The 112775-nt window shown below is 46.9% G+C and overlaps 16 protein-coding genes across 26 annotated transcripts; 7 read left to right on the top strand and 9 right to left on the bottom strand.

Moving 5' to 3' along the window:
• Positions 1 to 3973: 3973 nt before the first annotated feature.
• On the bottom strand, positions 3974 to 5816 carry LOC6588403. The gene is made up of 5 exons (XM_002013890.2): positions 5170 to 5816; positions 4995 to 5104; positions 4800 to 4940; positions 4534 to 4740; positions 3974 to 4472 (listed from the first exon to the last, which is right to left on the bottom strand). Exons 1-5 carry the CDS (start codon positions 5814 to 5816, stop codon positions 3997 to 3999), a joined length of 1581 nt encoding a protein of 526 aa, XP_002013926.1. The 3' UTR covers positions 3974 to 3996.
• Positions 5817 to 6069: 253 nt separating this feature from the next.
• Positions 6070 to 8267, bottom strand: LOC6587816 (nicotinamide/nicotinic acid mononucleotide adenylyltransferase 3). Of its 2 annotated transcripts, XM_026984179.1 has the most exons (6): positions 8129 to 8267; positions 7639 to 8045; positions 7477 to 7578; positions 7269 to 7420; positions 6272 to 6530; positions 6070 to 6213 (listed from the first exon to the last, which is right to left on the bottom strand). In XM_026984179.1, exons 1-6 carry the CDS (start codon positions 8229 to 8231, stop codon positions 6172 to 6174), a joined length of 1065 nt encoding a protein of 354 aa, XP_026839980.1. In that variant the 5' UTR covers positions 8232 to 8267; the 3' UTR covers positions 6070 to 6171. The 2 variants fall into 2 exon arrangements, with proteins under 2 accessions (XP_026839980.1, XP_002013924.1); XM_002013888.2 differs by lacking the exons at positions 6070 to 6213; positions 6272 to 6530 and adding an exon at positions 6578 to 7057.
• A 324-nt stretch (positions 8268 to 8591) lies between these two features.
• Positions 8592 to 15050, top strand: LOC6588583 (protein phosphatase Slingshot). Of its 4 annotated transcripts, none has more exons than XM_002013887.2 (8): positions 8592 to 9088; positions 10075 to 10317; positions 10383 to 10792; positions 10869 to 10934; positions 11006 to 11200; positions 11267 to 11536; positions 11626 to 13699; positions 14857 to 15050. In XM_002013887.2, exons 1-8 carry the CDS (start codon positions 9032 to 9034, stop codon positions 14905 to 14907), a joined length of 3366 nt encoding a protein of 1121 aa, XP_002013923.2. In that variant the 5' UTR covers positions 8592 to 9031; the 3' UTR covers positions 14908 to 15050. The 4 variants fall into 4 exon arrangements, with proteins under 4 accessions (XP_002013923.2, XP_026839979.1, XP_026839977.1 ...); XM_026984178.1 differs by lacking the exon at positions 14857 to 15050 and adding an exon at positions 13765 to 13829; XM_026984176.1 differs by having other exon boundaries at positions 8593 to 9088; positions 11626 to 14202.
• A 1395-nt stretch (positions 15051 to 16445) lies between these two features.
• On the top strand, positions 16446 to 19917 carry LOC6588494 (oxysterol-binding protein 1). The gene is made up of 2 exons (XM_002013885.2): positions 16446 to 18505; positions 18580 to 19917. The coding sequence occupies exons 1-2, from the start codon at positions 16904 to 16906 to the stop codon at positions 19327 to 19329; spliced, it is 2352 nt and encodes a 783-aa protein (XP_002013921.1). The 5' UTR covers positions 16446 to 16903; the 3' UTR covers positions 19330 to 19917.
• Positions 19918 to 20046: 129 nt separating this feature from the next.
• LOC6587649 (oligopeptidase A) lies at positions 20047 to 22507 on the bottom strand. Its single transcript, XM_026984443.1, has 2 exons — positions 22321 to 22507; positions 20047 to 22252 (listed from the first exon to the last, which is right to left on the bottom strand). The coding sequence occupies exons 1-2, from the start codon at positions 22422 to 22424 to the stop codon at positions 20164 to 20166; spliced, it is 2193 nt and encodes a 730-aa protein (XP_026840244.1). The 5' UTR covers positions 22425 to 22507; the 3' UTR covers positions 20047 to 20163.
• A 546-nt stretch (positions 22508 to 23053) lies between these two features.
• Positions 23054 to 24508, bottom strand: LOC6587288 (inactive non-canonical poly(A) RNA polymerase protein Trf4-2). Its single transcript, XM_002013883.2, has one exon. The coding sequence runs from the start codon at positions 24392 to 24394 to the stop codon at positions 23192 to 23194; it is 1203 nt and encodes a 400-aa protein (XP_002013919.1). The 5' UTR covers positions 24395 to 24508; the 3' UTR covers positions 23054 to 23191.
• Positions 24509 to 25222: 714 nt separating this feature from the next.
• Positions 25223 to 27689, bottom strand: LOC6587512. The gene is made up of 4 exons (XM_002013882.2): positions 27612 to 27689; positions 26216 to 27547; positions 26086 to 26160; positions 25223 to 26018 (listed from the first exon to the last, which is right to left on the bottom strand). The coding sequence occupies exons 1-4, from the start codon at positions 27625 to 27627 to the stop codon at positions 25363 to 25365; spliced, it is 2079 nt and encodes a 692-aa protein (XP_002013918.1). The 5' UTR covers positions 27628 to 27689; the 3' UTR covers positions 25223 to 25362.
• A 485-nt stretch (positions 27690 to 28174) lies between these two features.
• LOC6587329 (ankyrin repeat and sterile alpha motif domain-containing protein 1B) lies at positions 28175 to 32193 on the bottom strand. 2 transcript variants are annotated; one of them, XM_002013881.2, is made up of 9 exons: positions 32094 to 32193; positions 31625 to 31752; positions 30756 to 31549; positions 30543 to 30696; positions 29910 to 30226; positions 28978 to 29807; positions 28683 to 28919; positions 28498 to 28629; positions 28175 to 28442 (listed from the first exon to the last, which is right to left on the bottom strand). In XM_002013881.2, the coding sequence occupies exons 2-9, from the start codon at positions 31726 to 31728 to the stop codon at positions 28341 to 28343; spliced, it is 2670 nt and encodes an 889-aa protein (XP_002013917.1). In that variant the 5' UTR covers positions 31729 to 31752; positions 32094 to 32193; the 3' UTR covers positions 28175 to 28340. The 2 variants fall into 2 exon arrangements, with proteins under 2 accessions (XP_002013917.1, XP_026851112.1); XM_026995311.1 differs by having other exon boundaries at positions 29910 to 30187.
• A 568-nt stretch (positions 32194 to 32761) lies between these two features.
• On the top strand, positions 32762 to 35312 carry LOC6587521 (TBC1 domain family member 5). The gene is made up of 6 exons (XM_002013880.2): positions 32762 to 33611; positions 33670 to 33766; positions 33826 to 33968; positions 34044 to 34186; positions 34239 to 34588; positions 34657 to 35312. Exons 1-6 carry the CDS (start codon positions 32869 to 32871, stop codon positions 35173 to 35175), a joined length of 1995 nt encoding a protein of 664 aa, XP_002013916.1. The 5' UTR covers positions 32762 to 32868; the 3' UTR covers positions 35176 to 35312.
• Positions 35313 to 36611: 1299 nt separating this feature from the next.
• LOC6587435 (protein suppressor of variegation 3-7) lies at positions 36612 to 40989 on the bottom strand. The gene is made up of 5 exons (XM_026995310.1): positions 40263 to 40989; positions 39616 to 40191; positions 39209 to 39553; positions 38245 to 39147; positions 36612 to 38183 (listed from the first exon to the last, which is right to left on the bottom strand). Exons 1-5 carry the CDS (start codon positions 40904 to 40906, stop codon positions 37076 to 37078), a joined length of 3576 nt encoding a protein of 1191 aa, XP_026851111.1. The 5' UTR covers positions 40907 to 40989; the 3' UTR covers positions 36612 to 37075.
• A 1205-nt stretch (positions 40990 to 42194) lies between these two features.
• On the top strand, positions 42195 to 43596 carry LOC6588498 (clumping factor A). The gene is made up of 2 exons (XM_002013878.2): positions 42195 to 42238; positions 42301 to 43596. The coding sequence occupies exons 1-2, from the start codon at positions 42207 to 42209 to the stop codon at positions 43424 to 43426; spliced, it is 1158 nt and encodes a 385-aa protein (XP_002013914.1). The 5' UTR covers positions 42195 to 42206; the 3' UTR covers positions 43427 to 43596.
• An 8-nt stretch (positions 43597 to 43604) lies between these two features.
• On the bottom strand, positions 43605 to 45111 carry LOC6588529. Of its 2 annotated transcripts, none has more exons than XM_002013877.2 (3): positions 45047 to 45111; positions 44086 to 44251; positions 43605 to 43826 (listed from the first exon to the last, which is right to left on the bottom strand). In XM_002013877.2, the coding sequence occupies exons 2-3, from the start codon at positions 44212 to 44214 to the stop codon at positions 43743 to 43745; spliced, it is 213 nt and encodes a 70-aa protein (XP_002013913.1). In that variant the 5' UTR covers positions 44215 to 44251; positions 45047 to 45111; the 3' UTR covers positions 43605 to 43742. The 2 variants fall into 2 exon arrangements, with proteins under 2 accessions (XP_002013913.1, XP_026844399.1); XM_026988598.1 differs by having other exon boundaries at positions 45043 to 45060.
• Positions 45112 to 47585: 2474 nt separating this feature from the next.
• On the top strand, positions 47586 to 87435 carry LOC6588527 (acetylcholinesterase). 5 transcript variants are annotated; one of them, XM_026994844.1, is made up of 11 exons: positions 47586 to 47744; positions 49264 to 49395; positions 61521 to 62569; positions 64678 to 64816; positions 64879 to 65424; positions 65487 to 65694; positions 70477 to 70619; positions 71057 to 71206; positions 76579 to 76742; positions 76863 to 77026; positions 80064 to 81165. In XM_026994844.1, the coding sequence occupies exons 3-11, from the start codon at positions 62277 to 62279 to the stop codon at positions 80177 to 80179; spliced, it is 1923 nt and encodes a 640-aa protein (XP_026850645.1). In that variant the 5' UTR covers positions 47586 to 47744; positions 49264 to 49395; positions 61521 to 62276; the 3' UTR covers positions 80180 to 81165. The 5 variants fall into 5 exon arrangements, with proteins under 5 accessions (XP_026850645.1, XP_026850640.1, XP_026850651.1 ...); XM_026994839.1 differs by having other exon boundaries at positions 49198 to 49395; XM_026994850.1 differs by lacking the exon at positions 49264 to 49395.
• On the bottom strand, positions 73755 to 74196 carry LOC113567343. The gene is made up of 2 exons (XM_026994864.1): positions 73868 to 74196; positions 73755 to 73791 (listed from the first exon to the last, which is right to left on the bottom strand). The coding sequence occupies exons 1-2, from the start codon at positions 74163 to 74165 to the stop codon at positions 73778 to 73780; spliced, it is 312 nt and encodes a 103-aa protein (XP_026850665.1). The 5' UTR covers positions 74166 to 74196; the 3' UTR covers positions 73755 to 73777.
• Positions 87436 to 89498: 2063 nt separating the features above from the next.
• LOC6587651 (chaperone protein DnaJ) lies at positions 89499 to 90268 on the top strand. The gene has a single exon (XM_002013875.2). It carries the CDS (start codon positions 89540 to 89542, stop codon positions 90155 to 90157), a length of 618 nt encoding a protein of 205 aa, XP_002013911.1. The 5' UTR covers positions 89499 to 89539; the 3' UTR covers positions 90158 to 90268.
• Positions 90269 to 95866: 5598 nt separating this feature from the next.
• LOC6587260 (peptidase inhibitor 15) lies at positions 95867 to 101442 on the top strand. The gene is made up of 4 exons (XM_002013874.2): positions 95867 to 96187; positions 99797 to 99997; positions 100403 to 100661; positions 100728 to 101442. Exons 1-4 carry the CDS (start codon positions 96103 to 96105, stop codon positions 101440 to 101442), a joined length of 1260 nt encoding a protein of 419 aa, XP_002013910.2. The 5' UTR covers positions 95867 to 96102.
• The last annotated feature ends 11333 nt before the right edge of the window (positions 101443 to 112775 follow it).

Here is a 112775-nt window from a genome sequence, read left to right as displayed (position 1 = left end):
CTCTAGGATATGTATGTGTCGGCGGTGTACCTTTAGGTAATCATAATGCCCTCTGAGAGGGTACAACGAGAGGAGACCAGTCGCCTGCCGTTTATTTTTAGACAATAAACCGCAGATGCAGCCAACAGAAAACGGCCAACAGGCAACACCGAACGACTAATGGTAATGAGCTGCAAGCTATTTACAGTTGGGCCACGGCCTTGCAGCATGCCACCCACCCCTCCTCTGGGGGCAGCCATATATTTATGGGCCAACATCAATCTGACTTAATGCCTGTTGCGGCTTGATTAGCATGTCGATGAGCTTGAGGAAGCCATCGCATTGCAGAGATGGAGTTGCCGTAGTAGGAGGTGCAGCAGGTGGATGGATGGATGACTAGTTGGTTAGATGGATGACTAGAGAGGGTTGACTGAGTGATGGGTGAGCATAGAAACAGAGAGACAGAGAGGTGGGTACGAGTACGTACAACCCCCAAAAGAGTCGTTGAATGGCCTTCAACGTCCTTGGCTGTACATTTATTGAACTTGTGTATAATTATAATATATTTGCCTATTATCGAGTCTCGATTTTAGTTGTTGTTTCTGCCTTTATGGCTCACGTTTTGTGCTCGCCAAATATTATAATTTATGTGAATATTGCGATTCGAATCTCTAGCCCCTAGATAGACTCGTCTCCGTCTGCTTCTCCATACTCGTACGAGTGTCGTATCTCCCCCTGTCTATCGCCCTCCGAGCCATGTCTATTAGAAAACAATTTGTATTGTCTAAGAGTTAATCATTCATAGCGTCATCGATTTATTTTTAAACAACGTTATTAACGCCTTAGCATATTATTTCATTTATTATGTAAAAATGCGTTTTATCGGAATATCAATTGTTTTTGTTATGCTTCACCACCTTCCCCTCAAAGGGAAATAAAATAAATCAAACGGCTTCCTACGATTTTTACAACGTATCGCAGTTGCTGTGATCAAACTGTGCTGGAAATCGCAACAGAAATCACGCCATAAGTCGAATACAAGTTTGAGTGGCGATTAAAAACGCGCCCGTAGTGGTATGGCAAGTGCCGCTATGGCGTTTAAAAACGCGCTGTAAGCCCTCCATGACGCATTGGATAAATCGCTGTGGCGATAAAAAGCGCACTCTTCCGTGGAATTCCCAAAACAAAAAGGCCGGCTGAATGCGTTTTAAAACGCACTGCAAGTCGCACTGTCGTTGGAAAACGCGACTTTAGTCGTGTAGGACTCGTCGCTGTGGCGTTTTAAAACGCCAATGCCCTACTGCCGCACTTGGAAATGTTGGTCAAACCTCAAACGCCAAGATCGCCCCAAGACACATGAGATAGACAAATCAACATGCAAAACAATGCAATATTGGGAAGAAATACCCAAAAGACTTTTTTTGGAGGAGTGCTGGAAGAAGGCTTGAGAAACACTCTTTGGCGATTCTGTGCGATTCCGGCGAAGACAAACGAAATCAAAAAGTCATCATTCGCCACGAGAAACCGAATCTCAGAATCTGAATCTCTGGCGAATCGGAATCCGCAAGTGTGAGTGTGCCTAATGAGTATTCAATTGATGCAGAAAGCCCAGCAACGAGCAGAGCAGTCAGAAGCGGCCATAAATGGCTATTTGAAAGACGTTACAGTTCGATCGATCGAGCGAGCGCCAGATTCGAGATTCGATTAGGAGGAGAAGTAGGGTGAAAAGGCGCTGGAGAATCGATGAACGAAGAACTGCGGGCACTTCAGACGAGCCGGGCCGGCCCAGTACGCGAGGTGCGAGATAGGTACGAGATGTAGAAGTGGGCTGACTCCAAAGATAGGAAAGAAGCTGCAGAGCCAGAGCCAGAGCCGGAGCCAGAGAAAAACAAAAAAATTAGAAAGAAGTGCGCCTTGGGAATCGGGGTCAATAGGAAATGAAAAGTGAAATTTGTACGCTTAAAGCTCTCTGCCACGGTTTCCAGCTTTTGTTGTGTACTCTACAATATATTGTATGTACTCGTATGTTTTTTTTGTATTTTTTGTGATCTTTTTGCCAAAGGAACTTGCAATTTAAATATCATTAAATTCTGGGTTAAGCCTTTGTGCCGGCCACTTGAAAATTGCCACCGTATAATCAGTTTTTGACAACCGACAGGGGCACCGCATCAGCCGCAGGCCCAATTGGCAACGACTCTTGGCCATTTCACTGTCTTCGAGTGGTCGGTCATGGGCGAGATGGCGACACTCTGTTTAATCAGCGAATCATTCAGAGATCAACCAGAGAGAGAGGTACACGTGAAAGAAGGAATTGAATGGATGAATGGACGGGTGCCCAGCCGGCTGGGCTATAAAAATTATTACCTATTAATTATGCATGTTACTTGTAATTGCAAAAACAGAAAAGAGCATAAATAAATCTATAAACTTGCCAAATGGTTGTCAATTGCCAGGCGATATAATCAATTAGCACGACTTATGCTGCACTTGGCAACTGCCACAAGGCAGCCCCAGCGTCTGCCCTGCCTCCGCCTCTTCGACTCTACATGATCTCCGCAGATCCATGTCCGAGTGGTATGGCAAGTACTTGTATTAGCCTCTAGTGTGACTCATGCGCAGCAGAGTTCGTGCCAAACGAGACCTTCTGCATATTGAAATCTGGTGAATAAACAAAATACTACACAGGTATTTTAAATGAATAAAAAAAACCCTAACTCAAACGGCAATAAAATTTAATTTCGTCGCAATTAAAAGGGCGCGTAGCTCTGGCTCGATGGGCCTCTTCTCTGGGGAGTACTTCTGGCCGTAAAGCAACCTGAAAATAACGAGCTAATAAAAGCAGTGTACGAGTATGTACACATAGCGGCCAGGCCACCACAGGTGTCTGCCTTGAGGGCTGTGGGGGAACGGAACCTCATCGCTGACTGATGACGCGACGACAACAGCTAGAGTGTTCCTATCAAACAATTGAGTATTAATTTTAATAAATAATCACCGAGAACGGAAAAAAATAAATAAAATAAAATTATCACTGATTTGTTGTTGCGGTTTTTGCATTGGCCGACCGACGGATGACTGCGGGAGGTTATCAACACAATGCCTTGAGTCATCTCCCGCCCCGAATAGAACATGGAACACGCTTAAAAACGTATTATGGAAGACGGAAATGAATGCCAGGAGAGAAAAAAAAATACAAATGGTATATTGTATATTGTATAGATGGTATTCATATACGAAATACGCAAATAGTGAAAAAAAATGCCATGCATGGAGGTGAGCAGATGCCAAAGAATAAATTAAATTTGCGTATGGGCCCAGAAGAATCCCAAATCTCATATCTCGAGTCTAGGCAGAATAATCTCTTCGTGTTAGTGTTTAAATTTAAACCCTGAGCTCAGACCCACTGGCATGCGGCTTACTACCTCGTATCCGGAGATGGTGGAGAGCTGCGAAAGGTGTTATCAGCAGAGGCCGTGTTTACTTTCCAGTGGCAGAAGCTTCTGGACTGGGCTGGACTGGACTGGACCGATCTCCGACGAACCAAAGCTGGTCTGAAATTACCCCGTCGAGGCTGTAAAAACCTAAGCTAACGCGAACAGAATTGTTAAATACAATTTTTGGCAAACAGAAACATTTGCTGGGCAGCCGAAAAAGATGATAAATGATGCGCGTGTGCAATTCCCCCGAACAAATAGTTTCGCTTTTGTTGTTTCTCGTGTTTTAATAAAGCTTAACTAATTAAACATCTAACCAGACACACACACACACACAAATACTTATATATTTAGTCATACACATACCCATACATATGTGTACCCTTAGTACGTGCGTGTCTTGGTGTAATATAATTAATTTATTAAATTTGTAGTTTGTGTTATACAAAACACCTCTAAAATGCTGCATTAAATTCAAAGCTGAAGATGGCTGAGGTTTTTGAACCCATCGAAGGACAGGACAATCGAACTTGACTGAGTAAATTGGCCAAGAGATTGGCAACAGAGGGAATCCCAGTCGAGTCTATGGCTTGGTCAGATTACTCAGGCAAGGCGAGTTGTTGGTGAAGAGACTGGGCAGGCTGAACAGATTGAGGTAGGTGGACAGAAAGGTGGCCAGTATTCCGAAGAGCAGCACACCCATGGTGCAGGAGACATCGCAATCGAGGCGGTGCAGGAGCCGCACCAGACGTAGCCAGCAGCCGCGCGGGGAGTTGGGCTTGGCGGCCACCAGTAGCGGCTCCATCTCGAGCTCAACCGGATCGTAGTTGAGATCCAGCGGCAGGCTGCCGTAGCTGGCTTCGGCGGCGATCCGCTGGTGGACGCGCTCCATCCGGCGAATGCGGCGGTACAGCAGCGGCGGGAGAATGAACACCAGGGGCCCTGTTATGGTGCCACCCACCACATCCATGAGGGCATCAAAGCTCGGCACAAACTCCGCCACAAGCACCTCCAGAGCCAGCACAGTAGAGCGTATGGCCATGCGCTTGAGCGAGAGGCCTGAAAGGTGGACGCAAGCAGGTCAATGTAGAGCAGTTCTTGAGGCAATGGGGAATCTTACTCTCAGGCAGCTTGAAGTAGTTTTCGATCTGCAGGAACATGGCAGAGCTGGCCACCGTCACGGAGAAGCACAGCTGCAGGGACATGAGGATCAGCATCACGTAGAAGGGCACGCTCGTGGGCAGCGACTGCAGCAGGTTGCTCGCTATCATGAACCCAAACTTGTAGGCGGCAATTATGGACCCAAAGATGGCCACGCTGCAGGTAACTAAGAGTGGGTATCCAACCTCCATTAGTGACCATTCGACTGTAGTGGGATTTACTTACTGGCAATTCCAATCGTCGCCGCCCAGGAGACCTGTGACTTGCGCTTCATGTCGATCTGGAGCGTCAGCAGGACCGGATGGATGTCAAACTGGAAGGCCAGAATGCTGTAGCTGCTGAGCACGGTCAAGAATCCGGGTAGCTCTATGGAGAGAATAAGCCACTAGGCCGGAATAAAGCTGTTTTCATTGTACCCACCCATGGATATGCCCTCGAAGGGTGTGCCAATGGCAGGAGCAGCAAAGAGACAGAACCAGAGCAGCGCCACAATAAGGATCATCACACAGACGGCTATGATGGCCAGGCCCCTGCATAGAACGTGGAATGGAATGAAGAATACTGCATCGGAGCACCAGAATATCCTCTCTCTCACCTCATATGCTTTGGACTTCCCAGCCACATGAGCGGGCAGATGACCAGACCCACAATGATGGCCCAGTAGCAGTAAGAGAAGTTATAGTGGCCGGCGCTCATGCGCAGGACGACAGCCTCCAGGTTCTCGGCGGCCATCACCACACTGGGCACGGCCATGGCAAAGATGCTGAGATCCAGGAGCACGGAGACCAGCAGACTCACATACGGGCCGTAGGCCAGCTCCGCTAGGGCGGCATACGGATAGTTGCGTTTCTGCAGGATCGAGGGATCCAGGTGCTCGGCCATGGTCCAGCATTGGGACAGCAGAAACGATGTGTAGATCTGCAGAAAGATGATGGACAGGACCAGGAGAATGCCAAAGTATCCCAGTTCCACCAGCATTGCGGGGAGCGTGACGAACGGAAAGATGCCGAACAGATCCACCACATAGAGGATGGCAATAAAGAGCGACAGGTTCTCCGGCTCATCCTCGTATGCGCGGAAATGTGGCAGGGCACTGAAGCGGGAGCGCGACAGAAACGGCAGCTGGTCATGCTGGTGCGAGGGCATCAGCTGCACGGACGCGCGTCTCTTGGGCAGGGCAAAGGATGGGGCGCGCGAAGGACGTGGCGCTGGCTTGACATTTTTCCGACGGAAGAAGAACATTCGCTTGGACTCGAACTCGGAACTAGACGCTGCAACACGAAAAACTCAACTGTGGCCCCGTCTAAGACGCACTCTGCAGTGCTGGCAACAAGTTCTGTCGTTTGTCATCCGACACCGAATGCACAGGGAAGCCCTTGCACTGCAATGTTAAAGCACGTCGACTCTGACTCTGTCTCTGGTCAATAGCAAAGTTCAATGCCTTCGCTCCAGCTCGTTGGATGGCGGTTGACCCACAAAATGGAGAAGAAATCAATTTATCCATGTGATTAAAGTGTTTATTTTTACATGCACATATCAACAATAGCTTCCCCTTCCTCCATTCCTGTATCTATCCGCGAAATTGTCTTCTTCCAGCTTAAAGCTGCACTTGGGCAATTTTCTGCTTCTTGGCCTCGCTCTGTGGAAATAAGAGTGCATTAGTAAGGCTTAAATATTTATCTATACATGCTACATGCCTCTGAAATCTCATCTTTCTGCATGGTGATGACCTGCACCGCCTGGCCAGGGCCCACACGCAAGAGCTTCGGGCCACGCGGCGAAGTGTCGCCACAGCAGAAGACCCGCGATGTCGTCTGCTGCATCTGCGGACTCGGGCTGTCCGACTCGTCCATATCCTGCTCGCTTATGAGGGAGCTCGTAGCGTTCTTGTTGTTGTCCGTGTAGGCGTGATTAAAGATCAAATGATTTGGACGAACTGCATCCGTTATATACTTACTACACAGTCCACGAGGTTAGGCAGGCGTGTCAGTACAACAGCAACAAAGGTTTGGTTATAGTTTAATGGGAAATACATTTGATATGCCCAGCGGCAGAATTGCAAAATTGGTGTAAGTAAATGATACGTACACTGACCACCAAGGATCTCAACTCAAGGATTATACAATATATATTGCGGGTATTAACAGGTGTAAGAGTTAGGTTCGTGGCACGAACAGGGGCGGATGGGTTGCCACAATAAATAAGATATATATAGTGTACATTATATACATGCAAAAGCCATACTGCAAATTGCGCTAAAAGGAACTTGAATATTTCTGTTTTTCTCTGCTTGGGCTCACTCACACTCCATGAAGAGACGCCACTGCATTGGAAGGGCTTGAGATATTTGCGTGTGGTGCTGGTGGGTGGGTGGTAGGTGCTGATTGTGACGATGGTAGAGCGGCTTGTGCTTCTGCTTCTGCGCTTGCTGCTGCTGCAGTACGCGTCAAGAGTCGCCCCCGGGCGGTGCCGGTGCATCCTGCCTGCAGTTTGAGACATAGAAAGAGACGTAGAGAGAATTGCTGGGCTGTGCGCTATGATGATCTCTAATGTGCGGCTGGTGCAGTGTACAGTGTACAAATGTGGCAAGTAGGTAATCGAATGGCGACTCATTCAGTGTACGTATCAGAGTGGAATGTAAGTCTACATGAGGGATGCACATTTACAAGGGAAATCAGGGGGTTTTCCACCTACGATTTAACGTTGAACAATCGCTGACGCTTGATGTACTCCAGCACCAGGTCGTCTATGAGATATTTCACCGACTGGCCGCGACTCAGAAGACGTCGCACCAGCGTGGAGCTCACTTCATTGGCCACCCAATTAGTAATCAGAGTAATATTTCGCTGAAAATTTCCATTTATATAGTTAAAAATTTATTGAAATAATTAATTTTACATACCTGATATTTGGTTAAAATGTCCGAATTAAATATAAACTTATCGGGATTGGATCCGCAGCGAGTAATGACCACCAGGCCATGGTTGGCCACAATATCCTCAATCTGTGGAGCAAAAGTCTGTCAAAAGACCACAAATAACACTCAAACTAAACGTGGACTTACGTCGGCATCTTCCCAGAGACCAGGCACGGCAAAGGACTCCAGTAAGTCTGCCCCGCACAGCAGCTTTAGTTGCACTGGATCGCTGCGCTCTCGCAGGGTTGTGGGAAGCCATCCGGGAAGGGCACCGTTTGGCTCTGCATCTCCGGCACCAGAGGGAGAGTTGATGTAGTTGTTCATGAAGTTCTGGTGGTACTGCAGAACAGATTGTGTGCGCATCCACTGGCTCTGGTGCACCTCCCAGTCGGATAGCCGTATCCAGTTGGAGCTCTGAACGGCCAATTTCACCATAGCGCAGCGGTCCAGCGATGAAACCAGCCCCTTCTTTCCATATGAGTCATGGGTGGGTGAGATTATGCCGCCCACCACCTTGTGCGTCCCCTGCATCTCAAAGTGATCCCTGGCTATCTCTGTGCACGCGTCGAGTGGGTGACGGTATCGATTATATTTAGCAATTACACAATTTTTGAAACTAAAGCCGCATGCTGCTTACCAAACAATCTGAGGTGCATAGGCGTGGGCGGACTGAAGCAGCCGCATGCTATGAAGGCGATCCGGGGCAGCAAGCACTTTGTTTCTTCCATGAACGCCGACATTTTAAACCAAATTCATGTAAATATCAAATTCCAACTCGAATCGCAATGTTGTTGTTTAGACAGCTGTTTTTCGCGGCTTTTTACAACACTGCAGACATGTGCGTGCTGCCAACTTCTTTCGATGTCTTTCGATGTTTTCAGTGGGAAACATCGATAAAATTAATAAAATTCATCAAATGCCTGTTTTGTTTAGATTACCTTTAACTGTAGAACACAATCTAGAGCACAGTCTAAAACACAGTAGCATTAAACACATTTCTCTAAAAATTGTATCCCTTGATATTTTGTAAATTATTTAAAATTCATAATATGCAATAGAAAGCATCGATAGTGACCCAAAAAACATCGAAGTTTCGCAACCTCTAGACCATACTCGATCTGCTTCAGAACGATTAGTGGGCCGTGTTATCGACTAGAAATGGCGTCTGTCTTTCTTTTATGAAAAATTCGTGTGGTCGTATTTACAATTTATCAACGTTGTGTGTGTTTGTCAATTATAAGGACGAGTGCGGGCTATTCTCGTCTCACACTCTTGACCGATTAGCGCAACAGCCATAATCGAAGTGTTTTTAGTGCGGTGTAAAACGTCCACGACGGGCAGGCAAGGCGCCGAGTGCAAAAACAACGGCCAGCAGCAGGCAGCGAAACGAAAATGCATTTGTGACTGACAGAAACACACAGTCAGGCAGACAGACAAACAGAAGACCCCCTGAAACAGCAAGGATAGCGAAGGCGAAGGCAGAGTCGAAGTCAGGAGGCGACGACCGCTGCTCCATCATCAGCAGCAGCAGCAACAACAAATGGCGCTTGTGACGGTGCAGCGCTCCCCAAGTGTCGCTGGCTCGGGCTCAAATTCGGTGAGTGTAAGTGCGCGGAGCCAGGAAGAGGCTCCAGATGCAGCTCCACGTTGGGTGCATTTCCCCCCCACCCCACCATCTTATCTATTGGCGTGTGTGTTTTGTTGTGAATCCCAGCGGCAAGGCAAGGGCTGTGTGTGTGAGTGTGTGTGCGTGTGTATGGGGTTGTCAAGCTCCATCTCTTTCTCGCTCGCTCTCGGAACTGCGCTTTGTTTTGGTTTTAATAATTTTATTCGGAGTGAGTGGCTGGCTCTCCGACACGGCCTACAATCGCTCTTCCTGTGCGTGTTCCGCCTTGGGTGCATGATCCTTTGTGTGTTGAGTATTTTTTGGCCTGTGCCCCAAAACGCAAAACGATTATTTCGAGTGGCTGTCTGTGTGTCTCTCTTGGCCGTGTCGTGCCGTGGCGTGTCGTGTGTGTGGGCGCTTGCGGCGCGGCGCGGCTCGTCAGCGTCATCATCATCGTTTTTGTTTTTGTTGTTGTTGTTGCTCTTGTTGTAACTCAACCAAATCCGTAGCAGACGTCGCGACGTCAGCCGCGCGCCTTTATATTTTTGCATTGCCTTATTTGTCGTTTTGTCATCCGTCGCGTCGCTGTGTGAGATTTTCTCTTTGGTTCCGTTAGCCTACCGTCCGCCCGCCCCAAAAATAGTTCTGAAGACCTTGAGACTGTCTATATAGTACCCGACGTAGGTATACATTCGTGTGCCACACAACCACACGCTGGGTGGCTGCCCTTGGAATCTTAATTCGGGCAATCAGACAATAATAATCGAGAGGTCTTTATCGTAAGCTTTACCCCTTTTGAACTCATTGCCGATGAAAGTTGGCTAAAATGGTAGACCGCAATGAGTGCTGGGTGAGTGGGTGGGTGAGAGAGTCGGTGAGTGAGTCACCGTGCGGGTGACTGTGACTCCCGTGGCAGGGACAGAGACACAGCAGCTGCCCAGTGTAAACAAAAATTTAATCGTTTATGGTTCCAACAGGATGGCGAGGCCGATGACGACGAAGGCAATAGCAAGAACGAAAAGAGCGAATGCTTCTTTGCTGGCAAAGGAACCGCCCTGGTATTAGCGCTTAAGGATATACCGCCCCAGCAACAGCCGGAGCGAAGGCTGAGCACGGACTCGACGCGGTCCAGCAACAGCACACAGAGCAACAACTCCGACATACAGCTCCACCTGCAGTCGATGTTCTTTCTCCTGCACCGTGAGGACACGCTCAAGATGGTCAGTAGATGATGCTCGTTTGCTGCTTGCAAAATACTTACGAATGCACGTTCTTTTCTCGACAGGCTGTCAAACTGGAGTCGCAGCGTAGCAATCGCACACGTTACCTGGTGATTGCCTCGCGCAGCTGCTGCCGCCGGGCTGCCACCAGCGAACGTCGCCGCAACAAGATAATGCGTCACAATTCGGCAAAGGTCAGCTCCTCCACGTCCTCCTCCAGCAGCATCGCGTCGGCGGTAACAACGCAGCGGCAGCATTCAGAGGACGTTGCACCATCAGTTGCAGCAGCAGCAGCAGCAGCCAGTAAATGTGATAAAACAGCGGACAAGGAGAATGTGGCTGGTGCCGGCGACAACAAGAACATCTCGGGCATGGAGGAGTCCTGCCTGCTCGGCATCGATTGCAATGAGCGGACGACAATCGGTCTGGTGGTGCCCATACTGGCAGACACCACCATCCATCTGGATGGCGATGGGTGAGCCTCTGTCTTGTGTGTGTGTTGTCCGACAGCCCCAACACTGATTTTGCCTACCTTCCTTCCCTCCTTGCAGCGGCTTCAGCGTGGCCGTCTTTGAGAAGACACACATCTTCAAGCCCGTGTCGGTGCAGGCCATGTGGTAGGTTGTAGAACGACCTTCTTCCCATCCAGCTTTAATCAAAACTTTCTTCCCATCCTGCGGGGCCACAGGTCGGCGCTTCAGACGATTCACAAAGTATCGAAGAAGGCTCGTGAAAACAACTTTTATGCGAGCGGCCCCTCGCACGATTGGCTCTCCAGCTACGAGCGACGCATCGAGTCGGATCAGTCGTGCCTGAACGAGTGGAATGCCATGGATGCGCTAGAGAGTCGCCGCCCACCCTCACCAGATGCCATACGGAATAAGTATGAGTCCCAGCTCCGCCCTCCACTTTATTTGTTCCTCATTAAATGCGACCTCTTTCACTGTAGGCCAACCGAAAAGGAGGAAACTGAAAGTGTCATTAAAATGAAGTTAAAAGCAATCATGATGTCCGTGGACCTGGACGAGGTTACCTCCAAGTATATACGCGGTCGCCTCGAGGAGATACTGGACATGGATCTGGGCGAGTACAAGTCGTTCATTGATGCCGAAATGCTTGTCATACTCGGCCAAATGGATGCACCCACAAAGATATTTGAGCATGTGTATTTGGGCTCCGAGTGGAATGCCAGCAATCTGGAGGAGCTCCAGAAGAATGGGTATGTCAAGACACTCACACACACCCTGTGGACTGTATCCTCCTCTGTCGTCTGCGAAACACTGATATTATAATTTGTCTCGATTGCAGCGTTCGCCATATTCTGAATGTGACGCGGGAGATAGATAACTTCTTCCCTGGGACGTTTGAGTACTTTAACGTGCGTGTATATGATGATGAGAAGACGAATCTTCTCAAATACTGGGACGACACATATCGTTATATTACTCGCGCCAAGGCCGAGGGCTCCAAGGTGCTGGTCCATTGCAAGATGGGCGTGAGTCGGTCCGCTTCTGTGGTGATAGCCTATGCCATGAAGGCCTACAAGTGGGAGTTCCAGCGAGCGCTGGATCATGTGAAGGAGCGTCGGAGCTGCATCAAGCCGAACAAGAACTTTCTGAGCCAGTTGGAGACATACAGCGGCATGCTGGACGCCATGAAGAACAAGGAGAAGCTGCAGCGCAGCAAGAGTGAGACGAATTTGAAGAGCACAAAGGATGCGAGGCTGTTGCCGGGCAGCGAGCCCACGCCCCTTATACAGGCCCTCAATCAGGCCAAGTCCAAGTCGAGCGGCGAAGCTGGAGTTGTGACACCCGAGGAGGAGGACGAGGAGGCGGCGGGGCAGGACACAAGACTCTCGCGACTCCATCGCCGATCGAGCGCACAAAAGCAGCGACGCATGGTGCGACGTTCCAGCAGCACTTCCCCGAAGACCCAGACGGCCGTTGTCACCAAACAGCAGAGCCAGTCGATGGAGAACCTCACGCCGGAGCGCAGCGTGGCGGAGGAGCCAAAGAATATGCGTTTCCCCGGCAGCAACGGAGAGAACTACAGCGTCACCCAGAACCAGGTGCTGCACATCCAGAAGCACACGCCTCTGTCGGTGCGCACACGCGTTCATGATCTCGAGGCGCATCGCTCGGATCAGTTGCCACAGCAGTCGCCGTTACAGTCGCAGCCAGGCCCTGTGTGGACCTCACTGACCAAGCTAATCACTCAAACGTCCCACTTGGGAGGCAATGCTGAAGGAGGAGGAGGAGGAGTCATTGAAAGCGCTACCGAAAGAGGATTGCCCCGCAGAGATTCCAGCTCCTCGGATGTGTTCTCCTCGCAAGTGGATAATGTATTCGCCAAAGAGGAGCGGGAGAAGCGTCAGCGTCGAAAGACACATTCGTGGACAGAGGCATTCGGACCCAGCGGTGGAATAATTCTAGATGCCACGCCGCAGCAGACGCAGCACCAGCAACAATCCATCATGCTCCGCAACCGCGGCCTGCGACAGCGGGAGCCGCCGTCGCGACACTCCAGCTGGGGATCGGGGGACAACCGGAGCAGTTTGCCGCTGCGCACAAGTTCCGGCAGCTACTACGACAGCAATCGCAACAACACGGCCATCTTCGAGGGCGAGATCCAAGATCTGAAGCGGAGCAGCTGCAGCAGGATCAGCAGTGACCCGAAGACTGCCAGCAACTGCAATGTCATCGAGGGAGGATGCGTAAGCGTAAGCGTAAGCGGGAGCGGAGGCCAGCTGGGGACAGTCAAGCGCACCAAGCAGAAGCTGGAGGAGAGCACGGTGCTGAAGAAGCGCTGCCCAGAGGATGCCCAGGAGCAGGACCAAGAGCTGGATACCAGCGGAGGAGATTCTGCTGGGGCTGGTGCTGGTCAGAAGAGGTCTACGACCCTCTACCGGAGCGCCTCCTCGGCCAACAGTCCCAGGCAGAGGCAGCCCCTGCGCTGCAACAGCGAGGAGCTGATGCACACCAGCGATATTGAGAACAAGAACACGACCAGCGACCTGGAGGCGGCGACTGCGGCAGTGGTTTTGCGGGGCCCCAATCAGACGCTAGCTGAGGATCAGCGAATTTCCGGCAATGTGCAAATACTCAAGCAGAACTTTGAGGCCAAGGCGGCAGTGGTTGGTGTGGGATCGGTGGCGGTAGTCTCGACTGTGGCACCTTGTACACCCACTGTTTGCCCGACGAGCAGTACTGCAGCCACTAGTGGTTCTGCTACTGCCGTCTCCAGCTCAGCAGCAGCTGTCCCACAGATGGGGGCGAAGAAGACGACGACACACCAATCACTGCCCTCGTCACCAGTTGCTCAGCACGTGAATCACGTGTCCTCCTCCAGCTCCTCCTCAACGTCGAACTCGTCCGATTCCAGCGTAAGCGAAAATTGTGATCGTAATGTAAAAGGTCTAGTGCATAAATATCAAACCACTTCCTGCAGTAGCCAAGCTGCGAGCCAGACTGCAGTCATCGTCCCGCCTACAACCACCGCACTGCCGCCGCCGCAGCCATTAACCGCCAGTCACAGCCACGGCCACAGCCACAGCCACAGCCACAGCACTAACTGCAACGCCGCCACTAACGCCAATAGCTACAAGCAACGCCCGCGCTCCTACTACGATCGCTCCTCGCTGTCGAACAAAACGCACGATTATAGCGAGAGTCGACCACCGCCCGCACCTGCCAGACTCACTGCCAGCGTCAACTACGGCAGCAGCAGCCACACCAGCCACGTGCAGCTGCCACAACAGAAGTCTGAGCAGCAGCAGCAGCATCAGCAAGTGCAGATCAGGCGTCTGGCACAGCACGGGAAGACCCATCCACTCACTAGGCTAAGTACACCAAAGCCAGGCTTCAACACGGCTGCATACAATACCATGTAACGAAATGCTATTTCTACTTACTCATTAAACAAGCTCCAACTTCCACCTCCATCTCACACCCACATCATAATAGCCACTAAGGATCGCCCGAGCATTGTCTGCTTTTCGTATTTATATTTCCCCCCGCTTTTGTCTATGTTACCGTCACATCCCCTCATAATGACCCTCAATAAAGTGTAAGCTTGTGTAGTAGTACGTCCTTCTCATATGTTCTGTGAAGCGTGTGTTCATTGAAGACCGAACCTAACCGGCCCGACCCGACCCGACCGACCGACCGACGATCCGCGATCTTGAAACTTTGTGAAAAGTGCCGTCAGGGACTATAAAACAAAACAAAAAGAAAACGGAAAACAAAGCAACCTATGAAACTGTATTTGTACTTTTAAATTACTTGTAACTGTATACATATTTATTTTATATTATGCAACAACTGCCTACGAATAAACGATTTTCTGTATATACATCAATACACATTGTACACATCATGTGGTGTCCCCCTTGTCCCCTTCTGCTTGTCGTTGTTCCGAGTTCTGTGCCGTCCCTCTGCCTGACTCATTTCCCATCATATCGTATCGTAGCACCTGCAGTACTTTATGCCTCTGCCTCTGCCTATGCCTGCCAGCCTTTATGACCAAACTTTGTATTTGCAGCCTTATCCACATGATACGTTCCTTCCGCTACTCATGGGCCGAGAAGTGTAGTAAGTGAACGAAACGAAAACCAAAACCCCAGCTGGCTCTCGAGGCTGACGCCCGCCCCACCCCCACCTTGTTATACACAAATTTGTATTTTTTTGCTATTTATCAAGCCCCGTATTTATAAATATACAACTGTAACCCAATTACACGTGCAATCTTTTTAATTGCGAAATGAGTCATTGGGCAGGTAAACACACCATGCGGCGCAAAAGGTTCTGTTCGGGTATTTAAAATTAACAGCCAACCGACACTGAGTTGCAACCTCACATAGAAAGAGTCACTACTGCATTCAGGGCATGCTTGAAGTACAACAAAGCCCCCATTAAGTTAAAAGGAAACCAAATATATAAACAAACGTTGCTTAAAATGATATTTATAATAAATATTTACCTGCTTTCGTCTCTAGGCTGAAACGGCCGATAAAATAACCGGCTGTCCTATCGAAATAACGATATACCGGTGGGTGAAAACCAGTATATTTTTGAGGGTCGTCGGAAAGTGTAGTGGAAACATGCTGTAAACAATAACAATTTTAAAGAACAAAGGGTATAGAAATTTCCCTACGCAAGTTTTTTTTTTAATTTTCGCTCTCTCAAATCGCACTTCCGTGCATAATTCCAATGGATTGCATTAAAGTCCTTGTCGGTCAATCACTTTCAAACCATTACTATTTGGCGCTCAAGTCCTTTTTCACTGAGCAGCATTGTCCCACAACATTGGAACGCATAGATCATCATTCTGCATACCCTGGGATAATGGGTATTATAGAATTGAGAAAATGTTTCTCATCTAAGGCGCCAATATATGCAAAAACTTATTCAACGATATTTTGCATTAAATCTAAGACAAGGACATTAACAATTATGTTTTAAAACACTTTGGAAAACAGTATATAACAGTGAGAAACAGTATATTAAATCACGAAATGGGGTATATAAATGGCCATACTCCGGTTGAAAAGCAACAAGTCTTCAAAGACCAACAACATCTAAGAAATGACTCACTTACGTTGCCACTGTTTTGTTGTTGATCTTTTTTGTTTAAACCTTGGTTTATACACAATACAATAAAAGGGAGTATTTAAAAGTAGTCAATCTAGTAGAAAATGTGTTCATCATTGGCATAAAATTATGTGGGCACAGCTGAAAGTCCTATCTAGCTAGTAATATTCGACGGAATATCAAAATTAAGCAATAGGATCGATTACTCACTTACGTTTTCTTTGCTTGACCTTTTCCGCTAAAACCTTTTTTTAGACAAAATGCAATAAAAAGGAGTATTTTAAATGAGCCAGCCAAGTAGAGAACTGACTCATTAATTGGATAAAAATATGTGGGCAGGGCTGAGGGTTCTATCTAGCTAGTAATATTCGACGGAATATCAAAAACGAGGAATATGTATAATATAACTTGTATAATTCGTCAGTATATTTACGGTATATCTTGAAAACGAGACGGTACATTGCGGTATATTTCTGAGGGTCACACTCGCAGCCCAACACACTCACACACAATACACTCACGCACACAGATGCGCCCACTCTGCCTACTTCCACAGTTTCTTTATTTTCTGCAGAAAAATTAGAAAAACGGCACGAAACGAAATCAATTGTGAGCGCGCTACAGAGGCGAGAACGAGAGAACACGGTAGCCAAAGTGCAATCAATCTATAATGCAAGCTGCTGCTGCTACAGCAGACGCGGTCGCATAATCGAACAATTGCTGCTGCCCGATTTTCGAGACAAGAGGAGACGGAGTTTCGGGTTGTTGTTGCTGGTGCTACTACTGCTGCTGGTCGTCATTCGCCAGTAGTTGCCGCCGTCGCCGCTGCCACCGCCACCACCCGCCGTCACTGTCGTCGTACGTGGCGTTTATTTGCACAATTGCCGCCGCGACAACGACACGGCTTAATCAGAAGTCGTCGGTCGGAGCAGTCCGAGGTCGTCGCGAGTGCTGCTTCTGCTGCTGGAAGTTCCACCATCAGATCCACCAGGGCCTCCATGACGGACGCCGCAGGCAACGCACTGGCCGAGAAGGGGCTGCCGGAGATGAAGGGATGGCTGCTAAAGTGGACCAACTACATCAAGGGCTACCAGCGGCGATGGTTCGTCCTGTCCAAGGGCGTGCTCAGCTACTACCGCAACCAGTCGGAGATAAACCACACATGTCGCGGCACCATCTCGCTGCACGGTGCCCTCATCCACACAGTCGACTCGTGCACCTTTGTCATCTCGAACGGCGGCACGCAGACATTTCACATCAAAGCGGGCACCGAGGTGGAACGACAGTCCTGGGTGACGGCCCTAGAGCTGGCCAAGGTCAAGGCCATTCGGGCGATAGAGAGCGAGGAAGAGGAGGAGGAGGAAACGGCCCAGGTGGTGCCCAGCCAGGAGATCAGCTCGGTGGTGCGGGATCTCACCGAGCGGCTGGAGAACATGCGCACCTGCTACGATCTGATCACTAAGCACGGAGCCGCCCTGCAGCGGGCCCTCAACGATCTGGAGTCCAACGAAGAGGAGTCGCTGGCCAGCCGCACAAAAATAGTCAACGAGCGGGCCACGCTCTTTCGGATAACATCGAATGCGATGATCAATGCTGGCAATGACTATCTCCATTCGGCCGAGGCGCAGGGCCACAAGTGGTCCAAGATGCTCCACCACGAGCGCGAGCAGCGCCTAAAGCTCGAGGAGATCATCGAGCAGATGGCCAAGCAGCAGTCCCAGATGGAGCAGGCCGCCGTCCTGGTGCGCCAAAACAAACCCGTTCCGCCCATGGTCTCGTCCAGCACCACAATGTCCCTGAACGCTGGCGGCAGCAGCTCCAACACGGCTCTAACCTCCGACGACGAGGTGGAGTTTTTTGACGCTCTGGAGCACGCCTTACCCGGGGATGGCACCTTCATCCTAAAACTGAACAAACGACGCAGCAGCTCCGAGGACCAGTTCGATGGCCAGACGGGCAGCTCCTCGGAGAGCGACGAACAGAAGCGCACCATCAAAACCATCCAACAGGTCTGTCTGGTTAGTGCGCCCCGCGTTGCCTCCGGCGGAGGGCACTACGTGGACGACGAAGACGATGTGGATCGGGCCGCCCAGTTGGAGAACAGTGAGTCGCGGGTTAGCAGTATCAGGAGCAGCAGGCCGGTGAAGGTTCGCCGCCAGAGGGTCCCCGACAAGCCCAACTATCCCCTGAGCCTGTGGTCCATCATGAAGAACTGCATTGGCAAGGATCTGTCGAAGATCCCCATGCCCGTGAACTTCAACGAGCCGCTCTCCATGCTCCAGCGCCTGGTGGAGGACTACGAGTATTCGGATATACTCGATCAGGCCGCCAACTGCAAGGATGCGTGCGAACAGCTAGCCCATGTGGCCGCCTTCACAGTCTCCGCGTACGCAACGACAACGAACCGCACGGGCAAACCGTTCAATCCACTGCTCGGCGAGACCTATGAGTGCGATCGCATGGACGATTTCGGCTGGCGCTGCCTGGCCGAGCAGGTCTCCCATCATCCCCCAGTCGCGGCGCTCCACTGCGAGAGCACCAAATGGGTCTGCTGGCAGGAGTTCTCGATGACCAGCAAGTTTCGCGGCAAATATGTTCAGGTTTGTTTCCAAAGGCTACTTTGTTCTACATTCGATTCAAACGTCATTGTTTTCGTTTTTCTTGTTTGTTTCAGATAAATCCCTTGGGCGGGGCCTATGTGCACTTCCCGAAGAGCGGCAACCGCTACTCCTGGCACAAGGTAACCACCACCGTAAACAACATTATCGTGGGTCGCTTGTGGGTGGACCAGCACGGGGAGATGGAGATAATCGGCTCCCATGCGTCGCAGGGCAACAAGTGCATCCTGAACTTCATCCCTTACTCGTACTTCAGCCGCGAGGTGCAGCGGAGCGTCAAGGGCGTGGTTATGAATCAGCACAACGAGGTCAAGTGGGTAATTCGCGGCACCTGGGATGCCCAGATCGAGATTGCGCCCGTCCTCAAGACATCGGGCACTCCGGACAGCCCCACATACACCACGGGCGAGTACAAGGTGGCATGGGAGCGCCGTCCCGCACCGGCCGATTCGGATAAGTACTACAATTTCACGACACTGGCCTGCCAGCTCAACGAGGAGGAGGAGGGTGTGGCGCCAACGGACTGCAGACGACGTCCCGACCAGCGGCTGATGGAGCAAGGCAACTGGGATGAGAGCAACAACGAGAAGCTGCGTCTCGAGGAGAAGCAGCGCACGGTGCGCAGGCAGCGGGAGAGCGAGGCAGAGCATGCGGCATCCGAGGGCAGACCCTATCCGGCCTACGAGCCCATGTGGTTCAAGCGCGAGAAGGAGGAGGACAGCGAGAACTTTGTCCATGTTTACAAGAACACCTACTGGGAGGCCAAGGAGGCGCAGGACTGGAGCGGCTGCCCCGACATCTATTAATCTACAGCAATTACACGCAACACAGAGGACAGCCTTAGCAAAAAATATTCTAAAAAGATTTCTTCAGCCTCGAAACACGCGCAGAAACATCCATTGCATCATATACACACACCTAGTACACTATGGAACTAATCTGTGTAACAACATTCTTCGATCTAGTGGATATATAGTACTATAAATTGAACGGCCTGTAACGTAGCTAAAGCCCCTACCCGCCTTCCACCACCTTCGGGAATCTTCAACGAAATCTATTCTCTTCTGTTGTTCTCTTTTGGTTATTCTCTTCCCCTTCGCCTTCGCCTTCCACGAGCATTTGCTTTTCCAAATACTACCTTGCAGACTTATGGCACAACCTATTTGTATCCGTAGAGATCCTTCCTATCCTTGTGTGCAAGTGGAACACCCCCCTCCACTCTAAGCCCCCACACCCGCGTTCCTCCGGGTTCGCTTCGTTCCTCCTTTATCTGCAGAAATCATGTTTTACATTTTGTTGTGTATATATATATATATCTATATCAAATGGAATTGGAGAGGACAAGAAAGAATGAGAGAATCGAATCGAGGGAATATGTTAAATGTTATAAATTTATGCAATTTATTATTAAAGTATTATTTAAATAAAGCAACAATTGTGTGTGTGTGGTTCAACTCGCAGAAAAGACACCTGAACACCTGTCCGATAAGATCCACAGGCGCACCTGCACCTGCCGACTGACTCATTATCACTTTATCCATCGATTAGGCGGTGTCAAGTGTTATCAACTAAAACTAAACTACACAGAAGATAACAGGGCTGCCGCGGGTCAGGCAGCCGCACTCGCCGCGCATTGTTCATCAATTATTTTCGGTGGTCTGCGATGGAGCGAATATGTCCAGAGACTTGAGTAGGGCCTCCACCGAGGGATCGCGTCCCAGGAAGCGGCGGAACACCTCTGCTGTTGGCACCGAGCCGCCGGAACTGAGGAATGTCTGCTTGTATCGCTTGCCCACGGCCGCATAGTTCTCGTCGCTGCGTTGCGCCGCAAAGCTGCTCGAGATGTCGGCGGCAATCATCTTGGAATACAAATGACTGAATTGGGCGGCTGCCCAGTCGCCGGAGAATATGTCAGTCATGGAGCAGGGGTGGGCATCCTTCTTGTCCAGCGGCATGCAGTGGTAGACGGGCCAGAGTTTGCGCACGATGTCCAGCCAAAAGGCATTGGAGCGATGCAGCTCCAAATCGAGGTCGGCTAGATATAGCTCCTGGCAGAGCTGATACCCGCCCAACTGGGTCTTCAGCAGCGGCATCTTCTGGGACAGGGCAGCGTCGATGGGCTCGTCGCTGGCATAGTGGCCGGAGAGACTGCGCAGGACGGTGGGATCGTCGAGGAAATTGCTCATCACATAGCCGGACACTTGCGACGCGTCCCACTCGATGTTGGAGAGACCGGCCAGGTCGCTGTAGCCAGCCTGGGTGAGCAGATGCTGCAGTCCGCTGCCAAAGGTCTTGAACATCATCTGCAGGTCGTCGTAGCTGAGGAGCGGCACCTTGCCCTGCACAGGATCAGCAAAATTGAAGATCAGAGCGCAGAGGGGCGTGAGACCGGCTGACTTATTGCTGTTCCGTATGCCCACCATCCAGCCATTGTTCCGACCGAAACGGTGCTCCTTGGAGAAGCAGTCGACATAGAAGCCACCCACGGGAGTCGAACCGTTGCTTACGTCCCCGTCGAAAACGTCGTAGAACTTGACGGCCGGATGCCAGACCTCAGCCTTAGGGTGCTCCACAATGCGGATGTTGAACAGCTTCTCGCTGAGCGAAAAGAGCCCCGAAATGACGCGCGGCAGGGGGAAGAACTCGCTCAGCTTCTCCTCCTGCAGATTGTGCTCGGCCACCAGCTGCTTGCGTCTCCAGTAGCTCACATCGTAGGCATCCAGCTTGTAATCGCAGCCGCTGTCCTTGGCAAATTGTTGCAGCTTCTCGAGTTCCACGCTTTGTGCGGGACCCGCGAATTTCAGAAGCTTGGCGAAGATCTGCTTCAGATTGTCGATACTGCCGACCATTTTTGTCTGCATGGACATGTCCGCGTATGTGGGGTAGTCGAGAAGGTTGGCCTGCCGGTGGCGCAGGCCGCGGATCTTCTCCAAGTGCGTGCTATTCTCCAGGGCCTTGTCCTGCTGCGCCGATGCCTTCACGACATTGGCCCGCCACACGTTCCAGCGCTGCAGACGCTCCGGACAGTACTTGAGGAAGCCCTCGACTATCTGCGGCTGCAGCGTCACCTTCCAGGGGCCCTCCAGCGGCTGGCTGGGATCGCGCGCCGTAGCCTCCAGCAATGCGGGTGGAAAATCACGCACCAGCTGGAAATCGTTCACGGCATGGCCGAACGAGTGCACGGCCATGGTGACCTTGTTCTTGTAGCTGGCTCGCTCGCGACCCAGCTGCGTCAGCAGCTCCTTGAGCCCGTCCTGCGAGTCCTTGCTCAGCATCAGGCCATTCAGCTTGCCCTCCAGCAAGTACTTCTGACGCATTCGCTGCTCACTCACTCCAGCGGCGGCCACTCCATCCTGCTGAAGCAGCGCATTGTAGACAGTCTTGTTGCAGTACTTGGCGGCGCGTGCGTTGCGCGCCCGTTCGTGTATGTTCATGTACGACTTCGTGGGGATCAGCGTACTGTTGCCCAAGTAGAGGGCCTTGGCCACGCCCCAGGTCGTCTCCAGAGGTCCGGTGACTGCATCAAGCTCCCCGAAAATGGCCGCACTGTCGATCCGCTTGCCACTCTTAATTTCCTGCTCCAGAGCCTTGACAGACTTCTCGACGGCCGACGCCTGCTGTCCGATGGCTCCCAAGCACATCTCTATGGTTATGTCACTGAATGCAGGCAGTCCATCCGGCTTCAGCACGCCTTCGCCCAAGTGCCCTTCCTCGCCGATTTCGGGTACACTAAAGCGCGGGGTAAGAAGAGGTCGTTTCAGTATTTGGGGACTACTATTATAGAACTAAATACTTACAGCACGATGTAGCCCGGCCGGCAATGTGAGGTGTGCAACAGACTGCGCTGAGCGGCCTGCGCTGGGCAGAGGAACAAGCGACGCTGTCGCAAAATGTTCATCATGTTCACTTATGCAATTATTCAGCTAGATATTTACAAATCCTAAATGCGTATTCCCGAATTTATAACAAAAAAAAAAACGCTGGGGCCCAGGCGTAGAGTGTCAAACAGTGTGACCGCGGATTAGTCGTTAAAATATACCGTCTCATTTTAAAAATATACCGTAAATATACTCTTAGCCATGCCCACATAATTTTATCCAATTAATGAACCTATTTCTAATTGATTGGCTTAATTTAAACACTTGTTTTTGTTGTATTTCTATATACCTTTGAAAATTAAGTTTAATAGACTAATGAAGTTGGCAAAAATATACCATTATATACCGTAAATATACCGTCGGTTCAATTTTGACCTCAACAAAGACAGAAAAGTATTCAGTTGACAGCTGCCAAGGCTGCCATTGCCGCCGATAAGCAATAGAGATGGTAAAGTGGATTTTTATAAATGTCCTTATGACACTAGACTAGTATGCCTAGATTAAAAGTGGCTATCTACTGGCGAATATCCGGTGAAGAAATTTGTGGATATCTACGTTTAGTTTTTAATTTAGATTAAGCTAAATTTATTTAATTGCCAATCAGTTTTGAGTTTTTAATTTTTTATTTTTTACTTTTTTTTTATATGCCGAGCATAAGATATACACAAAGAAAATTGAAATACGAATTATATAAACTAGAATTAAAATCAAACTGTAAATTAGCTTACAAAGTAATCCAACTTAGAGTTCATAACGGATGCAATTAAAAGAACATACATAAATTAAATTTTTAACATTCTAACATATTTGGAGCATTCGCGTTGCCGTCAGTCGATTCGCCCTCCGATGTGGACGTAGTACAAGGCTTCGAATCATTATACTGTGAGCTGCGTCGCCGCTTCAATATTTTTCCGGGAGACGGCGGCGATGGTGGGGGGCCAGAAGAGCTGCCGGAACTAACCAGATGACGGAAATTGTAGTGTACCCAATCGCGGTAATTGATCACCTGCTGGGGGACTTCTACTATGCTATCCAGGATGGGCCCAGTTATCCTTGTCGGGTCAAGGTCCACCAGGCGGGATAGCTTCTGGAAAGCAGCTTCGAACATTTTCATTACACCCAAGGCTGCGTACGAGCTGCGTCCAATGTCGTTTGATGGTGTGATCGGGTCCTGAATACTTAAAAATGACTGCCAGTTATAGTTCCCCATGGTAGATCTCAGTTGTTCCTTCGTCTCACAGCCTCCCTTGCCGGTTACCGAAATCGCGTACTTGTTGAAGTCAAATTTGCGGCCATAGTACTCCAGGAACTTGAGCAGCAATATCCCCAGCCTGTTGTTATTGTTGTACTTTAGGTTGTTTTGCGATTGGTGCTGGAGAAAGCCGATGCACATGAGGGTAATGCCGTAGGAGGAAATGCCTCCCGAGCGATAGACATCGTTCAATCCATGCATAGCCAGGAACTGCTTCAGGACCATAACTAGCTTTGGCAAATCGGGAAACTCGTGAATTAAGTCCTTGATCAGCTCGGCTGCCTTCACGCCGGATCCCACATTGAAGCTAATATCGAATTTGATTTGCGACACGCGCTCCGTGAACTTGACCACGGGGACTGCAGCTGTGTCCACCACGTTGACTGTTTGCGGATCCGCGACTCCGCGTGCCACAAGCTCACTCTCCAGCTCGTACAGTGGAGGATTGTACCAGTAGCTCCTACGGTTCTCGACGACCAGATCAATGTCCGAAAGCGGCAAATTCAGCCCGGTGCGAAAGGAGCCAAACACTTCGACACTGGCTCCTGGCCATATGGAGACCAGCATATCTTCGATGCAACGCACTGCTTCGGCGCGCAGATAGAATTCCGTCGCTGTGGATTGGATAAAGTTGTAGAAACGTTCTATTTCCAAATGCAGCAGACTGAGCGCCGGAGTCCCATTGCCGTATAAGTTGTTGGCTAAGCGCCAAGGCTTCGCTGGATTCTCCGCGTCACACATGACAGATAGAGGTCCTTATTCTGCCACCAAAATCCAAGCCGTCTTCCAGAAATGTTATACTACTTATCCACCTGCTTGTTGTTTTCACCAATTTTTTTTATACGAATCGAAGCCGAAGCAGCGAAACGGCAACAGAATGAGAAAGAGATGCAGATAGGAAAAGGGGAAAAAAATGCCGGCACCGTTATATAGGGATGCCAACTGCCTCGATTTTGATGCTGGACTGTGAACAAAAATTGCGCGAAATGAATGGAAACCCTATGATATTATGTAGTAGAAAAATATATCCTGAATATCTGTAAAGATTTTAGAAACAATCAGAAAGGGCTGCTGCGACAACGCGTAGAAAAAAATGTGTTTGCACTGTGTTCTTAATTGTCATTCTAGTTTTTTCTAGAAAAATATACATATATCCATTGATTTATAAATAATAACGAGGGGAAACTATCGCTGTTCGTAAAAGGGACGAATTGCTTTGTAAGATAATACAGAGAGGTGCGATTTCCCAGCAATCTCTCTAAATTTTGCTCGTACTTAACATGAGGAGGAATTTTTTAAATACACTTATAACAGTGTGATATTACAGGAGTTTGGATACAAAATTAAGTTGAACACTCTTTTGGGTGTTCCACACAACCAAATTCACCATAAATCAAGTACATCCCTACTCTCTTTGAGTACCGGGCATAGCTAAAAATTTACTAGCTAAAGCACGATTGTGCAGTGAATAGTGCAAATGCCAGATCACGAATTAGAAGCCACGCATAAACGTGGAAGCGATGACTGCAAGGAGAATTGCAAGACAAGGAATTCAAAAAACAAAGACAATTAAAAGAGAAAATTAAAAACTTTAATGAATTTGTTAGCAGCATGTTAAAGCCCCGCATTTCAAGGAACCGGAAAGATAAATCATATATGTATGTGTGCGTATTGTATGTGTAAAAGTAATTGAACAGTTAAATGTAAGATTATTCCTCCTCCAAGTGCCGACGATGCTGCATCTGTAGCTCAAAGCGACGATTTAAGCGCACTCCCCGTATGAAATCTCCGGTCTTCTCCTTTGGGGCACTGGAGCTCTTGTACATTTCCATGTGTCGTTGGCGTCTCTCTGCCACTTTATCCTTAAACGCGGTTGGCTTCTGCACTGTAGTCGGAGCAAATGTACTGGTTGCCGTAAATTTCTTGACCGCGGATGTTGATAAATTGAATGGTGGCTTCACCACTATGTTGCTGCCACTCTTCAAAGGCAACCGGCTTTGTGGCGGCTGCTTTACCTCAGCGGCTGGACGGAGCTCAGGTAACTGCATTTTGAATGTGCATTCAGGCTGCTTGGTTACTGTCGGGTTGATGGCCCAATCAATTTTCTTGAGAGCCCGTGGTCGGGAACGATCGCCAGACGCCAATTCACTGGAACTTGGCATCTTCTTCACGGATGATCCAGCTGCCTGTTTTGGCTTCAATCCTGAGCTAATCAACTCCTTGGCGCGCAATTCCTTGCGATTGAGGTGGTCCACCAAATTCTCCATCGTGGAAAATTGCTTCTGATGAATGGCTGCAAAGTTTGGAAGCTTTGTTCGCTTCGTCACCTTGCACGGTGTGAGCACTTTGTTATTCTTAAAGAATTCTGAAAAAGAGAGCATATATTGTTGTATTTATTGGATAGGCGAAAGGAAGTGATCGGTTGCCCTTACTTGGCGGGGGAATCCTGCTCCCCTTCGAGCGGCTCTCGTCCACAGACTTTGAGCGCTTGCGACGGCTTGTGACATCTGGAATTAGTTTTATAAGCATATGACATAAATGATTGCAAATATTCCAACTTACTGCTGGTGTTCAGACCCTCCCAGCGCTTATCAATGTCATGGACATGAGTGACTTCAATGGGACTACGGAACGAGACCGTTCTCGATTTGATATCTTCCCAAGTGGTGGCTGAATTTGAGCGTCGTTTCTTAATTTCTTTGCTTCCTAATTGGGTGCCATGATCCGATGCCGCCACCGTCTTGGCGGATTTACGCGTCTGGGACCTATAAGGTGTAGGGAATCGATACCCCTTGGAACTTTTGGGACCTGATGGTGTTGTGTTCGTCGCGAATTTAGTTAAATTCAAAAGTGTCTGGTCAAGATTGTCCTCCGTTGTTAAAACAACTTTAATCGAGGGCTTCACCGACGTACGGGATTGCTCCGATTTGGGTACTACTGCATCTGTGATAACATTTTGTTCGTCACTCTTTCTTTCATCAGCGTCGAAGGTCGTGTTGAGCACAGATTTATTTGGATCGGCAAGATCGTCATCGTCGAGCATAATCAGAGATGGCATTTCGCATTCAAAGTCATCTACCGCTGATTCATGTTCGAATTGGTCCATAGGCTCAAGTGGACACAATCCCAGGTCATCCAATGTTGCATTATGGACGCCCTGTGCAGGTTGTTCAGTTGACACCACCTTTATTTCCTCTTTTTCATCGTTATCGGTCAGTGGGATCAAGCCCAGGTCCTTCACGTCCATCAGAATTGGCTGTTTGGTTGATACCATGGCCTCCTCATCGGTTTCATCGGCTGTGATGTGTTCCACTCCGAATGAAACTAAGCATTGTTCATCGTCATCACCCAGGTCTGAATCTTTTTTCTCGGTGTTAGTATCCTCTTGTATGGTTTCAGTGGAGGTCTTATCACCATCTATATCTGAGGATGGCTCGACAACAACACCTAGTTTGACGACTTCGTCGTCTTTCTCTAACGCAGCGGTATTGACCTTACTAGAAGCGCGTTTGGACTTACGACTGCGCTTACAAGAATTGCGGCCCACTTCTGCGGCAGTCCACTTCTGAGTATGTTGCTCCTCAGCATTCTCGTCCAATTCGACTACTTTGCTTCTTATTTCCTTGCTGGCAGAACGTAGCATAATATCGTCATAGTCGATCGCCGGTCGCACACTCTTACGCGCACTGCGTCTCGGCGTTTCATTTGCCAGATGCTGTCTACTTGTTGGTGTTTTGGGAGGATCTCGACTGGTTGGCGACTCCAATTCAGCGATAGCTTTATTTTTCTTACGACCGTGGCGAGTTTTCATTGCCAATGGTGTATCTTGGTGTACAGCACTTTGTTTGGTATGTGGCGTCGGCGGCAGGACGCTCAAATCATCCTGATGCAGGTCTAGGAATTGTAAATGCACGATATACACTTCATGGAAAATACGTTTGTTCAACTTTCAGCTTACCAATGATCGATTCCATTCCGAATTTTGTATAATATTTATAATGAAACAGCACAATAACAAGAAAATGCCAAACAATCTTCCCGGGCTGTACGTTTATTTCAAAGCGTTAGAGATGTGTAACGAGTGTGACTTTTCGATAACATAGACGGTCCGACCCTCACAAAATATACCGTCTAATTTTAAAATTATACCGTAAATATACTGACGAATTGAAGTTATATTATATATATTCCTCAATTTTGATATTCCGCCGAATATTACTAGCTAGATAGATCTCTCAGCCCTGCCCACATAATTTTATCCAATTATTTTAAATAATTTTGACTTTTCCTGTTACGGCTATCGATACTACCGACTGGTGACGAGAGGTGCTCGAACTGAAAGGAGTTGGCATTTTATGACCGATACATAGCGAAAGCAACAATGGCAACGATTTCTCGATTGTTTCAGTTGAATTCAAATAAACTAAAATACATAAATGAAATAAACTTTGATAAATTTAACCACTGAACCCACTTGTATTGAAGAGTGTTTTTATTATTAATCAAAATGAAGAACAGGGATAATTTTATAATAAATTTATTTAAAAACATTAACCGAATACTTTAACATGTGAGCTGCCTCATGTGAAATAAAGCTAGCATCGAGATGGCATCAACGACTAGCAAATGAAATGCAATTCAATAAATATAATATGCTCCTATGATCCATTTGTGGCACTTTTGTAGATTAGCACTCTTCGATTATGGGAGTGGTCTGCCTGCTCAGGGCTAGCTGGTAGGCTACCTCAAAAGCTTGTCCCAAAGTCAAAATAATTTCCTTAGCCAGCTCCTGTAGGTTAAAATAAGTTAAGAAGCCGGAAATAGGGAATTGGTATTCTACGAACCAAATTATCGACCATAAAGACATGGCAATAATGCAGATCCTGCTCTTTGGTTATATATGCAAAGTACCGCAAATCTTCAGTGTCTTGGCAGACGCAATTGATATTCTCAATGTCATGGGAGCAGAGGGCAGTCTATCGAAGAATGGATAGTTGAATAATTTAGGGATAAGATATTCTGTTCTTACCTTTTTCTCATGATCCATAAATTTAACACCGATGCATGAAACTGCAATATCCACGTTGTGACGCGTCTGCAGATTGGCAGCCTTCAGATATTTTGTGGAAGTTGTGCAATTCTCGAGAAGACTAAAGTCACTGACGCTCGCGGCTGATTTCATGTTCTCATCGATCTTCAGCTTCTGAATGGACTTGCGCGTAGACAGTGTGCCCTGCAATTGCCTTATAACCGTCGATCCGAGATACTAGAAGCAAAATCTGATTTAAAAAAACTGCACCCAATAGATTTTCAGACAAACATACAAACAGGGAGTACCGTATTTCGCCGTAGATAAGGGTGTACGGCGAGTGACACCAGTGGGAGGCGGAACTCTGGCTCTTGCCCAGTAGGAGTTCTGCCGGATTGCGTATGTGTAGAGAGTATCGTGGGTCATCAGCGGGCAAGCTCTGGGGTTCGTCGACCTCCTCCTGCTCCTGCTCCTCGGTATCTTGATCGTATTCTGTAGATACTTCATTTCCGATGTTCTCAAAGATGGTATCAATCTCAGCCCAGACACGAGAGGCGCTGAAATCCTCCCCCAATGCAGAGTATCGCTGCTTGGACAGACTGCGGCGATGGTTCAGGGCATGTACAGACCTCACCATGCTAGGCGAACGTAGAAATTCGCGCTCCCGTGGCACTGAGCCTCGCCCATCAGTGGTGTCTGCAGCTAAATTCAACGTAGATCCCTTGAAAAGACCCGCGAACGGAATATCGCCTACAAATTCCTCCACATGATCCGAACTGAAGGAGTTCGTGGTGCGTGCCGATTCACTTGATTCCAAGGCGCTGTCCCTTCGCAGTGTCACGGGCATTATATAGTTCAATATCGTGTGCTCCGCCTCCGTAACCGTGGGCGGCGGATAATCTGGAGTGGGCGAATGACGAACCGTTCGCAATTTGCTGCCGCTGCTGTTGTTGTTGCTGTCCACAACTGCGGTTTTCGCCGGCGCTCCGTTGCTCCCTTCTTCTATCACCACGAGGTTCGCATAGTCATTGGATTTGCCATTTATGTGTGCACGTGGCATCGGAGTCGGGGGAGATGGTAGCGACATTTCCACATAAGAAGCCACAGCCTGTTGTCGTGCTCCAGCTGTAAAGGAAAAGTCATTAAAAATAGATCTTTGAACAACCAACTAGTCACTCTCCGAATCAATTGCTTTTCCTGCTGTTAATTGGTTTCTTTTGTACTTACAATTACTGCTTGTGCTGGCTGAGTTATTGTCATCACTGGCGGAACCATTTTTCAACAGATTGATGTACTCGTAGGATCGCGACGGCACAGAGGCACTGGAGATGTCGCCGAACGTCTGGAAGCTAGGCAGATGGGGCTGCTTGTAGACAGGCTTGTATGACTCCCAATGATTCCTGCTGTCGTCCTGGATTGTGTGGACATCGTTGAACGATTTCTGCAGTGTGATTGGCTTCATGGCCAGATAATTTTCCGGCAGCTTGGTATACACGTCCAGCGAGCTTAAAGAGTGCGAAAGTCCGTTGGCTTGATCTTGGTTTCTATAGGGGAGCGGTGGGGCGAATGGGGTTATGGAAGAAAGACCATTAAGACCAGACCGGTTAATTGAAGAGTGTGTGGAGCAATCGATTCTGACGATGATGGTAGTGGGCGTGGGCGTGAGTGTGTGGGTGCAAGAGTTGGGATGAGTGCAGTGCGTTTTCCGAATGACATGAGCTGCAGAGCAAGGGGTTAATTAAGGTCACGACATTAAAAGACACATTACGAGTGAGAACGACAAACAGCAGTGAGAATGTGTTGGTTGGTATGGGCGTGCGTGCCACAAGACATGGTTAGGGCACTGGTGCTGGGGCTTACTTCCTCTGCCTCGCCGAATCGCGCAGCTTGGACAGCTTCTGGCGCTGCGAGTTCTTTTCAAACAAGCGCTTCGGCAGCGACTGGGTGCTATTCTCCACGATCAAATCATCAGCAACCATCCGAGTCTGCTGTGCCATCGCCTGGTTGGTGAAATCTGAAAGAAATGGTATCCGTTAGAAGCTTTGAAATGTCCAAGGCGTGGCCTCCTCCCACCATTGATGACACCCACAATGTCGTATGTGACGTGAGGGGGATAGTCCGAGAGTATATCCAGGGCAGTGCGCCCGTTGCCATCTGTGGCGTATACAAAAATGCCGGCCTTTAGCAGGGTGACCACCACAGACTTTTTGCCGCACAGCGCCGCCTCGTGAAGGGCGCTGCCCGCATGCGTGAGTATGTTGACATCAACGCCCGCCGCCAGCAGCGTCTCCACCACCTTTTTGTGTCCATTCCGACTGGCCAGATGCAGACATGTGTGCGTAAAAATATGCTTCGTGGGCGACGTTGCATACGGACTGGAGTCGGAGTATCCCATCAGCTCAGACAGATCCCTCTCATCCTCTCTCTTATATGGCAGTATAAGATCTGGATAGACCCGCAATAGCGTTTGTACCACCTGCAATCGTCCAAATTGGGCGGCCAGATCCAGAGCCGTCTGGAAGCTATTGTTGCGTATTGCCGGATCAGCACCGTAGGAGAGTAGGATGGCCACGACGGCGTTGTGACCATGCTGGGCCCCCGAATGCAGTGGGGTCTCGTTCTCGATCGTTTGGGCATTGGGATTGGCACCATTGGGGCTGTGCATTAGCAGCATTTTCACGATTTCCTGGTGGCCAGCCCAAGCGGCAAGAAATAGCGGTGTGGAGCCACGAATATCTGGCACATCCAGCTTGGCATTGTGGGACAGAAGCAGGCGGACAATAGTCCCATGCCCGTTGAGGCAGGCATGGTGCAGTGATGTGTATCCATTCACATCTTGGCAATTGATGCTGGGACTGCGGCGAAAGCTGAAATATGAGATCCACTCCACACTACATTTAGTACATAAACTCAATTGAAAATACTTTGTTTGGCTGACTCACCTCGACAAAGGCCCGTGACGTTTGGATGAAAGATCCAGCAACTTGTCGACTGTTCGGATGTCGCCACTTCTTGCTGCCGTCAGCAAATGCTCATCCTTGCCCATGGGAGCTGCGCTGTGTTTAGATTACTAGAGAAAAATAAAAGAGCGAAGAGCGCACATGTTAGTGTCTTGTTCTACATTGAAAGGAATGAGATCATCGCAAGAAAAATATTGAGCAGCCCAGCCCCAAATTAGGTGGCAGGCAGAATCAGCTGTTTGTTCGCCCTTACTGTAAACAGAGAACCTGTCGATTACTTGGCATACATATACACACATACATATACCCATGGTTTGGAATGTGTGTATGTGTGTTTGTTGATTTTAGGGTCTGCGCTCCACTCCGCCTCTTCCAAGGTCATCAAACGGCATTGGGACAATCAATTAGAGTGCGTTTCCACTAAATATAGATTTTCTCAATTATTATTTACCGACTGACTATGTCCGAGTCCAGTTTTAATGTGCGCTGCCATCAACGACTCACTTATTGTCCCCAACGATAATAAATCATTCGCGGATTGGGGATCAATTGTATTTACGTGGAACCGATCTACCCTAAACCCCAGTGTTGTATAACTTTTAAATGGAGCAGTGCTGTCATTTCAGCTTATTTTAAGCTAGATAGCTTAAGCTAGACGCTTTAAGCTTATTTTATATATTATATTGCACATGGTGTGCAGTGGCTACGCAATGTGCCATTTGACCCCACAAAATCGTACTGCTGCTTTTCACTAAAAACCTATTGTGTCCAATGCAAGCATGGCACAAACTAACAAAATGCTTTTTGTTAGAAAGTCCTCAAAAACAGAGGGGCAGAAGACAGAACTTGGCCCGTACATTACTGATCAGTCGGCCATAACATAATGAAGTGGAAAAAATCAATGACGTGGTTTAATTACAAACTAAAAACAAAATATCAATATAATTCAATTATTAATTATTTTGATGTGTTTTTATGATTAGCTTATTTTTAAGTTTTTTTTTAATTTTTAGCTTATTCTAGCTTATTTATTCTTCAATCTAGCTAATGGCGACTCCCGAAATCTGGCAACACTGGACCTACATATGTGTTATTAAATTCGAGGACCTAATCAGATTATTTTGGTAAAAAACCCCTCTTATTGGACGTTCGTATGTGTTGGAGGCGTTGATATGGCAACAAGAAGGGCGTGCGTATTCATTTAGTGCCAGCTCCAGCAACAAGCGATGACCGTGCGCGGCATAGAAGCAATCAAATTGAACATACCGAAGGCAAAGGGCGACGCAGCAGCCATCAAAACAAACATTCGCGAGGAGAGAGGTCAAGCCATTGAACCTGGACCCGACGAAGCCAGCGGCAGCACAATGACCTCTGTGGAACGGTATAGACTGGAGTGGACGCAGCTGCTGGAGAATCTTGATGAGAACCCGGAGACCCTGCGACTGGCCGCATTTAATGGCGACCTGAAGATGTCCAAGTTTCGCAGCGTCTACTGGGCGCTGCTCCTGCGCGTCCTCAATGCGGAGCATAGGAGCTGGCACACCCAGCGCCTACAGCAGCGCAGTAGATACGAGAAGTTCCGGGTGGACTATGTGCGCAATCCCCACGAGCTGGCAGTGTCCGACGACGACCCCTTGTCGCAGTCAACGAAAAGCGTTTGGAACCAGTACTTCAGCGACCAAGAGCTGTTCGCGGTGATACGGCAGGACGTAGTGCGCACCTTCCCCGGCGTTGACTTCTTCCGCAAAGCGCTCGTCCAGAACGCCATGGTCAATATCCTGTTCTACTACGCCCGCGAGCATCCCTACATGTGCTACCGCCAGGGCATGCATGAGATACTGGCCCCCATTATCTTTGTGATCTACAGCGATCACCAGTCGCTGCTGCACTTCAGCGAGATCGCCAAGACTGACATAAACGAGACCTTGTTGAACGTCCTCGATCCTGGCTACCTGGAGGCGGACACATAGTACGTCGTCTGCCATTGCCCACCCGCCATTAGTTTAATCTGTTCCCATGTGTTGCAGCTCCATTTTCTCGCGTCTCATGGCCTCCGTGGAGTCGTACTATCGAGTATCGAATCTCGTTTCCACTCCTGACGGCCACATTGAGCAGCTAAACGAGGTGCGTCGTAGCTGCAGGCTGCAGATGCAAGACAAAAGAATCTTATCGCTCTCTTTCAGGCCTCCAGCGATAAGGAGCAGCAAACCGAGGTGGAGGTTATCAGCCAGCTCAACCGTATACGGGACAAAATACTGGCCAAGCAGGACCAGCACTTGCACCATTATCTGCTGAAAATGGAAATACCGCTGCACATATTTGGAATGTAAGCTTAAATTCGAGACATCCCATCGTCATATATAATAATATATACCCGTTCGTACATTAATGATCTCTACAGTCGCTGGCTACGCCTTCTATTCGGACGGGAGTTCATGTTGTTGGACCTGCTGCTGCTGTGGGATGCCATTTTCGCGGATAGCGACCGCTTCGACTTGCCCAACTACATTCTGGTGGCCATGCTGGTGCACATACGAGATAAGCGTGGGTATTTCCCGGCGTCTGGGTGCTCTTGTAATTACCCGTTTGATTGCAGTGCTGCTCAGTGACTACACTACGTCGCTGACTTATCTCATGCGATACCCGGGCAACGTTGACGTCAACTTAGTGCTGCGCCATGCTCTCTTCATGCTCAATCCCAAGCAGTTCGACTACCCAGCGAACGCCTTCACCTGTGTGTCCTTTGCCAACAATCTTCCAGCCCCGCCAGCTGGCGGGCCATCCGCACGCCAGCAACGCCTGCGTACAATCTCGGAAACATCATCCAGTGGCAGTCAAGTCGATCGCCAGATCACCTACATGCAGGAGCGCAATGCTGCCGATTCCTCTGCTCTGGCCAAGCTGCAAGATGCCCACCGCGTTGCCATGGATGGATACCTGGAAAATGTAAGTGACTGCCCTCGTATCCACCTTACGATCTCGACATTATCCCCGATCCTATGACGTTTTCCCAGAGCCCAGAGCTGCTGCGTCTGGAGTTGAAGAATGCCCAGACTGTAATCAAAATCGCTAGAAGCAAACTGCAAAATTACCTGCGAACTGTGCGCCAGCATGTAGCGCCCAGGCAGGGCAATGAAGAGCTGAGCCGCACGCTCGACGGAATCGAGGAGCTTTGTAGTTTTCTCGACGTGAAATTCATGTTTCCACTGCACACGCGCTCGGCGCCAATCGACCAGGCACTGGAGGCTAACGAACAAAAGCAGCTGAACAAGACCAGTGCCAAGACAAAACAGGAAGTAGCCAGAGCCTCGCCGTCCCCCTCACCCACTCCCACGCCTGCGGCCGTCTCCAGTAGTTACGAAATGCCGGAAAATGCATTCATGCACAGCTCGATGCGTCGTCTGTTGGGCGAAATGCGGGAAATTGAGTTGTCGACGATAACAAGCGACGAGAAGCCAGGAACAGTTGTCCAGAATGGTCTTCCGGCGGCGGAACCCCAGCAGCGGCACCTCCCAATCACCGATCTGCGGTGATCTGATCATATTGACTGAACAAAATATTATATTAGGTGCAGCAGCCACCTAGTGGCTGCCAAGTGAACGAACAGGTACTATACTTTTGGAGTCTGCTAATGAAATAAAACGATACAATTTTGAAGTTTTTAATCTAAGATGAAAAGCTCTCGTGTAACGGTGTTTGTGTTTGAAGTCCTCCCAAACGCCTCGACTGATCGGGATTTTTGTATTTTTGTATGAACAACATCCACTTATCTCCCATACAACGTTTTAATACGTCTCTAATACAACGTATTTGTGTGACTGGAGCAGTACTAGGCACTAGTTCGGAGGTGGTGATATCACCACTCCCTTACAGACCAGGAGTACATTCATTACTGACCCTTAACAATGGTTTTCATCATTCCATTTTTACCCGCAATGTCCTACGATATGGGGACCAGCGACACCACATCGTTTACCCCCGATACCCATACAATGGGTAGTGAAATGGGCACCCAGCTTGTAGCTAGTGAAATCGGTACGCAACGGTAAGCTTTGAAATGTTACAGTAGTTTACTAATTTTTTCATTTCATGTTATTTATTTCATTCTGTATCAGTAATAATTTGGTTATTTTTGTTAGAAGTTACATTAATTTTAGTTATTGTAGTGTAGTGATCAATTTCTGTGTGTGTTACAATAAGAGGCAGCAAGGCGATTCATTTTCATCGTCGAACGAGTAAAGCAACCAAATGCGAAATTGTACAGCAGAAAGAACAGCCGCACGAAACCAACATGATAACGAAAATGTGCGTGTGGGCGTGTCGCAATCGCGGGACTCTCAATCAGAAGAGGCGCGAGAAGAAACAAATCAAAAGAGACAATTTTAACGGACACATGCGTGCCGACTCTATGCAAATGAGGTGGCCGATAACGACAAGTATATAAAGCATTTACAGCAGCTTAGTTGCTCCGTCTCGCAGTCGAGCGCGAGCCAGGTACTAAATGTTTCGCTCATCCGAAAGTGCTTATTGGACATGGCTATGGATAAAGAATGTGGTGTGGATTCAGATTCAAACTCTGTCCCTGCCATCGGTTGGAGCAACAGGAATTCTTCAAAATAATGCGGTAAGCCTTTAAAAATTCATTTTAAAATAGAAGTACAAGTGTACCAACGAGAATTCTTCAAAATTGCTGCCAAACAAAGCTGGGCGGTGATGACATCAAACGTGTAGACCACGAAAGGCTACAAAAACCTCAATTCACCAAAGGGCAGTCGACCGCACAGTCGTCGAGCTGGACGACCCGACACCTATTGAATGAACAGTATGAATTTTTAAAACTCTTCGAATCGGACATGCACATTCTATCCGATATTACGCGTACCAAAACGACAAAACGAGTGGGATTGAAGAATTATTAAATTCGTGCTTTGCCGACAAAAGTTATTCTGCAAAAAAAAAGTACACTCGATTGCTTTTCGAAATTAATATTAATAATTTTAATTTGCCGGGTCAGCTTACAATGTATTAATTAAAGAGGTACGCTTAAGTGGAAGTGTCTCCGCAACATTTCCCAATAATTGCCGTTTCAGTTGCATTGAAAATAACTCAAATTTTTTGGTGGCAAACAAACAAAATCACGTACATTCACTTATTTTGTACGGCTATATAACGATCAGAATATCGGGGATACACTGGTATTTGGAATCAGGCTGGGAGCGATCATAGAGTCCAAGGTACTCTCCCGTGCATTCATCTTTAACATACATATGTTCTTTAAACAGAAATCAGCTCTAAAAGCTAAATGGGGTGGAAAAAAAAAATATGAAATGGGGACTGGAAAGGACATCTAGTGGGGGGAGGACACAAGAAACTAAGGGCATGGATGGGGGAGTACATTCTGGTAATGTATGGTCTGCGGGTGCTGCCAATAACTTATGGCTGCGATGGCCTACTGATTGTCAGCTGCTGATTCTTCCCGGCCCAGGTCGGTTGAATTTTTGGCCCTCCATTAATGTTGGTTGGGGGAAGTCGCAAGTGTTGGGCAGGGGGCGGCCTATTCACAGTCTGTGTCTTTGAAATGGTTATCATCTTCGACTGGTTGCCATTGTTTAGACGGATCTGACGCATCATTGCCGATGGATTGTCATTGGGCCTATCCGTCTTGACGGGGGAGGCGGAATTCACGGTCGTGTACGTGCATGTGGTTTCCGTGGAGGTGTTGACGCTGTGGCGCCCATTCAAGCTATTTGGTGTGGTCAGCTTGTTCAGGGGGACGCAGCGTACAGCATCGGAGTCTTGCCGGCATGACGCTTGCATGGAGGCGGGCCACATGTGGCGTACGTTGCTCAACAGTTCCTTGGCACCATGGCAACCATTGATAGTCACCTGACCCTTCTTCTGTGGCATCGGGCTGGATTTTGCCGGGCTGGCGCCAGAGCTGGCATTCTCAATTTCGTTGTGGTTCTGCTGGCCACTGTTCTCATCGGCTAGGTCGTTTATGGAAATGGTTGTCGTGTTAGAAAGCGCTGGCGACGAAGAGTCGGCTCCATTGTTAGGGGAAGTATCAGAACCAAGTGTCTCCGAGCTCTGGGTGACTACGCTGGTTGCCGTTGCGGCAGCAGGGCCAGGGGCCACGATGCGCTGCATGGCTCGCACTTCCAAGCCACAGACGAGCTGCATGATCTTTGCCTTGCCTTCGGCGGCAAGATCTGCCGGCAGGGCTTTCATAGTCGGCGAAATACTGTCAAAGAACAGATCCACTACGTGCCGGGGCCCTGATGGCAGAGACGTTATCGAAACATTGGGCGAACCCGGCGCCAGCGCCGTGGAATCCATCTGTGGTGCCACCTCTCGCTCCAGGTTGCGAAGGCGCGTTACAATGTCGAAGGAGGAGCAGATCATGTCCTTCGCCATGTCCAATTGGCTGCGGTCGTCCGATCGCTTGCCCACAGAGTCGCGCAGGTAGCGCATGATGCGCCGTACCTCCATCGAGCGGCGTGAACGCTTAGACGGCGGCTCTTCCGTCGTGCTGCCTTCAGATCTAGAAGCAAGTGAGCAAAGATAAGTGATGTCTTCCTTTCATTCGATGCCAATGCACTTACTTGACGCTCAACGCCCCATCGCTGTCCTGATCCACTTCCATGGCCGAGTCCTCCACCGCGGCCGCAGCAGGGTTGGCCGAGGTGTGTTTTGCAGCCGCGACCTGAATCTTGTATTTCTCGAGATTTTCAGCATGTTTTCGCGAGGCGTCGTGCTGGCGCAGGAAGAACACCTTGATGGGGAGACGGGAGTCGCAGATGCGACATTGACAGTGGTTCTCATCGGTGGCATCGGGATCCAGCCAATCGTACTTGGCCTGCAGCTCTGCCATCGCCGCCTTCTGCTTGCTCTCGGCACTAGTAAGCGCTGCCGCCGTGGCGACCGCGGCGGATATGACCTCTTTGCTCGCTGCCTCTGCTGGTTTGCCACCCGTGCGTTTCCTCTCCATGCGCAGCCGCACGTGGCGGGACGAGCGCTGATGCTTAGACGCGTACTTAGAGGTGGGCAAGAAGACGGAGACCTCGCACAGCTTGCACCAGCCGTAGTTACTTCGCTGCTCGCTGCGCTTGTAGGAGAGCCAGGGGAAGCGCTCCTTCCACACCATCACCTTACCCTTAATTGTGGCCGGAATGGGATGGCTGGTCTTGCTGAATGGGGCGGCTGACTTTTCGTGCACGGTCCCAGAGTCCGTGTTGCTCTGCTCCTCGTCCCCTTCGGCCTCCGGCAACCGGTTGCGCTGTTTTTTTTCCTGTCGAAGCAGCTCCTGGCGCAGTTTGTGCTGCTTAACCAGGTTATTGTGCCGCACACTGAGATCGTGTCGCGCCTTGCCCGACTCGTTGTAGAAGCGCACGCGACAGAACCGGCACAGCTGTGTTTTGCGATCCTTGGAGTAGCGCAGCCAAGAATAGAATCGAGCCCCAGGCCTGACCCTGCGCTTCCTCGGGCCCCTTTGCTCCGCAGAATATCTAAGGGTAGACCTAATTGTAAGTTCTGTGTCCGAGATTGTTATTTATAGAGCTCACATACCCCTTTGGCGATTCAGACCAATCATCGTCATCTTCATCCACTTGGTATTCGGCATCACTAGGCTCGCTTTCGCTGCGGCGCACTGATGGGGCTGGTTCGCTACGCTGCTCCTCCCCATCCTCCTCCTCCGCATCGGTAGTTCCGGTATGTTCAGACCTGAAGGCTGCCACGGCCGCCAGATGCTTCTCAGAATTCTCGTGGTTCTTGCGCTTGATCTCGGAGTGCCCGTACACGAATCGCTTACAGCAGATGCTGCAATACGCCTGACTGGGGTCCTCAGGATCGGCTACCATCCAGGGATGTAGCTCGGAGTAATGCTCCCAAATTCCGCGATTTATCGTAGAGCTGAAGAACAGTAACGATAAGGGTAACAGATGGCTGGGGACTCAGTTCAAGGAATGCCTCACCTGTCCGGGTTTTTATTAAGCAATACGTTCTGGCAGTGAGCGTTGGTTTTGCAGTGACGCAGGAAGCTAGTTATCGCCATCTGGCAGTTGCAGAGCGTGCAGCGGCATTGCTGGGGACTCGTGTCATCCACGAGCTCGCACCAGCGACTGGGATCGCTGCTGGCATCGACATCCCCGCCAACGACTGTGACAACGGTGCTGTCCCGCCGAGGCACTGGCTCTTCCTCCTCCTCCTCCCGAGCGGGGGGGTGGTAGATACTGGCACTGCGCTTGCGCTTGAGCGACTGTTTGCCCGAGACTTTTAGCTGTCGCGCGGCCTCCGCATGTCCTTTGGTGGCCTCGTGCCGCTTGCGTAGGTACAAAAACTCCACATTCATCTTCACGTTGCACCATTTACACAGGCCAATTGTACCCTGGAGCTGGTCGCGTTCCAGCCAGGAATGACACTCAAGCCAGCGCGTCCAGTTGAAGTCGTTGAACAAATCTGTCTCCTTGGCGCGCTTCTCTTTCATGGCCGCCACATAGCTGTTAGTGCCGAATTCGTGCTTGATCTCGGCATCGGCTTGATCGCTAGTGCTGCGAAAAAACCCAGGACGAAAGTCAAGAATCAAAAATGTTGGCGGTAAACATATGGTGGAAATACTCACGCGGCTTGGATTTGCTTCTGGCTCTCCTTGAAGGCCAGGTAGTTTGTCTCGCGCTCCTGATGGTACAGCGACATATTGTGCTGCTGGATGTACTTGGACTTGTTGTTCACGTTGAGTTTCATTTTGCAATACAGGCAGAAGGCATAGTTGCCATCGCTGTCCTCGTGCAGCACCCAGGGCCAGCGTTTCATCCAGATTAGCCAGCGATTCCCTTTCACTCGACTGTGTGATGTGCCAGCAGGAACGCCATCATCCAGGCTGAAATCATCTTCATCGTCCTGACTGTCCGCGTCGTGATTCTCCAGGCGCTCGAGGAGCCCCATTGGGTCAACGTACGAGTTGTTGCTCTCCACGTCGCTGCTCACCTCGGTTTTGGTGGACACATTTTCTTTGTCCTCAGACAGAGGGTCAATTAGAGACCCAATCGGCAGTTCTTCAACCGCGGGCACATTGTCTTCCAATTCATCAATATCTGAGTCTTCTACTAAAATAACGAGGGGGACCTCCGTGTCCATAGCTCCTTCCACATCCATGATTTTCAGCTCGTGTTGCGTCGTTTTCAAGCCCGCATCTGCCGACGCCATTTTGTTGCCGGTGTCGGGTACCTGGTCGAATTTTTCATCCAGTGCATTGTGCTCATCCATTACGATCACGAGAAGCCTGCAGGCACTCGCAGTTGTCTAATCCACACAATTATAAAATCACAGCACGCCGTCTTAAAGTTTAACAAAAAAATTCACCAAATTTGCACAGATGCGTCTGGAGAGGGAAACAATAACAATCGATATTGATACTCCACCAAGCTGAATTCCATCGATATGCATCGATATTTCACTTCTCTTATTCGCGCCTTTTTACTGCACTCAAATGTAGTTATTTAATGTGACAAACTAGGTTGCAGGCACAATATTTTATTATAATGAGCACATTTTAACTGAACATCTGATGTTAGTGGAGTTCTGTTTGACAGCCGGTCGCTTTCTTTCGAAGATATCGATAGATAAAACATTATAGTAGAATCGACAGGGGCAGAATCCTGTAGTGCTGCCATTTTAGCCTGTTTAAGGCTAGATCTAGCTTATTTGAGCGTATTTCACTTTGCTTATTTTTCCTTCTTATATCCTGAATATATTTTTAGGTATATTTTACGGCCAATCGAACAAAAAGTATACTTGAACGCATTTTGGTGTGTCATGGTATTTTAGAATTAATTGACGACCAACTTGGATGAATTTAAAGAGTAGCTGCGCAAGGTACCTGCGGATCAGTCAAAATCTTATTGCTGTTTTTGCAAATATGCTGCCAATAATACGTTCCAGCGATAAATATACCGATTCGAGGAATAGCAAAATTGTGGAAATAATAACCCTATTAGAAATTTATATTGCCTGTTTTTAGCCTGTTTTTTTTTTTACAATTTGTAGCTTGCTCTAGCTTATATTATTGTGATATCTAGCAAATTTGGCAGCACTGGAGTCCTGGTCCCGCGCCACGTTAGGGAGCGGATCCTATAATATCGGACCCATATAGCCTCTAAATAAAATGAAAATAGAGTAAAATAGGGTATACAAATGCTCATAATTCTGTTAATAATGTTAATGTTAATGTTTTCTTGTTAACATTTTTCTTTAAACCATGTTTTAGTCAAAATGCAATAAATAAGAGTTCTAAAAAGTGGTTAGTCTTGTAGAAAATGTATTCTTCAATGGGATAAAATTATGTGGGCTGGGCTGAGGGTTTTATCTAGCTAGTAATATTCGTCGGAATATCAAAAGCGAGGAATATGTAAAATATATCTAGAATTCGTCAGTATATTTACGGTATATTTTTAAAATGATACGGTATATTTTGTGAGGATCGGACCGTATATCTTATCGAAAAGTCCGCGGTCACACTGTACTGCACTCAAATTTGTTTATATTTTGCAAAAAGTGCATTAAATTAATGGCAAACTTACAGTTAACTCAGGAAAAACTGTAAGTATTCTTAACTAGCAGCCACTCAACTGTTGATGATCCGTGCCCATATTTCTCGACAGCGATGCCCTGCGCTCAGAGTACAGACCACGCAGGCCGTGCGCCCAGCTGAAGTACCCGAGGCCGAAAACAAAACCGGAATACCAAGCGATATACCCATGGCTCCTGCCGGACGAGACGGATCCACATTTTGTCTTCTGCGCGGTCTGCGAGTGTCGATTGAGCTGCAAGCGCTCCGACCTGGGCAAGCACGAGGGCAGCATCAAGCACTCGGAAAATGCACAGCGAAAGTCCTTGGTTCCAAAGATCGAGGAAGATGCAGTGGCGGCGTCCGGAATTATGAAGTGGGAGTACACAGACGAGCAAGATGGAGGCCTGATGCTGTATAGAGCAGCCCATGAAAAAAAAGAGCACGATGATGAAGACGGCGACGATGAGGCTGATGGGGATGGGGATGCCGATGCGGAAGTCGACGATGACGACACTGACCCAAATGGAGAGGGCGAGGCAGATGCAGATGCGGATGTGGATGCCCAGAACGATAACGATAATGAGACCGAACCAGCTTCCAAACAACAGCGCCGCATATCCGAAAGCGATTCGCAACATTCCGGCATGCTGGACTATTTACCTCTGCACGTGACCATCAACGAGCTGCCCAGTCAGTTGCTGCCCGGCACTCCATTCCCTTCAGCAGCCACGGTGCCGCAGCCATGCCGCATCACCATCAAGAAGGTGTCGGCGCCCGTGGCTCAGATGGCCGCACCCAGTACGCCACCAAACGTTGCGCAGTCTAATGAAATTACGTCCAAGGCTACCATCACGCCCTTAGCAGCCTCCGGCAGCTGCTATACGCCTTCCACGCGTCTGCCGCAATCATACGCCTCCCGGCAGCTCCAGTCATACCAGCTGCAGCACCTCTCCCCCATCGCCCCGCCACGCGACTCCCTGGAGCTGTTCTTTGACAGCATTTGCTCCACCGTCAAGTCGCTACCGCCAAAGCTAGCTACCGAGGGCAAGATCCGTGTCATGCAGCTTATCGGAGAGCTGGAGCTACGCGCCCTCAGCGACCAGGACTGCCCGCTGGCCACTCAACCTAGTCTCGATCTCGCCACTTGCGCACCGCCTACCCCAGATACGCCTGGCAGCAGCCAGCAGAATGCAACGGTGGCATCCACGACAAAGTAGCTCGCAGCATGCGGCCCACTCAACCCATGGAATCAGTTCAAAGCAGGCTCAAGTTGCTCTCGTTAGTACAGTAGACTTTGATAAAGTAGAGTTTCTGGTGCTTGCATCAGTTTTTATAAGTTTGTTAATCGATTTTCATTAATAAATTTACTTATTAATTGTTATAGTAATCTTCCTATCATCTGTAGAATCTCATCATGGAGAGTCGGTCGGTTTTATAAAAAGTAATTAATTACATTTAATTGTAAAGATTTTCCAAAGCAAGTGTTATAAATTATTCACTTAGTTGTAAGCATATACGTAAGTAAGACTGGATCTAAAAGGCCGGCTTTCCCTCCAACATGGCCTTGCCGCAGAAGAACGGAAACTGCACGCCCTGGAGCAGCATGTCCGCGATGCCCTGCGAAGAGTAAAAAACAGAAAGAGTTTCTTGTTTAGCAAGTGGTGGATTGGAGCGTATCTAACCGAACGTTATCGCGTTTGTCCACATTTTCCGTAAAGCCCCTCCCAGTCTCCCCGATAAAGTATGGCACATGAGTAATTGTGAAGAAATGTACTTTTCTGTGATAAGCAAAAGCCGCATGCAGCACCTGTTTCGTAGCGATGACCTCACCCGTGACGACCCCACCCCACACCATGCTGGTATTTCCCGGACTCACCGACAGGGCGGGTATGCAGGAGGCAAATGCATATACCCAGATGTAGAAGAAGGCGCAGAAGAAGGCCACGAAGAAGGAGACGAACCAGAAGACCAGCAGCCAGAAAACAAACCACAGTGGATTGGCCATCTTGATGTGTAGAGTTTCTTGTTCGACGTAATTCGAGCTGCAAGATAAGATAAATGAAAGAGATGTCTTTTAGAGGGTCTGAACAAATTGCGAATCTTATCAGATCGCCCCAACCCATTAAAATTAAAACTCTTGACTTCTGATTGCATCTTAGTTAATTTCATGAAGTAATACTATTGTTTTACTTGTATTATTGTAGTATTACTAGTCTGGTATGCATTTCGTAAGGCTTTTCCCCGAAACTGCATTTGCATAGCTGCTTTCTTTCAGCTAGATTTCACTTTTGTATACTTGAAAGCCCCAAGTTCGTGACAAGCACTCTAGCTACCAATTTGGTATGGCTTTCGAGCGTCAGAGCCGATTCTGGATATCGCCGCGCCTGCCCAAAGAAGGCAGCTTGAAAGTAGAAGGCCTCCCGGGAGGGAGCTCTGAGGTCAGGGAAACATTTCAGTTTTATTTCGAGACAGCGATTAGAGAATCATGCTGATTACAGGCCTCCAGCTAGATGTCGTCATTATGCAAATATCGTTGCTAGTACTCATATTTTATGTAGTTGGGGTGTGTCTTCGACTTAAGTCATCAGTGAAACAATTGTGGAACAACAACAAACCGGTTGGCACAATTAACACTAGGAATGAATACAATATTTTAATTAGCCAGGCACCCGCCAGTGCGTATCCCACATTTGCAGTTATTCAGGCAATTAATCGCTGTACACTCAACAATGCGTGAAATTTATAAATACTTTTTTTTTATAGCGAACACCCACGTAAGGCAATCAAAAACAATGCAAACAACGAAAGACCACGGAAAATCAAAACAACCAACCAACCAAAAGATTCAAAAGCTACTGAGAGATCGGCGTCCGGGAGGCACGAGAGACTCTGAGAGAATGTGTGATGGAAAAGTCAACACAAAACACAAACCGGTGCAACAAGTAGTTTAACCTTACATATGTAGAAGTGCATACATATATAGCTATGAATATGTTCGCATGGTATAAGTATTTTAGGTGATCAAGCTATACGTTAGTATTTCTTTTTTTCAACTTCAAGTTTTTTTTTTTTTTTGACTTAAGCTAGCATATATTGTGACATCTTCAGTGTCTTACAACTAGTTGTAATGAAACTTAACAATTCTGAAAAGTGAATGAAGGCAGCTTTAAATCGATAATGGAAACTTTGCAGATAAAGCATACAGTTTGGGTAATATTTATTTTTCGATAGCGAAATTTTACGATTTGTAGCCATTTTGCTCGAAATGATGACTTCAAAAACTTGGGAATAGTCGAAGAATATAATTTTCCGTTTGTTTGTTTTCATAAAAATACATAGGCACAAAAGAAGACATTGTTTAAGATATATTTTATTAATATCTTAGTATGAACGCTCAAGAGAGTATAATCGTTTTAGCAATCATCTTCGGTATATTTAAAAAAATAATTTTCAATAAAATCAAAGCATAAGCAGTAGAACTTTATCATTTGATATTACAGTTACGCATTTTCTGCAAAATACGAATTGCCAGATCTGCCATTAAACCATAACTAGATCAGATCACTTGATAGTAGGAATAGTAGCTGCAGGTGCTGGCAGTGAGGCAGCCATCAAGCAATATATGTATAATATAATATAATAAAGCGAGGCGCTAAAACAGGTATTATTAAAGGTAAAACTAAAAAAGAAGTTATCGTATTTCATAATATATGTATGTTTTTACCCGGATAAGGGGCCATAGCCATGATGCCGCTGTTGTGTCGCTGAGTCGACAATGTGGCGTCCCGTGGCAGCAGGGACCAGAGATCAACGGCGGAATTGTTGGTTCACGCCCACGGGAAATAATGTCAGCAACCTCCCATCAACTGCTGGGCTTCAGCCTCGAGACGTGGGTTGTCGATATATTTTAAACTATATCTTTCTTCACAGAGTACACTAGACTTTGCCACAAACCGAGTCGTATTCGATTTCACCCCGCCCAAAAGGTACTTTTTGGGGAATGTGCTCGTAACTTTGCCCTTTTAAGTAAGTTTTTCTCCATCTTTTCAAAAACAGGAAAATAGTCCAAATATACTAAACTTTTTTTTAAATTAAAAAATTGTTGTTTCGGTTACCTTGATTAATTCCACTGTAGGTCATCACACATTTATATGAAATGTTTGTGCTGCGTTCCACAGCTCGATATTATCCTAAATCTATATACATAGCATAGCCAGTGGTGCGTCAGTAGAGTAAAATCCTATCATTGTTTGTTACTTGCAGTGCCCACTGTACCAGGCTGTAACCTATATATGTACGTGCAGCCGCTCTCTCGCGTCTTTCTTTCGCCTTCTCTATCGCTCTCTGTCGATCTGTGGCCCTCCCGCTAGCATTGGACATGGGCAATTCGGCACGCCTGCCCTTGAGTTTAGTCTTGATCTTGCGCTCACTTCTTGCACGTCCATTGGGAAAAGTTCTTCAATCCGGCTACGTCTTGAACCGACCGCCCGCGTCTTTAATCGGACCCTATCTTTGTTGTGAACATTTCTAGAACCTCTCGCATTCCCTTCGACTCTGTATTACAGTATATACCATCCCCCTCAATAAATCGTATTAAGTGTATTAAAGCCTACCAAAAAACAGGAAAGGTTTTTATAGTTAATAACTTGGAATGCACTTTATATACATTTATGTATAAAATCCTCAAAAAACCTGTGCATGTGAAATTCTTGAGTTTGGTAACTTTTTTAATTCAACATGAGGCGCTCGCTAAGATATACATATGTACCTACCTCTAAGTTTGTCATACCATGCATGCGAGAATGTTTACCGATGCAGGGCTTTCAGCTAAAGCTAACGCTGATGCTTTTACTCAAAAAGATACCGAGAGTTGATCAACATGTTTAAAGATTGAAAGTTAATAAGTCTTTCAAATATCGGTATACAGTATATTCTGCGGAAATGAATACTATAATAATGATATTGTTGACTACCTAATCATCATACAAAATATAATATAGTAGAAATCCAAACTGCACCTCTGGTCAGTACATTATAATGCCTTTTCTGAACTTTCTAGAGACTTCTACAGACTACTTAAAGAGCTATGGAATTACGTTTCTAAATCGAATCTAAAAAAAACAAAATTTAGTTGGACCTCAGTCGTAAGCTTTCGAATGCTGCATATAACAGAATTTCAGCGGCAGAGGGAGAGAGACTGAGAGAGCGTTTTGTTACTGACAACAACTTTTTCACACAGCTGAAGGCTGAAAGCTCTCTGCGGCGCTTGTCAATGTTTTCATATCAAATTTCCTCCATGTACAAGAAAAGTTTCATCCCGGACGCCGACGCTTACTTTCTCCGCATTTCGTCGTCGCACCGCATAGAGAACGGTAATTCCGATTGGGGCTCTGATTCCTAGCTGGCGGTCTGTACGGTCCTCTCCGAAAAGTGCAGAGTAGAGCCGTTGTAGAGAAAGGAGGTGATTGCCAGTGACATTTTCAGTGACGGTTTCCTTCGATCAGATCAGTGGCAAATGCTTGCAAAATAAATACGGTAAATACTTGTACATGTTGTGGGTATAGCATACTTTGCGGCTCAAAACAGCTGCAGCAGAGGTGTGTGTACGTGTGTTTGTGTGTGTGCTGCTTGTTTACTTGTGTGGGAGAGAGCTGGTACATGGTGTTGTAAGGGTATAGGTACGGCTTGTAATATTTACAGAACAGCGTGATCGATTTTTGGGAGTCTTACAGTGGTAACCCCAAAAACAAACAATCGGTGATAAGACCTTTGTATGTATGTACGTATGATAAGACGTTTCATTCCACATAGTGTAATCTTAGATTTATTAGTACTCGCACAAGTGGATGGAGGAGGATATGTGGAAGACTCCAACTAGTAGTAGTGCGAATGCAATTGTTTAAACATCATTAGAGCCTGCCCATTGACAAACCAATATAACAATAGGGCATTAATAACATTTACCGAGCCGAGAGCGTGCTTGACAAATAAATAAACAAACGACCACTCGAGATAATGAAATTTCGTGGGGAAGAAAAACAACAGAAACAACAGTAAATGCCGCAAAGTGTTGAAGAGGGGCGCCGAGAGCGTAAAAAGTTCCGAAGCTAAATCGTGGAGCTTCTAAAGCTTTTTGCCAAAAATACAAAGAGAGCGAGCCAGAGGGAAAGAGAGAGCGTTGCGTTACCGTGTAACAGTCGCAGTAGATTTTTATCTCCGTTATATTATTCCATTCAGTCCATTCCATTTATGATATTTAGCTCTCTCTCTCTCTCGGCGCCGCTCTCTCTGGAGCACCATCACTCAAATTGAGTGAGATGCCTGCTTCGTCCCTTAAAAATCACACTCAACGGAATAGGAACCACAAACAAATCACTCAACAAAGCCACTCAGTTCTCTAGGCTTCGTTTTCTCTCGGCTCGGACGGTGGGTATATTGGTGGGCTTGCCTCAATCTTTCAATATTTTCTCGGCCGCGGACAACGACACAACAAAAATTTGTTTTAATCTTGGCGGTTCAGAAAGTTAAAAAATATCAATATTGATAAATTCGCGAAAAAACATCACATACAAAAATATTATTGAAATCTGTACGAATATATGTTTAAGATTCCTTTCCATGATGCTTCATGCTTCGTGTTTCGAGCAGCAGGCAACCACGTAGGCGGCAGTAGTTTTCAGTGCGCAAAATACAAGCGAATTTCAGATAAAGCAAAACGAAGACTACTCCAATTCCATTTCAAAGGAGAGCCACAGGCATCAGAACACCAGCACACCAGCACACCAGCACCAGTACCAGTACCAGAGTGTTTCTCTTTCTGCCTTTGTGTTGGCCAGCTCTCAAACAAGCACACTCGCACAGCCACACACTACACACTCATACCAAACCACACATACATAGATGTATATGTATATGTAGATGCCTGCATGCATATGGCATAACATAGGCAGAGGAAGATATTCATTAGCTGGATTTTCGAATTCCTCAGTGCCCCTGCCCGGTGACAAAGTGAAGTGAAACCGACAGAAATCTCTCCTAATACTAGTATGAGTAGTATCTTGCAGTTTTCGAAAACTAGCTGAGCGAAATATTGGAAATATTTGAAAAAAATTAACGCAAACAGTGACATGTTGTGAGAGTGGAGTGAAATACCTTCAGCATCTACAGCTGGTAACAGCGCACAAAGGTGAGTATTCGAGCGAGCAGGCGGGATATATTATATATCCCTCCAGCATTGTTTTGAGCCCCGAACTTTTCCTCCTTTTCACCATTTTTTGTTGTTCGATTTTCGCATTTAACGATTTTTGATGAGCTCCGTGATCCGTAAAGTCTTCAGCAATTTGGGGCACGCACAACAGCATAGCGAAAAAGAATGCCCCGGGCCAGGAGTCAGAGCGGGAGCGGGAGCGGTGGCGGGAGTGTCTTACAAATTCATAATTTGTCTGTTTACACAACTCACACATATGCATATACATATATATACTGATATATACACGGTCCTGGTCATTGGTATTGGTGGTTTATCGAGTGGTGCCGTCCTCTCCCTGTTGAGCTGTTTGGGGCTGCCTCAATGTCTGCCCGCTTGGCCCATTTTGAGGCCCATCCATCGAGCGACGGCGAAATGAATTTTTTTTTTTTGTGGGGCACGTAGGCTCCATAACTTCCGCTCGGTCGGCTCACGCGCACACCTGTACCCACTCTCATCGGGACACACACACACACACACAAAACACACACACTATACACAATACATGGGCATTCTTTTTGGCAACCCACACTGAGAACTGAGAGCTGGGGCACATTTAAAATTCTGATGAAAAGACACTTTTATTTTATTTTCCTGCTCTGTCTCTTGCCTCACTGCTGTGTGGCGCTCCTCTTTCTTCGCTTCCACTTTCATTTCTCTTGATTATGGTTCCCCCAAGTGGGCCACGAGTATACGTGTGTGTGTGTGTGTGTGTGTGTGTGTGTGTATGGCATCACTTTTGCTTAATTTGCAGTAGTGCTGCGTATAAATATTTTTCTAGATTTGCTGTGACCCATTCCCTCAGTCAGTCAGTCAGTCCCCATGCCATCCCAAGCCGGGGAGCTCTCGCACACAGCTCGCTTAACTCAACTGTCGATTTATCACACTTAACCCATGCATACACCCCCCATCATCATACAGCATCATCAGCCCCACGATCATCGCCCTCCTCCACAAACGGCTTATTAGATACAAACGCTGATTAGTTGCCCAGATTCATGAGATTGCGTGCCGGACCCGGCTCAGTGCAGTTCAGTTCAGTTCAGCCCTGCTCTATTCCATGCCACTCTGTTCGGCTCAGTTCGGGGGTTCGGCTTCAATCATGGGGGATTATTTTCATGTCGCATTCAAAGATACCCAGATGGGTATGGATGTGCTGTATCTATGAGAGCGCTTAAATGTGTTCAACTATTTTGCTGGGTCTATTATGCCCGATACGGCTGTTGTTTCTGTTCTTTTATGTGAACTGCATTCTAGATTGAGATTTATGTTGCATATGCAACATACAAACATACCATCACACTGCACATTTAATAACGTTTTTGTTGTTTTCCCTCTTCCGTACACAATCAAATTTATGAAAATAGACTTCAATATTTATGTATGTATTATGTATTTATGTATAAAATAATCAATTATTATAATTTTTATTCCTTTGAATGTATGTGGGATTTTGTGAGCAGTAGAATTTTCTATTAAAAATATATCAAAAACATTTCTTATCTCAAATTTTCAGTCCCCAAGAGCTCTCCTTATAGATCTTGTGGTTTTTGCATTGCAATTAAATTATATCAAATTGAGCATTTTATTATAGTATTCTGTTGATAATATTCGTTATTATGTATTTTAAGAAACAGTTTTAAACGAGAATTATGAGAGTTTTTATGGCTTAGCTTCAGATACAAAATAAACTTTAAAATATTGAATTCTGCCTGATTATTTCGCACGTTAATCCAGGGAAAACGCAGTTTATAATGCTATTAAATCTCTCTTTAAACCTAATGTGACAATAACGTGCCTTCGGGCATTGAACATTTAAATTAATTGCAAAGGAATGCCGCCGCTTGGACTTCCGGTTATCACCAGCTTATCCAATCCATCCATCCATGCCACCATTCATCCATCCATATCCATCAGTTTCGCACACAATGCATCCAATCCCCACTTGAATGCAATTATCGTCCGCTGCATAGGGCAGAGCACGCACTGTGATAGAGAGAGAGGGGGAGATGCTGCTGGACTAGAGCCAGCTGCAGTGCATGGGGGATTGGAGTTAATTGAATCAGTTTCAAAAATATGATTAACACACAAAGGAAGCCGTCTGGCGTGGGAACTCCGGCTGCAACTCAAACACGGAGCCGTGAACTCTCCGGGCTTTGTGTGTGTGGAAATCGCTCACACAAAAGCCTAGCCACAAAGCACGGAACTCGGAGAACACACACACAAAACGCACAGAACACACAAAGGAAACAGCAAGAGCGCAATGCTTAAAGCGTGAAGCACTTGAGAATTATTTTGCGTTGCCTTTCGCCTTTCGCCTTTCTCCTCTCTCTCTCTCTTATTTCCCTTATTTTTCGGCACTTGAGGGGGCTGGGTAATATTTTACGCCTCGTCGAATGCTGAATGCAAAATGGAAGCCACCAAGGAGTTGGCTCTCCGATCATGGGCCCTGCGGTCCCTGCGGGCTGTAGCACTCTTTTCGACTTTATTCGGCTTGCATTCGCTCGCTAAGGAATCGTCAACACACACATATACAAAAATACATACATTGCATATATAAATGTAGGTAAACGTATATTCTTGGCAGGAAGCACGCAAAAATATGCAAATAAAACGCCATAAAACAATGCGAAGGACAAACCAAAAAACAAACAAACAGAAGAGCATAAAAAGCCAGCAATAAAATTGAAAGAAAGGGGACAGTTTTATACCCTCGGCAAATATGAATATTGAATGAAGAGCTGAAGGAACGTCTCCGACCAGCCAAGGATTTAAATCTAGAGTTCTCGGGTGAGATTTTCAAGACTGTCGGCCGCTATATTTCCAAATACATTTTATTCGTATAACATCAGAGTAGTCTTTAAATATTGTACTGAATAAACTTGCATAAACTGTAATTGTATATGGCTTTTGGAATATTTTATTTTTCAAAAATCTATGTTTAATAAAATTAAACAATAAATACAAGTCTGACTTGTGTTATGGTGTGTAGAAATATTCATATCCCCAAAAAGGAGAAGACTAAACCCCCACATATTGCGAGGTCCCATGTTTTGCTTTGGCTCGAAAGAGTATGCCGGGATTCAAATGCAGCCAAGTGCCTGTTCCCCGGATCGGTACAGACAGGCACTCGTGGAGCATTGTAAATGGGCCCTTGCTCGACCGTTTGAGCAGCATTAAAACGCAATTTTATTGCATACCCTCGGGGGCTCTGGGGCAGCCATCATTGTCTAAGGGGCCAGCGATGACGATGGGCGATGGGCGATGTGCGATGACAGCCCCTGCCAAACCGAGCCAAACCAAAGCAGGACTCACGCAACAGAAACGGAAAGCATTAGGGAAGGAGGGCCAGCAGCTGGGGGCAGGATCGGCAAAAGGGAATTGTTTAACATTAGTTTTATGCGGTGGTTTTTATTTGTCTGTACTTTGGCTACTTTTATTGGTTTTGTTGCCGCTGCTGTTGCTGTTTGTTGTTTGCTGTTTGCTGTTTACGTACCTTCCCCCTGGTCATTGGCTGGCGATAATAACGCGATTTGTTGTCTGCTGCAGTCTCATTAGATTTTATTGGATGTACCAGAGGGATTCTAGGGAGCTGCACTTAAAGCTGTACAGCGAAACTTGTGGGGCTGGAAGTTCTAAGGAGGTTGTCTACTTTATAAGTGGAGTATATGTACAGAATTGATTCATGGATAATTTCAGACTATAGTTCTGATATGCCCTTTGATTGCTTTAAGGCCAATTTATTTTTTCCCATTATTTGCCAGCCCTTCTGGCGCTTGTTAACATCGAAATGAGCATCAGTGAATGTAAAAATAAGCTCTTATTTTCTACGCCATTTTTACAGGTAGATAATCACCTGCAAGCACACACACACACACACGCACTCACATACATATGTACGCTTTGAGCCCGGGCCGTGCACTGGGAATAAGCTGCTTGATGTGCGTGTCTCCCTGAGTGCGCGCCCGGGTGCTCTGGCGCCTTGTCCTCCATAGTCGGGCATTAAAAGTAACCCAGGGTAAAATAAAAGCAAGTGCCAAGTGTGGCACTGGCACTGGCTTTGGCTCTGGCGCGGCGCATGTGCCACTCAAAGGCAAACAAATGCGAAGTTGTGATGCGTCTTTGGGAATACGCGGCGTATGCGCGATTTTAGTGTGATTGTATACGCTCAGCCTTTGACTGTAAATCGCACAGTGCTCGCCCTTTTCGCTGTTGCTGCCACTGTGTCAATGCTTTAACATGCCTTTGCATTAAATCTGTATTACGTCCCGACTTTGCACAGCCAACCAGTCGTCAAAGGGGTATTCTCTGGACTGAAGCAGGGCAAGAGGCAGAGGGAGTGCCATTAGACATCATAGATCTATCCAATTATTGCTGAAAGGGGGAAAACAATCATTAATATATATATTCTATATATTTGTGTATATTTAATAATCATTAAATGTTCATTTACTATTTTCTACAATATAATATGATTTAAATTGTGGAAGCGCGTAATTAATGTAAATCATTATTAATGAGATGATGCCAAATGCGCTTTAAATCGCAAAACTAATGCATTAATTGGAGATTTTCGGTTGATTATATATGGGAGTATATAGTATTTATTCTTAATGAAGCCTAATTATAGAAGCCCGACTAATTGACAAGCGCCGAGTCCACATAAAAAATAAAACGCTGTAATTATTGTAAAAAAAAAATAAAAAAATTATCGATGCGTATGGCAATTAAATTTCCATTTAAGTTCCAACGCGTTTTCCACTTAATTTTCCGCTGATTGTTGTTGCTGCCGCCGTCATTTTTAGCGTGATTGCTGTCAGTGTTGCTGTTGTTGTGGCTGCAATTTGGTTGATGCCACAAATTGAATAACTCAGGCAAGTGCACACGAGTGCACACACGCCCAGTGATAGTCCCAGTCGCAGACTCCCTTCCAGGCAGCCCTCGCCCCCACCACCCTGGGCACTGATTATTGCAATAAGCAGCCCAATTAAAACTCTTACGCTTTTATGAACTTAATTATGGCCTGCGACTATCGTATATTAGCATCAGGCTCGAAAACATCAATATTGATTGTTGCCCTTGTTGCCCTTGTTGCTGGCTCCAGCATCGGCTCCGGCTCCGGCTCCGGCTTGGTCGCTGGCGCGTGTCGTTGACGCACAGTTCTCATTATGCGGCCTGAATTATTCTCATATCGAGACAATGTTGCACATGTCGTGTGCATAATGTGCCAAGTATCCCCCCCTGGATACCCTCCTCGATGATGATGATGATGATGTTATTGTTTCATGTAATTAACCAGGCTGCGGCAACTTTGGTATTTTGTTGGGCCTTTGTGTAGGTTTCGTGGTCAGCAAGGGACAGGACCCAGCACACACTCTCCGAACACAGTTGTACATACATATTCGAGCACTGTGACGTCACTTGCTGGGACTTATGCCTGGCCTTGTATCGTTGGACCGATGCCCTTTGGCGTTGGCGCCCCAAAGGCAAACGATTTCCTTTCTTGCGTCATTTCATATGAACACGGCATTCACATTTGACATTTCACAGCATCCGCTGAAGCGGGGAGCAGGAGAGTGGGGCGGGGATGGGGACTGAAGGCTGAGATGTATTCATAATCAGCAAGAGACATGTACATAGGTCTGCCAGGCCATATTTCATCTGCATGGGCCGCCCGGGCGTATACTTAACATTGCAATGGACTCAATGGAGTGCACAAAAGTGGGGAAAATACAAAAATGTTGATTTTTTTCAAATGGGTATTGTGGTTTTTATTATGGGCTTTTTTTTATAAATTGCACAATCGAACTTTCTTTTATTTTGAATGAAGTGTATTTTTCTGATAAACTTGAATGAATTATGGTTTATTTTATGATTGAGTTAGCTCCTATCTCCTATCTTTTATGAGATCCTTGTGAGATTTGCTTCCTCGACTTTTGTCATCTGCCTGATGGTCCTGCCACCACAAGACTGGATTTTCTAGTGAATATCGATGCGATATTCGATTCAATTAGGCTGATCTTCCAAGGTTGTTGAAAGAGAACAACTATTGGTGCCCTAGTTTTGATTCTTCTCCAAAAAGTATGCAAATAAAATCAAGTACTTGGCGAGTCTCCAACTCAGTCTCGAAACGTATTTCATTCCGCTCTCTCTCTCTAGGTTAATGACTCCATATATTTCATAAACAAGTGCAGGCTAAGAACCAAGAAAAATACATAAATTAAAAAGAGAGAATGCCATAAATTCGAGTCGAGACTTCGGTGCACGCTTTCGGGTCGCGAGCAGAGTACGTGGCCCGGAGACCCGGGAAACTGGCTGTCAGGTTACTTAATATAAAACATTTCCCCCCAAACATACTACCACACACAGAGACACCAGCACATACACACACTACCACATATCCCTGTGCATGTATGGGCTTTTTGGGAGCAAGACGGTTCAGCTCGCTCAGCTGCTGTTGACTTGTCATTTGCCCGATTATTGATTTTTATTTCGGCTTTAAGTGCAGCACACCCATGGGTAACCCGAGACCCAAGACATCGACACCAAGGGCAGGCAGGACTGAAGAGGAGAGAACAGGAGGGTTGAGGTGGAGGTCTGTGGGTGTATTGGAGGCAGAGAGGCACGTGCGAGTTTTAAGCTCGCCTGCGAAAGATTCGCACATGTCTTGGACTGGGTCTCGGCCTGGAACAGGAACTTCTAGTGGGAGTGGGTGTGGGTGTGGGACTGGGAGATGGCGGTGATATCATCAAGGTCAGTCGCACCGACGCCAACCGAAGCGCCAACCTGAATAAGTCGGGCTAAATTGAGCGCCTCAGCGTTAACGATGCCCGTTGACGGCCGAAAGCCACTAAAACCAAAGTCGTGCACCGGACGTGGCCACGCGGCACTTGTTTAATGCTGGTGCTGCCTCTCATCCTGCATGCCTCACTCGCCGCAGCCACCACATGCGGCGTCATGCAATAAAAAACTAAGCGCCAGTGCCACAGTCTCCTCTCTGGGCTTCCCCTCTGCTGCCTGCTGTGCATATTTCGCATTTTATTATGGTCTCCATATGAGTAAGGGTGCTCTCCCCCCAACCTTCTCTAGAAGCCAGCATGACCCGGATGCAGAAGCACCCAGTGCAGATTGGTTCTGTGAAATATATCTAGGCATAATTAAAGCGAAAAAATGATTGCAAAATCACAGCAGAAACTTTAAGTTCAGTTCAGGTCTGCTTCGAAATGATTCTCTTGTACTTTTAAAAGGATTTAATCACCAGAATAACTTTGCATTTTTCTCTCTTCTGAGCTCTCTTTTTTGTTATTTCTTATTAGATATATCACACTGTTTAATAGGTCTCTGATATAATGAAATTACGAATTGATTCCGATTCAGTTTCTGCTGGAAGATGAAGTTCGTGTCATGTTCTGTGCGGCTCCTCATTTCGGGTCATTTGCTTGTCGTGTGGGCCAGGACCCGGACCCGGACCCGGACCCGGACCCGGACCCGGCTACGATTTGCGCCACGCCCGTGCATTTATTTTATAGTTTGGCTGGCGCCAGACATTCGCCTTATGGCGCCGAAGCCTGTGATCGGAGTCCCGTCACTTGGTGGCCGAAAAGGTCAAACGGTCAGTGGCAAGTTGACGATGATTGTGCCCCATTAAAGCAGATGGTCATATTTTTCGGGGGTTTAATGATTGTGCGGAAGTTTATTAACCGGAAGGGAGCACAGGCAAATGGCCTGCAAAAGATTAAACACGATTTGAATCCTTAGACATTTTCCAAGCTTCTCCAATCGTGCACAGTTTTCTCCTTGGCTAGACCCCAGTCCCCGGTCCCTGTCACAATATTGGCCAATAGTACTTAGGTATTTTGTCCATAATAGACACCTGTCTCTCACACCTCTGCCGTTTGGTATCAATTAAGCGTCGCCGACTGCCATCCCACTGCCAGCCCCCCCGCCCGTTCTCCTGCCTGCCGCTACCCTCTTCAACCTACCAATTAAACAACACATTTAGACATCGACATAGACATAGACATAGTCGTATACGTATACGTATAAGGCTGGAGGCGCATCCTAGAGAAGGGCATTTCGTGCCTCTCTCGTGAGAGTCCGTGCTCAAAGAAAAATTTAAAGACCATGGCAATAAACCATTTAACATGAACAGGGGACCCATTTTGCTATCCAAAATAGGTAAAATAAGCTAAAAGAAGGTGTTTTCCCATTGAATTCTTGGGAAAATATTCCCAAGATTTCACCCAAAAATATTTATTAATACAAAAAGTCGTGCCTGATTGAAAATTGTCATCCTGTGGCAGCACTTCCATCTCTAACAGACACGTACATATCTCCTATGTGTGTGTGTGTGTGTGTGTGTGTGGCAGAAACAACATTCACGGCAAACATCAAAAACACGTCCCGTGCCGCCGCTCCCCTCACCAAGCAATCACCCTCTGGTGTCTCTCATCTTTGTTTTTGTTTCGTTTTGCCTTTGTGTTGTTTACCCTTTGGCTTTTACCGTTCGTTTTGTCGTTAGCCAAGTTTTTTAGCATTCGCCAAATTTTGAAAACAAAAGATGGGGAGGGCGGTGTGTAAGGGGGATGGAGCCAAACAGAGAGAGAGAGAGATGGGGAGAGCGAGTTGAATGGGAGCAGCATCGAGGTCGAGGAAGGCTGCCAAACCTTTATCGTTGTTGCTGGTTCCCCCTTTTGACCTTTGGCCAACGAATACTGACCCAGGCAGAGCCCAAAACAGAGAGAGGGTGGAGTGGTGGACTGAGGACAGAGTGTCGCCAGCTCGCTTTTCACCTGGTGCTGGTTTTTGGTGCGGGTGCGGGTGCGGGTGCGGGTCCTGGTGCTGGTCCTGGTCATGTCCTTGTCATCATCGTCAACAGCAATATTCTCGTGGCGCGGCGAAACTTTTGAAATTATAATTTAATTTGAATGTCATTAAAATTTTTCGCGCCTCTCCTTCTCCTTCTCTCTCTCTCGCCCTCCCCCTCTGTCTCGCTGTCTCTCTGGCTTTGTCTGTTATCATATCCATGACACCACAGCTGAGGGGTCGCCAAATGGGGTATTCATGTGGTTTCCATGGAAAAGAAAAATAAAGCAAAGCTGAAAAAGCCAACAGCCACAAGAAAAACTATGAAATGTTTATGCAGAAAATCCTTCAACGGCGTCAACAGAATTTTAATTAAAGAATCAGATTATTTCAATGCAAAATATACTGCAAAAATATAAAAATAATTAACAATTAATTCAGGTTTTATTTCCATAGGGGGCAGTATTATTTTCTGCTTTGGGTCCTGAAAGGAGTGGTCCCCAGTAGCTGTGGGAATTTTCTATGAGGCTGCTGTGAAATAAGCTCTGCGATCTCTATGCAGTACTCATACTTTAGAAGCTTTCAGTTGCTCCTTGAGCCAAGTTTGAAGCTGCAACTTTATGAAAACAGTTGGCAAGAAAAATTTCCCGTGTCAGCTGAAACTAAGCGCTTGAATTGTGTGCTGCCAGCCAGGGGAAGCCATCAAATGAAATAAGACGAAGAAAAGTGTCACCCCCTCCCCCCATGCCACTTAAAAAACGACTCGTTTTCCTGGAAAGTTTCAGTCAGAAGGGGAAATGGCGAGGGAAGGGGGAAGAAAACTGCTGCAGCCGCAAGAAATTAAGAAAATATTCACTTAGGTCCGGTCTTATCTGCTCGGGACCAGGCGCTGTTGACAGAGCCTGTATGCCTGGATGCCTGGATGCCTCGATCTCTGGATGGGGACAAAGATGGCCGCCCCAGCGGAGGACCATGCGGTGCAAAGCAGAAATGAAAATGCAAAGTACATGTAGAAAATTGAGCTAATTTAGCTGAAATGTGCAGGGTCGTCGGCAGTGGGAACGGAAATAAATTGGCAGCCTGTAAGTCAAGTCGCATTTCGGTGGCGTCTTAATGCCATTTTAATTGTGCCGCAAAATAACATTTAAATTACTGCGGCGCCACCGGGGAGGCAGAGGGGCTGAGACAGCGGCTGGAGAGCTGGCGAGCTGCTTAGCATAAGGTGCAGTTGGGCGCCCGGAGGAGGTGTGGCAGTGGAGTTATTATACGGCCCCGTCTAATGGGCTGCCAGCATGCAAGGCTCTGGTACTGGTCGCGGCTCAATTTGGCTTCGGAAGTTGCTGCAACTGGCAAAGGACACGACGCAGGAGCACGGGCGCATCAAGGACATGGCAGGGTTAAGCTACTGCCTGCGGCAAATGTTTGTTCGTTCGTTTTTCTGTTTGTATTTCCCCTCAAACTGCAGGCAGCCTCCCATGTCAGCAGGACATTGAAGGTGGAACAAAATGACATATTTATAGAGCAGAGCACACACAAACATTGCCAGAAATTGGCAGCTTTCCATTGGTTTTGCCTAATTTGTGTGCGGCAGGCAGTTGGCTTTTCAGAGTGATATTTGTATGAAAACTTTGCCTGTTAACTTTCCTTCAGTTGTGCATACAGTACACACTCGACAGAGACACCGAAACACCCCTCAAAATAAGAACTTTCAAAGAAGCACACCAATTAATTACGAGTATGAACTAGTAAAAAGACTTCATACCGTGTGTAGAGGGGCACCGAAGAAAGCTTATCCGACAAGTACTGGGTCGTACTGAAGATGTAGCCTAGAACTATATATGTATCTATAAATCGAAGAAGTCAGCAAGAGAACCGCAATCATTATAGGTTATGTTTTAAAAATTTGTCGTTGAAAAATGTTGGTTTTACGGATAATCCTTTGTGATAATAAGAGAACAATTGCGAATTAAGCTAGGCTGCAAAAAAGTACTTACTTTTATAAAAATTGTGGTAGGATAATTCCTATAAGTCAGTACGGAAGCCCCAGTCTAACCTATAACAGCCAATACGGCTTAGTTTTTATTAATTAATCCATAAATGCGCGGTCACACTAAAGAAAATACCGAATATACGGCGAGAATATACTGAAAAAAGCATGGTGATCGACGCTCGATCATTCTAAATGACGCATCAAAGAAAGGAAATCGTGTCCGAAGATATAAAAGTGCATCTAAGGGGTAACTTTGTTTAACTCTTACAAAATATGGTAAAAATATCATATTTTTGAGATTTTTCAAAAAATTTGTGGGTGGTTTTAGGTTTTCGGGGAATATCCCAAGTTGTAGAGTGATTTTGCATCTTAGACAGAGGACTACTTTGTAAAATTGAAACTTTAACTTAAAACTAAGGATATATGGCCAGTACTTCATTGCATTTCATTAGGACTAGTGGCGGAAGAACTACCTGGACTCCTTATATGACGCGTATAGCAAAAAGTACGACTGTTTGTGGTGCATCACATACTTCGAGCTGCTAATTAGTGCTCTGTGTTTGTATGTATCTAAAGTCGAAGCCTGGAAGGCATGTTATTGCGTTGCATTTCCAATTAAATCAAGTGACCGACCCCTCAATTTACGATTGCTTGAATCAAGATGTCGGCTGGGCCATAAAATATTTGCATAAATCGGTCAAGTGACGGTTTTATGACAGCATATATAAGAAATTATGTTTAACGACGTTTCCGAAAGCTTGAAGGAGACGACACAGCCTTAGAAAACGATATACGGATCTCGAGAGCAGCTGTGAGCTGTGAGTGGCCCCAATGTGCCGGTGGGGTGGGGCAGGGAGGGGAATGGGGCGGCACTCGGAAACTTTTGAGTGCAAGACGAGACGGTGGATGGGGTCTTTGGGGGGCATTTGCATCTCTGCTGAAGTGGTAAACACATGCACACACACACACACACACACACACACTGCACACTGATGCAGACATATGTACGACAGAGACAAATGCAAACACACTTAAATACTGTAGCATACAAACGGGGGCAGACGACGTCGAAGACGAAGCACCAGAGGAGTCGACTTGTACTTTTGTGGTGACAGCAGCAGAAAAGTAGCAGAAAGGGCACCGGAAAAAGCAGCATAAAGAGAGCAGGGAAAAAGAGAAATTAAACAAACCTCGGAGCACACGCCCACTGCTGTACCAACTGGCAGGAAACTAAGACAAATACCCTAATGCCTGTCCTTTCTATTTGCAGTTTAAACACACAGAGAGGAGCAGACCCGAGAGATCCGACCATCAGACCATACCGGAACGGAAAGGAAAGGAAAGGAAACCTGAGGAGAGGCGAAGAGAGCCGAGCCGAGCCGAGCCGAGCAGAGCTGAGGGTAGGCGCAGGTAGCGCATAGGAAACACCGCTGCAAAAGTGCAACAGCTGCACAAAGCCAAAGCCGTACACCCTGACTTCAGTGGAATTCCAAGAGCCCAGTCCCCAGTCCACAGTTCCCAGTCCCCAGCCCCGAGCCACGTCCTAGGCCAGGCCGAAGGGAGACCGAGCAAAGGCTTTGGAAGAATGTTTAGTGCAAGACACATACGGCAGCTTCAAGTGGCAACTGTGGCAGCAGCAGCAGCAGCACCAGCAGCACCAGCAAGCACAACCGGATAATAGTCCTTCGCCGATGGTTGCGTAGTGGGTTGCAGTAGTGCAGATGTAGCAGAGAGCAACAGTCGAGTCGAGTCGCCAACATTCAGAAGAATACTAAATCCGCCAAATCCCAGCAACCAGAAACCGCAAAACCAGAGCCGTTCAACATCGACCGTAAGCCGTAAGCCCCGAGCCGAAGCCCAAGCCCAATCCCAAGCCGTAAGCCGTAAGCCGCAGAGCCAACTGCTACTGCTACTGCTAGCCGGGCCCCAAAGCCGAGACCATTTGCACGTGACGTCACAGCGTCAAGTAGGACACAGGACCGCGCGAATTGCGCATCTGCTTCCGGCGCTGCCGCGCATCCGCGTCATGGGCTCCCTTCAGCACAGCCTCTTCTATGCGCTGGCCGCGGCGCTGCTGATACTTTCGCTGCACCTCTCCGGCGTCTGCGGCGTCATCGATCGCCTGGTGGTGCAGACATCGTCGGGGCCGGTGCGCGGCCGCTCGGTGACGGTGCAGGGCCGCGAAGTGCACGTCTATACGGGCATCCCCTACGCCAAGCCGCCAGTCGAGGACCTGCGCTTTCGCAAACCGGTACCGGCGGAGCCCTGGCACGGCGTCCTAGACGCCACTCGTCTATCCGCGACCTGCGTCCAAGAGCGGTAAGTCAGGGGATTGTTGGTGGGGTGGGGACTGTTGGGTCAGGGTGTTCCACTTCTGCAGCTGACCCAGAAACAACAAATCGGAGCCCGGCTGCCGTTGCAGCACGGTGTTGACCTAACTGTTGCTAGTGACGTCATGCCGCATGCAAAATGCCGGTCAAACAAAAGACGCCAGCCAGAGGGGTCGCCTCCAAGTTTGCTCTGCAGCCTGCAATTGCATCGTGTTTGCATTTAATTATTTACGACCGACAAAGTCCTGGCCGAATCGCTGCTGGGAAACTCGTAAAAATGCCACCCGAAATGCTACAGAAAACTATTAATGGGAAAGAAAAATGCCAATCTGTTTAAGTAGAAAGATTGCTTTTGAAGTAGTCTCAAAGTTACCGAACAGTGAGGAGAGGAGAGTCACCGAAAGGCCATCTCTGAACGTTTGGAAGTGTTTCAAAGATAAATCATTTATGCAAGGGCTAAAGGCATTTGAAAGTTGAATTAAATATTTGTGCGACTGTCAGGAAACTATTATTTAATATCTCGTTGAAGGAAAATCTCTATGTTTTGTATAATGCGATGCATTATACTAATTTTGTACCCAGATTTATTTATTTTGCCACTAGTTCGTTAGAAATCATAAGCTGTATATAATTATAGTGATATCTGCTCATTGCTGGTTTAAGTATAATCCGATTCATAATTGAATAGAGTACCATTTGTGCCATCTAAACAATTAACAATAAATACACAAGCCTCATTTAGACTGTTTAAAATAGCAAAATTACTGGCAGATATACGGTTATATTTCGGAAATATTCAATGCTATTTAATTTGAATTCGTGAATTATTTTTTTATTTTTTTCTTGGGTAAAATATGTAGGTTTTTATAAACGAGTTTAATGGGAATTTAATCTAGTTTTTAATTTAAGAGAAAGAACAATACATCACAGGTGATAAATACATAGAATTAAGGGAATATTATTGTAGGGATCTTGTAGGGAGATCCAGTGGATGGCACCTTTAGAGTCTTCTTTTTCTTGGCTGGGTTGTTAGATGTCTGGCTAGTACATTAGGACATCCTTAGCTGCATGAAGCTTCCATCACCCACTTTAGGAACCTTTAGATCCCTTTCGATGTCCCTGTTTCTAATATACCATGGAGCACTACATGTTCGCCTTGGGATCTTCGATTGGGCAGCTTGAATTTTATTTAAATTATTTGTTGCCGCAATTTAAAGTGCATATTTCCGGATGGGACCTACGATGGCTTGTTTCTTGAATTGAATTGATTAACTATTTAGTATTTTGCCTGCCTGAATCTACTTCTTGCACTAAATGTTGCAATTAGCAACCATAAATATTTAATATAGTGCGTGGGATGGACTTCAACAACAGTATTGATATCATTGGGGTGTGCTTCTGCTTTGGGGAACTGCTTTTTGCTCTGCTCTTGAGAGATAGGGCTGTAATTGGCTCTAGCATTGCCACCCACCCTAATGGAAAGTCATCAATGTGTGTGTGGCAAAAGGAAATTAGAAAAATATAGAGATAAAGGTAGCGGAAGAGGAAAGAGAAAGAGCGAGTGGCGAGGGAAATCGCCTCTTGCTCTCTGCGTCGCGTCTGTGATAAATTACTTTTATGCGAAACGGCAAAGTTAATTTTAATGGACACGAAGCCAAACACACCTAGACATACACCCACACACACACACACACGGATGTGCGGTGTGTGTGTGTGTGTGTGCGTATCTGTGTGTATCTACAGGAAGGGACAGACAAATGCTGAGCTTTCTTTATACGAATGCGTAGAGATATCGGTTCGAGGTATTCAACATTTATAAGGCGGAAAAACTATGTCAAATTGTAGGCCCGGCCCAGAGGGGGGTGGAAGCGCCACGAGTGTTTGTGCGAGGGGGGGGAGGGGTAGGGGAAGTCAAACGAGAAAAACGGAAGAGAGCAAATACTCGTAAAATAAATAACACAGCTGGTTAGGTTTTCGTAATTGGCGTGACCGAATTCCGGATGGGGAGAGTGGACGCCCGGGCTTTGATTTGCATATGGCATATGGGTCAGTCACTAATCAAGACTGCTCTTCTTCTGCTCTTCCCTCTTCCCGTAGCTACGAATACTTTCCGGGCTTCTCTGGCGAGGAGATCTGGAACCCCAACACCAATGTTTCCGAGGACTGCCTGTACATCAACGTTTGGGCGCCGGCCAAGGCGCGTCTACGCCATGGAAGAGGCGCCAATGGTGCCGAGGTGAGTGGGTCGACCTTTCCCGAGTAACAATGATCCGCTCTAGCACAGTATCCTCCCCTCAGCACTCGGGCTCCAAGCCGGCGGACACGGACCACCTGATCCACAATGGTAATCCGCAGAACACGACCAATGGATTGCCCATTCTGATCTGGATCTACGGAGGGGGATTCATGACCGGCTCGGCCACCCTGGACATCTACAATGCGGACATCATGGCGGCCGTGGGGAATGTGATAGTGGCCTCCTTCCAGTATCGCGTGGGGGCCTTTGGTTTCCTCCATCTGGCGCCGGAAATGCCGGCAGACTTCGCCGAGGAGGCACCCGGCAATGTGGGGCTCTGGGACCAGGCGCTGGCCATCCGCTGGCTGAAGGAAAATGCGCACGCCTTCGGCGGCAATCCCGAGTGGATGACCATGTTCGGGGAGTCGGCGGGCTCCAGCTCGGTGAACGCCCAGCTGGTGTCGCCCGTGACGCGGGGCGTGGTCAAGCGGGCCATGATGCAGTCGGGCACCATGAACGCACCCTGGAGCCACATGACCTCCGAGAAGGCCGTGGAGATCGGAAAGGCGCTGATCAACGACTGCAACTGCAATGCCTCCATGCTGAAGGTGAGTCCGAAACGCCTTCCCGATCTCCGGATTAGATTGTAGAGCCTCTGCTCTTTCCGCAGACCAATCCCGCTCACGTGATGAGCTGCATGCGGGGCGTGGACGCCAAGACCATTTCGGTGCAGCAATGGAACTCGTACTCGGGCATCCTCAGCTTCCCATCTGCCCCAACCATAGACGGGGCCTTTCTGCCGGCGGATCCCATGACCCTGATGAAGACGGCGGATCTCAAGGACTACGACATACTAATGGGAAATGTCAGGGATGAGGGTAAGTCTCAACTCATTGCTTGTCCCTATCCCCTGAGGCCCCTGGGGCTCCTGAAGCCCCTAAGGCAATGAATCTCTCAGGATGGCTAAAGACTTGCTTCAATTTCCTTTTTGCCGCGACTTCATCAAGAGCAGCTCTTGTTCAACATCCAATCCGGCCCCTCTTTTAGTCCTCCGCTCTTCCACTCTTCCACTCTTTTTCTCATCTATCTCTGGCGCTGTTATCCTTGCGTCTATTGTTGCATCCTCTGCGGCTGACGTCAGCGCTAAACTTTATCCGAAACAAAGTACTACCCATTGCCAATGTTGTTTGCCAAGCCATCTTTCCTATCCCCTGCCATCCCCTACCCGATGCCAGCAAACTTTTTGCTGCAGCTCGCTCTCGCTCTTCATCCTTTTTGTGATTTTATTACTTTTGTGCAACTACAACTACACTTTCCTTATACTATATACCTATATATGTATATATTTTCTGGTGCTACAATAGCTGTTCCCTGAATGCCAGACAAAATGCATTTTATTCTTGTCGTTACACGGGTTTCCATGGCTACACTCGGATACTCGTACCATCGAAGTGTGCTGCGGCTTAGCCCGACTGCTTTTCCTTTCAGAAATTTTCCAGTCCTCAGTACATTTTGAGTGCCGCAGCTCGTAATGCATTTGCTGCTTTCTGTTGGCTCGAGTGCTTAATTTTTATGGTTTATTGCATGACACTGGGGTGGCGCTTAGTTCGTTGCTGGTGCTGCGGCTGGTCCTTCTGATGCTGCTCCTGCCACGTCTGTGGTTGCCCCACCCTCCGCTGCCCTCACAAAACTGCACTTTGTATAATGTTGCTGCATTGCTGGCTCTTCTGGCTTTGGGAAATGGCTCTGACTCTGGCTCTTGCGGCTTTTGTCGCCGCAAACGAATTGCACAAACTTTAAACTCCGATTGCGGTGCGTGTCAACGCACCAGAGTCGTTGGTCGTGTGCCTCAATACAGCACGAGGGCAGACCCCGACCCAGACCAAGACCTGCCGGGAGCTGAACTCGCCAGACTCGCCCACGCAAATGGCGGCGTCCCCGGGAAAAAAAACCATCGAGCAAGGCACGCACAAACCCACTCGGTCACAGATACACACTCACCCACACACAGTCCGGGGTTCGTCGGAGAGGGGGAGGAGGGCGCTCAGCTGTGCAGGACGGCATCATAAATTATTTAAATATATTTCGTTCAGGTGACAGGGGGCCTGGCTGGGGCTGGTGGCAAGCAGAAAGCAGCAGGTAGCAAAAAGCGAGCCCTCATCTTGATGGGCGGAACGGGACGCGTGAGTGCCACACGTGCCGCAGCATTGTCGTCTAGAGTGGGGGCTACGTCCACGTCCAGGGCCGCATTATTATGGTTGAGGGGGTGGTGGGTTGTGGAAGCTCCGAGTGCTATTTCAACCAGACTTAAAGTTTGGCTGTAATTATTTGACCCTTGCGGAAGAGCAGAAGTAATAAACTATTGTACATAGTATTATATGCATAATATTTCAATATTTAAAGGCATTCCCTACAGGCAGCATACACTTTAAAGATCGCAATCGGCAATCGCATGCTCTTTTTTCGAGTGCACCGAGGATATTTAGACCTACGTTTGGCTCTAACTAAACTCAGTTTAAGCTGGAAATATAAGTAAATGTCGGATAAAGATGGCAACTCTTCTTTATACATACGATATATATTTTCTGTACGGGGCATTGGGGGGGACTGCTGCTGCTTTTCGTCCCAGGTCAGAAAATGGCGCACTTGGAACAAGTTTTCGGTTTGCGTTTTCCTTTCTTATTATTTCGCGAGCCGCCGCAGGACGAGGGAGTGGGTGGGTGGGTGTTTGTATGTTGCTTTTGTTGTTCGTATAACAGATTGAAGAAGATTCTCGGGGGCTTTTGTGCCGTGGCTTTGCCTCGTGCTTTTGGCCCGCTTTCGATTTCTTGTTGCCGTCGCCGTCGCCGTCGCCGCCTTGCCAGCAGACGCGTGTGCTTTCTGCTCACTTTCACTCATTGCTCACAGCTGCTGTTATTGCCCTCTCTCTGTCGCGCTCTCTCTCTCTCCCTCTCTCTTTCTATTCCTGTTGCAGCTTACATTTTTATTCGTAGTCAGCAGTGGCGTTTGTTGCCTGTTTCTCCGCTGTTCTCTTGGCCAAGGTGTGCGTGCGTGCCCGCCAGGCGACTGCCACGACGAGGTATACCGAGCCTCGCTGTTTGTGTGAGCGTGTGCTGCTTGACTGTGTGTATGTGTGTGTGTGTGTGTGTGTGTGTTTGGTTTGGGAGTGTTTGTGAGTTCAAGGTCATCTAGCATTTGCAACAATACGAATACGAATACGAATACAAACTCAAATACATTGCGATGTGCCGCGCACATGAAAGCATCCTTTTCTGTTTTTGTTTGACAAATTCGGTTGCTCGCCCTTCGTCCTTCGTCCCTTCACAGTTACTTCCACATGTACATACATGTACGTGTATCTGTGGTGTGTATGTCCTTAATTTTTATTCTAAATAAAATATTTGCTTAGCTAAATTTACTTGTATTGGCCTGAAAGAAACCCGAATAAACATATATTCCACTAAGGAAGTTTGGGAAAATTACTAAGATTTTTTAATTTAAAATATAAAAAAAAATTGTGTTATAATTTTCAATATGGGCATCAGATCTACTTATTTTTCCTTTTCTTTAAAGCTTAATTTTGTCGCAATTATTTATTAATTCATATTGGATGGGGATACAAACAGGGAATAGGGCAGCTCAGCTGATGGCAGGGTAGGCCCATAGATAGGTGAGGAACATCAGCCAAAGCCGCAGAGCTGCCCGCCCCACGATACCATCTCTCCCGACCAGAATCGCCGAAAAAGCACCTGGTTTTTAATTTCAATATAAAATATTATCCATGTACATTGAGTACACGTAATCTAAATGTAATCTATGGATTCTAAGCAATAAATTTGCGACATTTCCCAATACAGATCTACATCCAACTATAATTTGTAACCCGTATTAGCATTTAATATATTTAATTTTATTATATTTATTTCCGCCATTTATATTTTTGATTTATTTATTTATCTATTTTTTTTTGGAAAGATCTGTATTTTAATATTTGTCTAATTGTCATAATTAATAAAAGTCTGATTCGAAGTACCCACCATTGCAATTGCTGCTCTTCACAAGAAAGCAAAGTCTTCCTTCTTTTAGCTGACACTTTAATATTGATTGAACTACAAGTTCAGGTTCCAAATTTCCAAGCAATTCCTTTGCATTTGCCGTTCAATCTAGTGTAGGTCAGAAGTACGAGAATTCCATGAATTATTTAGCCATTGCAGGGCGACGAATTCTTGGTGTTTAAATAATTTAAATTTGGTTGCTTCTTCTCGAGTGGGCTCGGGGTGGGCTCGGGCTGGTGGGTGAGCGAATGTCTCTGCCAGCCATGGCTTGTTTGCCTGCTAATTGCTCCGCGTTCTGCCTCGGGCCTGGCCAGTGCTCCATCGAATCAGCTCGATGTTTCCGTTTCCGTTTCTGGTCCTGTTCCTGTTGGTGCCTCTAACTCAATTATACACTCATTAAAAGCATATTTACATGGCTCTGTGTGTGTTCGAGGGCGCTCGTTTGGGGAGACCGGGAAGTAGCCGCAGAAAGCCGAAACATTTGTGGCCACAGAGTGTGTGTTTCTGGCAATTTAATTAAAAGCGTACGCTTGATGCCACGCCACAGTACAGCAGTTCTCGGAGTTTTAGATAAAAAAATATAATCAGCAACTGGTTGATTCGAAATGATTCGTAATATCAAAATTACTGTCGTACTTACCAACTCTTGGCGGCAACCAGAGAATCCTTCAATCCTATGCAAATATTCCCGGTTGATGAAAGACTTGCCTCGAGAAACTAGTGCATGCAATGCCACAATTTTGGACGTGACTTGGGGATATTTTGGGCCAGATTTGGCTAGATGCTTGGAAATTCGAATGAAACCGTCATGTTCATGGCTTTGCATAATTTTTGGGCTTTATTTGAATCCCGGCAAACATCAACACATAGAGCCAGCAAAATGATTCGGCAATGGGTGGCGTGGCCCGTGTGGTGGCGTCAGTTCACACAGATACAAGCACACACATGCACACACACAGTCTGCTGCTGTGTTGCTGTTGCTACATGAACGAGTTTTGTGGGAGGCAGCAATTATGGTTCGTTAGTGTGTTCGTATTTGAAGTGTGCCACAAAGACAAGGCCTGACGAGAGGTGGAGAGCGGCAACAACAAGTGCCATAAAAATTAAGTTAATAAAAGGCAGCAAGGAGCCGCTTTGTTCTCGGCCTAGCTGCGGTCCTGGCTAGTTTCTGTTGTCGTTTCTCTGAGCGTGTGAGTGTTTGCCTATTCTATTTTGCTCTTGTTTTTACTGTTTTTTGCTTTTGTTTTTGCTTCATACTCGTACTTCTGCCTTCCCATCCCATGCCATGCCAGCCGCCCCGCTTGTGGCTTGTGCAGCGGTTGCGATTGCTGTTGTTGCTGCTGGCAGGTCGTGGGGTTAATGTTGCTCTCAACGTCCTTGGCACGACCCGTCTATTGTGAGTCGGAATCTTGAAGCGCCGCCCTCAGCGGCCTGCAGTGGTAATTGTTTTTTAGGATTCGCCAGCAGACCCTCGTCGAGCTCCAGTCCGACTACCAGTGGCAGTAACAGCGCCCCACCCCCCCAATCCACTCATCGTAGTCCTCATCCTGCACATTGTGGCGGCATGACCTCGCTTTGCTCACTAGCATCCCGTTCTCGTTGCAGGTACCTACTTCTTGCTGTACGATTTCATCGATTACTTCGATAAGGACGATGCCACCGCCCTGCCGCGCGACAAGTATCTGGAGATTATGAACAACATTTTCGGCAAAGCAACACAGGCGGAGCGAGAGGCCATCATATTCCAGGTAAGAGTGCATGCCACAAGAGGCAATGGCGCACCTATGAATGCACCCGACAACTGCATTCGTTCATCGGACGGGGAGGGGCTGGTTTGATGACAACTGCAGACTGCGTCGCATGTTGCAACACGCGCCTGCCACATGCAAGCAACGTCGGAAGCCTGATTGAACTGCATTCAGGGGCTTTATTCATTTAGTTTGTCCTGTCGCCAGAAAAGCTCGTTTTGCAGTTCCATGCGTCACTTGTAGATATGGATTTGACAGCTCCAGGATTAGCAGCCCTGCAGGAGTGCCTAGAGTCGAGATTAATCGAGCGGAAGTCGACTAAACAGACAGCTTAACAGCCTTACATAATGGCCATGATTGAGTTGGGGCCACCTCCTTCGGGCTGCATTTTAATCTCTCCTCTCTCTCTCTCTCTCTCCCCCTCTCTCCGTTCACAGTACACCAGCTGGGAGGGCAATCCGGGCTATCAGAATCAGCAGCAAATTGGACACGCCGTGGGCGATCACTTCTTCACCTGCCCCACCAACGAGTATGCCCAGGCGCTGGCCGAGCGAGGCGCCTCTGTGCACTACTACTTCTTTAAACATGTGAGTAAAGGGGATTTAAGGGGATTACCTATAGAATGGTTAAAGAGTTTCAAGCGAAAATATACTGTAGAGATCCAGAACTGCATTACACAGTGATTATATTACGTATACGTACTCGCTTTTTGTCCGTTCACGTTCCACCGTCCACTGCCGGCAAATCATTAAATATTTCTCAGGCTCTGACACGTAAGATGGCGTTGAAGCGCGTGCGTCCAATCGAAATGCGGTCAAATGGGGCGCAAGTGGCGCGAAAGCAAAAATGCATGCGAGACCGGAGGAAAGGCTGGCAACTGCAATTTGTTTGTCATTAAAATTGCACACAAGGCTAATGGCGGCCAGAGACCGGAGACCGGCCGGAGCGGAGCGGAATCCTCCCGCAGCAGATACGAATACGAATGCGACTACAGGGCATGCCGCAGTAGCCAACGCAGCGGCGGCGGCAGCGGAAAATGTCAACGTGACTGTGTCTGCCTTAATTATTAATGTCGGGCTGATGGGCAGGCTATGCCGGGATCCTGAGTGGCGCCGGGGGCCACGTAAGAGCAGAGCTTGCGGCTAATCTGCAGAACACAACTGAAAGCGAAAGTTTTCTAGCCGGAATGGGGTCAGGTGCATGTCACAGATGAGTGTGTGCCTCCGCCAAGAATAGCTCGAGCTAAGACAATCCAATCAGTGTTATTTATGGCCCCTATAATTATTGTAAATTGTTTGAGCAAAAGTTCTGGAACCTTTGCCGCGTAATGTTAAAGTTTAACTTTAAAGGTTGATTTATTCCGTATCTTGTGGCTCGTTTAAAACTAAAGTAAACTGTTAACTTTATGGCTACAAACTACACTATGACACAGCATTTTTAGTCCCAGCACCAAACTGACTTTTTCTGATACATTTGGGGATTTAAAAAACTTTAAAGAATAAATGGGAATGTTCAGGCATACTGTTAACGATGGTATCTTCATTTCATATCTTCGTCGTAGAGCCTATATTAGAGATAAATGCCCTTTATAGACGAGTAAGCTGGAAAAATATTAGAAGGAACTACAATTATTTTCTCCAAAAGATTATTCACGACTTCCCAAGCCTTTTTCCGTATCATAAGTCTTCTAGGAAATTTTTTGGTACCCACATAACAAATAACAAAAAAAGAGCTAATGATCCATAAATTAATATTTCGTGTCTTGGACTCGAGCCGTGATGCGGTTTTCCGTTGGTAACAATTGTATTATCCACTTAATCCGTCAAGCTCTTCGATTGCGATAATACTGCAATCTACGAGTGTACGTACATATATGTATTTACCCTTAAATTACAGTATTTTGTGTGATTGTCATGATTGAAAAATCACCGCCAGTTGATGAAGATATTGCCGTGTGATATGGCCACTGTGGACAGCGCGTGCTCCGATTGCAACGGCTGCTCTGCCACGGCATGCCACCTGTCCGTGCGGCTTTTTCAATTAATCAAGCAATTTGTTGAAGACAGCTAGAACGCGTGCAAACCATTTGATTGGACTTCATAGTGTCCCAGTGCCACCCATCCGGGGCAAGGGTCGTGTTGTCGTCGTTTTCGCTGTTGTTTCATAGTCGTTTCATCGTTGCTGGGGCGGTGCTGGCAGGCAACCTTGGCCGCCATAATTATGGTAACCAAAAGTTTCACGCAATACACACCCACAAACGAATAAACAGCACTCACATGCTACACCCACACCCCCACCCCTGGCACCTGGCACCAGGCACACACTCATACACTCGGTCGCACAGCGCCAATTAAACTACACGCACTGCCTGCCAAGAAGGAGCTCTGGGGCGAGACAGTGGCAAGAACCAGAAACAACAACTTAGGGGGCACAGGAGCAGGAGCAGTAGCAATCCTTACCGGATCACGACCCACTCGGGCCGCGCAGCGCTAGGTGAGGGGGTGGTGGACGAAGAGGATTCAGGGGCAGAGTCAGAATCGACTAATGAAACTTCAATTTACGAGGTCACGGCCCGCATGGCCTGCACGTGTGGGGCATAATTTCCCTCAGTTATTTGTTTAAACGACTTTGGCTGCGGTTTCTACTACCGACCGTCGTCTGTCGATTGCCGATTCCCGATTGATAGGAACAGAACAGAATAAACCTGAATCGGCCTAATGATTAACCAATACGCAATCCTCACAGCGCGTATACGCAGCGTGGACGTATTGATTTCTGTGCGTTTACCTGAAGTCTGAATAGAAATATGTATATCTACTCGTATGCGAGTATGTATGAATATAATTAGGAATTGTAGTCGATATTGATTGGTGATAAATGGTAATTTTACTGAAAATTTGGCTCCCAAAATCAGGCAATATTACTCATACGCCGTGTGCCACACTTCTGGCTGTTGACCCGCTGCTCTTTCCAATTGATATCACAATAATGCGTACTGATTGGTGCAGGGTGCGACGGTCGACGGGTCAATGTCGATGCATTGTTTAAATCCAATCGGCTGTTAATAATCCATTGGCTGAATCAGGGGCAGCTCCGGCGACAGGGACAGCGCCAAGCCCAGAGACAGTTGGACTGGTTACGGCAGCAGCAGTTGGCAGTCAGGAGCTGGCTCCTAAATGGAAATGAAAGCAAATGAAATTAGTTTTAATTACAACCGTCAAGTTGCCGCAACAAAACTCGTAACTCACTTTGCCCATAAACGAGACGAAGAAGGAGGAGCCGGGCCGGTCCGGTCCGGGCCGGGTCGAGCCCGGGTCCAATAAGAGTGACGGGGCCACGATGGGGCGACGAAGCATGGCAAATGGGGTCGCCAGCTGCTAAAGTGCCTGCCAGATTGTCTCTCTGCTTGGTTGCCACTGGGGCCCCCAACATGCTTGACTGACCAGCCACTGCTCCTCTGCTGCTCCTGTTCCTGGTCCTCCTCTGCTCCGAGTTCTCTTGACTACTGCAGCGTGCAACGTGCCTGGCACTTAAATAAGTTTTCATATTCCACTCCTCCCTACTCCATTCTCCACCGCTTCACTTCACTTCCCTCCTCGCCTTCTCGCCTCGGACTGCGACTGCGACTCCACTCAACTAGACTCGACCGTGGCGTTTCCCATTATGACCTCAGAGTCCAAGTTTCTCTGCTGTTTGCAATTTTGCGCTTAAATCAAAAAAGTTTATTTTCTGCTATGGCTGCGTACAGTTTTTCATTATTTGTGCGAAAAGGCGCAAGGCGAAAGGCGTGAGCAGGAGCAGGAGTACTGTACAACTTATATATGCATGTGGAGACGTGTGTCCCGACAGCCAACGGCCAAGTCGCATAAATTTCCAACAACTTGGCAGCAACATCAGCAGCGCACTACAGCCCGGCAACGGTTCCACATTACCAGAATTACCCTTGCCAGATCCCGGACACTATTCATTATGCGACTTGGCAGCTCCGGCGATGGCCACTTGGCTGCCAGCCTGTCAAGGTGCAGCTCATGCAAAGCCCGATTGCGGCCAACTTGGGCTGAAGGGCTAAGTGGTACACCCCGGTCTGACGGAATAGACTTACGGTCAAGTGAATCTCATTGGGCTGTTTTATGCTTTGCTGTACAAGAGACTGAAGTTTTCAATGTACATTACCTAATTAGCATTTATCAAGGGCTTAGTTGGCAGTCGGAAACAATTTAACAACAGCGAGAAACATCGATTTCTGACTGAATTATTTTTATGTAAATATGGTTAAAAATCTCAACTTTCATTATAAAACTCCTCCCAAACGACTAGACCGATATTAATGTCATACATATTTAGCATGTATGCGAATAGTTTACCAACTATTTCCTTTCCTTCCTAACTTTTTCATCGGGACCTTAGTGTTTTTGTATGAACAATATCCAAATATCTCATATAAAATGTAACATAATCAATACAATACAATCTATGTATTTATGTATGTGTGTTACGTGCTTTGTGACTGTGAAAGGTCCGCATACCGGATCATTAGTAAGAACAGCAATTTGGTCCAGTTGGTCCAGTGTGTTACAAAATATTGCCATTGGGCCATCAAACGAACAAAGCAAGAAACATGCGAAATGGTAGGGCAGAAAGAACAGACAAACGAATCCAACATGATAACGAAAATGTGCGTGTGAGCATGCCACAATGACTGGACTCTCAATCACAAGAGGCCCGAGACGAACGAAATGAAAAAAGAAAAACTCACAGAGAAATTGGCAGACAACGCCAACGAACACATCGAGTATTGAGTACGAGCCAAATGTGGAATATTCCGCTCATCCGAAAGTGATGATAAATGTCATTGCCCGATATTTTATTTTTGGTCGGCTTTATTTTACTTTCTGACCGTAAATTCTTGATAAATCGCGGCCCATCTTGTGCACTTGTAGGCAGGGGGCTTTCCCAAATGAATATCACCTTGGAATTTCCTTAAAATGTAAAATTCCAAATTTTGTTAATGTGGATAGATGGATTGTCCTTAGAGTATTTCATTGGTATATATAATTCTGCTGTGCGGCTATCGAAATCAGATCTCTTTTCGGCTAACAAATAAAATAGAATCATTATTTACTGTCGCTGATTCAAATCGTGCATGGCTAGATTCATCCTTCCATCTTAGAATACGGATTGTGTATTATACAATTCCGCTCGTACATACTCCATAAATTGTTATATAAGGCTTAATTATCAAGCTTAATTAGTCAAGCTAGTAAAAAAGGAACTTGTTGGGTTAATCTAGCCGTAGGTAGAAAGTGTTATTTTAACGTGAATGTAATAAAGCTGTCTCAGCCTCATTCGCATGAAAGAGGAACACATGCAAATCATCATTTGCGTGTGCGGTATAATTGCCAATGTTGTCGCGTCAGCTCTGGACTATTAAGGGACCTGTCCCAATGGGACAAATACGCAATGCTGGACCAGTCCTTATGCACACGCCGCATTTACGTGATGCTGGGGCACTCCCTACTCGGCAAATGCAATTGCAACCAGGACCGCTGCGCGATATGTACGATACGTACGAGTAAACAGGCGAGTACGCGGGGCCTTTCCTGCCGTGTCCTGTCAAGGGCGACAGGGCTTGGAGCTCCAGCTGACTGCCAGTCGACCAGGCATTTATTTATTTATTCATTCGTTCGGTTTTTCCGCGGCGCCTCTCCGCGCGGCATGCTGCGACAATATTTGCCATTTGCAGGCAGCGCGAGCCAGCAGCCAACAGTCGGCAGCCAGCGAGCGGAGCAAAATCAAATAAATAAATAAAAAGGGTAGATGTTTATCTGCATAATTTCTGGCCGAGTTTACGACGGCAGTGGCAAACTGGGTAGCCGGGAAACTGTCGAGCTGGCGTAGCTCTCTCTCTTTGGGTACGAGTTTTTCCTTACGTTTCCTTTCTTTTTTCCCTCTTTTCCAGCGCTCAAGCACCTCGCTGTGGGGCGAGTGGATGGGCGTGATGCACGGCGACGAGATTGAGTACTTCTTCGGCCAGCCGCTGAACAACTCTCTGCAGTATCGACCTGTGGAGCGCGAGCTGGGCAAGCGTATGCTCAGTGCGGTCATCGAGTTTGCCAAGTCCGGGTGAGTATAGCACGAGCTTTTCCCCGAAAGCTCACTTAGCTTTCGTCTGCTTTATGGCAGCGTCGGCTCAGCGAGTGCCACAACCAGTTCAGCTCGCTATAATGAAAGCTCTCCTTGCAGCAACCCCGCCCAAGATGGCGAGGAGTGGCCAAACTTCTCCAAGGAGGATCCCGTCTACTACATATTCAGCACGGATGACAAGATCGAGAAACTGGCACGCGGCCCCTTGGCGGCCCGCTGTTCCTTCTGGAACGATTACTTACCGAAAGTCAGGAGTTGGGCAGGTGAGTGGGCGACCTTATGGATCCCACCGGATTGATGGGACGGTTGAATAGATGGGCACACAGAAATCCAATTGAAAGAAAGTACAGTCATCGGCGGTTTCTACTTCTACTTCTACTTCTGTTTCTGTTCGGTGTTCTTTTTGTGTTGCGTTGTGCTGTTTTCGTTTTGTGTAAGTTTGCCATACCATTAACATAAATTTCGTATTCGCCACGATATATCGTAAAAAAGTGGCATTAAGCCCGCTAATGGCTGTCGGCGTCTGACAGTGCCACACCTCAACGCGAGCGTCTCAAAACGAGCTCGGATGATGTTCTCCGCCTGGAGTTCACTGTGGTCAGCCGAAACATTAAAATATGAAATGGACATCGGTTATTCATCGCAATGCATCGCTGATAATGTCCAGTACCGACTATCCTACTTCACGCTCAGCTTTCTTTGAACGCGGTCCGACGAGGCGTGCCAATTAGCATGACAATCCGTAAGCCGATTGCAACATTCATTCAAAAGACTGATGATTAACCAGACCAAGCTGCGATACAGTTACCAAGATTTATTCCCTTCGACTTAGTGGCAGTCGTGAGTCAGAGTCTCGGCTCGACTGTTTCCAGCCTTATTCCGGTGAAAGATTTAATAGTTATGCTTTTAATTTATGACATTTATGCGCAGCAGCATTCGTCGCAGCTCGGAGTCCGAGGCTTTTATTTACGGCGCTGTCAGACTCCCAAAATGTGCGCATCAATCAGGGAAATGAGCTTCCAGACAGATCGGACGACTGACCGAGAAAGAAATGTGAATATGCATATGCCACTGACAGTGATCAATGATAAGTCCCCTGCTCGAAGTCTACTCGAAGTATATACTTATGTATGCAGAGAGAGAGGGTGGGCGTCCGATTTTATGTTTGCACTTAAGTTTGTAAAAGCTTGGGGCCCATTAAAATGAGTGGACAGTTGGACGGTCTTTGGGTTTTGGGAGAAAGATCACAATCGTATTGGAGCGCGCCACAATGTCTGGTCCGGACCGGCATCAGTGGATGACGCTTGGTGGTTGGCGAAGCGGAGAGCACAGCCACAAAAGAAAATTACTAGCTCACCAATTAATAAAAACTTAATTTATGTTAATTTGCTGTGTTGTATTTGGTTTTTGCTTGTATTGGTTTTAAAGCTAATTTTGGTTTTACATAAATCCGATCGATTGATCCAGCGAACGGGTATGCAAATGATCCCTGGCTAAGGCGAGGGCGAGGGCGAGGGAGAGGGAGCAGGGCGCAGGGGCTGGTGCAAGCGCTTACTTCAAATATCTCTCCCATCGATCATTCGGCCCGGGACGGCCTTTCGGATATGACAAGCTCCACTTTTGATCTGGCTGAAGTAAAAGTTTCCACTTAGCACTCCCCAGAAGTGTAGAGAGAGGGGGAGCGTCTCCCGCGTCGCGTCCCCGTTTCTAGCAGAGCTCTAACCGCAAACCCAGGTCCCGAACCGGTTCTGGATTTGGCAAATTAATTAATTTGCATCTCTATATGTAGCGGTTTATTCTTTATGGTCAAAGCGCTTGCCAACAATGCTTCCCATTTGCCTTAATGGCCATTTAAAATTTCACCCGAAGCCCCCAGAAACCGCCGATCGCCGATCGCCGGTCGCCCATCGCCGCTCACCGATCTAGTTTGTATTAATCTTATACAATGGGAACTGGTCGCTCGTCCTGATGTGATACCAGACACGCTGGCACCGCCGTACTACGTCGAAATGTCACCAGCTGGGTCTGGATCGGATCTGGGGGGGGGGGGAGACTGAGATAAATAAGCGATTGCCATGTCATAACTCAGGCGCACGCGTGCTCGAGTAGAGATACAAAACGCTGTAGATACAATATCTTTTTGAATTTGTATGGCCCGTGTTGGTTAGCCTTTTCTCTTGGCTGCGGTTTCGATTCGATTCGTTCCGTTTCGTTTCGTTTTGGGTTGAGTGGATGGAGTGGATGGAGTTGGTGTTGCTGGTGTTGTGTGCGTTTAACGACACGTGTTTCAAATGTTCGATGTGGTTTAATTCGTACAGACTGTTTGCGCTGATGTTGTGCCAATTTATTTTTTTTTATTTTCTGAGCGTATAATCTATGGTTTGTTCAGCCTTTTAAATTCAAATTAGCAAAATTAAATGCACGCGTCGCAGCGAGAGAGAGGGACGGAGACGAGCTCAAGAAATATGATCAATTTGGACATTATATACACAAATTTATGGCCCAACTGGCGGAAGATTGATTTCGAAATTGATTTGATTTTGCTTTGCTTTCGTTAATTTTAAGACTCTTTGCACACTTGCACCTCGTTTTGCCCACCAAGGTGAGGATTATAAATTAAGTCGTTGAGCAAGTCATCCCCGGCATTTACGAGTGTTCCGTACTCTTACACATATACATGCATATGTATTGTGTGTGTGTGTACGTGCTGCAGAAGACACTTGCCGGCCGGCTGAAATCCGATCCCTCCGATCAGGTGAAGGTGTTGCTGTATTATAAGAGTATGCCGGGGTATACGTATACGTATACGCATACATACACTAATATGTATCCGAGTTGTTGTGGCCAAACAACTTTCGAATGAATTAGCACACAACTTTTGACAGAATACACATCTGTTTGTCTAACGATATTAAAAAAAAATATGGCAAAGCAGAGCAGACCGTTTTGTAGGAGTTTTGGTCAAGGTAAGTTCGCGTGAAGTTATCCTAAGTTTCCTTTCCTTTCGTTTCGTTTCTAATGCACCAAAAATCGCACTAAAACCAACTGCTTTTTCAATATATCAAGATATATCTATATACTATATGCATACTCGTATCTGTATTTGGCTTGTACTGTAGGCTTTTGATCGGATGCAGAAGTAGTGCCACAAATTTTATCAGCTGATGTAGGAGCGAAGATCATGGCGAGGCGACTCCTTTCACATACTCTTACATTTTGCCCATCTGATTCCAATCATTGAACGACCCCAGCCTGAGACCCGAACAGATTTAAACTCATTTCTCCCTCCTCTGTTGGCAGGTACAGGTTGCGATGGCGACTCGGGAAGTGCTTCCATATCCCCCAGGCTGCAGCTCCTGTTGCTGGCTGGACTGCTCTACATCGGTGCCGCCTTGAGAACCAAAGGAGTTTTCTAAAAGAAAACCATTTCGGGCAGTACCCAATCACACGAATACACACGAAATCACACCCACACACACACAACACACACACCACACACACCTAAAATTAAAACACATATATTAATAAAAATTTAGCAAGCGGAAGAAAACCCGAAAATGTTTATGTAAAAGTACGAATAGCACCCGGAAACGCAGATTGTGCAGCAAATTTGTTAACGGATGAAGAGAAAACCTAGTAGAATCGGTTAGCGCCGATCCAAGGATAACATTAAATGGCGATTGCTGAACCTTTGTAAATTGAACAAAAAAAAGAAGGAAATTAGAGCTCTCTGCACCCCCCAGAAGAAGCCAGCTAAATATTGCATATCACACGAGAGTCTGCCGAGTGGAAATCTGGCTGCTCTCCAGACCGGGAGACACCCAAATTGTTTTTGTGTAGTACGACGCTGACGCTAAATTGCTTGATTTGTAGGAACCTGGCCCAGAGACGGAGACGGAGACAGTAGCCAGTAGCCAGTAGCCAGTAGCCAGTCTCCAAACAGAACTTTTGATAATTGAAAATGTTTGTCCTGCCCTCGGGGCAGCCTGAATATGTTTACATAGACTGGACACAGGAATTCCATTCCATTCGCCCGTTCGACAGACAAAACCAGACACTTTTTGCCAGAGGGCGTGCGAGCACAGCCACCACGCCCACACCCATCTTGAGCGCATTTAATGGCACAATTTTTGCTTTCAGTTCGGAGGAGTCCTTGTCGCCTAACGATATTTGGCCAAATTGCATTGGTTTCATATTAGGTTGAGGGGGGTCACTTGGTCACTTGATTTCGATTTGCTTTCCCAGGGAAACCACACAAATTGTAAGCACCCAAGATTCTTATGAGAACAACCAAGTGGAAATTTTTGGAAAATCAAACAAAACCAAACAAAAACGAAAAGAAAACACATTTGTATTGTACAAACGATTGGCGTTGGTTTATCGGAAGAAAAGAAAAGGAAAATGGAAAAGAAAACGAAATTAATGGATAGATAAGATGGATGAGATAGAGATATAAATGAGACCCAAGTCCAGCACAACCCAAACAAATTTTTTGCAAAAATAAACAAAACCAAAGCAAAAGCAAAGGCAAAAGCAAATTGATAAATTGATAAATTGTAATAAAGAATCGATCACAAAAGGAAGTTTAGCTTAGGGCGGGATAGAGGAAATATTTATATGGCAAAACATATCAGTATATTATATATATATATATACATATACATACAAACAAAATATATATACACGGAATATTGTATTTGTACTAAACGTTTTACAAATTGGCTTAGTGACAACCGGTGAAGAGGAAAAATTGAATATTGAAAATTGAGAGATACAAAATAAATGATATGATTGGATAGTAATGGTAATTAGAAATTTTATACACTTAGTGAAATTGGATCAATGAGTAAACAAAAACAAATTTATTGTATAATGTATAATGATCAATAATGTATAATGAGAAACAGTGTACTTGGTATGTCTATACTCGTATCTATAAATAAATATTGTTCAAAAGTAAATCAAGAAAAATGATAGATCATTGTCAAACCCTAGAGTTCAGTGTGTGTCGCAGACTAATGAGCAAACCGTAATCGTAATCGTAAATGTAATCTGTAATCTGTAATCTGTAATCGTAATCGTAATCTGTAATCTGTAATCGTATTAAAGGCATATCAATATGTATTAACTATGAAACGAAAACGAAAACCTTTCGAAATTAACTAAGGTAAGCCACACTGATATTAATTAAGCTATTTTTATCAACTATTATTATAATACCACACCCTATCTGATAATACATAGATCAGCAAGTATTAGACTTATGAAGAACAGAACAGCAGCGGCACGACTAATGTAACATTAACTGTCTGCTAACATTTAAACGTTTTAAAACCAATTTAAAACCAATGAACAAACAAAAAAAACTATACAAAAACTAAAGTCTAAAAAGCGAAACCCAAATGAAATGATAATGTTGTGTTGTATTAGGAAGAATTGTTGTCGAGTCCTATTTGAGCGATGTTCGCTTTCCACTGTAGCCACTACGAAAACTTAATGACACTTAGGACACTGTAGGCTGTAGGTCAACGGCAGGTCAGTGGCAGGTCAGTGGCAGGTCAATGGCAGGCCGCCTTTGATCGGAAAATGCCTGCCATTCCGTCTCTGTTCTATTTGCCTCCGATACTACTCGACACCCAATGCTAGCACCGATAGCCACCACTTACTTCAGAACTCTCCAAATAGTTATGCAACAAGTGCACCGCGAAAACGAAAAAAAACGAATTGTAGTTCCATTGAATCGAAGGAGAATCGGCATGGGAATGGGAATGGGAGTGAGCAGATCCACAGGCCACCAGGCATTCCTAAGTTACAATCTACTTTAAATACTTCATAAAGAAATGACAGCCCAGGCCCACAAAAAACGAAGCAAATGCGACACTTTATTATGAGGACAAAACTTAAACAAAGGGATTTTTTAAGTACGAGTAAATGTGGACATTTATATTTTTATACCATGCAAGAAGAGAGACGAAAACGAATATGAATATGAATATGAAAACAAAACCGAAATTGCATTAAAAATATTAACAAAGAATGAACGAGGATTAACTTTAACTTTTTTTACTAAAAGAAAACTTTGTCTAAAACTGGGGGACTGTTTAAGTCCCCGAATAAAAATGTGAACAAACTCCAAAGAAACTAGCTTTAATCCCTCTTCCCTCAGTACCCCAACCTTCCCAATGATTGCACCATGTTCGCCTCAAAACAAAGTAAAAAAAAAACAAAAAACAAAAACTAAAACCAAAAAGTAAATGATTAAAAAACCCAAGACTAGACTTTGATAGTTAATCCATTTTGTAGCGAGGAGTGGGCCCTGTTCGGAGGGCCAGGGCCTCCGGCAAGGCCAAGGCTGCCCGGGCCGCCCCCATTTCGGCCAACCTCCAGGCCGGCTGGGAGCGGGGCCCAAGCGGCAGCATTGGCTTTGGGCCCACTCGGGCCCAGACCTAGGGTTAATGAGTAGTAAGCGAAAGATATGAATTTAGTGTGTATTATGCCTTCTGCCTTTGACAAGAGAAACAAGAGAAACCTATTGAATGCACGAGAGTTCATTCCACGACTATGTTATCGTTATCGTTATCGTTATCTCAATCGAAAAACATTTTTCCATTCCTTTCGCCTCACCCGAAGTTAGGAATATTTTTTTGTCATTTTGCATGGTTTTCGGCTCAAGCCAAAGAATTGACAATATAATATTTCGCCTTAGAAGCAAAGGAGCAAACGAATGAAAGACAAAATTCCAAGTGTTATGCTTATAGATCTAAATTTTTATATATGGACCTGGAAATATGGACATTCCGCAGAGGCGCACCACTCGTATGCCACTTTGTATGATTTACACAGTTTGTACTCTTCGTTGCGGTTCTTCCAAGCCATCTATATAGTGTACATACATAGTACCTATACACACACACACATACAATACACACACAAACACACGAACACGTCGCAGTGTGCTTTTGCTGTAGTAGTCTGCCAATTGTAAAAGAATTTATACGAGTATATAAAACGGAAACGGAAGCACACACACACCCACACACGCACACACACACCCTAATTATGTATTCCAATCTATGATAATAATGAAATCATGCTGGTCACACACACAGACACACACGATCAGTCTTTAATCAGATACGGCACACATTAGGCACCCGAGCAGGATATCGGATCGGGTTTGTGTTTTGTATAGACAACAACAGAAATAGGCATAAACTAATACAAAAACCAAACATAGTTCAAGTTTTTTGTTTGTTGTGTATTAAGAACAAGTTAAAAATTATATCAGCTACGACATCTGATAATAAAATCGAATATAGGTGGTAGACAAACTCTCTGTACAATGTAATATGTTGATTGCTATACAATACAATAAAATACAATACAAAACAATACAATAAACTGTCGCCCACACCCACAAGCCACGCCCTCAAACCACACCCACACCCACAACCACGCCCAAGCAGAATCCGAAAGAGTATTATGAATAATAAGAAACGATACGAGTAAAACCAAAATACCAGATTACCAGGCACAGAAATGCATTTGAAACCAAACCAATTCTCACACTTAGCGTTAAAATAAGAGACAAAAAAAAAAAAACAGAAATAAACTTAGAGGAAGATTTAGCAAATTGAATACAGTTTTTTATGTATAAAATCAAATACATATCAATATATGGCCTATTGTTTATTTAGTTTAATTATATATACATATACTATGGATAGCAGATAACGGATAGAGGATAGTGGATAGCGACACAAGCGGGTGCAGCGCGCAAGTATGGCTCTGATTTATGACTTTTTAAGTAGGCAATTTGTATAAATTAAGCAGCAAACACAAACACTAAACCAGGCAGAACAGAACCGAACCGAACAGAACCGAACCGAAAGCGGGAAACAAAAAAAATTGTGGCTAAATATGTGTTCTTACTTGTTAGTGGTAATAAAACAAAGCTAAAACTTAAAAGGTAAAAGGTAAAAGTATCTGTAACAAAAGTATCTGTTACATGCATAAGTAAAGCAACTTTAATTAAGCTGTTAGCTTTTAACCATGCCAAGCATTTTGCGTTGACTCTTCTCTGATTTGACAGCCCATCGGACCATATACCATATCCCATATATATACACACTCGTAAATATGATTTCCTGAGATTAGCTTTTACCGCAAGTTGTAGTTGCCTTCAAATATATATACACACACACACACCAGTAATATGTAATACCCATCCCGAGCTGGCATCAGCATCAGACACACTCACTAAACAGAGCTAAGTATAAGAAGAGTAACTAAAAATAACAGATGCGACTGCTTTTGAACATGCAAAAGATCAAAAGTCAAGAGCAGATCGAAAAATTAATAAATCGAGACTCATAAAATTGAACACACACACAGACACACACGCAGCCAGATGGCCAAATGGCTAAATGGCTAAAATGGCAGCTCAGCTCAGAGTTTGGTCCTCATCTTCTGTTTTGAATTTGAATATCGTTTGACGACGACGACCGACCCGACGCATTAGTATGCCTCAACCTGAACACAGCTAAAGCGGAACAAAAACAGAGTTCTACTCGTATTATGTGTACCAGTATTTGACGATGTTCACGATGTTTTGTGTCAGTACGTTGTTAAAAACTTAATTATAATTATTATTGTCGCAGAACTTACTTTAAACTAAAGCAGATGCGGACGCAGATGCGGATGCGGATTCAATGAGATGCAGAGCCCGCGCATTTGACAGAGATACATATGCAAAGTATAATTGCTGTTTAAGATATTACCGTATATGAATAGATATATATACATATGGATTGAAAATTATGACATGAGCATACAAAATGTAGGGATCATTTTACTGAATATATATATATATACATACTATACTACATATACTCGTAATCGAAACCAAAATTCTGCTAAACCAAGAAACCAAACAGAAAACAGAAACCAGAAAAAAGACAACACAATTAAATGCTAAATGTAATACGATTGCTAAACTCAAGAGAAAGTAAGGAACTACGAAAAAACAAAAAAAAAATAAAATAAAAAAATGTAATGTGTAACCAGCATTAAAGCAACATAAAGAAACCAAAATTTAAGTGAAATTATATTACGAAATATATTGTATATCGGTACAAGATGAATATAAGAAAAATACAAACAAATAAAACTCATGTATCATGTACTAAACAAACCCGAGCCGAGCCGTTTTTATTTCCACCTCCCGATCCATAGACCATCGATCAAGCGGGTCTCGTGAATATATGTACATACGTCATCCATCCGCATCTTTAGTTGGAATCCGTTAGTTGGAAATCATCATCAGTTTCAGGAAGCTTCTACGAGTATCACTCTCGGTTTAGTGACGACTACTAATTACGGGCTACACTGGCGTTACATTGAATCAATAAAAACCGAGATGAAAAACACCAAATAAAATCGCATATTTACGGCCGAAGCGACGGGGGCCCAAGTGAAGAAAACTTAATTTATGATGCAAATAAATTTACAATTATGCCCGTAAGCTCGCTGCTGCTTCCGTATGCCTGCCGGTGGTTGCTTTCAGGCCCCAAAATGCAAATTAATCAAGGCATATTAAAACGAAAGATGCCCCACAAATGCCCAGCATAGTTTTCCCCTTCCCGAACCCAAGACCAAGACCATTTGTCAATTTGTCAGGGCTCAGGGTTGGGTTTTACGAGGGCTCGTAGTGTCGTTGCTCGTAATAAGCCGGGTGCTGAGCCATAGTCCACCTGAGAGCTGATGGACCTCCACAGGCCGACTCTAACATACTCTTGAAGCAGACGAGCAGTTGTATCCTGTACCCCTTGTTGTATCGGCTATCCCTCAGGGACCAATACGGTATCATTTAAGTTGTAAGCTCGCTAAGTAACATATATTCATATTCCATTCCCAAAGAAGCGCGACTTCTCCGCTTAGTAAGAGTATTGGAAAGAAGACGATGCATTTTCATTAAGGGTTGCGACCCCAGAGCGGCTCATGGGGTGGGGTGGGGCAAGGCGGTTCGTTTAGCATAAAAGCAATTCTGTAAATGCAAATTAGCACTGCAGTCATCTCAGTCGGCAGTCGGCAGTCGACAGTCGGCAGGAACTTTATTTGAGTACTCACTCGTTAAATCTCTTTTTATGCTGGCATATCTAATAAGCTTTATGCTCTTTCCCCGTCTTCTCTTGCAGCATTTGCGCAGCAGATAACCCGTGTGGCAGCCTCAACGTTTGTCTATTTGAGGACCTGGCTGATCACGGCCTAAATGGAGTGGGACCTACTCGCGCCCTTTACGACCTGACGACTTAAGAGTTAACCAAAGCACCTTCCAAATACTTTCCACAAGAAACCCAGAAACCAAGAAAAGCAACAGAAAGTCTGATTGAACGATAGTTAGGCTAAGGACTGCAACCAGAGGATATAGTATGACTAGAGAGGCAAGAAGAGACAATAAAGAGGAGGATCTGAGATCTAAGATTTAGGATTTGAGACGAATTTAACAATGTTATAATCCCAGGGCTTCGAAGCAGAGTACTTTTGTATGGCAGAGCAGAGTAGAGCAGAGTGCTGGACACCCTCACAACTCACTCACTGAATTCGTTCGATTTTTTGTTCGCAAATGTTAAATACGTATACTCGTACCAATAAATATGTTTCACTTGATTAAGCTCCGAGTATTTCCGTTTTCAGCCGGTTCGGATCTCAGCGGCTATTACTTAGATTTAATTGATCCCCGGACAATCTCCAAGTGGAGTTAATCTGGCAATCGAATGGGCTTACACCCAGCAGCAGCAGCCTTCAACTTGGCATATGAATAATTTAAGATTCGGTGTATTAGTGAGTATGCCGTGCCGTGTGACTCGATAAACCAGGCAAGGCGAATCGATGAGCCATAGCCATAGCCTCTGCGGGCGCAGACTTCTTGGCGTTCATGTTCATGTCCATTGACCCAGCGTGTCGCGCCGCAGAAGAAGCACTCGTAAAATAGCTATCGGAGGGGCAGGCCAATGAAAAACTCCAGCTGGCAGAGATGGAAAAGAAAGAGTCGCAGCTCGCGAATTTTATTTGGCCAGACCCCAGTCCCCAGTCCCCAGCCACAGGCCACAGACCATAGACAAATGAGCCAGCGCACGGCGGAGACAACCAGTCACCACTCGTCGTAAATCTCTGGTTCGGTTTGGCACAAAGGCAGCCAGCTAATTCTTCAATAGAAATATAACCTGTTTCCAATTATCGTTTTGCATTTGGCTGAGGCTTTCGCCAGGGTCCAGGCACCACCACGGGCATCGCCACACAACCCGATACCCACCTATGTATGGTAATTTTGGCTGGACCGTGTAGAACCTGGGGATTCGATGGCTTGTGTGTCTTTATGAAACAAATTGTTAGTGTCAATTAACATATGGGATGTGGCCAAATGATGTTCCGATGCTCCACAGACGACAGCCGTGGCACAGTGACGCACAGGCGATGGTAATGGGAATGGGAACGGCAGGGCCCTTGCTCTGATGTCGCTGAACTAGTAAAAATAGAAGGGGATTCCGCGGGCATGGAACCATTTAAAAATACTAATGACAGGCCCATCAATAACCGGCCCGGCGGCTTAGTCAATTCCAATTAAATTTTCACAGCTTTTTGCGATAGTGGCACCCGCTTCTGCTCCGAGGTCACTGTTCCTGGCCCAGTGGCAGTCCCAGTCACTGCCAAGGTACAGACACCTGTGAGAAGGTGTCAAACGGGCCGCGCTCATCTGAAACGAATTAGCAGACCTTTCCGGGGAAGATGAAGATCTGGGTGTACGCCGCTGTCCAATGATGTCAAGCTGCGAGTGGAATGGGATTGCCCAACGGCCCAACGGCACACTACCTCTACGAGCTGTACCAGCTAACAATAAATAGCCGCATCTTTATTTATAATTTCATTTATGGCCGCACTAATTCGTAGCTTTGCCTGGGCCCCCGAGTGACTATCATGAGTAAGCCAATTGGGCAAATATTGGCCTGTGTGGCATTGGAGTTCGCGTGAAATTGTCAACCGATACGATACACCGAGGATACGCCATCACCGGCAATTGCGGTAATACCTTGTGCAAATATTTTGAACCACCTTCAGCGGAATCCACATAGACTGCTGTGCACTGCTGACGCAGCGGCCAAAAGCCCAGTTCAATGGAATTGTTGTGTCGCGTCTCAGAGAAATGACCCACTCGCCTCGAGTTCACACCCACTCAACGCCCCTCAATTTCTGGGTTAAATTCGCCGTGTAACATGGGCCAGCTGCACGGGCTGGCTATATTCAGAGCACACGCGTCGCGCCGCTCCATGCGTAGAAGATTCATTGCCAAGTTCGTTGGCACTTCCGGAAGGTCAGACAAAGAGATAATGGCCCACAAATCATAGCACAATTGTGTGACTGTTTACAGAATTGGCCACACTATATTCGTATATAGCCCAGGGTCGATCATTATCTTTATCTCTCTCGGAGGTTGACACAAAAGTTTGTCGCCCCTTGTCACATTTGGCCAGGCCAACACTGTAGATAACGCATCAGCGTCTACCGATTTGCATACGCTTCAAATCGTATTATGGCCAACACTTTCCCGGCACCAGTTGTTGGCAGGCGTGTTTTATAAGTCAAATCGTTGTCAGCACTCACACAGATAAAAAAGTAAGTAGTAATTTTGTGCAGCTGCGACAGTATCTGTTGTACAAATTGTATCCTTTTTCAGTAACGTTTTGGAATTGGCAAAATTTTCGTAAACACGTAGAACCATGCAGAGGCGTCGAGTGGAGAACTTGTACCATGTTCTGAACGTCCCCGCCAATGCCAGCGATCAGGAAATCAAGAGCGCCTTCATCGAGCTGTCCAAAAAGTACCACCCGGACTCCAACAGCCAGAGCTGCGACCCCGAGCGGTTCTCGAGGTTGTGGGAGGCATATAATACGCTGCACAGGCCCAGCACGCGGAAGCAGTACGACAACAGCTTGAACATGAAGCAGCAAAGGTACTTCCAAGCGGACATACTCCAGCATAACGTTTGCAGGGACTGGCGGCAGTTCCACACCCAGATGCGCAACAGGCAAAAGAGCAAATGGATGGGAGAGCGGATGGCGGCTGCACCTTTGGCCAGTTCGCTGCCCGTTAAATCGGCCGTGCAGGACCTGAGCTCTGGCTGTCTTATCGTGAACAACGGTACAGCACTCAGGTTCAAGTGGTGCTGCACTGGATTTAGCCTGGTCAGCGGACTCATCCTGATCTCCTTCAAGGTGTGGCGCGGCGATCCCTGGACGGAGCGGCACCCAATTCTGGTGGACACTAGATCCACGCCACTTCGCCGAGACAAGCCGCCCTCCAGCACGATGTTAGATCTCGTGTGGGCATGTCCCTAGACCACCCACTGCCGGGCTGAGGCATGTCACCTGCCTTGTTCTATCTTTCTACCAGCGTGTCGAGGCATCTCATGCATATGCATGGGATGCCTCTATTATTTTGTTAGATTTCTGAGCGAAAAATATATAAATTTGCTCGTTAATTGTGTGAATCTCTCTTTAACTACAACATCTACCTCGCCTGCCGTCTGATTATGCATAATTTGTCATTCCGTCGGACAGGGCAGCATAACTGATCGCAGATCGGAAAAACGAGTTTCGCCCTGGCTGTGGCTACAACACGGACAGACAGCCTGACAGACAGACAAAGACCGCTTCTAGTTTAGTTTTAAGCTAATTAAGAATTATGAAACTTAGCGCTTTTGCTTTTCATGTTACCCTACGCGAAAGGGGGCATCGCAGAAGGCTGGCGATGTTCGAGTGGGTCCCAATAGTGCTTCTGTTTATGCTCAATATTGTTCATCGGATCTACCCTTTCAGAGGGTATCGTACTTCCCCGTTCTCTGTGACGCAAGTCTACGTACAGTCCTCTCACCTATAGAACTTCTGATCTGAAATCTATTCAGCGCGATCCCGTTCGGCGTTCGGCGTTCGTCGTTCGGAGGGGCTGGTGGAACGCCGCTTCCGCGCCGCTTTTGGCCAAGCATGACCTTTCCTACGCTGGCCAACAGAAGATGGTCGGATAATAGATACATTTCGGCTTAAATATGTTCTATTATGATGCCATTAAATGGAACGTACAGTGGCAGCTGACGCTGGCGGACAGGCGGACAGGCGGACTCAAGGCGAGCGACTGCCAACCTTGACGGCTTGGCTTAATAGCAACTATCAATAGGAGTCTTCGCTCTAATCAGTAAGAAGCTTCTGGGCCGACAATTTACGGCTTGTTAAGCCGCCGGACCCCCAAAGACCAGACCACCTGGAACCGTTAGTCAGACAGTAATAATACGTATACGTATATGTATAGTTTTGTTAATTTGACTATTGTATTCCCATTCCGTGTGCTGTTTTCCTGCCGTGTTTTCTGTCTGAAAGATATTGATAAATTATGATCTGTGCTTGGCTTTGATTAAGTTGTCGTTCGACGGGTCGAGAGGGTCAGGTTTGTTCGCGATCGTCGGATGTCAAATGGATGGGAGACGAGATCAAATGCGCTGATATAGTTAACAAGCGAATTGAAACTGAGTATTCCACTCACAAAAAAAAAAAATTGCAAAAATACCCAAACATAAATCAATATTCGCATCGGGTGTCGATCCAAGCGATCCGAACCGATCCGACCCGAACAGGGCGCATGCGCAGCGGAGCGGCGCGATAAAGAGCGTTAAAATTATGTTCTGTCGCCTGGCCGGGCAGAATAAATACATACGGCATACAGATTGGGTCCATAATGAAGCCTATAAAGAGCCGGGCGAAATCAGCTCAGCAGGCGCAAAGTGAAAAAATCACAAAAAATGGTCAAAATTTATTATACGCTGACGGCTTTTTAATGAAAATCGCTGGCTACCAAAGCGAATTAATGAAGGTGTGTGCGCATACATACCCATACCATATCCGAGATTCAGCTCAGCTCTCCCCCTGAATCCCTGTGGGTCCGCCACGTTTTGAGCCCGTTTCTGTGCCTGTGCCGACAAAAGTTCAAAACGATAAAGAAACCAAAAAAAAGTCACACAAGCGTAGCCATGATCAGATTGATCAGCATATGAATCGGTTTAGCATAAGAATGAAAACGTTTCTCTAATGAAATTTGTTTATGGTTTTACGACAGCCTCCATTCATTCGCCCAAACACGTGTTCGACATGGCTTATTGACTTATTTTCCAACTCTGAATAACTATAAGTATGATTGAAAAACCTTACAAAACGAATCGATTCCGTGTAACTGGAAGTAGCCTCTCTGCCATTCCGATTCAGATTCCGATTCCGATTCCGACTGCGCCGTTTCTTAATGGAGTTCTCTCACGCGCACAACTTCATCATAAACGCCATCGGCATGACATTTTAATTATGTTGCTGTCAAATTGCCTGCCGGCCCAGGCAGTCTGGCAGTCGGCCAGTCGTCCAGTCAGTCAGACAGTCTGGCAGCCAGGTTTCAATTGTAATTAATAATATTTTAATAACACTCGTACTCGTTGGCATCGCTTTTGGCGGCCTGTGGGGCAGAGGCAGAGGCAGAGGCAGGGGCAGCTCAGGCGGGTCGCTAAGGCGCCGTCAAGTGCAAAAATTGAAATGTTATGGAAATGTTTTGTCATAGACTGAGATGAAATGGAGATGAGCACCGCGAAGTGAGTCATTGGCAGTGACAACTGTTTTGTGGGTGACTATGAAGTCGAGTGTCAGCTTTGGCCTAGGAAAACCTTACGCAAAGTCCATAACCTATATTATAATGCAGAATTGCAGAAGACTAAACGTATTTTGTGGTCAGATCAATTTAGATATATATCCTATGTGTATCTAACAGATACAGCAGTTGAAATGCTCGCTTATCATACGCTTTCATTGAAAATTGAGGTCAATTTGTATAGGTATTTTATGCTTCTTCAGCAAAGCTGTGTTCCCCTCAACCTTTGCTTTTGGTTTTACGAGATTTACGAGTTTTATCCATAATGTCAGTATTTAGTCCCCAAGTGCTGGTCATCTCTGGCGCTCGGACAAGATGGAGTGGAGCAGATCGGAGCGTTTATGCGGGAAGATTAATGGCAGCGGAAGCGATATCCGATGAGGCAACAAGGATGTGCTTGAGTGACGTTGATGTGGCCACTTGACACCTGCATTGCCGTCTCGAGTATTAATAACAATATTGCAAAGGCCAGTTATGAGCATCTATATAGGAAAACTGACGAATGTCAATATGCACGGAGAGTTCCGCAAGGCGATCGCTGAGATACTCGTCAACAAACTCGAACGGGGAATGTGACTGATTAGAAAAGTTATCAGCGACCTTGCGAGTGCGTTATTGTATCATCAAATGGAAAACCTGTGTTGGCCCCACTCTCCCCACGACATGCCTGACCTTATTGACAGCGCTCGTTCTGGCTTTCTAACTCAGTGGAGGTGTTGGTGGAAGGCGGGAAGGGGCAGGGCACACTTATGCCTCGTATGAATATTTATGGCTTTAACTAAGCAATTAATTTATTCAGTCTTGTTTCGGGCCATTGTTTTATTTTACTTTCTTCATCTATATAATAGATGCACAATCAATATGTATATTTAGAATACGGAGAGCAGAAGAGAAACTCGTTTCTTAGCTATTTTTAAAAGATACTATTTGGAGCAGTAAGTATCATCATAAAACCCAACACGGGCCAACTGGGTATCCACTGCAAGTCATACAGGCCCCACAGGGATTGCCGCATGATTCAGGGGTCGATTCACTTTCTCAGCATAACTGGGTCGGGTGATTCACACTGACCGATCTGAGTGTTACGCAGATCCGCATAAATAATGCATTCGGCAGGATTTCCGTGGAAAGTGTTGCTCAGCGATAAGTCCGAGCTGGGGAAATGGCTACGGCCGCTTGGGTGGCAGCTGATGTTCAAATCAGCAGCACGCGCAACGCAACAAAGGCATTAAATTGAGTCATAAAACCACACAATGGCAACAACCAGAGGAACAACAACTTGAGGAACAGCAACAGCAACAAAAACAACCAGAAGAACGGCTACAACCACTTCGATATCAGTCGGATGATGCCAAGTGCTGTTAAATTGAGTTAAATGAGGTGTTGGGAATTTTTTACTTTGCTTAACATGCGCATAAATGTACGCGGCTATTCGCGGACAGATGGACGGATCGACCGATACTCCGATACGTAGATACGCACGTCTTTAAATGCAAATAGTTGGAAGGAGAATGGAGTGGAGTGCTATGGATGTGGATGTGGTTGGAGCAGCAGAAGCAGAGGAAATCGAAGGCCAATAATGTTTGTTTAAATTTTAGCTGCATGTGTATTGCTTCAGTACAAATAAAATCACAGTGAGTAGGAAATGTACGCTACCATTCAGAACACAATACGAAATCGAGTGGAATAGGAAGGGGGGTAGGGCGGGGTCAGGGCAGGGCAGGGCAGGGCAGGGCAGGGGCGAAGCAACAGCAAAATGAACATCGGAGAACGTGTTTCGGGCACATGTTTATTTCATATTTCTGTAAAGCATAATTTTTAATATTTATGTAGTTTTCGTGAAATAAAATAAATCAGCGGGGCAGCAGAGACGTCACTGCCTGATCACTGATCGCTGGACCCTGGGATTGGAACTGCAACTGGGATTGGGACATGGACATGGACGTTCCCCCCATACGAACCGAAACGAAACGTCATGTGTGGCATCCGAATGGGTAAACGTGGAGGTAGAGCCACTAAAACGAGGTGAAATAACCAGAACCAGTTGCGAGTTGCCAGTTGCCAGGCGAAGATCGCCTGGGATGGTATATGTCCATGTCCATGCTGCTGGGGATGCTGGACTGCTGGGCTGCTGGGCTGCCGGCTCAATCGTTTGTACTTGTTAATGGCTTTGTACGCGTAATTATTTTGGCAAGAAGTCAGATTGCCGCCCGGTCGCGAACCGAGGCGGAAATGCGGACATGGAACGGGAGTACGAGTACGAGATGTGAACCGATGTGAATGTGCACCGATGGCCCTACTTTATCTGGAACACGACTGGTGAAAGGATCTGGCGGCATTTGTTCTGCTGCTCAGCGCTGTGTATTTAATTGGGTGTTTTTATTGGTTTTTAATGATACGCGAAATGATCGAAGCTCCGACTGCGGCTGCGACTGGACTCCGCTCCTGGCCGCAGGGCACCTGCTGCTGCTGTTGTCCTAGTCGCCCTCAATGCCCCATGCCACGCCCCGTGCGCAGCCAAGTGATTGTTGCCGAACCAGCAGCATGATTGATATTGGGTTCAATCTGCTCTTACTCTTTCCCTGCCCTGCCCTGCCCCTGTCTTTGGCTCTGGGGGCAATTATTCAAAGAACCCAGATCAGGGCACGGCAACATGCTGCCAGCAGCATGTTGTCAGCAGCATGTTGACAAGTCGCCACGGCAGTGGGCGGTATTCCCAAATAACTGGCACAAAGTTGAAAACTTTGTTGAGGCAAATATTAAGTGTATTTAATTAAATTCAAAGCATAATCCCTATTTATGAAAAATCAATTAATGTTTGAATTAGCTGTACAATAATAATTTAACATAAATTATTAGAAATAGTTAAATAGTAGAATAAATTAATATAGAACCCGGCATTAAGTAAGAATTTAATGAAAATAAGAATTCGTTATTCAAAAAATTGTTTTATATTTTTATGGGCTATATATACGGGCTATTGGGGTAGGCGTGGTCAAATTAACTTAACATTTTTTTTAAATATTTAGAGTGCTATATTTATCAAATATACCAAGTTTGAGCTTTTTATATGCTTTTTTCGACTTTATGCCACTTATTTGGGAATTCCGCCCAGTGTGCACTGCTACCGCGACTGCGACTGCGCAGCGCCTGCTCTCGCTCTCCCGCACTCTCGCTGCTCTGTCTCTCCACGCACTCAATCAGCAGGTGCTGATCAGCAGCTTCTTCGAAGTCGGCTCTGTTATCGGCAGCGACGCCGCCCCGGCATCGGTATAAAAGCGTCGGCGCCGAGCAGCCGCTAATCAAACAGACGACGCCTTCAAGTCTAGCTGCACGTACACGAGAGTGGAGTTGGAGTCGTCGGCAAATTTCGTGGCGCTTTTTCGGTTTCTGGCAGAACGGCAGCAGAGTCTGCCCCAAAATTGTGATACAAAAATTTCCCACCAAATTCAAATCTAATGCTAAGTGTATGAATCCAATATAACACTGTCGTACAAGAAGAGGTTATATTTAGTCGATAAGAAAGTGCCCAACTAGTGCGGGTATCCAAAAGAGAAACGAGTGCTACAAATCAAATAAAATAAAATCATAAATCCAATCCAAAATGATGCAGCACAGTGCTTTGGTTCTGTCCACCATCCTGATCGTCTCCTGTGGAGCGGCACTCGCCTGCAATGGAAAGATAATTGGTAAGCCTCCCACGACACGTCCATCCCGAGCGGACCCACCCAGTACCCAGGGAATATGGGGTGCTTAAGTAGTGCCATAGAGAATAGAAGTTGAGTGCATGCCTGGCATTAATAAATAGAGCTCCGATTGTGGGTTTTTTTTTCTAGTTCAGTTTGTACACGTTTTTGCCATTTATTTTGTGGGTGAAGAGCACACCTGGTAATGGGCAAATATTAGCCCACATCGTAGTATGGGAGATCGTTAGAACTTATTTATCCCGGACAGGTGTCCGCAGTCCTACATATGTAAATGCTTCTTAGCACGTTTGGCAGGTCTATCGAAAAATCCAAAAATAGCCACCAACGTTAGCTAAAACGAGTCGCCTTTCTTCATTTGCCTGCCTGGTTTTATTAGGTGTATTGCATAATAAATAAAATAGTTTAGAAAAGCCACAAGCGATGGCGGCATATTACTTAAGAGCCACCCGAGGGGGAAACGGAAACCGGTTCAAATATCAAGTTTATATAATATTTATCAAATGCTGAGGTTGAGGTAAATGTATTTTGGGTGGCTGACCTGTCAACTGTCGGCCAAGTGAAGTAGAGGCCAGTCAACTCCTCAGATCAAATCAGTCGCCTTGCAGAACCCTTGCGATCCGTTCCGATCCGTTCCGATCCGATAAATTCGGTCTAACAATCAAGCGAAACAGAACAGAGACACTTGTGTACGAGCATCTGTCTTAAAGTGTGATTAAAGAGCTTATTGAACTGATATTCGAGATTTGGTTTTATAATTTGGCGGAGAGCACTGGCGCCAGCACAAAAATATACAAATCACTCGATTTTAATGGGTCATTGCCGCTGGCAGAGTCGGATCAGGAATCAGGAATAGCAACGTCTCAAAATGACCAAAAACAATCGTTTTAATGGTCTTTGTTCTGCACAGGCCCAGCCCAGCCCGTGTTGGCCAAAAAAACAAATTCCAGCCATAAAAACGAGATGAAAACAAAAAGTTTTTATAGTGCGCGTGTGCGTCGCTGATTGATGATTGCTTTTATGCCTTTGTCTTCGGCTCGGAGGTATCTCCATCTCCATCTCCCAGCACAAATCATTGATTTCATTGATTCCTATGTCTTATGAAAAATTTCACAGTTAAACACAGAGATATCGCTTCTTCAATGGCACCACAATGGTATCAGAGCTGTTAAGCCCATACTGGCGGCTTAAGCGTTTTGCTGCGGCATCAATCAAAAGCGGCCAGTGCTAATAATGTAATTAAATATGTAGATACGCAACGGACAACAGGCTGCAACGGCTACAGGCGGGAGGGTACAGGGAACGGGGAACAGGGGACTGGGAACAGCGGACAGGGTACAGGGTACAGGGTACAGGGCTAGTTGTAGTGATAATCAGTGAATGATAAATGAAACTGAAACGGAACATAAAGCATAACTATGAAAATTAACTCGCGCTAAATGCGGCAGGGATTTTTCAACGTCTGGCAGTCCTTGCCCCTGTCTGCGGCCCTGTCCTGGCCACGACATGCTCAAGGTGAAGTCAACGCCTGGCCACGACGAAATGCAGTTAAGCACTTGTTAACATATTGTCGGCATTTGGCTCTGGTCTCTGGTCTCGCAGCTCGGGGCTCGGGTCTCGGGTCTCGGGTCCGGGGCCAGTTTCTACAGCAAGTTCGTTGCCTGAGTCTTTCGACAGCGAGAACGGGGGCCACAAAATTATTGCAAGCTGTTGACGTTTCGTTGTCAACATTATCTCCATCAGAGGCAACAGTCACAGGCTCAGTTCAAGCCCCAGCCACAGCATCAGCAACACTTTGTTTTGTCTTCGTTTTATTGCCGGACTAAGAATATGTAAATGCGGCGGTTGCGGAAACTGATCGACAGCTTTATGTGCAATTTGTCAGCGAAGGTAGTTCACAAATTTGCATAGCGCCTCAAGTTGCAGCCACAGAGCGGCACCGTGTGCCCCGTGAGCACTCGGGCGTGATGCCTCCGACGTGAGCACACAGCTCTGGACAGGGGACAGGGGACAGGGCCCATCCGCAGCTTGGATTTCCATATTGATACAAATGTAGCATAATTTGACAGCTGCGGTCAACGCAGAGTCTTCGGTTTTGAGTCTTGCCATCGCTCATGGGCTATTTTTAGTCGCCGTCCGAGTGGCAGCTCCAGGCCAGCTTCAGTCGGCGACTGGCCGGCCCAGTCTCTTTCCCAGACTCGCGGCCAGCCCAACCTTGGGAGCGTATTAAGATTAAGCTAAAGCAAACGCCGTGTTTAACATTCTACCTTAAACACTTCTCGGCTTTGTTGGCCAACAGCTGTATTGACATCTAGACCCATATTTGTGCGAACGGCAGCAAAGCGAAGCTGCAAATTATTTACCCTCCGATCGGCGCTGCGACTGGGCGCGTCAAGTTGTCTGACTTTGAGTCTCGATCCGACGACTCTGACAGACACGTCCCGGCACTTGACCGGTCGGGGAGATGCCATGGCCACTCCATGGGACCAAGAGTTGGAGAAGGGCCACAGATAGAGACGGAAGCCCAGGCCCTGGCCAGAGCGGAGCGGACCTAAATGCTATCACGTCTCTCGTGGGCAATCAGCGCCCATCGGCTCAGCCATTATTATAATTATTAAAAATTATTAAGCGCGCGTAATTATTTAAATGAAATGGGGCAGCCTACCCGCTGGTCTGCCCTGGTCTCTTCTGCCCTGCAACTGGCAGCTGGGAACGCCCCTCGCGAGGCAAGGACCCATTTCCGCAGCGCAGTTCACGTGCGCCTTCTGTGGACGCAGCGTAATTAGCACCCCGGGCAGTTCTGCCGGAGTCCAGCGATCCCATCCCCTGACACACTTCAAGCTAAAGTCATGAGTCAGGCGCCGTGAGCCCACGACTTTTGATAAAAGCCAGATAAAAGATAGATTCCCATATATTCCTACACACAATCGTAAAAATTGGCTAATGGCAATGCGCTGGCTTTTTAATTGACGCCTTTGAATAGCACGCGCCGCGTCGTTTTTGGTTTTTGCATTTCATTTCGTGGACTTAGAGTTTAGAGGTTTGGATGCTCTGTGTTCTGTGTTCTGTATTCTATTTTAATGGCCAAACATTATCGAAACCGGTCCGGGGTTGGCGGCTTGCGGCTTGCGGTTGCCTTAAGGAAAGTGACACAAATGTCTTGTGATGTGTGCGGGTAACCGGCTCGTTACATAAAGCAGATCGTGGACAATTCGGAGCACACGTAGATGGCTCTGCGGGCAAATAATTAAAATATGTAAAACAAAGGCAGATGTAAATTTCCGAGCGCGCTCGAACCCCACTTGGGATTTCTTCCACCTGAATCGGAATCGGATGAAATTTCGGCAAATATTAACTCACTTCAAACCGGCTCAGAGTCGGTCGAGCCGGGCTACGTCAGAAGGAGAAACACTGCCTCGAAGAAATCTACGAATTCAAAATTTTAATGCAAACAAAAATAGAAATGATAACATTCTCCACGGCCCCCAATCGCTGACCGTGGCTCATGCATATTCTCATATTCTCCGCAGGCCAACACCCGTCCCCTAATACTCGCACTCGTAATTTATGCAAATCTCGACCTAATCATTTCAGCATCGGGCATCACGGCGGAAGAGAGATCAATCATCATGCAGGAACACAACCGCCTCCGGCAGCTCGTGGCCACCGGACGCTACCCGGGCCAGCCAGGAGCGGAGAACATGCGCGAGATCGTCTGGGACGACGAGCTGGCGGCCAGGGCCCAGAAGTGGGCCGATAACTGCCAGTTCCGTCACGATCCGCACCGCACAATAAGTAAGTTGTCAACCCCATGCGAAAACGCCCCTTTCCCCCATCCCTCGTCACCTGAACTCGAGACCCGGAGGTGGAATCCTTTCCCGCATACCATTAGGCGCGGATCCTTCGGTTTGTGGTTTGCGGTTTGCATGCTATGGAAATGCTCCTAACGGGCGGACACCTATCGCCGGAATGGAGTGGAGTAATCTGAAGACCTCTGGCCGATAAGTGTCCACCCTAATGAGCCTAGTTCTTAAGAGTCGTCATCTTTTCCATACTCTGCCTGCACGTTTCGCTTTTAAAACACTAAGACTAACCCCGATCACGCCCCAGCACCTGCATCCCCCACATCCACGCTGCCTGTTCGACAGTCCCGAAAAAAAAGGGAGTTTCACTAATCTGTTTCCCGACGTGTGCTGACAGATCGCTTCACCATGGGCCAGAACTTGGCCATTATTTGGAGCACGGCGCCGCTGGACGCCGACGACGGGGACTTCCCCTCCCGCATCCAGAGCTGGTTCAACGAGGTGCAGAAGTACTCCTTCGGCGACGCCTGGTCCCCCAAGACGGGCCACTACTCGCAACTCGTCTGGGGCGAGACGAGCCTAGTGGGCTGCGGCTACGCCGAGTACAAGGATGCCAGCAAGTACAACAAGCTCTACGTGTGCAACTACGGGCCGGGGTGAGTGCGGACACGATCCATTGAATTGCGTTCCAGGAGCTAATGGCATTCGATTTTTCCTTGCAGTGGCAACGTTGTGGGCTACAATCCCTATGAGGTGGGAAAACCGTCGTGCTCCACCTACGGCATGAAGCCCTCGTCCAAGTACCAGGGCCTGTGCGCGGCACCCGGAGCAGCACCGGCGACCAGCAACAGCGTCTACGGAGGCAACACCATTGAAACGTATGAGTACAGCAACGGCAACAGCAACACAAACAGCAAACACAATAACAACCAGCCGACTAACAACATTAACAAGAGCCAACCCACCTACAACCTCAACCGATTCTACAATAATCCCAAACAACCCTCTGCCAACCCCCTGTCCCCCTATCCCACCCACCCACAGGCAGCGGCGGCAGCGACGTCCGGCGGCAGCTCGTTTGGCACCGCCTCGCGCGGCGGCAGCCACGCCTACACTACTGAGGCCAGTCAGCGGCAGCAGCAGCAGCAGCGCCAGCCGGAGCCACCGGCGCTCCAGTCCGGCCGCTACAAGCACAAACTGGAGGCGTACCGCCCCTCTGCGGCCGAGTTCGAGAAGTCCGTACACAAGCATACCATTCTACGCACCTATATAGAGCAGGCGCAGGCTGCGAACCAGAATCGGCAGCAAACGGAGGCGGAGGCGGTGGCACAAGCGGAGGTAGAGCAGCAGCAGCAGCAGCAGGAGCAGGAGCAGACTGTGGCAACTAGCACAAGGAAGCCGAGCCGCGGCTGGAGCCTGTTGACGTGGCGTGGCTGAAGACTGCCGTGGAGAAGAATGTCTGTCCCCCATACTCGTATGCCGCACAATGTATTAGGCCCGCGCCCCCATTAATAGCTACTATGTAGTGCCATTAGAAAACCACTGAACCACCATCATCGATTCTGACCCCACCTAGCCTTAGCCAATTGTAGGTTCTTATTTAAACATGCACTCTATGCCCCACAATCACAGTCCAGACAACTGCCATACGACAATCCCGAATTCCTAGTGCTGTAACCGCTGTGGAAATTATTTATACCGAAACTTGTACGAATTTTGGCTGCCTGTAAGCTCACCAGAAGGCGGAGGAGGTCGGTTCACCCAGACGAATGTTTGTATCAAATGTTTGCTACCCCCTAAACTGTCATCCTGTTAACCAATCGATCGGCATTTAACATCAATCAGCTAGTTGTAGTATTGTGTTCAAGCAAATAAAACAAGAATATTGATTTGTAAGCTAAAGCGTTTTATTTAAAAGAAATCCCTGAAAGTTTTTGGAGTATTTTCGAATGTGGGACAATCTTTTTAGCCAACGAATAGCCGTCTCTGCTTTATAAACAGAGTATTGAGGCACAGTAGCTGCTTTAAATTGGTTTATAAATACCAAAATTTTTTGGTTCTAGTCGATGTAATATGATTTTTGAGTGGGAAATTTTACAGCTTGGAAACAGAAAATCATCTAGCTTTTACCACTAAGCCGCAAATTGCAAGTAACTAGTCGAACCACTAAAATCATCCGCAAATGTTAACGCCATGCCCAACGAACAGACAAAAGCTGCTTGAATTTATGCCAGGCCAAAGCTGACTGCTACAACTGCTAGCCCATGCAAGCTGCAAAGAGCTCCATGTTCCACTAAAGAGCAGTGCGTAAGAGTATTAGTGAGAGTGTGGCAGCTAAGAGAGCGCTGCTCGAGCTGCGCATGCGCTGACGCTGAATACTCCGCTGAATGGTACAGACCCTGGAGAGCTCACAGCTGGCGTGTGGCATGTGGCATGTGGGTGGGAGTGTTGACGAAGGGTATGCGGCACCCTTCAGCTGGTGCGACAAGTGCAGCAAGACCCACACGCACAATTAAAGCGACTGCTTGCCTCATGACAAAAGAGCAAGGCAAAGCAGGGAAGAGCGGGCCAGCAGCAGGAGCGGAGCAACAATCCAAATGTTGCTAATGAGCCTCAATGGCAATTGTATCTAATTTGTGTGCTCTGCTTGCGGAATTTATCACGTGTGAGTGTGTGGGTGTGCTGGGAATCCTTGCACCAGCTCAAGGTCGTCCATGTCGTTGTGTCGTGTCAGGTTCGCTCACGTCTCCGACTCCCTGCCATTTGAGTGCACAGGTGGAACCTTGGAAAAGTTTACTTTCAGATAGCTTCTACCCTCTGGCCACATCAAACCACCCCCCTCGTTGCCTTCCGAATGTTGCCAAAGTACTTTTTGATAAGCATCCACAGAAGGGCAATCAAAGCTGTGATTTTCGCTGCACGCTTATCAGCCATGAGGCGACAGTACTTCCGCTTTTAATTGTTCCGTTTGCCAGACCTTTAGCTCTGCCCCAACCCACACAAACAGAGATACACGAGCCCGCAACCACACAGACAGAGTGCCAATTTCGGTTGTGACATGGTATTAAGATAGGCAAATATTGCTGTCAATTGTTGGGCGGCCTGGCCTCTATGACTGCCATACACTTGGAGAAAAGCCCAACCAATTGTGACGGATAAGTTGTGGCATTGTTCTCACTTGTTCTATTTTTGTTAGCCCATTCCTGAGAGATATTCGCTTGAAAGATGGATGGGGGAGTAATTAAAAGGCTTGTCCATGCAGAGAACTCTCTTTGAAACTGAACCCTATATGTATGTAATCTTTTATTGTGGAAAAAGCATCTCAAAATTTATAAGCTACTTTTAGGGACCACTTTGTATCTGCAAGTGTAGGCATATGAAAAAGGGTGAAGCTTTAGTTATGTTTATGTTCTATGTCGCAATATGCTTTATTTATCTGTGCGCACACACAATTGTCATTGTATTGTGTAATGCCTCAAAGGTCCAGGGACCTTCCCCTTCTCCGTCTTCCATGATGCATACGCACTCCATCATCTCGGCCCACTCACGGAGCCTGGCAGCGTGAAATTAACTGACAGAGTCCGCTGCGTCCCCGGCTCCCTCTGTCAGTTCAGGGCCAGGGCTTTTTATTTATACCCAGCCATACATTTAAATATGACGCAGGCTCTGAGGGGCTGCAAGTGTCGTTTACTGGCAGGCCAAGAAGATGGCTTTCGGTTCTGGTTCTCCGACTCGGACTCTGCCTCTTAGTCGGACTTCGCGCTTGTCCAGCCAGATTTATAGCGATGGCCTGGCACATGCTCGTATTTATGTAACACAAACGTCAGTTTGATGCAGCTGTCACACAGCCGGAAATGCAATCTGTGAGTTAAACGCATGAAAAGCCCATTTTCATTCCCGTTTCCATCGCCATTCCCATCGCCATGCCCGCTTCCGTCCCATTCGGCGCTGCAAGAAAAATAAAATTAAATAGCCGCATGTAATTAAGTCGCTTAATGTGCCTCAAATTGCCAGCTCGCCCGGAGTCAAAGTCTGTCCGGGGCTTATGAATTTCCACGCATTAATTTTATTTCCTTCATTTTCGTACCCTTTATTTCGCTCTCTTTTCTCAGTCCTTTGTTGATCCCCATTGTGGCCGCTATCCTCTGCCAAGTGTCATCTTTGATTGTTGCCAAAAAACGAAATGGGAGTGTGGAATGGGAGAGCGGTTATCCCTGCAACTTGGGATAATTAGCGGAAAACTTGGGCCACGAAAAGTTTCCATTAAAAAATGCAAAAGAAAAGCGTTTGATTACTTAATTCCGTAGGGATAAAGCGGTGTGGATTCCTAGGGGTTCCTTGCCATAAGAAATGTCATCAATAGATGATCCAAGACTTAAGTCATTACTTTCCCATATTAAATGGTAAATTACTTCCATGAGAGTATGCTGAAATGATCAGCAAGAAGACCAAGAAGATCCCTGAAGTATAAAGCCTTCTTCTAAAGTTTTCTCTATCCCATGATCTATGCATCGTCACTTATGCGAAGGTTACCTGTCATTTGCTGATCCGTTTCCCAATCCTCGCACGTTGCTCACCCAACTTGAACCTCCAATCGGATTGGCGACAATTGCGGGATCCAATTTGAATGGGATTAGGAGTGCAGCTGGCTCTGGGGAGGAGGGAATCATAAATGCCACGCCCCCGCGCACGCCAGGCCCCAGCCGGAGAAGTGAAATAAAAGCAATTGAAATGAAACAATAAAAATATCCACAAACCTATACATATAATGCAATAATAAAATGGGAGAGAAAGAAAAAGCATATATTGGAAAAGTTTTTCAATTTCAACAAAGCTTTTATTTCACATGCAAAGATCTCACACACTGCCACCTCGAGGCGACTCTGCCGCAGCCCCAGCCCCAGCTCCAGTCCCAGATCCAGCCGCAGCCCCTCTATGCACCACTATCTCCGCTGGGGCAGCAGCCGAACATATTTTGTTGGGTAAGGGAAATCCTGACACACTCCACTGCCACTGCCACTGCCACTCCCACTGCCGTTCGCATAGAAATACAAAATTAGAAATGGGAAACCCGGGCAACAAAACGCAAAATGTATGCAATAAGCGAAAATGAAATGAAAACTCATGAATGGCCAACAAGCGAGAAGCGAGAAGTCGGTGCCGGTGGCGGTGGCGGAGGAAAGCGAAATCAAACCGAAAAAGCATTTTCCGTGTATTATTGGTAGCTTGGCCACAAAACTCCCCGTATCCAGGGCCCAATCCCTGCCATATCCTATTCGTCTCTCATTCCCATTCCGTTCCGCAATGGCATTCGTTTTTTTGTGTACCTTATGCAGTGGAAAGTGGATTTTTGCATGCCGCGACGCAGTTGGCCATGAAATGGAAAACGAAGGCCAGTCTGAGCTGAAAATGACCAAAAATCCGCATCGCGGGCAAAATGGTATCAAAAGACCAAAACTCGCGCAGACGAAGCGTGCTATGGAGCCTTCATAACGATCGCTCCTTTATTTATGAACGTCTGTGGTGCTTAAACGCCGTATCCCTTTCAAATGTGTATAAAAACAAACCTGTAAACGAACTGCAACCTGAGCCGGGGGTACACTAGTACCTTGCCACTCTCATTAAATACACATTACGCAGGGAAGGGGAAGGGGAAGGGGCCAGGGTCCAGGGGCCAGGGTCCAGGGGCCAGGGTCCAGGGGCCAGGGTGTAAATCATTTTCAATTTGAGCATGGCTCCCAAATTGGCAACATGCGAATAATTCATGCGAAACACTTTGGCCAACACGGACATATCCTCTCCTAGCACCAGACATCAGACATCAGGCATCGACATGGACAATGCCATTAGCTCAAAGTGGTCGAGAGGCATTGATGCATTGGTCTGCAGACGCTTCGTTGGGCCAGACAACTGTTGACTGCAGCACCCCAAAGCGTTGCCATTGGAAGAGACTTCAGATGGACTGAGTTCCTGGCTTCTCGTTTTGCATTTTGTATACAAAGGCCTCACTTCTCTGTCCTTGACATCTGACAAATCTCGAGCCAATCTCGACCCGGGCACTCGGCACTCGCACTCGAAGGATTCCATCCAAGTAATTTCGCTGTTGACCAGCCTCGATTCCAAGAAATTCACTTTTGTCTACGCTCCGGGAATATGGGAATATTTATGGGGGTCGCGCGGCGTGGTAATAAAAATCCCTACATGAATTTGCATATTTTGGGAGCACAAAAGAGGTAAATAAATATAGACCGAGTTCACCGAAAAAAATGGTAGAGTAGAGGGTGGAAAAAGAACTGCGTTTGCTTTTGTTGAACTTTACGCGTCAAATTTTACATAAATCTTTATTTTTTGTGCGGCTGCGAAGGAAAATATTTGCTTTGAAAAATGTGCTGCACACATTCGGCAGTGTGTGGGATCGTGGGAACCCAGCCCGCGTGGTTGGGCTGCTATCGGATGAACTGTCTTTGAATGTGGCATGAACCCCGGTATCGGCAGCGGCAGCTACTACGGCACCAGGCAACGTAGAATGGAAACCAAACACGAAATGACAGCTTCGAACTGCCGTTAAATCAAACATAAAACCCGCACTGGGCTCGGGAGCAACTGCCGAAGAGCGCTATCCTAGGAACGACCACTAAACTGTACAAAGTCGACTTTATGGCCCATCAAAGCCGCACACAGGTTGGCCGTGTTTGCTGGCCAGATTGGTTGGCCATCCCAGACCCAGACCCAGACCCAGCTCCAACTTCAATTCCAATTCCAACTCTACACTGGCCTGCTGCTAGTTCCATTTGCCTTGATTGCACAAAATATTGTTGCGGGTGTCCGTTTTCAATCTAAAATGTGTTCATCAAATCTACATAATTCGACCCACGTGGGGGCACAGCGATGGCCAGCCAATCAGGTCCGGCAATGGCAATCAGCACCCTTATTGTTGCTAATCAAAGGTCGGCCACATCCACAGCCACAGAGCTGGTAACGAAACAGAGTTTTCGGCTAGTTTTGTGGCCAGGGTTCTCATTGCTCATTTTCTGCTCTGCCCATGACATTCCATCATCCGCATTCGCATGCGGATTCAGGCAAAGATACAGATACAGATACAGATACAGATACAGTTCCGCATTCGCAACACGTAGTCGACGCATTTGTCGTCCGTTAATCAGTGGCTTGATTTTTGAAGATTTATGACACGGCGGTGTGCAGTTTTGAGCAATACGAGGGTTGTGTTCCTGTGCGATTTTAAGCATTTTCATATGCAAAGAAATTCTAACGATACCTTCAATTAATTGCTTAATCTGGCTAAATTGCCCCTGCTCAGATTCACTCGACTTGCCCGTTTCTCTGTGCCTGCCCCGTTCATCATCGTTACAGCCATTTGCACTTGCAAGGGATGGATATCCATCCCGACCCTCACGGCAGCGACAGGGAGCAGCTCATATCCCCATTCCCATCCCGGTTCCCATTGCTGGCCTCGGATCCGGCATTGACTTGTACAAGAAAAACCAATTAAAATGAAAACATGCAACGTGCCATGGAGCAATTTATTGCATATGTATTGCTGTTGTATGGCTTTACTCTCGGTTCCTCCATCTAGGAGCGGCGACCCCTGCCTCGAGTCGCCTGGTCTTTATCCTGTGTGCGCATCAATGACTCATTAACAGGGGAGCGGGCAGATCTGTCGATAAAGTATTCCACACATTCGTCCATGTTGATTCGTTTAATGCAACCAATTCAGTCAAAAGTTTCCGCCCCCCTGCCACCAAGCCACCCAGCCACCCAGCCACCAGCCCATTCCCCCATCTCTGCCAGCCCAGACACTTTATACCGATATATACATAGACTGCATATTTGTGTTATTGCTAAATACCATGGTTTCTTGGCTTATTGCTTTTTCCACATGCTCGAAGGCCCACAAAGCCCACATAGAGACAGACACCCGAGGAGGAGACTGCCACATTTCAAGTTGATTAATTAATTCCTGAATTATGTTCCCTGGCCAGAGGAATGCCCGTCCTAGCCCACATGGTCATAATGTATTTTCTTTGGCTTCTTCTTAGACACAGCACAAGTCCGAGTGTGGGTGACCGACCACTGTTTGTTGTGAGACCAGAGGGAAACATTATCATAGCATTAATTGCTTGTTTAGTTCGTGTTTGCCCAGTGCCGGACCTTTTAGTACTGCTCTCAGTTTATTGAGACCTTGCTAACTTGTTGAACAGCAAATAATTTCATTTCTGTGCAGCACCGACTGCAAAGTTTCGCCTGCTGTTCCCTCCGCCCTTCCGCAAGTCTGCAGCGGATGTTGCAAATGCCAGAACAACGGCCAAGATACAGCCTCGAGGCCCAGCCAGGCGGCAAGCAAACTTTTGCGGCTGCCTCACTGCACTTGTGTCTATGTTGGGCTCAATTGAAAAAGTGACACATGTGTGCCGCATTTGTTGTTTCGCTTCTTGTTCGTGTGCATTGGCGTAATTAATTTGAAGCGGCGCCAGAAACGGATGCGTCTACCCCCAGCCACAGCCCCTGCCACAGCCCCATATGCTAATTGTGCGCATCCGTTTCCGCCAATGCAAAATTTCCAAAGTGCCCCAAATGTTCGTTGTCGTTGTGGCATGTCAATTAGAAAATGAGATATCAGGAGAACCGAAAAGAAACCCACTCCAGTCCGTCTTTAATAAAACCATTTTCAGTCCACACTGAAGTCTTTATGGCTCCAAATATTTGCATTATTCCTCAATTTGCCGGGCACACGTTTATATTGCACCCATTTCGCACAGCTGACACACTCAGCCACTGACAAGGACACAGCTCCCATCCCATCATCCCATCGCCTACGGCACTTCTGTCTCTCTGCTGTCACTCGGCGCGGCAGCTGTTTAAAATTCAATAAAAAAAATAATAATAACAATATTCCAGCGCATGTAAATTGTGCCTAATAAAAGTCTTATTGAATTTACAATATGCCCCCGGACAGAGAGCATTATTTATTCAGAATCCTCAACATATGTAAGCATCATCTCCCTCTACTGGTCTTTTGGTCTCCGGTCATTTCAAGGATTGTGCTTTCAAACACACACAATATTTCCTCTGACTTTAGAAAATCAACTGGAGACCACACTTGCTAAATCATAATTACAGCTAAATCCTCTGGAATCCTCTATTTGGTAATACGTGTTTTGCTTACATTTATAGTAAATGTCTGCACACAAAAATATTATGCACGTGGCGACTTCACTTTCAGGAAACAACACAACCTACCAATATCATTCTATTGAAGAAATTTATGGAAGAAAAATGGATTCATTCTATGCTTCAGTGGGGCACAAAATTGTACATATAATTTGTAGACAAAATAGTTTTTTAGTTCTAAAAATACAATCAGGCAGACTCCGGCTTGCATTATCTTTGGCAGATTACGTTTTCTGCAAAAACGTTTTGTTTTCGTTTTTCGGTGCTCCCGTTTTCACAAATATTACGGTGCGCTATTTTTGGTTCGTGGACTCCTTCTATCTATTAGGAGAGCGCAGCGTTTTTATTTCACAAACTCAATGCATATATGTACAAAAAATGTGCGAATTTTGAATTCGTAAAATGTTGAGCAGATTCCTGGGCTTGCGGGCATTGATATTTCACAATATATCGACTTGAATACTGTTGCTGATTCTTGTACAACCTTGCATGCGCATATGTACGAATGTGTACGTAGAACAGAGTGTTCTCAAGTGCACATACTCGTAATCTCTCTGTATTGGGAGTTGATTTGTCATGCACGTAGCGTTTGTCACATCAACAGCAACACTCTCACAAATACACCCACAGATAAGCAGACAAACAGACAAACAGACAAAAAGGCAGAGGGTCTACGCGACAGACAGAGAGAGAGAGAGAGAGAGAGAGAGAGAGAGAGTAATGTACGAGTATGCATTGGCAATTGTCACTTTTGTTGACTGACATTGACGTGAAATGTTTTTTCATAAACTACGCTCCGGAATTTGCGAGCAGCCCTCTAGCCCTGGGCCCTCTATCCTCTATTTCTGCGTATGCGTATGCGGATGCGGATGTGGTCTAGCGTTAAGAATTCCATTGCCCCAAAAAAATGTGCGCTTTCTTCAACTTAATGAAAAAGTTTTTATTGCCACGTCAGAGACACACACATGCGTATGAGTGTGAGTATGAGTATAGGACATTCACGAGAGTAAACTATGAGGGATGGCTCAGGCCGGGTCGCATAATAAATGAGGCGCCAGGAGGCGTGGCGAGGGTGTCCGGGAATCCGAAGCCCGGGCCAAGGCCCATGGCCCCAGGAGATTGATGACACTCTTCAAACTCGTTTGGAGCGCATCAGCAGCCCAGGGCTTTCATGTTCAATTAAAAGCACAAGAGCCTCAGATCAAAACCCAATGACGCCTCGGCACTCAAGGGGCCTGGCCCAGACCAGCCCAGCCAAGCCCAGCCAAGCCCAGAGCAGACCTCAAGGAGCCGCCAAGCACTCGCATTACTCATACGTTATAAACACATTAAAGGCGCAGGCGGCCGCATAAAATCTAAACAATAATTACACATGCGACCAGCATGGGGCAAAGCCAGGGCACAACCTCAGTGCAGTTGAACAGACATATGTTTCGACGATGGCTCCCGGGAGAGTTCGAGTGGGTCCAAGTCTCTGCCTGTGTCTGTGTCCGTGTCCGTGCTCGGGCACGGCGAGCTCGGTGCCCATAAACGTAAGTGAATTAACCATTCAACTAACATTACGGCCATTAAATCATTTTTGTGTGCCCTGCGAGCGGATGTCGGCAAAGGAAAAGGCAAAGGCAAAGGCAACTCCAGGAAGCTCCCGCATTGAGGCGTGTGCGCGTCTGCTCGTCCGCCTGTCCTGCTGCATACTTTTGGGGGGCCCCTTTGCCCAAACACAATAGAACATGTAAACTAATTTGATGTGCCTGCCTCACCTAGGGAAAGCTTTCCCACCGCCGAATACCCTTGTGCGTGTGCCCTGCAATTGAAATTTGAACTACAAAGTGCGTGGAGCCGCAGCAATTTGATGAGTGGTTGGGCCCCCACCCCCTGGCCCGTACGCGCGATGGGCGGGCGAGGTGGAAAAGTGTTTACAGCGGTGCAATAAATTGCGCCCAGCACGCTATGCCCGGCCCCCTGCCGGCGACGAGCTAACGCAAACACCTCGCCACGAGGGTGCGGCAGGCCAAGTGCAATGGCATCTGGCAGTGCTGTGCGGGGGCGGGGCGGGGGCGTGACTGTGGTCGTGGCTCACCGAAGCAGGGGGCATTAACAAGGCGTCAAAAGGCGCGATTAAGTCGAGCGAAGCACCACACAAAAGACGGCGAGCGGGCAAAATCAATTTATGACTCACGCACACCTTTCTGAGCACCCGGAGCTGGCCGGGGAGTATCGGTGTGAACAGTTTAGTTTCACAATGTGCTGATTTGATTTCAAGAACTGAGCAACGAACAATGCCACTAAATAGGTTGATATGTGTTTTATGTGTTTCCGTTTGGTTCAGTTAGGGGTATTCTACAGGGAACTAAAATGAAATTAGCGACTCGAATGTAGTCCATTTTCATTTGTTTTTTAATCTACGAGTACCCCCGGAATCGATAAATCTGTTTTATCGAAAGTGAATGTTTTACCATGAAAAAATTTGAATAAATGGAATGTGCAAATGTTTAACTGAACCTGCGTTTAACTGCGAAAAAAGTCGCGGTGCGCGAATATAAAAAAATTCGAATAGAGTTACTTCGTGACTCCAAAAAGGTCTGTATAATTGATGTTGCTAGGTGTTGGGGGACCGACCCGAATGACACCTATCAGACAGGAAGCACAAACAAGCCATCAGCCAACTGTCACCAGCCGCCACCAGGCGCCCAAAATATGAACTTTCGGCCTTGCCACATTCTATTGGCGTGTACTTCGGGAAGGAAAGACAGAGCGCTATCTTTATGGGGCAAGGAGGTGAAATAAATACCTTAACGAGCACTGAGCGGCGTTGGAGTGCGTCGGCAAAATGAGCCGTAAAAGTAATCATTTTGCCATGTGTTCTGCTGGAATCTCCACGGTGGCAAATGAAAATGCAAATGGGCACGCAATCAAACAAGGTATTGTGCGGGGAGATGGCAGGCAGAGAGCAGGAGAATTTTCACAGATTTATTTGCATTCGCTTGGCCCCCTCCTGAACCTAGTACTGGTCCTAGTCTGAGCTCTGTCTGTGCGTGCGCAAAGTGAGAGCAAACAATTGTGGGGCGAGCCTAAATCAAAATCCTGGTGGGCTCCTTTGATAACACACTTCTCTGATAAATACGATATGTAATTGCAAATATTTATTTGTGCGCACGTATGCCAAAATAAATACAAGGCCCACACAGGGAGGCGAAAAATAAATACATATAAAATAACACCAGCTTGCGTCCTCACACTTGGCTGGAGTACCCTTGTGCCGAAGCCGGTCCAGAACGTGACGCTGTCAACGCTTGTAATTTTTAATGGCAACTCTTGGAATTTATGACTCAATACCACGACCCACGAAGGCAACCCACACATAATAAGGAGACAGGGGTCCTGGGGCTCTGTGCAGCATTTAAATGGCTGAAGGGCCATTTCCGCCACAACTCCGGCTGGGAAAACGCTGGAAAAGGGCAATTGAAAGTGCAAAAATATTGGCCACGGTCGCCAGTGTTGGGGTTGAGGTCGCTGCACTCCAGGCCGGGTCAAGCAGCATCCCCCGGACGGAACCACGGAATATATGCAAACATAGCGAA

Source organism: Drosophila persimilis, unplaced genomic scaffold (genome assembly GCF_003286085.1).
Source record: "Drosophila persimilis strain 14011-0111.01,24,50 unplaced genomic scaffold, DperRS2 tig00000000-arrow-pilon, whole genome shotgun sequence".
Classification (NCBI taxonomy): Eukaryota; Metazoa; Arthropoda; class Insecta; order Diptera; family Drosophilidae; genus Drosophila; species Drosophila persimilis.
The sequence above is the reverse complement of the archived record's forward strand: the minus strand, read 5'-3'. Positions and strand labels throughout refer to the sequence as shown.

Bases quoted from the DNA above. Each gene is read 5' to 3' on its own strand.
- LOC6587288 (XM_002013883.2), bottom strand. From the start codon at position 24,394: ATGTGTGACGCGGAGAATCCAGCGAAGCCTTGGCGCTTAGCCAACAAC.
- LOC6588494 (XM_002013885.2), top strand. From the start codon at position 16,904: ATGACGGACGCCGCAGGCAACGCACTGGCCGAGAAGGGGCTGCCGGAG. The intron at 18,506-18,579 runs GTTTGTTTCCAA...TGTTTGTTTCAG, and splicing joins TTCGCGGCAAATATGTTCAG to ATAAATCCCTTGGGCGGGGC.
- LOC6587649 (XM_026984443.1), bottom strand. From the start codon at position 22,424: ATGATGAACATTTTGCGACAGCGTCGCTTGTTCCTCTGCCCAGCGCAG. The intron at 22,253-22,320 runs GTAAGTATTTAG...CCCGCGCTTTAG, and splicing joins CGGCCGGGCTACATCGTGCT to TGTACCCGAAATCGGCGAGG.
- LOC6588583 (XM_026984176.1), top strand. From the start codon at position 9,032: ATGGCGCTTGTGACGGTGCAGCGCTCCCCAAGTGTCGCTGGCTCGGGC. The intron at 10,935-11,005 runs GTAGGTTGTAGA...GCGGGGCCACAG, and splicing joins GTGTCGGTGCAGGCCATGTG to GTCGGCGCTTCAGACGATTC. The intron at 11,201-11,266 runs GTATGAGTCCCA...CTTTCACTGTAG, and splicing joins CCAGATGCCATACGGAATAA to GCCAACCGAAAAGGAGGAAA.
- LOC6588529 (XM_002013877.2), bottom strand. From the start codon at position 44,214: ATGGCCAATCCACTGTGGTTTGTTTTCTGGCTGCTGGTCTTCTGGTTC. The intron at 43,827-44,085 runs GTGAGTCCGGGA...TACTCTTCGCAG, and splicing joins CCTGCATACCCGCCCTGTCG to GGCATCGCGGACATGCTGCT.
- LOC6587260 (XM_002013874.2), top strand. From the start codon at position 96,103: ATGATGCAGCACAGTGCTTTGGTTCTGTCCACCATCCTGATCGTCTCC. The intron at 96,188-99,796 runs GTAAGCCTCCCA...TAATCATTTCAG, and splicing joins CTGCAATGGAAAGATAATTG to CATCGGGCATCACGGCGGAA. The intron at 100,662-100,727 runs GTGAGTGCGGAC...TTTTCCTTGCAG, and splicing joins GTGTGCAACTACGGGCCGGG to TGGCAACGTTGTGGGCTACA.
- LOC113567343 (XM_026994864.1), bottom strand. From the start codon at position 74,165: ATGAAAACTTATTTAAGTGCCAGGCACGTTGCACGCTGCAGTAGTCAA.
- LOC6587816 (XM_026984179.1), bottom strand. From the start codon at position 8,231: ATGTCGGCGTTCATGGAAGAAACAAAGTGCTTGCTGCCCCGGATCGCC. The intron at 7,579-7,638 runs GTAAGTCCACGT...TTTGCTCCACAG, and splicing joins GTCTCTGGGAAGATGCCGAC to ATTGAGGATATTGTGGCCAA. The intron at 7,421-7,476 runs GTATGTAAAATT...GGAAATTTTCAG, and splicing joins ACATTTTAACCAAATATCAG to CGAAATATTACTCTGATTAC.
- LOC6587435 (XM_026995310.1), bottom strand. From the start codon at position 40,906: ATGGATGAGCACAATGCACTGGATGAAAAATTCGACCAGGTACCCGAC. The intron at 40,192-40,262 runs GTGAGTATTTCC...GTTTTTTCGCAG, and splicing joins CAGAAGCAAATCCAAGCCGC to CACTAGCGATCAAGCCGATG. The intron at 39,148-39,208 runs GTATGTGAGCTC...GTCTACCCTTAG, and splicing joins TGGTCTGAATCGCCAAAGGG to ATATTCTGCGGAGCAAAGGG.
- LOC6588403 (XM_002013890.2), bottom strand. From the start codon at position 5,816: ATGTTCTTCTTCCGTCGGAAAAATGTCAAGCCAGCGCCACGTCCTTCG. The intron at 5,105-5,169 runs GTGAGAGAGAGG...CGTTCTATGCAG, and splicing joins GGAAGTCCAAAGCATATGAG to GGGCCTGGCCATCATAGCCG. The intron at 4,941-4,994 runs GTGGGTACAATG...TTCTCTCCATAG, and splicing joins CTTCGAGGGCATATCCATGG to AGCTACCCGGATTCTTGACC.
- LOC6587651 (XM_002013875.2), top strand. From the start codon at position 89,540: ATGCAGAGGCGTCGAGTGGAGAACTTGTACCATGTTCTGAACGTCCCC.
- LOC6587521 (XM_002013880.2), top strand. From the start codon at position 32,869: ATGACCGTGCGCGGCATAGAAGCAATCAAATTGAACATACCGAAGGCA. The intron at 33,767-33,825 runs GTGCGTCGTAGC...GCTCTCTTTCAG, and splicing joins ACATTGAGCAGCTAAACGAG to GCCTCCAGCGATAAGGAGCA. The intron at 34,589-34,656 runs GTAAGTGACTGC...ACGTTTTCCCAG, and splicing joins TGGATGGATACCTGGAAAAT to AGCCCAGAGCTGCTGCGTCT.
- LOC6588498 (XM_002013878.2), top strand. From the start codon at position 42,207: ATGGCAAACTTACAGTTAACTCAGGAAAAACT. The intron at 42,239-42,300 runs GTAAGTATTCTT...ATTTCTCGACAG, and splicing joins CAGTTAACTCAGGAAAAACT to CGATGCCCTGCGCTCAGAGT.
- LOC6587512 (XM_002013882.2), bottom strand. The intron at 26,161-26,215 runs GTAAGTTGGAAT...AACTAATTCCAG, and splicing joins GGAGGGTCTGAACACCAGCA to ATGTCACAAGCCGTCGCAAG. The intron at 26,019-26,085 runs GTAAGGGCAACC...TCTCTTTTTCAG, and splicing joins GAGCAGGATTCCCCCGCCAA to AATTCTTTAAGAATAACAAA.
- LOC6588527 (XM_026994850.1), top strand. From the start codon at position 62,277: ATGGGCTCCCTTCAGCACAGCCTCTTCTATGCGCTGGCCGCGGCGCTG. The intron at 64,817-64,878 runs GTGAGTGGGTCG...TCCTCCCCTCAG, and splicing joins GAGGCGCCAATGGTGCCGAG to CACTCGGGCTCCAAGCCGGC. The intron at 71,207-76,578 runs GTGAGTAAAGGG...CCTCTTTTCCAG, and splicing joins ACTACTACTTCTTTAAACAT to CGCTCAAGCACCTCGCTGTG.
- LOC6587329 (XM_002013881.2), bottom strand. From the start codon at position 31,728: ATGGGCAAGGATGAGCATTTGCTGACGGCAGCAAGAAGTGGCGACATC. The intron at 29,808-29,909 runs GTAAGTACAAAA...TTTCCTTTACAG, and splicing joins AGCCAGCACAAGCAGTAATT to CTGGAGCACGACAACAGGCT. The intron at 28,443-28,497 runs GTTCGTAGAATA...TTTAACCTACAG, and splicing joins TCTTTATGGTCGATAATTTG to GAGCTGGCTAAGGAAATTAT.